The sequence below is a fragment of the Dioscorea cayenensis genome, chromosome 18 (assembly GCF_009730915.1).
Source record: "Dioscorea cayenensis subsp. rotundata cultivar TDr96_F1 chromosome 18, TDr96_F1_v2_PseudoChromosome.rev07_lg8_w22 25.fasta, whole genome shotgun sequence".
NCBI lineage: Eukaryota > Viridiplantae > Streptophyta > Magnoliopsida > Dioscoreales > Dioscoreaceae > Dioscorea > Dioscorea cayenensis.
Window position 1 is genome coordinate 22,667,868 of NC_052488.1, and position 124,428 is coordinate 22,792,295.

General features: G+C 39.2%; 18 protein-coding genes, 1 long non-coding RNA gene and 2 pseudogenes across 20 annotated transcripts in view; 7 read left to right on the forward strand and 14 right to left on the reverse strand.

The window, feature by feature from the left end:
- LOC120282945 (telomere repeat-binding protein 2-like) overlaps positions 1-3,552 on the reverse strand; it is a 4,543-nt gene extending 991 nt beyond the window's left edge. Inside the window, 7 exon segments of the mRNA XM_039289777.1 lie at positions 222-469; positions 920-999; positions 1,087-1,149; positions 1,317-1,442; positions 1,623-2,220; positions 2,299-2,465; positions 3,334-3,552. Of these exon segments, the coding sequence (XP_039145711.1) occupies positions 222-469; positions 920-999; positions 1,087-1,149; positions 1,317-1,442; positions 1,623-2,220; positions 2,299-2,379 (1,196 nt within the window). The 5' untranslated portion in view covers positions 2,380-2,465; positions 3,334-3,552.
- Positions 3,553-5,183: 1,631 nt separating this feature from the next.
- LOC120282296 (oxysterol-binding protein-related protein 3A-like) lies at positions 5,184-10,423 on the reverse strand. The gene is given in 11 exon segments (XM_039289074.1): positions 5,184-5,452; positions 5,454-5,634; positions 5,782-5,960; positions 6,264-6,408; positions 6,795-6,971; positions 7,130-7,251; positions 7,469-7,587; positions 7,670-7,742; positions 8,388-8,504; positions 8,795-8,888; positions 10,105-10,423. Coding segments are annotated over 11 exon segments (1,377 nt in total). The 5' UTR covers positions 10,209-10,423; the 3' UTR covers positions 5,184-5,386.
- Positions 10,424-12,448: 2,025 nt separating this feature from the next.
- On the forward strand, positions 12,449-15,938 carry LOC120281725 (respirasome Complex Assembly Factor 1-like). The gene is made up of 4 exons (XM_039288421.1): positions 12,449-12,772; positions 12,942-13,045; positions 15,415-15,544; positions 15,674-15,938. The coding sequence occupies exons 1-4, from the start codon at positions 12,665-12,667 to the stop codon at positions 15,710-15,712; spliced, it is 381 nt and encodes a 126-aa protein (XP_039144355.1). The 5' UTR covers positions 12,449-12,664; the 3' UTR covers positions 15,713-15,938.
- Positions 15,939-20,675: 4,737 nt separating this feature from the next.
- Positions 20,676-23,194, forward strand: LOC120282075 (scarecrow-like protein 9). The gene is given in 2 exon segments (XM_039288805.1): positions 20,676-22,236; positions 22,238-23,194. Coding segments are annotated over 2 exon segments (2,055 nt in total). The 5' UTR covers positions 20,676-20,799; the 3' UTR covers positions 22,856-23,194.
- Positions 23,195-24,315: 1,121 nt separating this feature from the next.
- On the forward strand, positions 24,316-26,092 carry LOC120282076 (laccase-10-like). Its single transcript, XM_039288806.1, is given in 10 exon segments — positions 24,316-24,398; positions 24,490-24,555; positions 24,558-24,646; positions 24,756-24,991; positions 25,053-25,193; positions 25,275-25,392; positions 25,394-25,445; positions 25,447-25,487; positions 25,489-25,817; positions 25,918-26,092. Coding segments are annotated over 10 exon segments (1,269 nt in total). The 5' UTR covers positions 24,316-24,332; the 3' UTR covers positions 26,049-26,092.
- Positions 26,093-26,509: 417 nt separating this feature from the next.
- LOC120282484 lies at positions 26,510-28,251 on the reverse strand. 2 transcript variants are annotated; one of them, XR_005542971.1, is made up of 4 exons: positions 27,976-28,251; positions 27,834-27,881; positions 27,558-27,680; positions 26,510-26,802 (listed from the first exon to the last, which is right to left on the reverse strand). It is a non-coding gene; the product is annotated as an uncharacterized LOC120282484 (long non-coding RNA). The 2 variants fall into 2 exon arrangements; XR_005542970.1 differs by having other exon boundaries at positions 27,558-27,881.
- A 1,574-nt stretch (positions 28,252-29,825) lies between these two features.
- On the reverse strand, positions 29,826-32,385 carry LOC120281594 (uncharacterized protein C24B11.05-like). Its single transcript, XM_039288274.1, is given in 9 exon segments — positions 29,826-30,117; positions 30,373-30,438; positions 30,526-30,682; positions 30,684-30,808; positions 30,902-31,027; positions 31,115-31,212; positions 31,322-31,387; positions 31,477-31,553; positions 32,264-32,385. Coding segments are annotated over 8 exon segments (849 nt in total). The 5' UTR covers positions 31,538-31,553; positions 32,264-32,385; the 3' UTR covers positions 29,826-29,967.
- Positions 32,386-36,039: 3,654 nt separating this feature from the next.
- Positions 36,040-39,317, reverse strand: LOC120281847 (ATP-dependent zinc metalloprotease FTSH 8, mitochondrial-like). The gene is given in 5 exon segments (XM_039288540.1): positions 36,040-36,723; positions 37,536-37,763; positions 38,227-38,862; positions 38,864-38,995; positions 39,156-39,317. Coding segments are annotated over 4 exon segments (1,419 nt in total). The 5' UTR covers positions 38,948-38,995; positions 39,156-39,317; the 3' UTR covers positions 36,040-36,252.
- A 2,625-nt stretch (positions 39,318-41,942) lies between these two features.
- On the reverse strand, positions 41,943-47,325 carry LOC120281846 (actin-related protein 5). Its single transcript, XM_039288539.1, has 12 exons — positions 47,129-47,325; positions 46,969-47,039; positions 46,531-46,655; positions 46,377-46,421; positions 45,356-45,458; positions 45,088-45,197; positions 44,596-44,705; positions 44,417-44,507; positions 43,897-44,328; positions 43,515-43,642; positions 42,909-43,245; positions 41,943-42,617 (listed from the first exon to the last, which is right to left on the reverse strand). The coding sequence occupies exons 1-12, from the start codon at positions 47,227-47,229 to the stop codon at positions 42,120-42,122; spliced, it is 2,151 nt and encodes a 716-aa protein (XP_039144473.1). The 5' UTR covers positions 47,230-47,325; the 3' UTR covers positions 41,943-42,119.
- Positions 47,326-49,791: 2,466 nt separating this feature from the next.
- On the forward strand, positions 49,792-50,468 carry LOC120281991 (cyclin-dependent protein kinase inhibitor SMR4-like). The gene has a single exon (XM_039288684.1). The coding sequence runs from the start codon at positions 49,969-49,971 to the stop codon at positions 50,185-50,187; it is 219 nt and encodes a 72-aa protein (XP_039144618.1). The 5' UTR covers positions 49,792-49,968; the 3' UTR covers positions 50,188-50,468.
- A 575-nt stretch (positions 50,469-51,043) lies between these two features.
- On the reverse strand, positions 51,044-54,890 carry LOC120281990 (aspartic proteinase PCS1-like). The gene is given in 5 exon segments (XM_039288683.1): positions 51,044-51,285; positions 51,358-51,959; positions 52,367-52,533; positions 52,860-53,571; positions 53,574-54,890. Coding segments are annotated over 3 exon segments (1,332 nt in total). The 5' UTR covers positions 54,085-54,890; the 3' UTR covers positions 51,044-51,285; positions 51,358-51,959; positions 52,367-52,424.
- A 1,877-nt stretch (positions 54,891-56,767) lies between these two features.
- Positions 56,768-59,432, reverse strand: LOC120282481 (amino acid transporter AVT1B-like). Its single transcript, XM_039289307.1, has 11 exons — positions 59,185-59,432; positions 58,739-59,082; positions 58,446-58,660; positions 58,334-58,357; positions 58,074-58,254; positions 57,748-57,967; positions 57,525-57,660; positions 57,284-57,446; positions 57,152-57,195; positions 57,007-57,069; positions 56,768-56,931 (listed from the first exon to the last, which is right to left on the reverse strand). Exons 1-11 carry the CDS (start codon positions 59,400-59,402, stop codon positions 56,836-56,838), a joined length of 1,704 nt encoding a protein of 567 aa, XP_039145241.1. The 5' UTR covers positions 59,403-59,432; the 3' UTR covers positions 56,768-56,835.
- A 1,784-nt stretch (positions 59,433-61,216) lies between these two features.
- Positions 61,217-63,116, reverse strand: LOC120282495 (probable E3 ubiquitin-protein ligase RHC2A). The gene is given in 2 exon segments (XM_039289316.1): positions 61,217-62,003; positions 62,005-63,116. Coding segments are annotated over 2 exon segments (1,137 nt in total). The 5' UTR covers positions 62,902-63,116; the 3' UTR covers positions 61,217-61,763.
- A 2,705-nt stretch (positions 63,117-65,821) lies between these two features.
- Positions 65,822-74,476, forward strand: LOC120281867 (pumilio homolog 2-like). Its single transcript, XM_039288560.1, is given in 10 exon segments — positions 65,822-66,992; positions 69,470-70,618; positions 70,620-70,999; positions 71,494-71,635; positions 71,726-71,833; positions 72,378-72,590; positions 72,672-72,782; positions 73,278-73,472; positions 73,714-73,888; positions 73,975-74,476. Coding segments are annotated over 10 exon segments (3,102 nt in total). The 5' UTR covers positions 65,822-66,401; the 3' UTR covers positions 74,013-74,476.
- A 958-nt stretch (positions 74,477-75,434) lies between these two features.
- Positions 75,435-78,980, forward strand: LOC120282394 (hsp70-binding protein 1-like). Its single transcript, XM_039289201.1, is given in 7 exon segments — positions 75,435-75,748; positions 75,830-75,972; positions 76,168-76,218; positions 77,482-77,703; positions 77,807-77,909; positions 78,183-78,672; positions 78,674-78,980. Coding segments are annotated over 7 exon segments (1,137 nt in total). The 5' UTR covers positions 75,435-75,662; the 3' UTR covers positions 78,716-78,980.
- A 76-nt stretch (positions 78,981-79,056) lies between these two features.
- On the reverse strand, positions 79,057-80,079 carry LOC120282395 (thaumatin-like protein). The gene is made up of 2 exons (XM_039289202.1): positions 79,928-80,079; positions 79,057-79,826 (listed from the first exon to the last, which is right to left on the reverse strand). Exons 1-2 carry the CDS (start codon positions 80,013-80,015, stop codon positions 79,144-79,146), a joined length of 771 nt encoding a protein of 256 aa, XP_039145136.1. The 5' UTR covers positions 80,016-80,079; the 3' UTR covers positions 79,057-79,143.
- A 2,446-nt stretch (positions 80,080-82,525) lies between these two features.
- On the reverse strand, positions 82,526-84,773 carry LOC120281880 (ribulose bisphosphate carboxylase/oxygenase activase, chloroplastic-like). Its single transcript, XM_039288575.1, has 7 exons — positions 84,613-84,773; positions 84,203-84,522; positions 84,001-84,106; positions 83,849-83,934; positions 83,297-83,769; positions 82,921-83,202; positions 82,526-82,820 (listed from the first exon to the last, which is right to left on the reverse strand). Exons 1-7 carry the CDS (start codon positions 84,655-84,657, stop codon positions 82,705-82,707), a joined length of 1,428 nt encoding a protein of 475 aa, XP_039144509.1. The 5' UTR covers positions 84,658-84,773; the 3' UTR covers positions 82,526-82,704.
- Positions 84,774-87,350: 2,577 nt separating this feature from the next.
- Positions 87,351-90,465, forward strand: LOC120281879. The gene is made up of 5 exons (XM_039288574.1): positions 87,351-87,579; positions 87,737-89,598; positions 89,686-89,892; positions 89,989-90,185; positions 90,269-90,465. The coding sequence occupies exons 2-3, from the start codon at positions 87,864-87,866 to the stop codon at positions 89,799-89,801; spliced, it is 1,851 nt and encodes a 616-aa protein (XP_039144508.1). The 5' UTR covers positions 87,351-87,579; positions 87,737-87,863; the 3' UTR covers positions 89,802-89,892; positions 89,989-90,185; positions 90,269-90,465.
- A 273-nt stretch (positions 90,466-90,738) lies between these two features.
- On the reverse strand, positions 90,739-93,215 carry LOC120281877 (annotated as a pseudogene).
- A 23,250-nt stretch (positions 93,216-116,465) lies between these two features.
- Positions 116,466-118,595, reverse strand: LOC120281878 (annotated as a pseudogene).
- Positions 118,596-119,651: 1,056 nt separating this feature from the next.
- Positions 119,652-121,732, reverse strand: LOC120282448 (L-type lectin-domain containing receptor kinase SIT2-like). Its single transcript, XM_039289267.1, has one exon. The coding sequence runs from the start codon at positions 121,727-121,729 to the stop codon at positions 119,714-119,716; it is 2,016 nt and encodes a 671-aa protein (XP_039145201.1). The 5' UTR covers positions 121,730-121,732; the 3' UTR covers positions 119,652-119,713.
- Positions 121,733-124,428: the final 2,696 nt, after the last annotated feature.

The following is a 124,428-nucleotide window of genomic DNA, read 5'->3' on the forward strand; positions in this document are numbered from 1 at the left end:
TCTGCTTGAAGATGAAATAGTGTATCTTAATCATTAGATTAGCAAATACTGCAAGATAACCTATTGTGTTGTTTGAAGATATAGACTTCAAATGGTTCGGTTCAGCGTGTACCTAAGAAGTGACTGAGTTAAGACACTTGACAAAGTTTAGATATCATTTATTCAAGAGAGCCTAATGAAAAGGAGTGTCGCAGAGAAACTCTAGTGCCTTCCTCTTTTACCTGGTTAGTTGTTCAGTTGGGTTGCATGGAATAACGCCGCATGGTTCATCAGAACTTGCGGCCTGAAGTTGAGCTGCAGTCGAATTAGTAGGTTCCAAGGCGAATCCCAATTTGCCCCACTTATTGCCATGATAAATTCCAGCTTGGAATAAGGTTTTGCTGTCATCTCTAACCTTCTTCCCTTGGAGACGAACACCCACACGTACTCCACCGCCCAGTATCGCTGTTACTGCTTCCATAACTCTTCCCTGCATTAGAAATTGCAGAACAATGATAACATGTTCTGATTAAAAACAAGACTAACAAACCTATATCACTTTCTACTTATGCCGACAATTTTGAGGCTGTGAATTTTTTAGATGAAAAGGAGAAAACCTAAATCCTTTAAAAACTCAGCATTTAGTTTGCATGCTTTGGCAGTTCAACTTGGAAACAAATGAAATTACGTAAGTTTCAGAAGATGGTAAGTAAAGCATGAATTTTGGGATATTTCAAAAGAAATAGAAGATGAAGGTTAGAACAAATCAGTGAAGGATGATACAGGTGAAGGTCCTAATGCGTAACAGAGATTTTTCTCAAAAAAAAAAAGAAAAAAAGATCAGCTTCTTTCCTGGTTCACCCCCAAGAGTGAGTAGGAAGACACACAAAAGAAATATACAAAGTAAGAATGAAATTTACAAATATAAGAAACTACGCACCTTTAGAGAAGCAATAGTGGCAGTTTCAGGAATCTCAATTAGAAGTTCTGGTACCTTGAAGGACTTGATACTGAGTTTTCCTGTACAGAGAAAGAACAGAAGCTGTAAGGAAAGTATATGTTAACAGCACAAATTCCATGGCGTTATTTCAATAAAACCTAAAGTACCGTGATAGTTTTCAGATTCTTCCAATGATCTATGTGAAGCAACGATGGGAGACAACCTATTAGCTGCCAACAAAGGAGATGAGCTATCAAATCAGCCATTTAGAAGGCACAGGTGAAGTAATGCAAGTGCATTTAAAAGTCAAAAGAACATCCTTCAGGCAAATTGAACAAGACGTTAAATTCTTCAGCCTAGATATCATTTTGATCAAAATCAGAGGTATGATATTCACCTCGAACTGCACCATAGTATATTGACCGCTTGTCAAAATGCCTTCTCCTCTTAAGAGGGCATCTTTGAGTCCTTCGGCGTTTATAACATATTCTCTTACTGTTAAACACCGCATTCTTACCTACATCTAATGACAGGATGAAAAGAAACCTTCAAGTCAAAGTCTGGGCAGAACAAATAAAAGATTAAGAACTTAAATCTTAAGTCACAACAACAAAAATTACACATAATGATCCCGATCAACTCAGCAAGAAATGTTGGCATTCGCTTTAGATAGGAAAGAAAACAAGGAAATCCTGTTGCATACCATTGTAAGGAGGCTCTCCATTCTTTGATATCATGGGGTTAACTCTTGAAAATTTTGCAGCCAGTAACTGTCTTACTCTATTTCCTATACGCTGCTGTGGCCTAAAGGCCTTGGAAGTAATGGTGCTGTGGTTAGTGCACCTGGAATAGTTTTCGTCATCATCTCTATCTACAGGTAGTTCCATATTATCCCGTTGTCTACGGAAGGAACTATTAAGAGGAATGCAATCCTCAACAGAAGGTGATTCAGTGCTGTTTTTTGTGCCAACCAAGGCAGAAGATTTCAAATTCAGTTGCACTGGATCCTTCAAACTGCATTGCTTCCTCAAAGGACAATTCTCCCCGAGTTGGGAATCCTTCAAATCCAATGCACTCTGACAGAAACTTCCCTGCTCAAAACCTTCATCTGTAAACGGTTTCTCTTCAAAAAGCTTTCCATTTTGAGGGGTACTGTTTGAGGTAGGGCAGGAAGTTCCAGTGACGATTTTCTGTGGTGAAAGACTGTATTTCCCCACTAACAATTCATCTGCCACTGTCGCAAGCAAGTCAAACGCGCACATCTGATTGTCATCAACCTTCTTCCTGACGGAACGCTTCCCCTGCAAAAAAATTTGAGAATTTTTTTAAAAAAACCCAGAAAATAAAAATATAGTCATAACATGAAATAAAAAGAAAACCTTTGCTGATTTTGGAACTTGGAGCATCGGAGGCACATGAAAGCCATTGAAATCATATCCCAACCTCTTCTTCAACACCATAACTTAAACTCATACCAAGAAAAAAAGTATCAGTGACATCTACCGGGCAGCATGATCACACCAAAAAAAAAAGGCATTCTTCATATCTAAATGCAGGCCAACAAATTTCATGCAACGCCAACCATTTTGTATCATTCGAGAAAGAACACCATTGGTGGTAGGCGGAACACAAGAAACATGTTACAGAACTGTGATTAGAAGCAGCAAAACTGGATTAAAAATAAGTGCTTTTTATACGATTGCAAAACTTGATCTTTGGATCATGGATTAAACTCAATAAATACTCCAAAGTGTAAAAAACAAACCAAAAAACAAGAACACTCTTCTTTCACAATTCCATTTTACAGATGCCTTCGCCCTTTTAATAACATACCAACAGGAAGCACATAAACAAACAGAGGTACTCAAATCACCACATAAGCTTACATTCATCTTCTTCTATAGCTTAAAACGAAAGATAATAAACTCAGTTCTTGTAGGCGTATGACAAATGAAAAGAATTTTTCAAAAGGAACAACATCCGACGCAAAAAAATCCACAAATGAAGAATAGAAATCTAAGCATAAGTCAGGAAAGATCCAAAAAAGAATAACTTCAGCTTGATTGTATAAATAGAGAATTATATAAAACCAAAACAACATTTCAAACATGAGATTAGATCAAGATTCCACCTATGCCGCCTCGGGATATTAAAGAACCAGGAAAAAAAAACATTTTTTTTATTGTGAGGACAAATAAGATCCAAAAAAAAACCGCGGTTTATGCGAAGTTGGCACCAGATCCAAAATCCAAATTGAAAGAAAATGAAAAAAATAAATTAATATCAAAATTCAGAAACAAAATCGAATTTACTTTCCCAACAGAGCAAACCCTTGAGATCAAAGAAACAATAATAAAAATAATAAAAAAAACAATAACCCTCGCTAATAATGAAACAAGATTCAGTCATCTAACCTTCACGGAATTCCTCCTCAAACCTTCAGATCTTCAAAGAAATGATTTAGAATTCCAACATAAAAATTCCGCCATAGATTTCAACCCATGCTTAAAATTCAGATGCTCTCACGGTCTTCTCTAATCAAAGAATCAAAATCCAACCCCAAAAACCCTTTTTTTTTTCCTCTCTAAATTTCCCACTTTTTTCTCTCCCTCTTCTCAAGATCGCCAAAACCCTGGAAAACTACCACTCTTAAACCCCATTCACGGTTGAACTGTTTGACCCTCTAAGTAACCGGATCAACAAGTAAACTCCCGTACGCACACCGGCTATCACAAGTCTCCCCGCCCTCCGATATTGTTATCCGATATCCATTCCTCCGATATCAGCCACGTGGACGTCCCTGTCGATCGTAAGGTGAAAGAAGGCAGTTTTAATACCCTGGAATTTTGAAGTTACTGGTAAGATGCTGTACTCTTGACCGTGTGATGAATTTATTCAACGGTTCAGATAAAGCAAATCTTTGGTATTACTCGGTAATATTTTTTACTAATATATATATATATATATATTATAAAATATGATTAATTTATTTAGAGTTTGATTATTATTGTGATTAACTCCATGGAAGTGAGAATTTACATTCCTTATTAAAATTGTAAAAGTGATTATTTTGTAATTCATTTAAGAAATGCATGGATTTTCATTGCTATAGCATAGTAATGCATGCAGATTCAAATGGGCGGCGTCTTTATACGGTTCAATTAGTTAACTTTTACATTGATATGCACGGATGAACGGATGTACTCAGCATTAGTAAAGTAGAACGCCAATTATTCAAGCTCCTATTGAAGCAAAAATGATGCTCCATCAATGAATGATAAAGTCATTCTTGTAATAACCCCAATAATCATGATTAAAGGATTAAAACATACCCGCCACTTTCACAAAGTGAGCATGGTATTGTAAAACATGGAGAGTGAGAGATGCTGCAGTGGAATTACTTCTAGAAAGACGAGCATAATTAATTAATTAATGTTGATTAGGGGTGATAGCTAGAAGTTTTGTAATGTAGCATATTTGTCATAACATTAATTAATTAATTAATGTTGATTAGGGGTGATAGCGAGAAGTTTTATAAGATTTCTGGGAAGAGACTTCTTCTGGACGATGTTGGAAAGGGCTAGGTATAATAATAGCCACAAACAGAGAAAGCAATGACTCTTTGTTTAGTTCAATGCTTATCCACAAAAGCAAAGGACCCAACCCCACAATCCCAATCCCAATCCCAATCCCAATCCCAGTGGGTGGCCATCGTTTCAGCTTCAAGCTGCAAACAGATGAACCATCCTTGTCACCCCATAATAATAAAAATAATAAAAGGATGTATACCTTTTCTTTTATATAAAGAAATGAATTATAACAAGCGCACAAAAGGAAATGCCATAACAAGCGCACCGAGAGACCAGACCATTAACTATAGTTAAAAGATTTCAGCCATGGCCCAATGTAAGCTTCATAATCATTGTTAGTTTTGACTACTTAAATTAAAAAAATAAATAAATGCCTAATAAATTTTATACAAAATAATATATATATATATATATATATGCAAAAGTTAATACAAGCAGGATAGATTACAATAGGTTAAGAAAATGGTTTCAAATTTGAATCAGTGTTAAAATAATAACACAACATTTCAGGAAGATCCCCATTTGCACGTGTGCATGCACTCACTCAAGCCAAACATTCCAAATATTGAAAGGCCTAAAAAGAGCTCTTTCAGTTTTCCTTCTCACAAAAAAAATGGAGAATCAATCCAGGTGGGGGAAAAAGGAAGATCGAACAAAATGAAAAGAGATTACAGTTCATGAAACACCATCGCACAAATGAAGCATTGCAGGATTAAATAGAATTTGCCATAATAATTACCAGAGATTATATGAGCCTAGTATCATCTACAAACCCTCAACAGTAAACAATGATATGAATGTCAGAGGACACCACCCCAGCAAATACTAATGAAGCAGATCGAAATCCTAACTCACTGGCCTCAAAGGAGCATATATGTCATTCAGCAGACACATTACCATATTGCCATGGATTGAACGCGATGGAGTTAATATCGACCTCCTCTATGACATCCTGAGCTATCAACTACTGCCCTATGCTCAGTGTACTTACCATTATACTCATATACCTCCAGGTCACCCCATGGTGTTGGAGTAATCTCCCCAGATAAGTCGAACCATCTCGGAGTAAACTTGTGCCCATTGGCCTCTCGGTTTCTTTTTTCGGCCCTCTGCTGTTCCTCCAGTCTGAAATATCAGCATCACAGGGAAAATGTGAATAACATAAATAATAACAGATTATAATGCAGATTCTCAATCAGCCTTCGTTATTTCAAAATGTTTTTACATGGAATTTAAAATTGAAGATATGATGGCTTAAAATTTTGATTCTACCTGCTTTTTTCTGCACCAGACTTGGACATGTCACCTTTTTCAAGAGCATATCTATCAGGCCGCAGTCGTGAATCGGATGCCAATAGCTTCTTGGGTGCTGTCTCGAAGCTGTTTAGCTTGTGAGCAAAATGTGTGTACTGGTATTTATCGTTCGCCGGTGTAGCTGCAACTTTCCATATCTAGCAAAAAAAAAAAAAATTCAAGAATCCAGGGAAAAACGCAGCTATGGTCAGTGACCATAATTACTCAGCTACAGTATCTATAAACTGAACACGTAGAAAAGAAGTAAACAAAAGATCACTGTGACAGTTCTTACGTTTCCCCTGTGCTCAAGATTCTAATAGTGAAAGCAAATCAAAGGAAGTCTTAAGACAATCTGTACTATAAAAGTTATTTTTTCTAAGTAAAGGAGTTCTAATAAATATAATTTTATCCATGCCCTATAAAGATAGAAAATAAAACCAGAGATTCTCAAACTTTACCTCTTTCAATTCTGTGCCAGGAAGAGGTTCTCCTTCCAGATCACAAGGTTGGCAACTCATTGACTCATTCCATTTGCCAGTCATCAATAATTTTGGTTCCTCTGATGCATTATATACATAGCCATCAACTTCATATCGACCAGCCCTGTAATCCAATAAAGCTTCCTATAAATCAGGATAAAGAAGCAACACAAATACTGATCAACCAATATAATAAATACAAATATCATCTGAATGTTCAAAACATTTCAAAGGAATCCAAACTAAAGCATTCGTGGGTCTGACAATACCCTGCTTTTGTTGCATGCTACAAGAGCAAATCTACCACATAACAGCACTAAAAAAGGACCAAGAAACAAGAGTATAAGATATACATGACTGGAAATTGAAAATCACAAATACATGGGATTTGCTAATAATTGGTTGATTTTACCCTTTACATTTTACAAGCACCTCCAATAGCACAATAAGAGAAAAAAATATATATGTGAAACCATACAAAAACACATAACAAGAAAATAATTATCATACCCAAACCAGCCACATGGTTGAAAATATAGCACGGCCTTGTCTCCGGTGGTCAAATTTGTCATAATCATCTCCCCAGGTGAATCAACCCATGTGCGACCAAAAATAAGGTTGTTAACCTTTGTAGGAGGGGGGACAAGATCGAAGACTACACCAGCCTTCTTAAGGGTCACCCTTGTTCTGCAACATCGCAAATACAATTTAAACAAGTCTATGATTTTGTCAGATATTCCTTATGAACATCATTCTAAACTGACAAATTATATACTACAGAAGACAGAACTGGGTAATAAAAGACAAATATGTAATATTGACACCTTTCCTAATTAAAAACTCACCTTCCAACAGGATATACTTCTACTGAATTTCCAAGAAACTTTGTCTTCAATTTAGAAGTGATGTCATAAGTGAAATGCTCATTCTCAGCATGCCCTGCACTCATCGGAGGATGATGACTAATCTGAAATACAAATAATAATAATAAGCTATTGTTGCGCTATTATGGTAAACCTTGTAACGCAATTTCTCAAATACCAAAACAAGATGAGAATACAATTACAGCTAATTCAATACCAATTTACCAAAGGAAACTGGTTGTTCTACAAATTGCATAAAAACAATATTAATTTCACATGATCACAAAAGAAAGCAAAAGCGAGAGAGGCTATGAAACTTACCTGTTCTGAAATGAACGTGATACCATTATGATTGACCATTTCATAAGTTTCTCCAAGGATTGGATTGAAAGGCTTCCACGTCCGCTGATAGGCGAAATACACAGAAATTGCCCATGAAGCTGCAAGCATCAAGAGTAGAAATCACATTATGGATTTATGCACATAGAAAGAAGAAGTGGTAACAAAATAAGATAAACTTACAAACATAGGCCACACGCATGTAAGGATCCTCACATTCATCTGCTAAATCTAACAAATGAGTATATTCCAATATCTGCATCACAGTTGCAGACTGTATTAGATTTTGCAAAGAACTGCTGAAAAGACCATCTCCAAATGAATGGTAGTATCAGATAGCATGTGGATACTTTAGTATCAATTTAAGCATAGGAGAGTGGAACATGGAAGTTACTGAATGCAGAAAGATAATACAAAAATACAAGTTATAATCATAGAAAAACTGCCAATCTATCTGTTTAATATATTGCAGAAGGAAAGGGAGGCCCATCTGACTTCAAATTCCCCAAAGCCCCAGAAAAATTCCATAACATCCTCATATCATGTCAGCAGAACATTTAACCAATCATTTACTTGCAAGGAGTCAACGTCGTTTGACAGAAACAAAGCCCAAAACAAACTCTTTGCAAAACAGCCAATGGCTTTCAGTGAGGCCCTAAATCCTAATTCCTAAACACTAACAGTATCAAAACCTGAAAACCTATTACTCAACTCAAGTATCTGTTAAGGTAATCCGCAACCCAAGTCATATCATGCCTCCATTGAATTGCTTGAAAACCATATAGTACTTTTCAATACAGCAGCAGTTTACCAGATAAAGCCCTTATGAGCATAGGAAAAAAATTAATGATCCCACACAAAGGGAATTTTCACAGTGCCTGTGGGTAGAAGAATCACAAACCTCTGCCATTCTCTGAAGCATGGTCATTGGTTCAAATATGATAACCGGAAGTGTCACCAATGACGTAACATCTGCTCCTATGTATTTGTGCATCATTTTCCAATAACCATCACGGTCCTGCATAAAATGAAAAAGAATTTACACAGAAGACAGAACTTCAGCTAATGAAATTTAATTGCATGGTATATGATATAAAGGTTAAATTATGATGCTCATAGAGCGCAATGACGATAGCAGATTGGCATGTATTAATTATTAAAGCACCTCCGAAAATAGTATCAAGTAAAGAGTGTCAAGATTCACAATTCATGAGGAAAATATGAAGAAATAAAACAGCTAAATTAGATTTAAATATTTTGTCCCCAATATTTGTTCAAGAAAACATAAGGTGGAAAAGAAAGAACTACCTCCTGTTTCCACCTCCCCCTTTGGGCTTCTGCTTCAGCATCTTCAGTGCTTCCTTCAGGGTTTATCACTTCGAGTCCTTCATAACCCATTAAACTGAAAGAAGCAAATTAACTTTGCCTCAATAACAATATAAGTGTAAAACAAAGTAAAACTACTTTCCATCATATAAGATGGAGCCATTGTACAAAAATCTTACAGATAATTTATGGTGTATAAAAAGAGTGCAGATAATCATCAAGAGATGGTCTTCTCATTACCAAAGAAGGCGGGATAGAGTAAATCGCAGAATTTCAAAATACTAACGTTAAAAAAAAAAAAAAAAACATTTGAGTATTCAAAACTATGTACTTAAATATGATCAAATGGAGGAACATATGTAACAACCAGAAATTACAAGGAGAATCTGAAGAGGAATTAATGATGAAGTATTGTGTTAATTTTGTGAAACCGTTATTAACAAACCAAATATCTAGTGTTGTTTTCAGTAAGCCAGTGGCTTCTCAGTAACACGATAAAAATTCATAATAACCTGTAGACATTTATCTGACTTTCTAAGGAAACAAACTATCATAAAATCAACCATTAAATTAGTTCCCGCATATGGCTCCAATAGAATATGGTTTGACACCAAATTACAAGATACAACTTTAGATTCAAAGCATTTCAGATTAAGGTGCTGCCCACACAATTGGCTGGTCAATGAAAAATAATTGTGCCCTAGATACTGGATTCACTATACTATCGAGGTGGTATAGCAAAAATTCAAACTGGATGAAAAAAAAAAATTCACCTGGGTCCTAGGAAGTAATGGCAAAATTTGCGTAAAAGACCCAAAACATATAACAGAAACTGACCATGGTAAAAATCCTGATTTTCAAACTTTATTAAAAAAAACTATGAAACTTTAAAATTAACATTGCTATAAGAAAAACATCTCCAGCTGTTGACATCGAAGGCTCCAAAAACATCAACAGATGTAAGACCAACTATGTCGCGCGGAGAACAACAGGCGGACCTTACTATCTTATAAGCAGGGGAATCGCCATAAAAGATTCATCAAAGCTACTCAAATCAATAATACAATCCTAAAAACCATAATGAACAACTCGTTTCAAATAAATTCCGCCCGATGTTCTCAATAATCAGAGTCAATAAGGATTCAACCACAAATCAGTGAGAATCCCCAAATCCAACCTCAATTACTAGAAATATGACAAAACAAAACATCAAACGAAACCTCACCATGCCAAAACACAAGTCATACATTAAGGAAATCATATAATCCAATCGATCTACAACGGATCCATACCCATTAACCGATTTCTGCATGGCGGAACCCCAGCTCCTGACGCTGGACGAGATCGCCGCGAAGAACCCACCACCTTCAGTGGGCTTCTCATCCCCTGAACGCATCGCCACAAGCCCTAATCCAAAGACGAAGCACGAAGCTCAAGAAGAAGAAGAAGAGAACAACAAGCTTCGAAACCCTGGCGAGATCTCTAGGGCTTTTATATACGTTCGAGAAAAAGGAGATCTAAGACGCGGAGAGGAAAAGAGGAGCCTTTTCGAGAAGGATTTCCGCGCTCGGGTTGGACCTCAACGAAGGCCGGCGATGTTTTTCCCTACTTAAGAACGAAGGGAAGGGATGCAGTTGAGCTGACTCGTGATCCTGCGGAGAAGCGTATGCTTAAATAGTCTCCTCGCTTATCAACTGAGTCGGTTGTCTGGTGACGTCGTCATGTGAGCCTGGTCCGTTAGATCGAGAGGTCGATGTGCGATTAACGAGTTCCGGCGGACCAGTGTGATTTGGGTTGGTTTAGACCTTTGGAGGCACACGGTTGCCGGGACTGGGTTCGTGACACTTTCAAGCTGGCGGCTCGTTATATTATTCGGGTGTGAACGTGAAGGCCCTGGCGTGGGTTTTTGGAATTCTAAATTGGATTATCTAGAAGCATTATATGAAAATTATCAAATTTAAAAATATGATAATTTAAAATGCATCTGATACGACAGCCATAAACAATAAAACTAAAGCAACAATATATATAGCGGCCAATCATTTAAGTACGTATCTAGATTTAAAATCTACAGATGTTTTAGCCGCAACTATTATATCATCATCTAATGACGACAAGCCTTTTTCTTTTTTTCCTTTTTTTTACATGATATTTTTAACACCCACAACTCACACGTCTTCTCTAAAGAGTTCATTAATCAAACGGAGGACTTCGGAATGAATTTGGTTGTGATGCTACGCTGGGAGAGGTGAATATTGGAATATTGGTGAGAACAAGGTTGCATGAAGAGCTTGTCTAAAGGGGGAGCATGTGCAGAAGCATGTGGTGAGGGATGAGATTAGTGATATTGACGGAGAGTCTGGAAGGTTAGCGAGCGGTGATCAGGCAGTGCGGGACTAACTCAGGAAAATATTTATCGTATGAAAACAGAAAAAATAAATTAAAAAAAAAAATCACAACCATTGGATGAGGATTTAATGACTGTAATAGTAACTTCGATGATAACTACAGATCATTTATTTCTCCGGTGCCCATTTGTTCATTTTATTTGGGGATACTTTGTTCGTTTATTTTAGCTGCCAGAGTCGCCCCATTCCTTTCGTCATGTTTGGGGGACATGGCGCTTTTGATTGAAACCATCCTTTCGGGATATGGGGGATTTGATTGTGAAAGCAATTATATGGAATATTTGGTTTGCTAGAAATGACCTTATATTTAATGTAAATGTTGTGCTTGCTTTTGCTACTATCCTCAAATGTGACAGAATAATTTTATCTTGGTTGTCTACTATGGCAGAGAATTCTTCGGAGAAGCTCGATGATTCTATTCCACCATCAGGCACAGCTTGGACCTTCTTGGGTAACTCTTGGAGGAGATTAGTGGTTCCTTGACGGCTGAGGAGGCGTACGATTGTAATGATTGCAAATGAACTAACCCTTTAGTCCCACATCGGCTATGAGATGGAGTCTTTATGTGCTGGTTGGTTGAGTACCGGGGTCTGAGTGAAGTGGAGAGTCGATGTGGGGCACGACTCGTCAGGTTTAGTCGGATGCGCTGGCCATAGAGGGTTCTGACCAGGCTGGTTGGCTGCGCGCTGGGGTCTGAGTAAAGTGCCCTGAGTGAAGTACTGTTCGTCAGGCGTCAATGTCTTGATTGGTGGGGTAATGTAATGATTGCAAATGAACTAACTCATTTAGTCCCACATCGACTATGAGATGGACTCCTTGTGTGCATATAAGTGGTGGGCATCCTTCACCACTAGGCAGGTCTTTTTGTGACACTCTCCTCATCACTTGTGTGCATAACAACGATCAAAGCACAAGCTAGTCTTTCTTCGTTGTGTTGAGGTCTCCTGGTGATCCTATGTTTGTTTTCCTCTATTGTTTTTCTCTTTCTCTTTATGGGTTCTTATATTTGTCAGTTGTGTTCATTGCTAGTGGACGAGTTGCTTTTTGTTATACTGTAGTCATACCTTCATCTAGATGTTATGAGTTTGTCTTCACTTCTTTTTTTTAATTGAAGTGGATTATTTTTTTTAAAAATTTTTAAAAAAAATTAGGGACTAGATAACCTATAGCGATATAGTATATATTTAAACAGTAAACCCGAATCCGATTTAGAGACGCGAAGCACATGTACGCACGTGGCCCCAGCAAGGAAAGAAGCCCGCGCTGCTCTGTTCGCACGTGCGATCGTCATCAATCCATCTCTCGCTCTGCTCCTCTGTAGAATCTTCCAATCATCGTCGGCGTGGTGGTCGCTGGCTTCTCGTAAACTCTAGGAACTCTTCTCCCAAATCCTTCATCTGCGACTCATCTCGATCGATCTCGCCGCTGATTGGCATCGCCGGAGATGAAAAAGAGTAAATCGAGTAAAAACGCCCATGTCCATCAGCAGAATGGCCATGCTCTTCCCTTCAAGTTCGCCAAGTTGCTCGATCCTGAGGCTTCTTGGGACAAGGTCTTCATCTTATTGATCTTCAGGCCGCCTTTTTGATGCTTCGTTGTTTTAATTGCTTCTTGATCTAGTGGTTTTGCGCGTCGATCTTATTGTTTTCGTTCTTCGTAGCTTCACGTTTTGGATTATCAATGTCTTTGTAGTAAGCGTGTGCTTGTTTGCTTTGTTTTAGGATCAATTGGGAGATGTGCTGCATTGGATCCGGCAAGTAGCAGGACTTGTTTGTGGTTTGCTATGGGGCGCGGTTCCTCTCATTGGTGCGAAATGGATCGTCCTGTAAGTCGGCATTATCATGATTTGATGTTTTCATTTTTTTTTGGTGGCAATGGTAACATATATTCTGATACATAGTTTGCAATTAACCGAGGGGAAAAAAATTATCCCTTTATTGATCTCTGTGGTTCCAAAAATTTTGAGTGTTCATGACACTATGAGAATCAGAATGTCAATTTTGTTTCTTTAACTGTAGTGTTTTTGTATTTATTATAAGTAGACACAAAATAAGTTTGGTGATTTTGTACCATTGTCTGTTTATTTGAGTGAGGAGTTGTTTAAGAATGGGATTAGCTTTGAGGAATTACTGGTATTTGGTTATCACATAATAGGTCTTTAAATATATTCATTACGGCTGACTTCTGATATAAAATCGCAATATCAATTTAAAGTAATTCTCGTGGGAATTGAGGTTAGAGTTTCTAAACATCCCAAGCACTGCCATTAGAAGCTACTGGCTTCTTATGCTAGTTATAATTTACATATGAATTACACTCCTGTGAATGAAGACGTTTTGCTTTCAATCAGTGTGGTACCTTCATACCAGCCTTTATGATGAGAAGTCTGAGATGTGTGGGATGTTTTAGTAATTTTATGCTCCTGAAAGGAACATGTTTTCTTGAAGAAAAGAGGGAAGCAACAATGGTCTCATTCTAATTGAAGTGGTTTATCCATCTTTTCAATAATAATAAAAAAAACAATGGTCTCATTCATCTTCTATTATACCAAATATTAGAGCAACTGAATTGCTTCTGTGAATGAAGATGATCGGGTCAAGAGTATGCTTCATGTTGGATTTGAATAGAAATAGGGTTTATGCATAATTTGTTATGTAAGACGATGCTGAGGGTGCTTCTTTTGATTTTCCTTAATTTAAGTCTTCAGGCATTCCATCCATGCAAAAGCCTTACAATGGCTTAGATGATACAGTACAGATTATTGTCATTTTCTATCATACCATGTAGCTGTGAAAGACCATCCCTGATGATGTTATGTTACCTCTTTTAGGTATTTACTTAGGGGTGGCAATTTTTGACACGACACGTTTACATGACACGACACGGTCTTAGGAGGGTTTGGGTTTGGGTTAAACGGGTTAGTGTCATAAACGGGTCGACCCGTTTATGACACGCCTAAATTAAGCGGGTTCGTGTCATAAACGGGTTGACACGTATATGACACGGTTAACCCGTTTAATATGAATAGGTAAATGTGTCTGATAGTAAACTTGATAAATTAATTGAATTATTCTCACGGCAAATATGATGTTTAAGTATTTTATGTTTAATGTTAGTTTGGATTTTTAAAAAAATGTTTTGATTAAAAATTCGTGTCGCGTGTCGTGTCGTGTGGCGTGTTAAACGTGTCGTGTTTTAAACAGATAAACATGTCGTATTGACCTATTTAAGACTTAAACGTGTTAAACGTGTCGTGTCGTGTCGCCACGGGTTTTAGACGTATCGTGTTTGTATTCTAAAAAATTACCCGTTTAATAATCGTGTCGTGTTCGTGTCAGGGTTAAACGTGTCAGATTCACAGGTCAACCCGACACGAACACGACCCGCTAACCCGTTTTGCCACCCCTATATTTACTGCCAATGTATTTCTTTTTAGCTTAAGGGGTGCTGGGACTTCTTTAATCTTGAAATATGGGCCTTTTTGTACTCTGTTGTCATGTAAACCTTGCTGCTTCCTGCTTACCTAGATAAAGCGTTGAAGAATTCGGTCCTCTTCCTGTCTTAGAGTGAAGAGTTTACAACTTCTAGCTTGATGTTCATATTTTATTTAGGTTGTACTGTCTCAGTTCTTACATTCTGGATAACAATAATGTAATAGGCGCCTCCTTCCTATGTATAGCTATCTCAGCTTGCACAAATTTCAGTTGAACTGGTTCTCCTAATGATACGCTGTTATTAACCCCAGGCAGTAGCTATTTTAGGATAATTTTTTGTCAGTAACCCATGATGCTTTCACATGAACATCCCCTGGGTTATTTTCATCGATTTTGGTTCCATTTCCATGTTAAGGCAAATGCTATGTCTCCCTAGGTCAGGTTCTTTATGCTGTCTATAGATGTTTCTGCCAAGTGACTCTTTTTGTGCATTCTTCCATTGAAGTGGTGCTCTTTGATTGTTTATTGTTTAGTATTTCTAAGCAAATAACTTGGTATGTCTGACAAATAATTAATCCCCTATACTTGCATTGATCTTGTAAGTGTAATTTCCTGAACTAAAGACTGGCTTGGTATTGATAATTGCTGACATGTGATGGTACAATGCATGCGAACTAAAAAGGACTCAGTTTGCCTTAATTCTTCCTAGCTGCCAAGTTTCTACTATCATAATTTCTCAAAGCTATCATGCTGTCATCAGATACCTGGTGTTGTCTTCATCCATTGTCTATGGATACTATGCGCACATTCTTAAAATTGATGAAGAAGAATTTGGTGGCCATGGAGCACTACTTCAAGAGGGACTCTTTGCATCATTTACGCTGTTCTTGGTAATATCCCTTGTTCTCATCTTTCATCCACGGTCTATGTTCTGACCCCCCTGATGCATCTTTTACACCATCTCATTTTAGAGACAACTTTTTAAATAGGGTCAACTTTCTGTTCTTGTTTGACTGCAGCTAGCTTGGATTCTGGTATACAGCTTGGCACATTTCTGATTAGAACATTTGGGAAAGTCTATAGTCTGTTCATCATCATGGTTAGTTCTTGAACAAATGGAATAACTCGGATAGCCACAGCATCACTGCTTACCACCTGCAAACAGGTTTCCTGGCTTTGTTGCTTTGCATACTTAGATCGTTCATTTGAGATGCATAAGTGCTTAATTACATTACGATCTTGACTATTTCATTCATATTTTACTATTGGAGTTATTCTGCATTATATTAACGTGCTTTGTATTGGAGTCACGTTTTGGTCAAGGTGATATAGTTGTTGGTATTAGGTTTAAATCCACAGAAATCTGCAGCCTGTTTGCTTGACTGGTTTGCTTGACTAACAAACATATACCAGAAGAGAAAACCAAGCAAAGTGCATTACCGATAGAAAGTATAACCCAATGAACTGGTCTCTATAAGTTCCCATTGATTTGGGTTTAGATCCACAGAAATGTGCAGCCTGGTGACTTGACTGGTTTGACTCACATGTGCCAGGGGAAAACCAAACCAAGTAAAATTCATTAACATAAAAGTCTTGCTGTTGACAGCTGAATTGTTTGTTGGTTTAAGATCCAATGTATCGGCTGATGATTTGAGTCCTATCTAACGCACTATTGTTGGAAATTTTACGGGCATCCTTCCCATGAATGATATATATATAATATAAGCACTTTTCTCCAGCAATTCTAGTGTAATTTACCAACAACGCCCACTTCTAATTGTCTGTTTGTTTTATATTTGTCCTTTTTTACATCGTTAGTGTTATAATACTATATGTCCAGATTAATGTTTAAATTTTTTTTTTTGCTGTTGTAGTTTGTCGATATGTACTTTCTCTTTAATTAATTGTAGTTTATTCATTTAAAAAAAAATATATATTATGAAAAAAATTAATTGGAATATAGGTGTGCCTTCAAACAGTTTTTTTCTTTTTAAAGAATTGTGGATAAGATAGAGTATTACCTATCCTATTGCTAGATGTAAGGATGGTGAGTGACTTGATCACTTTACAACAAAAAAATATATTATCAAAGTTTATTTAAACAATATAAAAATATACTGATTTATTAATTTAAAAAATAATAATAATACTTTATTGTGGATGGTACAAAGATGCGTGAAAAGTTACGCAAATAATGTAGAGGTGGAGCTGTGAGTGGAATCAGACAAAAGAGTCACCTCCTCGTCATGGCCCTTCATGTCGGACGGAAGGTCCAATAATAAGATTAGAAGTCAACCAACACATGAAGTCGGAATGCTTATTGCTTGGGCATCACGCCAGCCAACCGGTGGCTTCATCTAGCCTCGGTCAAAGCCCTGCCCCTGCCCATCTGACTTCTCGAAGCATCCGGAAAGTTTGAGATTTTAATTATTTTAAGTTTTTTAATCTGTTCTTCTTTCTTTTCTTTTTTTTTAAATTTCTTTTTTTAATGTTTCAGCAAAATATGTCATTTTTTTATGCATCATTATGAAGATTCAAATATTAGCGTATGCATTATGTTCTAATCTGTTGTTAGATCACTTTATAAGCTCCAATTTGGCTATATATGATTAATTACTAGTTAAAAAAAAAGAAAAATTAAGTAGTTAGTCTTCTAGATGCTCAGTCTATTTTGTTGTTCCACCCATGATCACATAATTAATGCTGATGATTCAATAGCAGTCCCCTGCACTGACACAATTGGGTCCATGTATAAATTTTGTACTACTAAATGCGCTATTGTGGCTATTATTTATTCCTATCAAAATTATTACCCTCTATTTTTTATGATTATTTAAAAAATAATTAAATCTTATTGGCTGGTAAACTTTTCCTAGGACAAGTCAAAATGGATGGATCCTTTAGCTTATCTCAATCTTGGATAATCTGTTGCCCTTAAATAGACATGACTAGATGAAAATAATAATAAATTATTTTACTTTTCTTTTTGACAAATACATATGATGGAGTATACAATAAGAGACATGCAAACAATTGAAATTATTTTTATTTAAAAAAATTTATAAAAAAAATAAAGTAATCTAAATAGCCCTAATATCTTTAAAAAAAAAAATCTAAAATAAAGGCAGTAAATGGTAAATAAGCCGGACCCAATTACAGGCTTGAACATGCTGGTTAGGTCCGGTAGCCGGCCAGGGTATCCCGGGCACACTCACGTGAAATTGATTCACTTGACTCGACGTGCAAACATTGACAAAAATAATTATCCTCATTAATAAATAGTATTAGAGCATAATTGCATGCGGATGCACATGCTAAAACATATAAAAATAGATTTTATATAGACACCCCCACCCTATGCCTGATCTTTTAGACATTCTAGACTCTTCCTTTTTTTTATTTATTAATTATTGATATCTCCGAAAACTTTAATATTCTCTCAATCTTCTTTGGTTTAATTACTAATTAATCACTTAATTAAAGAAGACACAGTCCGTGAGTGTTAGTCCAAAGTCTGACCTAACTAATGGTGATGTTCCACTGTTAGCAGGGCCAGATACAATGCATCATGTGATCAACAGTGCTAATGGATATTATTATATTGGATTAAGTGGTATGTATTGAATAACAAACAGTATCAAGGGTTAATCAGGGGCTAATTAAGAGTTTTGAATGAAGTGATGATTGGTGGTGATTAGTGTTTGGTGTGTGACCTTGATTAGTGGATTGAAAAAGATGCTTTGCCGGCAGCATTAGGCTAATTTAGTGATTGGAGGTGTTGGAGGGTGGCAGGTAATTATTCATGCTGACTTTGAATATCCTAATTAATCCTTTTGACTGATTAATTGTTGAATATAATCAATGATTAGCATTGCTAGGTAAATAGTGTATATATAAGCTTAAAAAAAATGTGTTGTAAAGTGTTTTGATATGTACAGTATTTAAATAAAATTTAATCGTTCAATCCTATTTTTATTAGACATATAAAAAACTATAAAAATTAAAAATTAAAAATAATCAATTTTAATAAATGTTAATTAGTACTTATTGTGGCTGTTTAATTGTTGTTGTTGTGGTGCTCAACACTCAACAGACAAAAATATATATATATATATATATATATTAATCAAAAGATAACTATTTATGTTGTGGCTAAGTCCTTTTGACTTTTGTGGAGACTTCACTATGTGAATATTAATTTAGTGAAAATACAAAAAATAATAAATAATTAAATTTAAACACATGGAGAAAAGATCTTGTTGGAGAAGATGATGAATCAATCATAGTCTATTAGTCTGAATCATAAATATTCATTATAAACTTCTAATTTTATACATTAAAGTTGTTTTCCCTTGAAATAGACTGCCACTTAATGGAAAACATAGATAATATTATATATATATATATATATTTTTTCTGTTAATAAAAAAAGGAAACAATAATTGATTATTTTATTGAACTTTCATGGTCATCTATGACTGCTAAGCTTTTGAGATTTTTTTTAATTATAAAATAAACAAATAATAATTTTACTTGAGAACAGTGAGAGCATCTATGCAGTTACACCGAATAAAAGTAACAGAAGATAAAAAAATAACAACAATCTTAGTAAAAATAAACAAAATTAAATGTAAAAAAAAATCACAAGTTAATAAGGGTAAAATAACTAAAACCACATTTGTAATAAAAAAATAATTTCTTTTTCATTCAAGTGGGAGATTGAAAAATTAACATCCTCTTACAATGATTAAAGTGAGTGGCTCATTCACTTAATCACACACAAAAAAAATAAAATAAAATAAAAAATGGAGGTGAAATATACATACTGGTGATCCTTTCTTATTTATTTTGATAAAGCTTTTTAATTTCTTTTTTTATTTTTGGGAGAAAAAATTATAGTTGCTTTTGTATTCAAGAAAAAAAAAAACTTAAGATGATCATGTGCGCCATTTTCCTTCATAGTCAGCATGAATTCTCTAATCTATTTGAATGACCACCAGATCCACCATGACTAATTAGTAATTACCCCACATTAGTGCCTCACTATTTTGACCAACCTTTAAATCTCTTTAATGCTCTAATTTTATTACCATATATTGAGAAAGTACAAAAAGAAATAATAAAAAATTAAAATCTATACCAACTAGCGGGAAAATAATAATAATAATAACAAATAGATCACCATTATTCAAATATAGATCACCATGGACCACTATAAATGAAAAGAGACAAAATCAAAACACGTCACAAAAATAAAGGAAAAAAACAACATAAATTTTTTTTTCTTTAAAAAAATAAATAAATCACTTCGATTAGTGAAAAATAAAAGTACAACCAACCACTAAATGTGACATATACTAATAAACATACAGTACAAAATGAATCATAAGCCAACGATAAAAGCTACAACAAAAGATGAATAATACACACCACACTAGACTGGAAACCCAGCTTAAATCGTCCAAACTCAAGACGATTTAGCAAATAAACTGGGTCCATCGCTCCTTGGCATAAGTTTTTTTTTAAAATAACCATATTAGCTCTATTTTTTTTTCTAACCATATATTTCTTTTCATATTAGCTGTAATTATTTTAAAATAAATAAATAAATAAATAAAACCTTAGAAATCCATGCAGAAATTTCAAAAACCCAGAGAGAGAGAGAGAGAGAGAGAGAGAGAGAGAGAGAGAGAAAACAGGAAAGAGACCAAATGTGAAGCTAACTTGGCAAGCAAGCCAACATACAATACGCGCACGAGCCTGTGCACTTTTCTCCGTTGACTGGTTAATCGTCGGCGGACCTTTCTCTTCACCGGCGACATCCGGTTCCAACAAACCTCTTTCCTCGAAAGTTCCTATCAATTAATTTAATTAATTAATTCAATGACAAGTTTCCTTTTCTAGTCACATTATTATATTAATCCATATAATAATAACAATAATAATAATAATTAATTTTTAATTATTAATTACCAATAAATGCCAGTCTCTATTAATACAAGTCCTCAAAGACCGCATCTTTTCACCATGTCCTTTGTGATAAGATCCTTCTTCTTCTTCTTCTTCTTCTTCTTGTGATTTCCTTAGAATTTTTCACAGAGCTTTGTTGAGCTAATGGTCATGGGGAACGGGGATAAGAGGAAGCATGCCGAGCTTCAAGCACGACGAGCTTGACTTCTCGTTCGATCAGTCCAGCATGAACAACGGATTCAGTCTCAGAGATGAAGCTCAGAGCTTGTTAAATTCCAGCTCTTTGGATGACAAGCTTTCCGGCAGGGAGTCGCCGGACCGGTACCCGGACGTCTTCAACGACATAGTACTCAACTACATCAACAGGATGCTGATGGAGGAGGACATGGATGAGAAGCTGGACATATATCATGAGCCATCAGCGCTGCAAGCTGCTGAGAAATCTCTCTATGATGTGCTCGGTGAGAAGTACCCACCGTCGCCGGACCAGCCACCTTTGTACACGGATTCAGAGAGTCCTGGTACTGATAACTCTGGTAATCCTTATAGTAGTAGTCATAGCTCGTTCCAGTCCTCCTCCTCCTCCTCCTTCAGCTCTTCGAATAGCTTCAGTAATGTCACTCAGGGGTTGGAGGAGTCGTTGCTGAACATGGGATGGGTGCCTGATATCTCCATGGATAGTTTTAGAAAGGGTGTTGAAGAAGCACGCAAGTTCCTCCCTAGTGATGATCAGTTGGTCATCACTCTTGAGAATAGTACTGGCTTTGTTTCATCTTCTTCTTCTTCTTCGTCACCTCCTTCTGTGAATCAGGTTAAAGCAGAGGAAAAATATGGGTCTAGAGGAAGGAAGAACCCTCACAGTGATGATTCAGACCCTGAAGATCAAAGAAGCAACAAGCAATCCGCTGTTTTTTATGAAGAAGAGACTGTCCGCACGCCCATGTTCGATGATGTCCTGCTCTGCAAGTTCAACTGCGTGGCACAAACGCAAGCTCTGCGCGCGGCGGTCGAGCGAGAGGCGAGCAAAGGTGTCGTGCAAGATGAGAAACAGAGCAAGAAGACACGAGGAAAGAAGCAGACGAAGAAGGAGGTGGTGGACTTGAGAACTCTTCTCATTCACTGTGCTCAGGCTGTGTCTGCTGATGACCGGAGAAACGCTGGTGAGTTATTGAAGCAAATCCGGCAGCACTCGTCGCCTCACGGTGACGGCACGCAGAGACTTGCGCATTGTTTTGCTAATGGTCTTGAAGCTCGCATGGCCGGAACTGGCAGCAAGATCTACAACAACTTCATGTCTCAAAGAAGGTCTGCTTCTGATGTTCTTAGAGCTTACCAACTTTATCTTTCTGCTTGTCCATTTAAGAGAATCAGTCATTTCATGGCCAACCGAACTATCTTGGATTTGGCTGAGAATCAACAAAGGCTTCACATTGTTGATTTTGGTATTTACTATGGATTCCAGTGGCCGTGCTTCATGCAAACATTGGCAAACCGGCCTGGAGGTCCACCCAAGCTTCGCATCACCGGCATTGAACTTCCTCGGCCGGGCTTCCGCCCGGCCGAGTTAGTGGAAGAAACAGGGCATCGCTTGACTGACTATGCCCGGAGTTTCAAACATTCCCTTTGAGTACAACCACATCGCGGCCAAGTGGGAGACAATCAGGTTAGAAGATATAAAGATAGAGAAAGATGAGCTGCTCGTCGTTAACTGTTTGTATCGTATGAAGAGTCTCGCCGATGAGACGGTGGCTGCTGATAGTCCAAGAGACATGGTCCTCAACCTGATAAGAAGAATGAATCCTGATTTATTCATCCAAGCAATCACCAATGGCACTTACAATGCTCCATTCTTTGTGACACGGTTCAGAGAAGCTCTGTTTCACTTCTCTGCATTGTTTGACATGCTGGAAAACAATGTGCCTAGGGAGGACACACAGAGGTTTCTGATTGAAAGAGATCTCTTTGGACGTGATGCTCTTAATGTCATAGCTTGTGAAGGGTTGGAAAGAGTGGAGAGGCCGGAGACTTACAAACAGTGGCAGGCCAGGAACCTTAGAGCAGGATTTGAGCAGCTCCCTCTCAAACCCGAGTTGGTAAGGCATGCAGTGAGCAAGGTGAGGACTGTTTATCATAAAGATTTCATCATCGATGAAGATAGTAAATGGTTGCTCCAAGGCTGGAAGGGACGTATCACCTATGCAATCTCCATGTGGAAGCCTCAATCCTATTAATAATCAGTAAACTAATATATATATATATATATATATATATATATAGTTCTAGCATATGAGTTCATGATGGAGCTCTGTTTTCCCTCATGATCTTGGGATGTATACTCCATCATGGGCTTTCTTCTTTTTCTTCTTCACTTGATGTTTTGATATGTGGAATTGATGATAGTATTATTGTAGTTATTAGAACTTGATTTCACAGCTCAAACACATATCAGTTTAATGAGCAGAGCATGCAGTACTGTTAGCTAGAAGTTTGTGTTATGTTTGTATATTGGATTTGCTTCTGATGTAATTAGCTAGTTGCTAAATCAGATTGTGTTGAAATATTTGATGGAATATTATGGCCGATCACAAATTATATTTCTTCAAATAACATGTTAATGAATGTCTAGAAGATGTTGATGTGTGTTTGTCCAAATGTGTCGGTATTATCTGACAGGATGGAACTAATTAAACAATAAAAACAAATTTTCATTTGCAAGAGATTGCTTGGGTACTTTAAATTACAGTAAAATATTTTTTTTGTGGTTAACGTTGTTAGCAAGCTGGAATTCTGATAAAAGTGGACAGAACCAATTACTGAAAGACAAAACTAAGGATGACAAACGTGTGGATCTTTACTAAGTGTGTATGTGTTACAATTAGCAATCACAGCATCATCATATACATTACTTGCATGTCTTTCTCCAATGCTCTATTGTTTAAGTCTTAAAGATTGATACGGACTTCCATGAGAGGTTAAGCATCTAGCAAATAGAATTATTGGAGTTAAACGTCATACCGATAGTGAATTTCAGATGAATTTTCACCCTGTTCTTCAATCCAATGAAATTGTTTTGTACTTACTTGATGACAAAGGATGGCAACAAGATGATAATTATCTGGTTACTTGATTAATATATATATATATATATATAAATAATAATTAATTTATCAATTCAAACAAAGAGAGGATAACTTAGGGAGATGATCGTTGGGTCAGATATCATTCTCTAGCTTGAAAACTGGGAGGAGAAGAAACGACAACACCAACTTCACCTCACCAACAGGTAAGTTTCCCCACCGAACAATCAATCTTCCTGTAAAATATATACAACAAAAGAACATCTAATGAAAAACTAAATAAAGTCTCAATGTCCATGTCGACATGCATCATTATCTTGATTCCATTCATATGTACAAGTGAAAACGAAGGTCAAATAAACTAAACACGTGTATTGACTTTGGCCACACTTCAAAGCTTTTGTGGACCCCTTCCCTTGAAGAGACTTTGTCTTTCAGCCAATCAAGTTGATGTATATGTATATCCATATAATATATATATATATATCTCACTCTTATAAATTCTCATAATGTATAGAGTCTCAGACTCATTAACTCAGGGCATCTCAATATTCATACACAAACAAAAAGGATGACTTTGTCTCTTCCCCCAGCACTGATATTTCTCATTAGAGCTTCTCTGTTTACATCAATGGCTCTGTTCCTCTTCATGAATACAACACATGCTCCAGAGACAACAAGGCATTACACATTCAACGTAAGTTTTATCGACCGATGTTTACATGCATTAATTGGCTACATGACAATGAGTTTAATACTGTACGTACATGTTTTGTTCTCATGAGCAGGTAACAATGGCGAATGTGACACGTTTATGCCACACAAAAAGCATTGCAACTGTGAATGGCCAAATTAATTTCCAGGGCCTAAGATTGTTACTAGAGAAGGTGATAGGGTTGTGGTAAATGTTATCAACAATGTTAAAACCAATATCAGCATCCACTGGTATGAACTTAATTAATGATAATTAATGACTAATTAAGTAAAGTATTTTTTCCACTTTTTAAGAAACAATCCACTGTGCATGTGTATATCATTAGTGAGATGCATGCAGGCATGGAATAAGACAGCTTCGTAGTGGATGGGCTGATGGTCCTGCTTATATTACTCAATGCCCCATTGAAACTGGCCAAAGCTACACATACAACTTCACCATTAAAGGACAAAGAGGCACTCTCTGGTGGCATGCCCACATCTCATGGCTGAGGTCCACTGTGTATGGTCCCATCATCATACTGCCAAAACAAGGAGTTCCTTATCCTTTTCCCAGGATATACATATATGAGTTTTGTACGTACTACTGATGAAGATTTATATGCATAAACTCAAATTAGTTACGGTTTCATTTGAGATGCAGGTGAGTGGTGGAATGTGGACACAGAGGCAGTTATCAGCCAAGCTTTACAGACTGGTGGAGGCCCCAACGTCTCTGATGCATATACTATCAATGGACTCCCTGGTCCATTATACAACTGCTCCTCCAACTCCAAAGGTACGTAATTATTTAAGTAATGAATGAATGCATGCATGCAGTATTGTTAATTTCTGAGAAAGTACTGTGAATTTGAAACAGATATATTCAAGCTGAAGGTGAAACCAGGGAAGACTTATCTTCTCCGTATAATCAACGCTGCACTCAATGATGAACTGTTTTTCAGCATAGCAAACCACAGCCTCACAATTGTTGACGTTATGCATGGAGCCATTTGATACTAAAACACTCACAATAACTCCAGGCCAGACTGACAGGCACTTTCTTCTTCACTGTGGGGTTAGGCTCAACCCCTAGAGAACCAGACATGCCAGGGTCCAAATGGAACAAAGTTCACTGCAACAATGAACAATGTGTCATTCTCCATGCCAGCCACTGCTCTCCTCCAATCCCACTTCTCCGGTCAGTCAAAAGGTGTTTACTCACCGGACTTTCCGATCATCCCACTCATGCCATTCAATTTCACTGGTTCTCCTCCTAACAACACCTTAGTCAGTAATGGAACCAAAGTAGTGGTGCTGCCTTATGCCATTGGCACTAGTGTGCAGCTAATAGTGGAGAGGAACACTGTTGGTGCGCCAGCAGGTGGTTGGGTGTCCATTCGGTTCTTAGCTGATAACCCTGGTCAGTTACTGTTAATTAATTAATTACGTTGACTTGAATGCTTTTAAGAAAGTCAACGTAGACTTGATAAACATTGACTTTGATAATTTATTAAAAACAGGAGTGTGGTTCATGCATTGCCACCTCGAGGTGCACACGAGCTGGGGTCTGAAGATGGCGTGGGTGGCGTTGGATGGGAGCATGCCTGACCAAAAGTTGCCTCCGCCGCCACATGATCTCCCCAAGTGCTAGGCTTTGACCATGGAGTCAAGATTCTCTTTTGATGGCTTGACCTTCTTGTTGTGAGTTCACGCCACGTAGCCTTGTTGTTTGTGTTTTTCCTCCCAATGGTTTGTTGTGGTATCTGTTGGCTAATTTGGCTTCTCTTCCCACTAATAAAAGCTACTTATTTGTTAATCAAGTTATTCTAGAAATAATTTACTTGAAGATACATTCAACTTTTGAACTTGACCCAAAATTTCATGGAACTTGTACTAAATCTGGAGTATTTTCCAATCATACACAAATTGCAAAAATTCAAGCCAACTCATTATTATATATATATATATATAATGAGTTGGCTTGAAGATACACTCATGATATATGACTCAGAACAAAGCAGACACATGAGAGAATACTGCCTTGAAATCTTTTGTTGGTATACTCTGAATTTTTCCTTCTCAAACTGCAATGCCTGGACTGACAAAAAACCATTGAACATAATCACTTCTCACAATCAACATTCCTCTGGCTAACATATGATTCACATTTTTATTATTATAACATGCACTGAATAAGATCCGGATTCATGACAAGAACTTGGCATGTAGCAAGGGTTTTGATAAATTTAAAGGAGTTGCTTAACAGTTTCAATTTCATACTTAAGTGCAAGCTTCTGCAACATCAGCCCCTGAGGATTAATTTAGTTTCAGTCTGCAGAAGTGTGTCATTTTTGCCCACAAGTAATTCCTGCAGGTCCCCCATCTTTATCTTGTGACTCTCCAGCCTGATCCACAAGCAAGTGTCACACAAAATAGATCAATATTGGATTTCTAACACAGTCCTATAAGTACCTTATCTGATATTTGATGAATAGAAGCAAAAGTTTCTTTATTTATTTATTTATTTATTTCTTATGCTAAAATCATGATATAACATGAATGTATTAACAACATGGCAGAGTTTCCATTCTAGAAATTGTTCAACTTCTAAATTCCAACAGGCTTTTCAGTGTCCATAAGCACAAAGTATATATGTTTGTCCTATATATTCATAAGGAAATCATAAAGTACAAAACAACACATTAGAAGACCTTAAACTGGTGAGGTTAATTAAGTTTGAACTTGGATTCACCTGAAAGCACAAGAAAAGGACAATGTGATTGAAGTAATGTAGGATTACAACCTGAAAACCAATGAATTGTGATGGCTTCAAATGCAACCATCTAAGGCATGCTTAGGGAAAATTTTCACATATAATTCCTTGTTTTCATGCGTATAACAAAAATTGTCAACTTATGTGAAATATATAATTAGACTTCCTGGTAACTTGCCAGAAATCATGCCTTAAAGAGAAAATATAAGCATTATCAATACATCCATAATGTCCCCACTAATCCACTTAAGGCAACTCACAATGCTAGGAAAAAGTACCTCCATGACACTGATATCCAAATAATGAAAAGAATAAATTGGCTTCATAATGCAATAGTTTAAGTCATGAAAAGCAGGAATGCAATGTAAACAAACATTTTCAAAATACCTGTGATTGAGATTCACTCAGATACTACCAAACAGAGCTTTGTGATCACAAATACCATTGCATCCCATCTCACAGAAAAATCAAAGCGCATGGAATTCTCTGCTCAGCCTTCCGCTTCCACACCTACAAACAGCCAAAAGCATTTGATACTCTAAAACATTCAGTTCACTCATGTATATTATAGACAAAAAGTCACATCTTTTATTAAGAAATCCGAATAACTTGCAAAGATCTTGCCATTGCCAAGGCTGTTCAGCAGAAGATGAGGGTTTGTACCTCCCATGAATCCAACCAATACAATGTGCTTAACACCCACAGCGTTGGCTGCCGAAACACAAAGGGCATTTAAACAAACACATTGCGCGCATACTCAAATGAGAGATTTTTAACCCCAAAAACACCAGCTTTCGATTGTTACCAGCGTCAATATGATTCTTCTGGCCACTCCAATGAACCAAAAAGGCCAAAATTCGAAATTTCAGCAATTCGATCATGAAACCCGCGCAGCAAATGGAGTTGCTCTGATATCGCCCACAAAGACATCACCAGCTCCTCCGAGATTCGTCCGGAGACCCCTCGAAAGACATAAAAGACGAGAAGAAGAGAAAGGAGAGAGGAAGTCCGCCATGGCCACCGACAGAGAGAGACCACACTCGAGCTCCAGCGATGAAGAACGACGATCCACTGCCAGAGAACTTACCAGATCACGACACGTGGTCGTCAAAATTCGCAAAATTTATCAATAATATTATTATGTTTCAGATTAATAATGTTTCGGCCCAATATCATAAACTTGGACCGGTCCACAACAAATAATTCAATCCACCAAATTTAAAATAATAAATAAACAATTTTTTTTTTCTTGTGTTATGTGTGCCATGAAAAAAAAAAAAGTTGATTTCCGTGTTTGTTTTATATTACTTGATATTTTGGTGTTAAATGATGAGCATTAAGCTTTCTTTCCTTGCTAATTATATTACTTAAAAAACAATCCAATATGAGCACCAATAATATGCATTCTTTGATTTGGTGGTTAACTACTTGAAGAAAAGTCACGTTGTTAATGAATCCTGATGATCTACAGCAAGAAGACACCTCTTTTTAGCTGTGTGGCATATAATCCAAACACATGGATATATATATATATATATATATACATCAACTACTGGACCAGGTCACAAAAGTGAACCTTATGGCTTAAATTTGATCATGTTTCTCATTTAAATGAAAAGGAAATCATTACCAAGAAAACAACTAAATGTAAACAGAATATGGTCCCATGATCCCATCCTCTTAACAATCTTCAATTATTTTCTCTTGTTCTTTTGCCTTTCTACTTTACTTTGCAGTTTGCATGCATGTCTTTTCTGTGTATCTGTATCTGTATGTAATATATATATATATATATATATACACATAAGGTTTTAAAGGTGCATGCATTTTCTGTCTGCCATTTCCAATGGGAAAACTGGAAAAGGTGGCAGCCACTAAAGAGTCCCATAATATACTGCCATTTTAAGGGCAGTTTGTGTGGGGTTGAGTGTCCTTTATGACTGCTCTTTCATGGACCTTTGAGTTGAGACCACTTGTCTTGGATATCTCTTTGCATGCATTATGAATGTAAAGTATCAACACATTAAACATGTTTTTTTTTTAATCTTTTAATGCTTAATGGAATTCAGTGTCATGCTTGCCAATATGGAAATTAATTTAACCAGTGAATCATTGATATGGTGTTTGTTTAATTGACTGTCAGATCTTAAAGTCAATCTTGTTCATTTTCTAAGCAATTTACTAGTTTGAAAAAGAAGAGCACAATTTATTGGCTATTGAGACACATAACAATGTTTAATTATGCACTACTTGTAAAGATAGACTTGTTTGCTTATTTATAATGACATGTTGTTCTCATAAACCACATTGATTAGGTTTGCATAATTATCATTTGTTTTGTGTCACTTTCATAGGAACGAAAGAGTGTTTCCATATGAATAGGAGAGTGACCAAAGATAATGATTTTATAAACAATTTTTTAACACCAATCATTCAATTAACAAACTGAGTTTCTGCAGCAATTAAATGGTACTTTAGAGACATAAACTTTGGATGCATCCAAAGGTTATGGCACTATATATTATGAAGTGGAGATTTCACTTAGCATGGGACAATGACTTGTCCTGCATTTCAATGCTTAAGAAGCTGAATAACAACAAAACAGAGTAGCACGCTTGAGAACACTCAGAAAAGAAAAAAAATAATAAAAAGGGATGAAGAAACAGCAAAAATTTTATTTCTGATAACCCACTAAAGTACATATAAAAGATGAACAACATTACATGCATGTTTTCTCTATTTCAGATTATTTTTCCCCCATTTTTTTTTCTTTTCAAATGAGTAAATACATCAGAACTTAAGCAATTGTTTCAATTGCAACCTTGGGCTTACACCGAACATCTTCGGCTTTCTCGGCACCTTCCCAGAGCGCAGGCAATGCTTCCCTGAGGTTGTGAATGTTCTCTAATGCATGGTCTGCTCCTCTGACTCTGTGTGAAGTCCCCACCTAAAATCAAATTCAAGTAAAGAAATGATCAGGAAGAGGCATACGCACAACACAACAAGTTTTTTAATATTAAGACTATGACATGCTTCAGACAAGTCACAATCCAAGCTATATTATTGAACACCATTATTATAACTTGGCTTTAAATATCCTGGCCTACAATTCATTACATAAGCGTTTAATTATTGAAAACAAATAAGCAATTAATAATGGAAGATATTTTTCAGGAAAAATTTTATTTTTCAGTTGTTATACCAGAACTGTGTGGAGACCAACTCTTTTAGCTGCCTGGATGTTGCGAACACTGTCATCAAAGAACATCTGCAACACAAATTATTAGCAAATCACATACTGATATAATTCATAATAATTCTTTGAATATGACTATGAAATGATTAAACATCTTACAGTTCTCTGTGGATTGAGATTGGCAATCTTCAGAGCATATTCAAAAGCCTCTTCAGATGGTTTGCAAACAATAGGAGTTTTAGGCAGTTCAGCATAGGCACTCTCAGGTTGAGAGAAATGGCCAACAATGTCAAAGATCTCAGTTGCAGCAACTTCCCTCTCCAGAAAATCCCTTGCAAGGAGGATTCAGAGTCTCAAAACATATAATGCCTTCAAAGCAGTCCTCTAATCCAAGCCTGCTAAGAGCTCTAGCAGCATGGTCCTTATCGGCATTAGTGAATATCTGCACAACAAATTCAGCAGAAATCTTCAGATACTGAGCAACATAGCATAAGACCATGAATTTACGACAAACTACATTGTGTAGAAAGCTTACAAGTTTACGGATCGGCAAGCTCAGTAGGAGATTTCGAAGAACTGGGTCTGGTTTTAGCCTTTCATAAGGGAGTCTTCCATGAATAAAAGCATGATACTTATCATAGTCAAATTCATAACCAATCCCCTGTTCAACATATACCAAACATAGAAACAAGTAAATATCAATTTGAAGATAAAAATAATATATACATATATATAAACAGTTGTATACCCTTAGACCGGCCATAGTTGTTCCATAGTTCTTATAGAGCAGATCGCTCAAGTGTCCAATCTTGCTCTCTTCAATCCCAAGCTCCTTGACCATATACTCTTCAAACAAATAATTAAATAAAGTTTCAGAACACCAAAATCACTAGTTGGAAATTGAAGCTCAATATGTAATGGTTCGGAAAATCAAAATAAGAAGTTCAATATATACCTCTGATGTTGTTGGTGCATGCAGTTGCTATGCCAGTGCTCAATGGATACAGAGTGTCATCAAGATCTACAAGTTAAAAGAAAAATTAATATAAGAACCAAAGTTTTGACGTAAGATAAAGTCCAAGACCAAACATCTCAGAAAAGGAGGTTTACCGAAGAGCAGGCAATCATATTTTGGCCTCTGTACTTGTCTGTAGCAGTCTTCAAATTCCATTTTCAACAGCCAAAACCTTCCAACAGAGCAAGATTACATTATATTATTCACATGTTTGATATTGAAAATTTCTGATACTATTAATTTTGGTTAGTTTTTGAGTGAGTTCTATTCAAAACTCTAAATCCTTCAGAACATTATAGTTCTCACATCAACGTCAAGTGCTTTTGTTAGAAGTGGGGATTTCTCTGTGTGTTCTGATGAGAAGATACAATCAATGAAAACACGACACAAAAGCAGCATGCCAACAAATTCAACAGATAAAAAGGAAGGGAAAATCCAAACTTTGATACAGGAGATATCCCAAAGATCTTTAAAAGAAAAAAAAAAGAAAAAAAGGAAAAAAACAGCATGAAACGGATGCAACTAATTTCACATCGGAGAAAAAGAAAGAAACTTTATGAAAAGAAAAAAATAAGTAAATGAGAATGAAATCCAAATCTGTGCTCCTGGCACTTTAAAAAAACCCAGCTTTTCCATCCATCAAACATGCATTAATTATTAACAAAAGGAAAACAAAGATGAAGAAATACAGTAACTCAAACATTAAAAACAACAAAAAAAAAATCCAATCTTTGCTACCTCAAAACACTCAGAAACCATCAAAATCCTCAACTCTCACAAAAATCTCAAAGACGAAAAGCTTTCACAACGAAATCAAGAGCACAAACATAATAAAAATCAAGATGATCGCAAAACACAACCCAAAAACTTGGTTTTGCTCACCTTAGAGCACAATGCGCAAGGAGAGAGATGAGGGAAATGAAGAGAAAACTAGGGATTGGGTTTCAAAGAGCTAAGGAATGCTCGCAGGCAAAGGAGGAGGAGGAGGAGGGAGGGAGGAAGGCTGCAAGGACTTCAGGGGTGTTTAAATAGGCGAGCCGTTGCCTCAGCCTTCATTAGTCTTAATCATCCCCTAACTCTAATTAATTACTTTTAATTATTGTTAATAGAGTTTTAATACATCCTCGTGTATCTCGTGCGCTGATCATTCAGGATTTGCTCAGATACAACCAGTGCAAAATAGACACGTGGTATTTGTAATTAATGGGATGATGTGGCAGCATATGAATCGATAAAGCACTGTATTTAAAACCATCCACAACTCGTCATTTGATTGGTTGCTTCTTATCCAGTACAACCCCTTTGATTGCCGTGTCCTCTACGCTGACCCTATCCCGAGGCAACCGTGCGGTTGATATCACTTGTACTTTGTTTCTTCGTTTCTTTGTTTCTTTCTCTTGTTCATAATTAGCTTTTTGCACGGAATTTATTTACATGATTATTGATATATATATATATTATTAATTAACTTAATTGTCAATGTTTTCGGGTTGATTGGCACTTGAGTCCCATATGAAGTACTTTTACAGCTAATAAAAAATTAATTCTGTAGGGTGAGAATATAGGTGGGTGGATGTACTAATTCTCCGTTCGTGTGTGTTCTTGTTTTAAATGTAGTGCTTATAATTTATTTATTAAAAATAATAATTTATTGATATTTAATCAAACTTATCCATTGAAGAAAGAGAAAAAAGGGTGAAAAAAAATTACAATCCTTATCTTATGCACAAACATCTAGGGAAATTTTTTTATTGAAAAATACATACATATATATATATATATATATATACATATGTTGCCCAAATAAGCCAATCTAAGATCATACTCATCTTAGCCATTATATATTTTTATTCATTAAGAATTTGGTAGTTTGTATGAGGTACAACTGTCTCTTATGTAATCATGTGAAAAAATGAGACACTTATCTCATTAATTATAATTGAAAGACACACACACACACCCCACATCTAACACTGTGAAATGATGAAAATGTCCTTTTTTTTCTTAATAAACAAATGCGGTTATTAATTATTGAAAGATATACACCACATCTAACACTGTGGAATGACGAAAATATCCTTTTAGGAAAAAATATATATTTTATTTTTGTGAATTAGAATGGAGAGTAGCAAGGGCAGGATTGGAATTTGAAAGGAGAAAAGCAAAAAGAAAGGGGGAAAATGGGGGAAAATTGGGCAATAATTGAGACGTTTAAGCAAAGAGCAAAGATTTGGTTAGTGGGTGGGGGTGTTAGGTTAATAGATGATGATATGGTCCACGTGGCAAGTTGGATGTATACCAGTACAACAGGGCACTCTAAGGTTTGTCAGATGACACGTGGCGTGCATCCAGACTTTGTATTTGCGTACGGGGAATAAGAAATAAATTAAAATAATAATTTAAATTTATTGGTTTTTAAATTATTTTTATAGAATGCTATGTAAAACAATGTCTGATCTATCACAAAAGCATGATAGATAGAGAGCCAAAAATAATTATCAACAAGCCGAAAATGACCTTAATTTTGCCCTTTATGACTAGGCAGGGTGCATCTTTTTGATTTAATTTTTTTAAAATATAGCATGATTTTTTTTATAAAAATATAGTAGACTTGACTATATCTTTAGTCATAGACGTGCATAAGCGGAAAAACTCTTGTATGAGTATGACTCTTTTAACGAAAAGCACATTCAATCTCTATTTATCTTTTCTTTTACTCTTTAAAAAAAGAAAATTTGAGCTAATGTTTTATCCAAACGAAAGGGACTAAAATACAGTTGGACCCAAAAACTTTTGACATCTTGTTAATAATAAAAATTATTATTAGAAAATATAAATATTAGTTTAGTAAAAGGGAGAATGATGACAGCATGGAAAATCACATCAAGGCAATGGCATTGTGGGTGTGGGTGGGGGGTGAATCATGAATGAATGGTCCAGGTGTTTGGGTTAGTGATTAAGCTCATGAAATGGACCATAAGGTGCTTGTGTGGTGTGGCGAGTCCAGTCACTGAGAGCCAAGAATGCTACTCAATCTTGATAAAGATCCAACTCAGATGTCTCCACTATATTTTGTGCATGAATGACAAGCAACAAATCATTAATTTCCACCACCAAATTAATTCTCAGTTTATGGATTCTAATTAATCATGTTTATTGATTTACTTATTTATTTATTTATTTATTGACGCTTATGGAGAAGCCCGACCCACGAGTGGAATTTATATAAATAAAAAATTAATACCTTAATCTATCAGTACTTTCATATATATTGTGTTAGTTTATGTTCAAACAAATATCTTATACAGGGAACTCAGTAAATATAAATAGTAAAAATAGTAAGATAAAACGGTAATAAAAATAGGACACGCAAGTGTACTAAAGGGTACTACATGTGAAGCATTTATATGAATAAGAATCTAGTGAAATTGAAGGTACATGAGACAGCACAAGCAAATAATGCAGCAAAGCTGGCCAGTGAGCTGGGGGCACAATGATCAAACTATATAATGTTTTTCATTAACACATCAATCATCATGTAGTTCATCACAGCTAGCTCTTTTTTTTCTTTTTCTCTTTCTGGTAAACAAGCCACATCTATTTAATTTTTTTAAATACACAAACACAATTAAGTTATATGATATTATATATAAATATAAATATATAAATAAAGAGTTGGAAGACAAGCAAACGACCACTTCAATGATCATTTAAAAGCAGGTAACTTAGAAGACTGATTTTCTAATAATTGAGATTCTTGAAATCACTTTTTGGTAGAGAAATAGAACTCAACAAGTACAAACTTCTTGGCCTATTGATTAATAGATAAACTTTGACAACTAAGCAGCTAGAATGACTTGATGAAACCAAAGTCCAAACAAAAGACCAGGGAAAGTCATTGCCAGGCTTTCTCAGCTTAACTTCAAATATATATAGAGAAAGGAGAATGAACTTTTAAACAGAGTTGGTAGCATACACATAGCCATAGCCATAGCCATGCAGAGTGAGTACAAAAGTTACAACCCATTTATTGAGTTTAATAATAATTAATTAGCCTAATGACTTTCATGAGGTTGAATTAACTTGCCGCCATTAATATTTTTATGCAGCTGGATCCCTCTGTTCACAATGCCACAACAACTACAAAGCAGTTTCATATTAGTGAGCCACGCAGACTGGTTAAATTAATACAATGATAATAATAATAATAATTAAAAAAGAAACAATACAAATAGGTATAATAATAATAATATTAAAGTTGATAGGACTTCCATTGTTTTGTGAAATCTGGGAGTTGGACCATGAGTGTGACCCATGCTTAAATTATACTAGGAATTAAGTCACTTTCGCTTCTCTTTATTTCCTTGAGATTCTGAAAGTTCAGAACTTTTCCCCTTGTAGCATGATAAAATCCATGAGATGCCATTGTTGATTATTGTTAATAAACAAGGCTTTTGATTAAGCACACAGGAAGAAGAGCAGCGGTTTCCCATTCACAAAAACAACTCTTTTGCACTGGAAGAAACTGGTAATAAATAACATAGAAGAACATTACAGTTTACTGCAAGTGCTGCCAGGTGAGCACTGAGAATGACAACTGAAGTATCCAACACAACTACACTATCAAAATAAGGATTTAAAAAAAAGAAAAAAGAAAAGAGAAAACCCGCTGCTATGCTTCAAGGGATACCAATGTATTTGATTATTCTCAGAAGCATATGAAATTGTCTGGAAAGGAGTGGGAAATACAATATGCTTGTCATAGTAATTTAAAATGCGGACCAGATGATGTTGATTTATACAATTGAGCTAGTGAACTAAAAGGACAGCCAGAAAGGGAAAGATCGGTGTTAAAATATACAGCAGAAGAATTATGCAGGGACAACTCCACCGTCAAGGGACGAGGATGCATTGTCATCGTCCGCGACAGCACCTTTGGTGTCTTCTGGGTTGTTCTCGAACCCTTGCTTGAACCTGTCGTAGTTTGTTGGTTCGGTGTATTTGAACGGACGCTCGCCGAGGACCCGGATTAAGTCATCCTGATGCAAGACCTCTTTCTCGAGCAATAGCTCTGCAATCTGTGTTACATGATCCTTGTGTTCATTGATCAGTTCCAGTGTTTTCTTGTAGGCTTTTGCAACCCATTCCCTCACTTCATTGTCAATGATGTCTCCGGTCTTGTTGCTGTAGGGCTTTGTCATCTCCATGGAATCTTCCCTCTGGGGAAAAGAGAGGAGCCCCACTTTTTCACTAAAACCATAGACTGCCACCTGCGCGTAAGTCATCTTGGTGACTTTTTCCAAGTCATTCTGAGCTCCTGTAGAGATCTTTCCAAGTAAAACCTGAAAAATGATCAAGAAATGAGACTTAAGACTACATATGAAGGCATTAGCCACACAAGGATTTTTTTTTTCTCACGTCACATGGGGAGTTCTTCCACCAAGGACTTGATGGCTGATAAAGAAAAATATTTGTTTGACAATTTGGAAACATATAATTTTGGCAACACCAACAGACTTGTATAACAAATATATAATTGATACCACATAATTCCAACTACACGGCCAAGACTATTGGCTAACTCAATCTAACAGCCAGAATTAAAGTTGAAAAGTAGTTCTCCATTTTACATAATCTGATCAACTTCTAGTTGAGAAAACAGTGTATGATACGCAATATGTATTGAAGCACTATTTTCGTTTGAGTGAGAAATATTTACACGAATTTAACTTAACCCCTAATGTAAGCAAAGATTCTTGGAATGGTTTGTGCATTACTTGTATAGACAATCACTGGCTTACAGTCTTGGATTGGATCAATCACTTGCTCAGCAGGATGTAAGCCAAAAACACACAACATCAGAACACCTCAAATAGTCAACTTATAGCATAATTCAGGATTAGATATTGACATATTATGTCTTTTTATGGCAATCAAATAAAACAATAACCACAAAGTCAATGTGAAAGAACATATATTGAAGAATAAGAACAAAAATATAGTTTTCCATGAACTGCTCCCTCCAAAAATATATACAACGACCTTGACTTAAAACTAGATAAGCGTAAACAGAAAGCTATCCTCTTTGCTTGTTCAACAGCAGTATTTCAAAATAAATAGCATGTTGAAGAAGCTGAATGGGCCAATGTAGTACCTGTTCAGATGCACGACCACCAAGTGTCATGCAAGTCATGTCAAAGAGTTGCTCTTTAGTGAACAGAAGATTTTCATTAGGAACGTACTGAGCAAAGCCCAATGCTGCAGTTCCACGAGGAATGATTGTGACTTTGAGTAACGGTTCTGCATGTTCCAAAAACCATCCAGCTACAGCATGGCCTGATTCATGGTAGGCAACTGTTCTGCGTTCCAGCTTGCTGATTACCTGATTAAGATAATAGTAATAATATCAAATCTACCTAGTTAGGATGAGCAAGAACATAACCCATTATCACATCATTAGATGATTGCTACTCTAGTTTCTCAATTGTCAAACAGTTTATGAAAATGTTCAGGAATAGAGACAATGTTTCAGCACTAGCACGCTGGTGGATCATATAAACCGACTTGGATATGGTGCACTGCAGAATGCCCACATTCAATACGTGCCCAAATCATTTTATCAGCTACAAAGCCTACAATAGACTGAATCACAGCAACATGAACATTCTACATACAGCTGTTCCCTTTCAAGGAAGAACAAACACTAAAATTTAAATGCCACGATGAATAAAACTGATGACAAGTAAATACAATCACGCACCAATCTTAAGCAGTGAATTTCATGGGCAAAAAGGAATACATGATAAAGTAGCAGCTTGATAGCTCAAACATTTAAACTCAATTACCTTATTTTTCTTTTCCAAACCGCCGATTACTCTGTCGATAGCAGCCTCAAAGTGTTGCATTGTAACCTTAGATTCCTCATTTCTTGCAGCAATCAGAGCAGCCTCATTACAAACATTGGCAATGTCTGCTCCAGCAAATCCAGGGGTGAGGGCAGCTAGTCGTTCAGAATAAAAAGAGGGCTCATTATCCAATTTAATCTTTTTAAGGTAAATGCGAAATATTTGGTCACGGCCTTTTATGTCAGGCTTATCAATTGTAATTTGGCGATCAAAACGCCCAGGCCTAAGTAAGGCCTTGTCCAAGATGTCAGGTCTATTTGTGCCAGCAAGTACAACTACACCGGATGTGGTTCCAAATCCATCCATCTCTACCAATAACTGGTTTAAAGTGCTTTCTCGTTCATCATTTGAACCAGAGAATCCACCACGACCTCTTGCTCGACCAATTGCATCTATCTCATCGATAAAAATAATGCTGGGGGCGCATTGTCTGGCTTCCTGAAATAAGTTTCTCACTCTGGATGGTCCAACACCAACAAACATTTCCATAAAATCCGAACCAGATATAGACAAAAAGGGCACACCAGATTCACCTGCAGTTGCTTTTGCCAGAAGGGTCTTCCCTGTGCCAGGAGGGACCTACCAGGAGGGCTCCTTTGGGAATTTTCGCACCCAATTCTTCATATTTCTTTGGATTTTTGAGGAAATGCACAAACTCCATTATTTCTTGCTTGGCTTCATCGCAACCAGCCACATCTTTAAAAAATACCTAACATCCATACAATGAAGGGAATGGGAAATAATGGTTAAGAGCTCCGGGTTTAGATGAACAATATATAAGGACCATGCACAAAACAGCTGCCAGATAGCAACCATGCATCACTACAGAGCTACTGCTAATGGTTCTATCTCACCAAATCAATGCTTACCTTATATTTTAGAATTTTTGTCCATCTTCGTAGTTTGGGCTTTTCCAATGTTAAAAATCCCACGATTTCCCCGCCCTGCACCACCACCGACACTGAATCCGCCTTGTAATCTTCTTCCCAAAAGGTAAAGGAGCCCCACAAAGAAAACTGTGGGGAGCAATTTCAACAGTTCCTGGTACCATATAACTTCAGAAAGATAAATTACAGGGACATAATCATGTGGATCTATTCCCAATGCTTCTTGAGCTTCCTCCAATTTCTCTTCAAATGCTTCCACGCTTCCAATATTGAAATAGTATTTGTACCGACTTGGAGTATGTCTTGGAGGAATGCCTGCTGTGGGTTCTTGAACATCGCTATTTGGGTCTTGTGTGCTAATCTCAGGTGAACTCTTAACATAGACTTTTGCTACTGATTTATTGGACACGACTATGTGATCAACCAGACGTGGTTCCAGCAGCTTATTCTTGAACTCTTGGAAACTTATCTGAGGAACAGCTATACCAAATTAGCAGATATATAATTAAAAGAAGAAAAACAAAGCTCAATGCACACACCAGACTATGGAGCTAAATAAAAATATAGGCAAAAGATTAAATAGAGAAATAAAAGATGAATGCATAAAAAACCGCATTATTTTACTCCCTCCCTCTCAGATAAACACTAAAACCATAAAAAAATTATGTCAACAAATGAAACCAAGAGAACAAGGTTACCCTAAAATTATAACAAGCATTCTCAACCATAAAATTGCAACATAAGCTCTTCAAGACAGGATCTGAAGGATCCCTACATGAGACTGGTTTTTCATGCATACATCAAGATATGGCAAACAGAGAGTGTGTTTCTTGCTGAGGAATTAATAAATTTATTTTCATGCAAAGCCTTTCTTTTCAAACCTTATTGTATGCTGATATCCCGTAGCAATCCAATCAGTGGATATATTCATAAATCATGTAGTTGATGGATGTAGACTTAAAGCCGATTAAACATTGCACAGTGGTTCTTGCTGATGTTATGATATGATTGGAGGGGGCTTAGGGGGAGTACCCCTGAAACAAAATTTTATCTCTAAGTTTGCTTCATATGAAAATCAACTGTTTGCCACTACAGTTAGAACATAAATTTTATATTGAGTAGCATGAGGATATGAGGGTTTTCTAACTCTATTTTGGCCACTATGCTTCGGATTGTATCTTTCTCAGATGTTTTGATAGAGAGGAGTTGTGTGATCATACTCTTGAGTAGACACATTACCAAACTTCATAAATCCACTATGCCCCTTATACAACCTTATTTTATTTTCTCCTCTTCGGCTTGCTTGTTTTACTGTATTTTCAACAACAATATTTTATTTATGGAGGATGCATTTCTAATTGTGAAACTGGCCCACCAACATGTTTCACAAGAAAGAAATCATAATTCATAACACAAAATGAAATTAGGAAGGAAGGAAGACAAGTAGTAGTCAGCAGCTGATGAAACTTTGCAAAAGTGAAAAGTGCAAAGATTTTGACTAATAGAGTAAGACTGACCTCTTTCTGATCAAAAGAACCAATGGAGAAGGATGAGAGAAATAGAGCAAAAAATAGCAGAGGTGCAACAATATTCTGAAACTGCTTCATGAAATTCTCTCGAAAATTTCCCTGATCATCACTATTTGATTCCTCTGAGCAATGCAGAGAGTAAGAAAACTGAATTCAGAAAGCATGTAAAGTACAGAAAAGCTAAGGCTAAAAGTCAACATCAATGATTGCTTACAGAAATACTATAAACTATAAAATGTGAGCATTTAGGTTCAGCATTGATAAGGGATGTAATATAGCAAGATACCTCTGGAATCAGACTTCTTGTCCTCATCCCCCTTGGGCATTTCCTTCTTTTCCTTTGGGCAATAATTCTCATACTCTATATAAGTGGCAAAGAATTGGGGTGAGTTTATAGATTTAAAAAAACAGAAAAAGAGAAAAAGAAAAACAGGAGAAGAAGAACCGGAACATCAATAATGCCAAATCTCACTCTTCTTATTCTGCGAGTCGCTTGAAAAGGATCGAAGAAAAGCCCGGTTGGCAAGCAGAAAATTCAAATCCCAAAGATGATTTCTTTCTTCATACACCTTTCCCGCCCCAATGGACGACACGTACCCTCTCAGAAAACCCTAATCCGCCATTGTCGTGTTGAAAAGAGCATGGTCTGATTAGGATTTCGGAGGGAAGGCCAGACCTTACGCCAAAACCACCAAAGAGAATGGCCTGCGAAGCAGGATATGATGAACAACAAGAATCATGCAACACAGAGAGATCAAGCGGAGAAATGGATGGGGAAAGCTCACGTTGTCGGATTTGAAACGAGAGGAGCGAGAGAGGAAGCAGCCAGTCTTGAAAAAAATCATAGCTTGCGTATGAATCAGAGAACCAGAAGACGATCGGTGGATTGCTTTGCTCTCTGGGGTTTAAAGGATTTGTTCTTCGCGCTGTGCCCTCGTCTCGTCGGAGATGGACGAAGCACACTACTGACTACGCTCGTTACAAATGAAATAATGATTTTTTATTTTTATTTTTTTATTTTATTTTACCAACAAAAAGCAGTTTACATCAAGATTATTATAAGCTGTATGCGCTCTTTTTAATTTTAATTTTAATTTTATTTATTTATTTTGCCCTTTTGCATTGTATGTTGAATGGAATGGAGTATAAAAATACTCATCGTGTCTCGTTTGAGGAGAGTTATAAAACAGTATTTATTTATTTATTTATTTGTTTGTGTTAAACAGGGAATCAAACACCATGAAACTCACTCAAAGAATACTTAATTAGTTTCTCAATGCTATACTTTACGGGACAGGCATCCGCTTTTGAAACACACCAAAGAATACTTGATTAGTTTCTCAATGTTATCAGACTATGAAACTCTGGGAACTGCCATTCATTCCTCAAGAGCTACAAGTTTATGTTAATCATAGCATCAGAGATCATACTTGATGTGGTACCCCCTCAGCCAGTCCTCCCCCTTCTCATAGTAGTCTTCCCTGCTAAAAGTCTGAGAAGAGAATTGTGAGGCAGATGCGTAGGCTGATGCACCCCGCCAAGCATCTAAAATGGGGTCTGAGGCTCGCACTACTCTGATGGGAGAAAGATAAGGTCGGATTTTTCGTACCCCAGCTTCAAGACGGGGGACCAGACCGGGGAAGAGCAAGCTCCCGCCAGTGACAAGGATTGAATTGCTGATGCTTTCCTTCATGGCATCATCGACACCATAGAGCCTCCGGAATAAGACCCCAACCATTTCGTCAAGGCCAGCTTGATCAACTCCAACCATGGGGGGCTGGAATAATATCTCGGGGCACCGGAATCTCTCAACACCTAGAACAATCTGGAAGTCTTCTGCAGTTTGTGGGGTGATGCGTGCAGGCTGTGAGATGTTTGTGGGCTGGAGAGGTCCGATATATGTTGGGTCTATGTCCTGTATAGATGCCAATAGACATTGACAAGTGAATCAACCCTTGATGGAAGAATCAGACAAACAGGAGATATACAAATTAATAGCTATTGAACTAAAAGTTTTTCCACAAATGAGAACATGAAATAAAGATGGCGATTGTAAATGGCAACCACAAATGAAGATTCAAGAAAAAGAAAATCAGAGACCATTTCGTAGAAGGTATATATCTGATGATGCATACCCATAGGTTTCCTCATCAACAAGAAAAATTGCTGGTAAGAAGTCAAAAAAGGAACTAATTAATAAACTGACCTGGAGTCTAGATGTAACACGAGCTAGTTCTGCCTCATCCTCCTCATCCTCCTCATCATCATTGTCTCTGCTCATCAGTTTGTAGAGTTGCCAGTCCTCATCTCTAGCTCCGAAAGTATCCTCACCCTTTCCCCTATCAAACGCAGCTGTGGTAAGGAGGCGCATCCTTTCCCTTTGAGCTGCATTAAGTCTCTCACCACGGCCACCAGCTCCGTTCAAATTCTGACTGCCATTTGTTTTGCTACCATTTGTCTTCAGTCGCTTTCGCTGCTCAATTCTCTCACTGAGTTCTTTGTGTTTAGCACGTAGAGATTCAAGATACAGCTCCGGGTTTTCACTGAACACAGGCAAATACCAAATGATGAAATAACCATAACATATTATGATAGAGAAAAGACCGGGGTTGCTAGAAGGAAAAATCATGAAATTTCATAAAACAATCATAATAAACTTCAGCACTGAGAAATAATAAAAGTAGCAAAACTACACATAGAAAATGGGTTAGGGAATCACATGTGCCAAGCCAAAAGATTTACTCTCTGAATCAAATGCTGTTAACAGCAACTATTCAAATATTCATTTTGCCAATATGAACAAGTAACTTACCAGCGTTTTTCTTCATCTTGATGAATTTGTTTCTCCTTCTGTGTTTCTTCGTCAGCACGCTTTTGTTTAGCCCGTGACCTACCTTCAGACATGGTCTTTATAAATGTTTGTCGCCTTTTCTCTTTTAACTGCCAAACAAATGTTTAAGATATTATGCAGTGAAGGGCATATACTTAAGTATGATGTGCACAGTAGAAAATCACTCAAACAAATGCACCAACAGCTGCACTTTCAATGCAACAAGGTCGCCCTATCATCAAGGATAAAGAATCCTACCACAACAATAAATGTTTATAAGTGTATAACACAGCCAGGAACATCGGGCACTATCACACCAATGACATAAATGTAATTTATAAAATAAACATGAATAGGAGTATACCTGTTCTGGAGTCAGCTTTTCATCAGGGATCCCAATCAAAGGAAATTTCTCAGCTGACAAAACATCAACCCTCTCCTCACTATCACTAGGCTCACCTCTTGCTTTGCGTAAAGATTGTGAAACTTTCTGAAGAGCGGATTCAATTTCTAGCCTGGATGAATATACTGTGTTGGACAGGAATGATGAAATTTCATGTTCATCCATTTCATCAAGCTCCTGCACTAAGTCTTCCAAACCACGTAGTTCATTTTCCAGCTCCATTATCCGTACAGATCTTTTAGCTGCAGCCATGTCTCGAAGACGTTGCCCTTGTTTTTCTTTCAAAGCTGCCTTTCTAGCCAGTTCTTCTTCTGTTGGAGATTCTTCTTGTGGAGGAGGAACCCATGGTAGCTGCCAACACCTGGTTTTCTCTTCAGCTTCCTTTGTTTTTTTCTACAAGGGCTTCCATCTTCTCAGAAAACCAAACCTACCATTTGTACAAAGAGCAGAAAATGAAACACAAAGAAAAACAAACTTCTACCTGAAATAATTCCAATTCAGACAAATAATCTTCAGCAACATAACAATGCTCCATCTTCATATCCTCAGCCTTCTCCCAGGTGATGCTAGACCTGCAAATTTGCAGCATATCAAGAGTTTGAGAAATCATCACAAGACACAAACCCAATTAGAGAAATACTTCATGCACAATGCATGTACATGTGCTGAGGATATTTAAGTGAAAGAAGCTGCTTCAGATAGTCAGTGACATGATATCCACCAATGTTTGTTCTGCAACATGCATCCAGGACAGGTTCTCCCCTTATAAACTGGAATCCAAAAAAACAACATCATCAACAATAAAAGAAGCGATTTTTGAATGCCATACAAGTGCTATCACATGAGAAATCCAAAAACTAACAAGTTAAGCTACTTAGATATCCCCGTGGTGAAGTAAAACCAAAGCATTAAGTGCATTTAAATACCTTGCAGAGATTGGAATAAAAAATGCATTGTACCAAAAGTAGGATCAATAGACAAAATTACTGCATTGCGGTCATCATTTAATCCTTTTATTAGAAAGCCATTAAATTAAATGTGATAATTCTTTGAGTGTTCAATTAATTTTGTCAACGAGATATATTTGGTCAATCATCACCCACACCACATATTAGACCAGCAACCAATTAATTAACCTGGCTAAAAACCTACTGGAAACACATGGCTTGTTGTCAGCCCTGAACAAACAACAAGACCATCTTCATCACAAATCCCAAGCTGCTGATTGAACTTGTAGCTGAATGCCGCATCAACACCAAAAGCTGCAAACCATGCTTCATAAATTAAATAGAATATTTGGCTTAAAAATAAAAATGGGCATAATTTAGTTTTCAACATAAATGAAAGAATGTAACAAGGAAATGGTAAAATGAGGAAGTCAAACCATGATATGCAATGCGTAACAATTGAAGATATATACCTATGGAACGGACACCATATGTCTCAAAAAGTAGTTCGGCCATTTTACTTCGAGAACTGACTGGGTTGCATGGACATTCAGTCATCAGTATGGGATGGTCCACCTGTTTGGCCCAGTTGGCATCAAAACAGCATGGTAAACTTAGAAATGTTTACAAATTACAAATAAGAATGATCTGAAATAATTATATAAGTGAAAATTCAAAGAAATAACAACTACCAAAATATGAAACTCGATTTGCAACAAGTTAGTTTTAGCAATATAGGCAGTTACAGGACCACCAACAGTGAGGTAATTCTAAGCTGTGCGAAGCCAAAGAACTATGCCTCCATAAGATCTGGTATGTGTAGTATACCTTACTGTCCTACCTGCACTGGTTAAGTACCTCCTAGCTAGTAAGTGAAACCTAAAACAATTGACCTAGACAAATGCAATCCATAAAATTGTATTTACATAATATATTGCTCTCAACTGGCCATTATGGTTCACAGAGATGTTCTTCAATAGATTGAATGATGACACACAATAAATAACGATATATTTACCAATATGTAAGGTTTGCAATAATGAGAAAAAGATAAAATTCAAACACAATAAACCTAGCATGAAATGAAGCCAAATTGCAATAACTCATGTTTGCAATGTCAACAGAATCACAGATAGACATCTGATGAAACCAGTGAACTAACACTCCACACAGGATGGTATGACTGCACTGGCTGTGTTCCCTGCTGCTAACAAGTGCGGTTCACAGAATTGTATTACATAATATATCACCTTCAACTGGTCATTGTAGTTTATAATAATTGTCCATGTCTATAAGTTCAAAATAGCAATATAACAGTTACACATAACATGTCTAAATGGATGAGGAACAAACAAGTTATAACGGCAGCAGGAAGATGACAACAGTGCTGTTAAAATCCGAAAAAAATCAGGATACATAAGCGTATAATACTAAATGCCATACTTTACCCACCAAATTCTTTTAATGTAGAAAAATAATTGACAAGACATTTACCTGAATTCCTTGAGCACCTAGTCGCTCAAAACCATAATCAAGGACCTAAAACAATACAGAAGGAAGTCACGCGGAAGATACAACATTTTTGTAAAAAACAATAGGCACACTCTTTTAAAAAACAAATTCCAATTTTTAAAAAAAAAAAACTCACATATTCCATGATCTCAAATTGATAGACAACATTGCTATCAAAGGGTGAGCGGGAAGATGACCGTGTGCAATCAAAATATTTAATCAACGCTGGATCATGATCACCAACAATGGTGGTGGTTTCACCTATAGATCAAAATACTGTAAGAATAGGCAGCTAAATTAAATCAGGAAACCAAGGTCTATGGTAGAAATAGATTGTTGTCATTATCATTTGGTTATCGAAGTAACATCACATTTGGTTATCCATAATAAAACGAAAACCAAATGTTTTGCGGAACAAATACAGTAATTCCCAGATGAATAAGCACCAAAAATGAATAAAGGATTACAATTTAAGCGAAGCAGCATCACAGCTCCAGATTAACATAAAACACAAAATTATATATCAACATTAGATGAAGGATAGAAGGCTATAAAGAAAAGAGGAATGCATCACCAGTGGCCCTATGCCGTGGCCTCTGGACGGTGTTGCGGAAAATGACACGGGGATCCGACTCCCCAGCCCATCTGACAAGCATCACAGGTATATGAGACGAAGTTGTTGACATGGAATGATCGCAGAAGGAATAAGGGTAAAAGTGAGGGTTAGGGTTTACCCTATGCGAAAATGGGAGCCACCATTGTCGATGACGATGGGGGTGGTGGAGGAGAAACGATTGTAGTCGGATTGGCGCACTGGTCGATCGATCGAAAGCATCACTCCTCTGCTTCGTCCTTCGAAGCCTTCGTCGTTGCGGAGAAGAGGAAAGAGTTGAGAGAGAGAGAGAGAGGGCGAGCTTTGAACAACGAGAGCTTCACTTCAGTCGTGTCTCGTCTTCAACGATGAAGCCGGATTGGGCCTGGGAGGCCAATTGGGCTTTTCACTGGATATGCATGGATTGGATTGGGTTTAAGTAAATTTCATATTAAATGATAAAAATTTAAATAAATTTGGATGTAAAAAAAAAAAAATATATATATATATATATATATATATATATATCATTTTAAAAATTATTTATTTATTTATTTAAAAAATGACAATAGTTTCTGGTTTTGTGTGTTTTTCTGTTATTATGGTAGATTTCATCTTGGTGATTGTTTCTTATCTTGTATTTGTTTGTTTATTATTTGCTTATTTTCTGTTTGGTTTATTTTATTTTGTTTGTTTTTATTGTTCAGATTTTAATAAATCAGTGATTTATTTATTTTTATTAAAAAATAATATATATATATATATGAGAATAGGAAAAATTGTGTTTGTTTTATTTTGAACCGTATTTTTTTAATAAAAATAGATAAATTATAATTTATTAAAATAGAAAAAACAGATACAACATACATGACCATAAAACGGTAAAGAACACGCAAAACAAAGCACATAATAAATTGAAAAGTAATTATAAATAATGATGAGACGTATTTATAAATAAATTATTAAATAAAAATAAAAATAAACACAAATAAATAAAAAGCAACAGGTTACCTGTCTTGTCCCATTTGCTTTTGAAGGTTCACGGCTTGGATGCGTTGAACTTCCAAATTTCGTCCATGCTTTGGAATTCGTGCGTTGCTTTGAGATTAACAAAGACTCTGTTTCGTTGGAGGAATGAAGTCTGAACGCGGAATCCAGCTGTTCGGTTCAGGGATTGGAAGACTGGCGCCGCAACCCACTCTTTCGATGTGCTATTATTATGTTTTAAAAAAATTCAGTAAAACTAAGTAATGATTCAAAAGAAAAAAAAAAACAAAAAATAGTGATAATTTTAAAAATAAAAAAACTATTTAGAATTTAAAATTATGTAAATTTTATTTTAAAACAATTAAAATTAGCCCAATTAAAAAATTATTTAAAAACTAAAAATAGATATAATAACCAACAAATAATTGTTTTATGTCAGTATATTTATTCAATCATATTATTAACTAAATACTGAGAACTCAATTACATCCATCAAATCTTTTTATTGAGTTGTGAACGATTTTAATTTTTTTTACAAATAAGTAATAAGTGCTCCCTCTCATTTAAGAAAAAGTCATAGATATATTTTATTTGGAGTTAATACCTCAGTTTTAATAAATAAGAAAAGTCATAGATATATGCTTGTGGAATTAATTCCTCAGCTTTAATATGTGATGAATTTTAATAAAAAAATAAATAAAATTTTCAAGTTTTTTTTTCCAGAATCTTTATCTTTCTTCTGGATTTCTTTATAAAACTACACCATCAAAATCAAAAAACAATGTTTCCCCAAACAAAAAAATATAAAAAAAGAGAAAAAACCAAATTTAAACATTTAATTTTTCACAATAATAAAGCGTGCTCAGATTACAACTCATAATATTATTTATATTTATATATAAAAAATAAGAAAAGAAAAAAAGAGGGAAAAAAATTAAATACAAGGCAAATAAGGAACATGACACACAGTGATCTCCCAACGCATGAATCCGCGAGCTAATCAAGACAAACACCCATCCTCTTTCACCACCTCCTTTTTACTGGATTTACTCCCCTGCACGCCACTTCATGAGGGCGTGGAAGTCCAGGCCAGAGAATCCAATGTACACACCCCAAACACTCACCCCCCTCATTAATACCACACCACCTCTCATTCATCCTTCCTTATTATTCTCCCTTTCTATTTAAAATAATAATAATAATAATAATAATAATAATAAATTCCCGTCAAATCACAATTACTATTAAAAAAATAAAAAAATAAATTAACTCAATGTGAGTATCAGAATCTTTTTAAGTCTTTCTGAAAAGCGTTCGTTTTCGAAGAAAAAACCCCGAGATCGAATCCATATTCGCATGAGGTGAGAGTATATGAGATCGATGTAGAGTTTCTGCTCTCATAAACGTCAGCGTCTTTAACTTACTTTTAAACGAGGGACACTTGTCATTTATTTGTCAAAAAAATAAAAAATAAAAGAAAATTTCCAAAATTATAAATGATCAAGTGAGTGTCAACCATTCTTCTCCTCGGATGCTAATCCAACCGTACACCTGTCACACGGCTTCTCCACAAGTTCCCGCCGCCCAAGGACCCCACCCCGCCAAAATCGAATCCGAGAATAAAAATTTTGAGGGAAGCCAGCTTCAATCGTCCCCATCTTTCCCGCCATCACCCTGGGGATTTCCCGCGTTTACCTCATTTTCAAAATCCACAGAACAAATTGACACGTGTTCATCCACGTGTGGACCCCTCCATTGCTCACACTCCCACTCGTGCCAGCCTGGCTTGCTCCTCAAGCCACAAGCCCTCCTCTCCTCTCAGTCATAGTAGCTTCTAGCTTCGCGAGGACGCCAAAGCCAAAACAAACAACCCTTCTCTCTAATCTCAAACCCTCCTCATTACGGGCCTATAAAACCCCTCCCTGAATCCCCTCACTTTCCCTCCCGTTCTTCATATTTGAATTTTTCCCGCTTTGGTTTTTGGATCCCTGAGAGATGGCGAGCGACGCGGAGATCGGCGAGATGGAGGGCTGGGAAACGCCGAAGAGAGGAGAGTGCCGGATTCCGGCCGTGATCTCTTGTCCACCACCACCGAAGAAGAAGTCTCCGGCGTTCACGAAGAGGAGAGATCCGCCGAAGAATGGCTACTTCCACCCACCTGATCTCGAGGCGCTTTTCGCCCTAGCGCCACGCCAGAGAGAGGCTTGCGCTTGAGTAAACCCAGCTTGTAGATATTGGTGGTGCCGGTGATGATCTTGTACTCTAGGGCTTGAGGTTAATTTCCTCTCTGTTTCTCCCTTCCCCCCTTCTTATATCTCTATTGTAAACTATTTTTCCTTCTTCTTCTTTTTCTTCTTGGTTGTAATAGTTTTGATCTAGCTTTCAGGGTTTGTGTAATACTTTGTGTTTTGGCTTTGATCTTAGCATCAACTTCAGATTCAGATTCATCAGTCATGTCAATCACTAGTGCGTCCATGATTTCCTTGTTTTCTTCATGTGTAATTGTGCTCGTGGTTGTGCGGTAATGGTGATGGCTTGTCAATCAACGAGTTTGCAGGTCTCTCTCTCTCTCTCTCTCTCTCTCTCGAGTGGTGGCTTGGAATCATACGCAAAGTAGTGGGGGTTAATAGTTGCAGACCGTCGTACTTCATTCGGAGGGCCCTCAAATGGATACCACCAAGAAAGCAAAACCAAGGCCAGTATTCCCAATATGACTACCTTTTCTTTTAATATATATATATATTATATAGGAATATGGTCCCTATCTACCGCAAGCTATCAGCAACCGTACCCCATAGTTACAGTATGTATGAGTTTTGCATTTGATTGGAATTCTACTAGCATTTTAAAATCATCCCCTTCTTTATATTATGTTGATCAGTGCCGCTTTTTACCTCTAAGAAATCCAGTTCTAGTTGTCAGAGTGAAAGTTCAAAGCCAAGAATGGATGACATCTATGATTGACCGTATTTCTTAACAAGATGAAAGAAATTACCTGATATGATACATGAGAAAAGTTGCATACTATTTGCTCATGTTATTTTGATTGAATATTGGATTAGACCACATCTACTCAATAATAATAATAATAATAATAATAATAATAATAATAGCACCACAAGGTATGTCCCCAAGCACACTTACAAAAGCACACCCTTACAACTAAGCAAGATACCAACCATCATGCTTTGTAAGGAACATAAACTTATTATATATATATATACATAACATCTGCAAGTTAAAGCATTAGCATAGAGAAATATTGCTCAAATTCTTGATCAATTGTTGGCTTCCTTCCCTTCAATCTAGCATCTGTTGAAAAAAAAAGAACCCCAGTTAATTAGTACAAGCAAATGAATAAGTGGCATAAATAACAAGGCCTACCTTGCCCAACCATCCACATTCCAGGGAAAGACAAGGATTCATTTGTTGTAGTAACACCATTGGAATACAACAAGACATTATCATATCCTTCATTCTTAAAATGCTCCAATTCCTGTTGTTGGTCATCAATATCAATAGATTTTGCACTAGAACTATCAAAATCAGCCATCTCATCTACTTTTTCTTTTGGAGTGAATCTGCTGTCCAGGGAGAACAGGGTGTCCCTGAAATTATTGTTATCATAACTGCCCAATGAGGTTGGAGAATGTTGGTTCACTTGATTAGTTTTCAATGGAGATTGTTGGATGATTTTATCATCATCATCATCATCCAGTATCATTACTGAACCATACTCATCAACAATGATGCTATCACCATCTTTGGCAGACTCTTCATTTTGTTCGGATTTATTGGCAATGATTATGTTATTAGGCCCTTCATCAACCTTAAAATTTTGTTCAACTGAAGATCCTTGACCTGAATGGCTGGATCTAGCTCCAAACTTGTGCTTGGGGCTTGGCAACTCCAAGTCATATAAACACTTCCTTTTCTTCTTCTTCAATTCAAGAATGCCAGTAGTAACATCTTCAATTGGATAGAAGCTAAAACAGGATGTAAAAAGAATACCTGATTAGCATGGTTGTCAAATCTTTTAAGAGTATACTAGTGAACTCTCTAACTAAACTCAATAAAGCCAGGAGTTATTCTTCCTCTCTTGATTGGTAATCAATTGACTGAACCAACATCCTTTATACTATATGTTCAAGGGTTTTGTTTTCCACATAAAAGAAAAAAGAAAAATAAAAAAATTTCTCAATCTCTTTTGATCCTTTGTTTGTCTATAAAATCAATCAGTTATAGAAAGCTGATAAAGCTAAGTGAAAGCTTAAGAAAAACCGAGAACAAAATAGGATCTAAATCTACAAGCAAAGCATGAGAAAAACAAAGAACTACAAGAGTGAACAGAAATTGGGATGCCAAAGCTGCAAATGATGAATAAAATTGAAACCTCTGGATGACAACGCTGCTCTTCTCCATCGCTCAGGTTCTCTGCTTATCAATCCATTCTACAGAAAGAGATCAAGGGGGAAAGCAAGAAGAAGATAGAGAGTAAAGGCACTTTGAAGAACGCCATACCAGCTTTTCCTATCCCGAATAGGGCAAAGAGATGGAGGCCTGTCCAACACCCACGTGTCATAGGACCACAAACATTTTATTACTTTATACGTACAAATGTGACTTGCTTGTTTGTCAAATTTTAATACATAGATGAAAATTAATCAAAATTTATCTCTATTAAATAGTATAAGAGATATGCACACTATATAGATAATTAGATATAGACATATAGTTACATTAAACATTGAAGTAACTAGGATGATGATCCCTTTTACCTGAGTAAACAGTTGGCTCGATGGTTTCGAACCCAACTTTTTACTGGGGTAAAAGGGACATGACCTGACCGCACACAAAAGGACACGACTCATGATTATTATACTTACAGGGCTACACCAAGTTTTTGGCTAGCCAGGGCACACTGGACCGGCGCGAACCCGACCCGACTGTTCTCGAGATCGTACTCGACCCAAACGTTTTGCTGATGGTGGTGCCCGATCACGTATGCCTCGAGTGGGACTAAGTCTGAGTTCCCGAACGTGAAGCACCAGACCGCGTCCAGGCCCCGCTTTTCACCAGCCACGAGGTACAAGAGACGGTCACCGGTGACGCTCATCTCGGCACCGCGAAACATGAGAACCACAGCTGGGAGCCTCGGGATTTGTGTTTGCTCCGGGATACGGAAACAAAGATCGAAGGCACCTTGGAAGACGAAATCTGGTTCGTTGAGGACGGTGAGGATACCGCGGGTTTGGTTTAGGAACTCGGTTCGTAGAGCGGAATAAGCCGGGCCGAGGAGGAAGGTGAAGCGGGAGCCGGAGTCGACCATGGTTTGGCCGGCGCCGGTGTGGTCCGGAACGAGGACGGATTTGGGGATCGGGAGAAGCTTGGATCCCACTTTGATGCCTTCGAGCTGAACGGAATATGCCACCCGGTCAAAGTAAGGGAGAGGGAGTGACATCTCGATGAGTGGGGTGTAGTTCATGGCGACGGAGAAAGGAAGACTCGCCGGACCGAGGAGGAGAACGCCGGTGGAGTCATGGTCGGAGATGCAGTAGGAAAAGCGCCGGGTGTTGGTTTGGGTGACGAATGACAGCGCCCACGGTTCATGCCTAGGAGGCCGGCGGTGAGTGAGTCTTCGCCGGAGGAAGAGTACGTGGAATCCATGCAGCCAAAAACAGTAGTCAAAGAAGGGGAGTCACCGAGACGGAAGTGGTCGGATGAGAGTGTGCCTTCCGACGAGGAAGCGTCGGCGTAAGTGAGTGACACGTGGCAATTGGAGGAAGAGTCGCAAGTGCCCGGAACGGGGAGGTCGCGAGTGCCGGAGGTGCAGACAGTGGAGGAACAGGGGATGCGGGAGTAGGACGATGATGAAAGAGGGTGGAATGAAGAGGAGTTGGAGCAGAGGAGCCATGAGAGCTCGCTGCCGGTGTCAAGGACCATGGAGACGTTCTGAGGAGGAGTGCCGACGGAGAGTGTGACGGTGAGGCTGACGTTGTGGTGGAAAAGGAGCTTGTTTGATGTCCTATCAGCTGGCAAAGATGCCAGCTTTTTGGTTCTCAGAGGCAAAACCAAGGTAGTGTCAGACTTTGTCTCTTTTCTCCTCATCATCACTGTCCTTGTCCTTGTTGAAAAGCATAAGTTTAGTTGTAACAACAACAAGAGTAGTAGAAGAAGAAGAGAAGAGGAGCATGAGAAGAAGAGGTGGTGGTCAGTGGTGGTGGTGGATGATGAAGGAGGAAGAGGATGAGGAAGTGAGTGAATTAAAAAGTTTGAAATGAAAATATCTGAGTAGAAAAATGCAGAACTGAATGTGTGCAGTTGTGTCAGTGGTTTTAGATTTATAGAGAAAAAGTAAACCTGGAGGTTTTACTAAGATGAGAAAAACGTGTGGTCCAGTTGCACTAAAGTAATATGGTAAAAAAATTTACATTGAAGGGACAGTGCATGCTGTTAGAGATATGGAGGGATTGAAACTGGAAACAGAGCATTTAGAGCTATTCACATTAGGTCCGTGTGAGAAGATAGAGAGAGAGCAAGCCAGCAAGGTGGAAAACAGGAAAAGAAGCAAGGGAGGCAAAACAGTGGAACATAGGAGTTAATGTTTTAGAGATTTCTTTGAACCTCTGTGTCCAGCTAAGAAGGAGTGGTTTGGTGTGGGTTCGGACCGGAGCTTACCTGGTGTACGTGTCCAGCATATAGATAGACCGTAGACGTCGGTTGCTTTCTGCTTGAGCTGGTTGTCATAATGGGTGAGAGTGGCGGGCTTGGATCGGCGTGCAGTTCAAACTGGGCCCATGAAGGAGCGAGCGGTTCAAAGTTTTGGGCGCGCGGCGCTGACCAATAGACTCAGTTGTTTGTAATCATTCATAGAACCAAGTCAAAGACTAGAGAAAGACAAATGACCAAATCAGGCCTCTATTAAAACTCGTCACTAACAGTGAGTGTTCAAATCATGAATAAAGACATATTTTTGAGAATATAAATAATAATTATGTGCGGATGATTTCAATGTCTATGTATGTATGGTTCCGCTCTTATTCTGCTGAATTTTATGCACACCACTGTCTTTGCAGGGAGTAGCTGCTCATCTTTGGAAAAAAAAAGAGAGGGAGAGTAGTAAATGTTCCGGACTTAATAGTAATCATATAAAACTATATTATTTAGTCCAATTGGTGCATCTTATATTTGGGTTTGCTGGCTTTGTTGTTCATCTTTCAAATCCAAGTAAAAGTAGAAGGGGAGAAAATTTTAATTAAATTTTTTTGGTGAGAGTTGGAACAAAAATGGGTTTGGGGCTTGGTCTCTCCAAAAAGAATTATTAATTGATGTAATTAAATGTTCATGGTAGGGAAGAAAGAAATAACATTCAGATATTAAACATGTACATTTAATTGGTTGTGGGGGACCATAAAAGAAAACATATTTTCAATAATTAAAGTATCAAACCCAAGCGTGTGATATATGGGGAAGGTCTGCTCTAATTTATGGGACAATGCAGAGAACCTTCATGAAATTAAAAAAATCAATAAGAAATCCTTGTGGGACAATCACTGATTGCTGCCTCATGTCCCTTTAAAACATCTTAATCTCATCAAAATAGGACTTACAATTTAAATTCATCAAAATAGGACATACGTTTATAAATGTATCTTAATGTTCATCAATACTATGTATCCACTTGTATAGAAGCAGCACCACAACTGTATGTGTGATCTCAAACATGCCGTCTTGTAAGTCTTAATCCTATGAATTATTAGAGGCTAATCATATATGAATGATTTTGAATGAAAAGTATTGAAAAGGGCCAATTTATAAATTATGTTAACTTATGTAAAATTGTCAGTCTCTAATGCTTCTTCTTTGGTGGCATGAAATGAGAAATCTATCAATCATTTGAGAGTTAGGTGTGACACTGAGTTTTTTTAATCCAGAACCATACAAAAACTAGTAAAATTCTGATTGATAACTGATTGGTCTAGTGACAACTTAACAAACCCATGCCTTAAAAAATGGAAAATAATGACAAAACATATGTCAATATTTAGGATAAGAAGAGCAGGTTTGGTGATGCTGGCTGTTCAATTGAAGTCAATTTAGGTCCCCTGTGATTTGCATATTCATTACATTAATAATTGGACATCTAGTCTCATTTGATGGCTGGAGAGGAGATATTTTAAGCAAATATGCTCTCTTCTTGATTTCACATGTATTACATGTTAAGCAAGTTGCTTAACAGAGTGCATGATAATATCTAATGCAAAGAAAGCAAAGAATATTAGCTGATAAATCCAATGCTTAATAGAGTTCATGATAATATCTGAACAGTTAAAAGTCTTGCAATAATGCATGGAAACAGTGGGTCAAATGATTCTGAGAGGCAACAAATGCTACAATGCATCCGAGAGAGACGATAGGACTGAAGCAGAGCTTAATCAGAAGATGTTTAGTTTCAAAATTTGGTAGACAATTTAAATCGGAAAGAAAAAAACAATATAAAACTTGTCAGATTCAACATCAGTGCATATGTGATACTGTTGCATGATTTCTTTTAAAGGAGGTGAAGATTTCAATGATTGCTGCAAAATAACTTTAGAAACATTGCAACTGATCAAACAATCAATGATGAAGAAGAGTTCAAGCCATGATCTTGAGGATTAATATGACAGTTTATCGGAATTTTTTTCCAGTCTATTATGATGTGAATGTCAATAACAAAGAAATGAATGAAACAACAAGTCAACAAAAGAAAATCCAACTAGTATATACAATTTCATAATCTAATAGTATCCCTGAGATGATTAGAGTCGACAATGAACAAATAACAGGTTATTTACTGATTTTAATTGGCATATTTTTCCTTCAGTTTGCCTTACTAAGAATTTGCTTGATTGAGGAGTATGATCCAATGCATGAGCATGCCACTCCAACCAAAATAATCCAAACACATAAAGATACCTGGAGAGAGAATAACCATATTTCACTGCATTATTAATGTCTATAACCAATGATAATAATACATGAATTTATTACCTGGAGATAATTTGTAGATCTCCGCTGGATGCTAAGGTAGCAAGCACATGGTAAAATAAGAGCCTGCCACAGCATTCAAAGGAAATGCAGTGAATTTATGGTGAACTTAAAAGCATTAAATTTTTACCACAAATTTGATACTTACCACAAGCATTGTGAAGATCGATCCAAGCAATGCCATCACAAAGCCTGAAAAACACGGTATCCATAATATGAAGTGTCGACGTTGCAGATAATATTTGCAATTGTTCTATTTAAATTTAACATGCTGACTCACCAAAATATGGAACCTTAAGTGCAACAATTAATGTTGAGAGAACTAGAAGTGTTCTGATCACTAACACAACCGGGCGAGATTGATGATTTGAAGGTAAGATTTCCTCTAGACTTAGTGCTACTGGAGTCATTGTAAGAGCATACTTTGAGAGTGGGTTCACAACCTGAAGAACAATGAGCTTGCTTGCTGAATGTTTAAGGTTGATATGAAATCAGGAGTCTCGATAATCAGTTGATCATACCGTAGTCCCAATTGCGAGTTTAGAAGCAACAAATTCAGGAGGCAAATTCAGTGTAAACTGAGATTTTGTGAATTCACCAAACATCATATACCCTAGAACAGCTACACCGGAGTAAACAATTGTACATATCAAAAAGCTGCATCAAAACAATCCTTACTTAAAACCAGTGATACGAGATTGTATCCGATAGTACTTGAAGGTTTAACTAGTATGAAACGGTTACCAGTAAAACATTACAGAGGGAAACTCTGATGGTGTTCTCATTGATGAATAAATGTTGGGGAAAACCGAATGTCCTGAAAAACAAAAACCATACAAACCAAGAGCAACTGGCAAGTTGGCAAGATCCAATGGGGTACCACCTGGGTGAAATCCAACTTTATCGACGGTACCCACCCAAAGCAAGCACAACACAGCTATCACGGACGCAGTCACACCTCCAGCTGAAATTTTGATCTTCATGACATGAATATTGTGGTGTCTTAAACTTGGTTTGTAAAAATTTTCAATGTGAAATCAAGCATACTTTAGTTTAACAATCACCATTACCTGATAGGTATGACAGCAAGCTAAGGTCTCGAAGCCAAACAGTTGGAAGAACCAGAAATGCAGTAGTTATGGCAAAGAGCTGCTGGGAGTTGAGAACAAATCCTAGATAGTTTAGATGAGCATTTGGAAACATTGATGACAAGCTATCACCAACTAAGATTATGTACTCTACACAACATGCCTGCAGAAATAAAATGCCAGCCAGCATTAAAACACAATCCAAAATACTAGCTTCGTCATAGAAACAAGAGTCCACTCACATAAAGCTCCAAATAGAGGATCACCTGAAGCAAATAAAAAAATATATATATATATGTAAGAATTCGTTCAATCAAAATTCAATGGAAGAAAACAAAGACTAAGAGACTTCACTGAGATGCATAAACGCCCAGTCCTCCCAAACGCAGCCTGGCCGATATCGGGATATGTTTGGAGTTCTGGAGAGCTATCCAAGCATCTCTTCAATAAAATCCCAGTGTAGAATGAGATAGAACCAAAACCAAGCAACAACAGCATACCCAACCACCCTCCTTCTTTCACTGCATAGGGTGTGGTAAGCAACCCCACACCACACAGAACATTAAGCCCTGCATCCAAACACACACACATTATCAGTTATCACCATAACAACTCATGCACAAGAAAAAAGTATTTATATCTGATACCATTTACTATAGCTTGAGCTGTAGAACACTCTGGAGATGGAGGGAGTTCCTTGAAGGAAGGCTTCCGAACTACAGCATTGTCGATAGGGGTTCGACAATCTGGAGGAGCAGGAAGATAGTGTTGATCAGGGTAAGGGATTTGAGGCCGAATAAGAGGTTTATCAAGGGAAGCTTCATCAGTTCTGGCAAAGGGGCTTCCGACCAAGCTTGAACCACCTCTAAATACACTCCCTGGCCTTGCAAAGGAGTTGCTAAGCCAGCTTGATCCACCTCTCAATACACTCCCAACCAAATTAGGAGATTGCACGCTCACGCTCACATTGCTCATCATATCAATGGATTGTCTGAGAATCTCTCAACAGAATACAAAGTTGTGATCTTTTTCACATTTATGTTTCTCAAATCCAAGAAAAACTATAACTTTGATGGAATTAGAGACAATGTACCTGTAACTTTGGGGCCAAATAAAGGTACTGGATTCATGGTCTCCATCGTCGGAGGGTTCGCAGAGGCGAGGAGACGAAGTGGTGGTGGTGGTGGAGAAGGCGGAGGAGGAAGAGGAGGGGGAGTAGTCGGTGTTGTCTTGCCGAGCTTGGTTCTCTTCGTCGTCGGTCTCGAGCTCGACGCCGCCGCGGTCGAGGCCCATCTCTTCGTCTGTTTTCATCGTTGAAGAACGACAGCTACACGACAAACGACACAAAAAGACAAAAAGAGACGATATTGTTTTTTGTTTTTTGTGAGCCCTTGTCGTTTGCGGGCTCTATGGTCCTCCTCGTCTCGCGGCGTCAATCTCTTTGGTTCGATCCCATTCTTTCGGATTCTTCTCTTTTTAATATATATATGTTTTTATTTGAATATATATATATAATAATAATAATAAAAAGGTTATTTTTCTAGACATTTATATATATATAGAGGCTATCAGTAATAGGAGATTTTAATAAAAGATTAAAAGGTAGATAAGCAAATATTAGATCTTATTGGAGCAATCCAAATTATTCAATACACAACAAAACACGTCTTAATTTAATTTGCAGCCTAGAGTTTTGTAAAATTTTAAAAGCTAGTCCATATTATTATTTATCTACAATAATTAAAGAAAACACATGTAAAACAAGCACATCAAAAAAATATGTGGGTGTATGTACAATTTGTATAGTTTGTTATACACATCAATCATTGTTAAATTATCAAGTTGGAGTACTATTTTAACTGACCTATTCATTTTTTTTAAAATAAAATAAATTATCCACAATGTATTAGAAATATTGATGATACAATGAAATACTGAAGAGGAACAGAGAATAAAAGAAAGGTAAAGGAGATGAGGATTCAGATTTTCATTTTAAGTTATTTTTTAAGTGATCCTGTGTGTGTGTGTGTGTGTGTGTAGCCATATATGAACACAAACACAAAACACAAACCACATAGAGACATGATCTAAATGATAACCAGCATTGTTGTTTTTATTTGAACTCTTACCATGGCCTTTGAGGTCCCATGGGGAACAATGTCACCCAGTTAACAACCAATGTTTCACTCTGTCCAACATCAAACAAAGTCCTGGAAATGAACACTGAAACAGGAATGCATAGTTGTCAGCTGAGTGTCAGTGGAGTTTCAGTCTCAAATACAACTGGCTCATCAAATCAAACAGAAAGGTGAGGATAACACTACTATCAATTTGGGTCAGTATATAGAGACATATATAGATATAAAGGTAGCTGGCATCCATTGCAAAAGCATGTATAACAAGGACAGTGGAATGAGCTGAATTGAAAGTAGGCCACTTTGTTGGAGCATCATTTTCCACCTTAAGATGGCATGCCATGGAGATCAAGGTTCAAGAAAAGATGATGTAAATGTTTGTGGTCATTATTATAAAATTAAAGAACAGTTTCAGTCTGTAATCCAAATGAAGGGATAAGATAAACAACAGAAGCACTTAATGCATTGCATTGTTTGGTGTTGTCATTCCAATATAACACATTATTGCTTCTCATAATTATTTGCAATGAAATCAGAAATTAAATGACACAAGGAATCAAATCTCAGCTGCATAAACAGAAGAAGAGGAAGGTAACATGCCACAAATGTGTGTCAACTATCAATGACCCACAGAAACAAGAACACGTGTGTATTAATATGGACATCCATATAAGCGTATGGTCTTAATCACATAACAGCTTCAACACAACTGTATTTTGATATATTAGTTTATTGACAGAATGGAAAGCACGCATGGATCACCACCACATGCTAAAACTCTTAATTGAATTCCAAAAATGATACAGCTTTGCAGGTTTGGTATGACATTCATAAGTTTCAAATATCTAGCAATAGGAAAACTGGCCAACTTGCTTGTGTTTGCTCAATGGCCACTGAGTTTCTTGAGGATGAATCACACACACACACACACACACACACACACACACACAGTTTAGATCAATGAAATAACAACGCTGAACACAATATCAATGAAAAGCAAAACAGAAACAGTAATAAAAAAGTAAATTTTGAAATATACATATAGAGAGAGAGAGAGAGAGAGAGAGAGAGAGAGAGAAATTATTCCACAAGGACATTTCACAGCATAGAAGGCAGACTTATACATCAAGCAGAGTGCAGGAAAATGAACAGGGATATCTATTGCCATTAGAATTGGAATTTGAGCGAAAATCTATGAATCGCTGCAGCAGCAGCAGTAGCAACAACAACAATAATAATTCTGTAGGCATGCAAATCAAAGCACAAGTGAGGCGCCTTTCTAGCACCAAAATCTCGCCGCAATTGCTAAAAGTTTCTTCATTTTGTTTGAAAATCGGATTAATACCTTGAACGGAGCAGTGATTCATGATCATAGTTGCATCTATATTTACACTGAATTTCACAGCAGAAAACAGTATGATTTCATCCAACACATTGAATCCAATCCAATTCTTTCCCTCATGACATTAATGGCTGCACTGGTGATGAATCAATGGAACAGAGCATCCAAAAAGATGGCAAAGTTTCAATTTTTAAGCTACCATCTTGCCATCTCGTCTTCATCTGGCCAATTGCTCCTATGCCTTCTTGAGAGCACAAGAGGGCCACTTCTATTTGTTCGAGAAGATGAATCTCTGCGCTCTGAATTCGATCTCGAAGATGAACCAATTCTTCGGAAAAAGGAGAAGAAATTGCGCAAAGCTCTGCCTATGCGTCCACTCTCCCTTGACCGGCTCCCTCTGGAGGTCCATAAGACCCTCCGTGGAGCTCCTCCCTGTGTTGAAACCACCATCCATCTCAGTATACACCACTGGAAGCTCCCTCTCCCCTGCTCTTCGTCCACCTGAGAACCTCCCCACAGCGAAGCCACCGCCGGGGAGCCTCCATATCGTGAGCCCCACAGCCTCCTCCTGCTCCTCGACTTCCGACTCCATCCGCCGCCCAACCTCAGTGGGCATCTCGTGCCGGCAAACAGGACAAGAGTTACGGAGCGAAAGCCATGGCAAAATGCAATCTTGGTGGTAGATGTGCTTGCAGGGCATCTCGCGAGCCTCCGACCCGAGCTCAAAAGCTTCCTTGCAGACAGCGCAGTGGGAATCAGTGCCGATGTGACCAGCGGCGATCTCGATGGTAGGCATCGACTCAATGGATGCCTTCGATGCCGGCGGATGAACACAATCCCTCCCCCCAGCCCCAACGCCGTTGACCTCGATCTGAGACAGCTGCTCCAGCAGCCGATCAAACCCAGACCCCATCAAGAAATCCGACATACTTGCAGGAATGGGGCGGAGGCCAGACCCAGCGCCGTCATCGTAATAAAGCTCGAAACTGCTAGACGGAGTCCGGTCATGCTCGATCCCACGTTCCGGAGTTCCACGGAGGACAATAACAGGGTTGAAAGGAGATCGATCCCCGCTGGTGGCGGTGCGGCGAGTACGACGAGGCGGTGGGGTGTCAGCCGAGGCGTTATCGAGAAGGTACATAGGCGGATGCGTGAGCCGTCGGCGGCGTCGGCTCTCCGCTGGAATTCGGGGAGGCGTGCCGACTTCCTCCAGGAATCCACCATCACAATCAGGGCAGACGATGGCGTCGTTAGGCAACACCCTAACGAATCTGCTACATCGGTAGCACCAGTACGACGCCGCCAGCGACGACGACGACGAAAACAAAGACATGGACTGCGAGCTCGCGAGGAAGGCGGAGGAGAAGGAGAAGGAGAAGAAGAAGGAAAAGCACGAGGACAACGAGAACCAATAAAGTTGGTTTTTTTATGAGCGGAAGAGCAGAAGAACCGAAGGATTAGTGGGTGAGGTGAGAGAAAACTTAGGCTGACCGGGGTGGTAAGCGGATGTGGTTCAAGGCCTCTCCAATGGCGGAAGAAGCCCGTGTGCGCGAGTTGGCGTGAAATTGACGCGCTTTATTCCGCACGAGCGAGGACGAGGTCTTCAACGCGGCGGACCACGAACCCTGAATACGGTGTTCCACCCACCGACTTCTCTGGATCCCACCTTTCCACACTAATCACCGTGCACCCCGCCGCCTCGAGATCCGTGCATCAAATCCCAGACACCGAGACAAGCGTGGCTGTACCCAAAATCCTACAACTTGATTATGTGGCAGACCCTCATTGGTTGCTAGATAAATGATGCCACGTGGCTTTACAGAGAATGGGGCAAGGGTATTTTCGGAAGAATAATAAAAAAATATTCGCGTATTTTCATGAAAGTGAGAAAAGGAAGTCCGGATTCGGTTTTCCACTTACGACGGTAAAAAGCTGAAGTTATCCTCCTCCTCGCTTTTCCTTTTGTTGTTTTTTTAAGTTTTCACCATTCTTTTTTTCTTTAATCAAGCTTTTCTTTATTTTTTTTAATTAAAATAGATAAATCACTAAATTATTAAAAAAATACAATAAAGAGAAAATAACGAATAAGAAAATACTGGAACTAAATAACATACTGGAATTCTCAATAGGGATGCGAGAATAGCGAAGCAAAGCTGTACAGAGAAAATAAAACAAAGATGGAGGATTACTACTGCAGTACAGGGCTGCCCAAGTACAAAAGAGGAGCACTCGCGATGAGTCGTCATCGAGTGAGGACCCGAAAGTCGTGTTTTTTTCTTTTTCATTTTCTTTTTTGGAGTTCCGGACTTACTTTTGATTTTTCAACACTTCCCCCACTTCTGGTGTTTATTTCAGGAAAAGTGGGGAAGTAAGGGAAGTGGTACTGATTCACTTTGATTCATTTACCCCGAGTGAAAACATTCAGCTACTTTCGATTGAGTGGATTTTTGAAAGTCCGACTTTCAGTATTTTTTTCTTGAAGTGAAAGAAAAGTGAATCAATCTATAAAAACTAATTTATTTTCGCTTATATGTTTTTTTTTTAAATTCATATAACTTCATCCAACACCTAAATTCTTCGATTCTATTCTCACTTTCTGACAAATGAACACAGAAGTTCTGGAAGTGATAACATTTCTCCACTTCAGAAAAGTGGCACTTCCCTCAATTTTTAAATTTCCCTCATTTATAGTGAAATGAACACCCCAAATCTAGATGCATGAACTCTCAATATATATTTTTGGAAGAGATTCAGGACAAGCTCGTACAAGTACTCTGAATTGAATTATTTATTTATTTTTGTTGAAGTTCCTCTAGTTTATAATAAGTTTATATATATTTCATATATCCAACATTGGAAATGCAGTAATGGAACTGCCAATACTTGCCTGCCTTACTTGCGACATATTAAACGTTTCATGTTTGGATCTACTCAGCTTCCCTCATTAGCATCTATGGTCTTAACTAATTAATTGTTTTTATGTAATAATCTCATTGTTTATATATGTTATTAGTTTCAGATAATTAATACAAGAATGATAGTTAATGTATTGAAGTAAGGGTAATGGTTCAAGCTGTTAACTTTTCTAGCTTTTCACTTTGTGTTTGAAAAAAGTACAAAAACATATTTTATTATTCAAAATGGAAAAAAGTACACACATACATACACATGAAAAGAAGGGTTGATAAACACGTGTAGCTTGTGATCACACGCATTTATGTTTGACTACTGCTACTGAAACAGGAATTCAATAGAGTGTTTTTGCTAGAAAAAACAAGAAATGCATCTTAATTAAATTAGGTGAACATTGGTAATGGCAGTAGCTTACCAATAATTAATGGCTGTTCAGAAATATAAAAATTTCACACTTGGATTACATTGTTGACATATATATGATGAATTCTCACTTGAAGTCTTCAAGTACCTTGAAAATTGATTCACAAACACTCATATAATCCCTTGGGATTTGGACTATGTGATATGCTGCATGTCAAAATATAGGTTTTCTGCTACATAATTAGTCTTTAAGTTTCAGGTTTGTTCCTTTAAGTCAACCGCCACGTTTGGTGCGTTTCAAAGTTCCATTGCTTAGATGGTTCCATTTCACACGAAACTAAATATATGCATGCAATTAGACCATTAGCACCAAAGGCTAAGCTTATATAACACAAATGGTCAACAAAACCAAATCAAACAAAACCAAACCAAACTAAACCAAATTAGATAAGTTCGGGAAAAGAATTAAACTAAATTAATCTCAGTTTAAGACAAAATCTACATATATATATATATATTAATTATTATTATAATATATATATATAGATATAGAAACAGCCATATCCTACATCCAAATGTACATAGCTGTGCATATAGAGTGCCAGAGAAAGTCCTGTCCCTCGATTTGCAGGCCTGAGTTATTGGGCCTTGTGAAGGCCCATTGGGTCAATTGGGCCCGGTACGGTGAAGTATATCTCTGCAAAAATATCTCAGGCCGTATCCGGCAAAGCCGAATTCGAGGAAAGCAGACACGGGTCTCTTTCAGGAAACCCTAAGCACGTGAGGTCCGCGTGCTCAGAATCTAACTCTGCCGACGTGGCACCGACTTTTTAGAGCCCGAGCCTGGAAAAAAAAAAAACATCATAATTACAACTCCCCTTGAGTCCTTAATCACAAATTTAGCGCTTTAAAGAAAATCTAAAACTCTGATTTATCGGTAATTAACGGAGAAAATTACATTTAAATCCTCATTTATTTCGGTTAATAACGTTCGGGAATTAAACCCCTGCGATAAAACCCTAGAGAGGGGGTTCTTGCATGCAGGGATCCCTCTATCTGGGCTAATCCTGGCCGTTCATCGTCATTATTGACGGCTGAGATCGCACAGGGCCTCGTGCTTATCACTCTCTCTTTCTCTCTCTCACTGTTCTCATGTCCTTCCTTGCTACTGGGCTCTTCGCCCCACCTCGCCCCCCTTTGAGAGGAAGCAGCGAGAACTTTTGGCGGCGGCGATCGCCGATCATTGATCTCTTGAGCTTGAGAACTCGTAAAATTCAAATCGTTTTTCGCCGATCTCTCGATTTCTGCCCGTTTTACTCCCGGCGCCGCCAGACGCCTCTGGTGCTCTTTGTTGAGCTTGGGATTTGGGCTGTTGATCGAGATAGAGCTTGAATTAGTATTTTAATGGCGAAAGTTTCGGTCTTGATAGCTTAAACCGAGTGTTCCTTGTTTTGAGACCGCGGTTTGATGCTAAAGTTGACTCCTTTCGCTCGCTTTTCGTATTTATTTTGATTTTTCTCGGTTTTGTTTCGTTGCTTTTCTTGTTGTTGATTATTGATGGTCACTGAGAGCTCGGTGAGCATGCTGTCGGATTTGGGAGTGGGGCTTAGTGGGGAGGAGTTGGGGAAGGAGCTGGGTATGCTGCTCCGTGAGCAGAGAAGACAGGAGGCGTCGGCGAGCGATCGTGAGAGGGAGCTGAACATCTGCCGCGGTGGCTCCGCGCCACCGACCGTCGAGGGATCCCTTGCTGCCATCGCCGGGATCAAGAATGCTAACGGGTTGTTATCGGAGGAGGAGCTCCTTTCGGACCCGGCGTACCTCTCGTATTACTACTCTCACGTTAACCGTAACCCTCGTCTCCCACCTCCGGCGATCTCCAAGGAGGACTGGAGGTTCTCGCGGAGGTTCCAGGCCGGGGGCTCTAGTTTTGGAGGGATCGGGGACAAGAGGAAATCCAGTCGCACTGATGAAGAAGTTGGCGGGTCATTGTTTTCATTGCAGCCGGGTTTTAATGTGCAGAAGGAGGAGAGTGATGTTGAGAAGAATGGGCTGAGTTCAGGGGAGTGGTTAGATGGTGGTGGAGACGGGTTGATCGGTTTGTCAGGGTTGGGGCTTGGCCGGCACCAGAGTTTCACTGATATCCTTCAGGTGATCTCTTATTTGGTGGTTTAGATCGTTTCTTCTACTTTGTTAATAAGATAATGTGGAGACTGTGCTTTTTTATCCGATTGTTTTCTGTTGTTGTAGATCATTGTTGTTGCCTAAATTTTTGAACTTGTTGCAATGACCACCGCTGAGTATCCTCATCGGATATGAAGTCTTTCTAATGTAGCTTTTTCCTAACAAAAAAAACTGGGCTCTTTTTTCGAAGAATTGTGGCACTCAATTTTGAATATCCTTCAATATGTGCTTTTGGTATATGCGTATATGATCCTCCATATTTGTCTTGAAATAGTTTGTCGCTTCTGTTGGTAGCTCCATGTTGTCGATTCAAACAGTTACTCATTTTTCCCTGGTCGTTGCACTCGTTTCTCACTTTGTGATTTTATTTTAACAAAGTATTTGAGTTTGCAAATCATCACACGCCACGCCTGATCATATTATTACCACCTTGAGGCTTAGAGGTTTGCTGGTTTGTTTACATGCTTGTTTCTACCTTGCGGATGGATTTGTCCTGATGAAATCTGGCAAGGCACTAGTAATCGCTAGTGAGGACAATGGTCAAGATTAGTAAACCTTTTGTTACTCAGATGGAAGATGTTAGGGTGATTTTGGTAAACTTGCTTTGAAAGAAGCTGTATCTCTTGTGGAATTCTGAAAAAAATGACCTGCGTTTTTATGTCATTGTTGGGAGCATGCTTAAGTATCCAGCAACACTACTTACAGATGAATTGTTAGTTGTTAAATATAGTCTCATGTCTGAGATAGATCTGTCCTGGGAAATTTGTAATCATTACATTGGTAAAAATCCATGCTCAGACTGGTGCGTCATGTGAAGTGGATCATACCATTTCTTCTGACCGCAACATGTCGTCATTCAGTTCTATATATTCTTTGTCGCAGGATATCTTTGTTGAAAGTGTTCTTGCTATAAACTGTCTGGTGGTTAAACAGCAAGTTTTCCAACGAGTATCTGATGCATTTTAGTGACGATTGAATAATAGCTTGTTTCTAGCTTTCAGTTGTTGGAAATATTATTTGAACTTAGAACTTAGAAGTGCAAAATGTTATTTCTCCTTGTGCGCAAGGCCTCGTATTCTGTTTTTTTGCATTTGCACAAAGCTCCTGTTGCTCAAGCATATGAACACATGTCAAATATAAAAGATAGTCCCATTGACAAGGTTTTTTGTGTGCCTATTTGTGTGAATAGGGATATGTGCTCATTGATCTTACTTTTTATCTGAATAATAGGGTTTTCTTTTCATCTGAATTATAGGGTTTTCCTTTGACTAATCTCCTCTCTGTAATGAGGCCCATCTAAATTTATCCTTTTGGTTTCATTCTCAACTTCAATATTTTGAATTACCTTATCTTTTATGATATTTTCCAACTCCATAAATTTTTATCTTTATGACATGATTCTTATCTGATAATGAATTTTCATGAATTTAAGTATTTAAATTTTTTTAGTTTTATTTTTGATATAATTTCGATTTCATGTGTTAAAATTTATTTCTCTAAAAGACAACCGGTTTTATCATAACATTTACCACTGTGATTCACATTTGTGTACAATATATGTACACATATAGATATATACCGAGGCACGCACACATATATATACAATGTATAAACTATAAATATATATGTGTATATATATATGGTTTTGTTAGTATTTGGCTTTCATTAACTTCCAAGTGTAAGATAATCTCCAAGATTTGTGTCTTAGTAAAGTTGATTTTTAATGGTATGCTTGTTGAATTGATCCGCATTTCTCTCCTTGTGATGCTTATTTCATTTCTGCGAGACACAAGTGCCGTGCTGTTTTTTATGTTCAACATTAACTTTATCATTACCGATTACTGAGAGATGGATTGCATGCTCTGAGCAGTTTTTATTTGTCTTTTAGAAGTTTGGTTAGTAACGCATAATTTATCTCATACTCATATATGTTAACGTTATGGACATCCGTTCCTTTCCAGAGAGCATCATTTTTAGCTGCGTTATTCAGAGGAATTTGATTTAGGATCTGCCATTCTGAATCAATTGCCTTTATTTGGTTTAGCTATCACCGGCAAATGATATTTTGCTAGTCACATTGCCTTAGCAGTTCAGAGAACATGAGAAGAGAAAGAAATCAATTGGTTAACTAGATATAGTTGGAAGTTCATAGGAAGAAAAAGTTTGATGTCCTACTGTTTCTGTGTGGACCTTGGTTCCCTGTCAAGTGTTAACTAATGGAAATGGAATGCCCTTGAGCATATTCAATTGAGCCAATAAGAGAAAAACTTTTTAGTGGCTAAATTTGATAAACAATAACTGTAGGTGGTATTCTTATGTTCATATCAATCACTTTTTTAATAATTACTTTTTATTTTTAGGATTTGGTAAAATCCTTGAGATTTCTATGCCTTTACTATTGATGAAGTACTTGATTTTAATTCTTTGGCTAATTTGTTTTCCAGGAAGAACTAGGCCAAGGTACCTTTTTAGGTCCCCCATCTCGTCCAGCAAGTCGCAGCGCATTTGGTAGCATTAATGAATCACTAAGTAATGCTGACAATCAGATTGGTTTACTTCCTGAGGCTTCCTCCATTGATAGGCTGCAGCCTGGTGGAAGTATCCAAAGTTTTGCTGGATATCAACAAAATGGTGGACAGGCTTCACATAATTTCCCTTCTGTTTTGGGATCATCTATTTCAAGAAGCACTACTCCTGATGCACATTTGTTGGGCAGAACTTCTAGTCCTAGTCTGTCATCTGTTGGTACTACAAAGTTTGGCATGCTCAATAAGAATACTGATGCTGAATCTTCCTATAATGGTATGGCCTCATCTAATATAGGTGAAGCAGATGATCTTGTGGCTGCTTTATCCGGAATGAGCTTGTCATCTGCTGGTATTGATGATGACAGTGTCGCACTCTCAAAGCTTCAAAAGGAAATTGATGATCAGCAGAAATACCTTTTTGATCTGCAAGATAATCAAGAGCATATTGATCAACACCATTTCTTTAAAAGATCCGATTCAGGGCATTTAGGTATGCCCTCTGTGCCGCAAGCAATGAGGTCTCCCCGTCCTGACCTTTGCAAGAACACTGGAGTTGATGGGCCGGTTGATCTACACAGGCTTAATGGTTCATCTCCTCATTATCTTAAAATTCCTTCTGCAACTTCAGTTGCCAGTCCTGGTGGATCTCCTGCTCATTATCAGAATTCTGATAATACAAATCCTGCTTTTGGAAGTTTCGGATTGAGTGGGTATCCTAATAATCAAGCATTATCAGCAAGGGTGTCAAATCATATCGCGGCCAGTAATTTGCCACCTCTATTTGAAAAATCTGCAGCTGCTGCCGCTGCCGCATCTGCACTCTCTCCTGGTCTAGATTCTAGGGTGGTAGGTGGTGTCTTCCCCTCAGGGCAAGGCTTAAATGGAGCCATAGATCTGCCAAGTTTCAACAGACTGGGGAATCATGCAACATCTGCTCTTCATATGGGCCCGATTGATCCACTTTACAGGCAGTATCTGAGGACTGCTGAATATGCTGCCCAAGTTGCAGCAAACTCTGGTGATCCTTCAGCAACCAATTCATATGCGGATTTACTTGGGCTACAGAAAAGCATACCTTGGGTCATTGCTTCAACCACCAAGACAATATGGTATGCCATTTGCTGGTGGATCTGAGGGGTTAAATCATGGTTACTATGGCAATCCTCCTTTTAACTTGAGTGTGGCATATCCAGGAAGCCCTCTAGCTAGTCCTGTAATGCCCGCTTCCCCTGGTGGACCTGGTGGTGTTCATAGGTATGGTGAACGGAGCATGCGTTTTCCCTCTGGTTTAAGAAACTTGACTGGAGGGGTCATGGGCTCTTGGCACTCAGAAAATGTTGGTGCTATGGATGAAAGTTTTCCTTTATCACTTCTGGAGGAGTTCAAGAGCAACAAAACCCGATGTCTTGAGCTTTCTGAAATTGCTAGCCATGTTGTTGAGTTCAGGTATAGATTACTTGCATGCACATCTTTATTCTCAAAGTGAGATCACCAGGGTTTAGATTCATATGCATAACACATACATGTGAAACATCTTTCAGGATAAAAAGGCTATAACTTTGATGTCATTTATCATGATCCATCTCTAGAATCTGTCACTTAGCTTTTATTGTATCATGCAAGGAAACAGCATGCTTCAAATTTTTTAAGCATATCTAAATGAACAGTTGCTTCTGATTACCTCGTATTGCTCACTGAGCAATCCATGTAACCAGAAACTTATTGCTGTGGTGTACCAAAAGATACTTGCGCACGAAATAGTCAAATGTCGCTGTGCGAACTGTTGGCATGGTGCTTCATCTACTATGATATGCACATTTCTAATCATGAAGTTTGAGCTAATACCTTTAAATTTTCTATTTTATGTAGTAACATCTCAAGGTACTTATGTACTGATATTTAGAGGTATTTGAACAAATAACTGTTTGTGTCATGCCCAGCTCTGATCAGTATGGAAGTCGATTCATACAGCAGAAACTTGAAACAGCAACAGATGAAGAGAAAAATATGGTTTTCGAGGAGATCATGCCTCAAGCTCTTCCATTGATGACCGATGTGTTTGGTAATTATGTTGTCCAAAAGGTACCTCCTTTGTTTAAATCTGTTCCTTGTGCCAACTTCATTAACGCTTGATATTTTTGACAAGACTCACATGGTTTTTTTGTCCGTTAGTTTTTTGAGCATGGAACTGCAGGTCAGATAAGGGAATTGGCTGACCAACTCAATGGTCATGTATTGGCACTCAGCCTTCAGATGTATGGCTGTAGAGTTATCCAGAAGGTAACTTGGTTTTAATAATTCTTGACAATGAAGTGAAATGTAAATCTTTAATTTCTTTCCTTTGCTTGTTATTTCTGAGCTTTTGGCCTTGTTATGAGCTTTAATATGGTGCAGTTCTCCCAGTAAACATGTCTATCTTTGTTGGTCTCATTATCTTTGTACAAAGAAAGAATGACTATTGTTGTTTTCTTGCTAATCAATCAATCTTTTACAAATCAATTTCTGGATGAAAGACGCATCTTTCACAACACTTGAAATACAAAGCTTAGACTTGGGAGCCATGTTGCTTGCCTAATTTAGTCAGGAAGTATGCTATGAAGTTCACCTGCTTTCTTGTTATGCTTGAATGCTAAAGGAAGATTGTGAAACATTTCTTCCATCCACATAGTATTGCCACTATTTAAAATCAGAATAGTTCATTAATGGAGATGTGTATGCTTTGATGCTCCTGCCACAGTTTTTCTAGGTGTCCTGGGGTGTTGAAGAACAGTTCTTTGGTGACAGTCCTCTTAATATCTTTCTTTTTATGTTATTATTGATGCAGGCTATAGAAGTTGTTGATTTGGACCAGCAGACTAGGATGGTTCAAGAGCTTGATGGTCATGTCATGCGATGTGTGCGTGACCAAAATGGGAACCATGTTATTCAGAAATGCATTGAGTGCATCCCTCAGGATGCAATTCAGTTTATTGTTTCATCTTTCTATGATCAAGTAGTTATGTTGTCCACTCATCCCTATGGCTGCCGTGTTATTCAGGTTCATGCGTTTCTTGATAAAATTTCTTACACATCTGTATGTACATGATCTAATAGCTTTTGTTTATTTCTTGTGATGCAGAGGGTTTTGGAGCATTGCGATGACCCTAAAACCCAGCAGATTGTGATGGATGAGATCATGCAGTGTGTTTGCATGCTGGCTCAAGATCAGTACGGGAATTATGTTATTCAGGTCTGTTTATATTTATTATTATTGCTTTAGATATCTTTTCGGCATATGAAACAGTTCTTTGAACCTATATATGAATGTGGAACTAACTATAAGGGCCATAGGCATGCAAGGAAATCGCAGTTTCTATCACTGTATCACAGGAGTAGATTATACAATTTTGATTCTTCCATCATTTCCTTCTAATCAGTAAAATGTCATTCCTTATGGACTTGCATGATGGTTTTTTGTTTAAATTTTTTGAGACATCCTGTAGCATTGTCTAAGTACTGTTTGTTGAGGTAAAGTGAAGAAAACGGTTCAGGTATCATTGTTGTCAGTCAATTTTATTTTGATCAACCATAAAATGTTTATACTTCATCTATTATGATGAGGCAAAAAGATCTGGTAGTATCTGTTATGTGGTAACAAGATGGTCTTGCTTTCTTTTGAATATTCAATATCATGCATTGCTTGATGTATGGTATAACTAATTGATTTAACTTTGGATTTCTACAGCATGTTCTTGAGCATGGAAAGCCTGAGGAGCGATCTGCTATTATCAAACAATTAGCCGGCCAAATTGTCCAGATGAGTCAGCAAAAGTTTGCTTCAAATGTCGTTGAGAAGTGTTTAACATTTGGTGGGCCTGAGGAACGTCAAGTTTTGGTGAATGAGATTCTTGGAACAACTAGTGAAAATGAGCCCCTTCAGGTCTGTTACATCTATCCATTCTTTTAGAAATTGACATGAGTTGTGATGTTGTGCACGTGTTTATATGGCTCTTGCATTGTTTGAATGAGTTCTACATTGTTTTTCTAGTTGTGTTGTTTGTATAAGGTCCGACTTTGTTTGTTCTTCCGCCTTTTCTGATAATAAGGCTAATGTTTTTGAACTACAATAGACATGAATACATGCTAAATCAGCATCATTTGTTTTTCTGGAATTCTTCCAGGCAATGATGAAAGATCAGTTCGGAAACTACGTTGTGCAGAAAGTATTGGAAACTGTTGACGATCAGCAACGTGAGCTGATACTCTCACGAATAAAGGTCCACTTGAATGCACTGAAGAAATATACTTACGGAAAACATATAGTCGCACGTGTAGAGAAACTCGTTGCTGCCGGGGGTATGCTAACCTTCCCTTCACTTTTCCCTGATCAAAGAGCATTGTGTCAGCTTCATGTTCTAATGAAATATTATCATCTCTTGCAGAGAGAAGAATAGGACTTCAATCCTCTTACTCCACCTAGACGGCATAGCGAAGATGTACAGCTAACTGATGCTAGTATCGGCTCCACGTCTTCATCTATCTATGTAGACGATCGAGTACAGACTGATTGAAAATAATAATGTTGTTTGTACTTAAAAAAAATTGTACATTGTGTAGTATTAGTTTGAGATGATATGATAGTAGGACATGCATGTTCAGAGCACCTCATACAGCTACATAGAGGTTCAAAAATGTGTGTGAGTCTCTCAAAGGGTGTATAGCAATGGTAAAGAAAGAGAAGAAGAAGAAGCGTGTACTAGTGCTGCTTATGTTGCCGTGACTGTACAATTACTGCTGTGTGGAGAGCTCTAGTTTTAGAGTTATATTTAGAGCACTGAATTTTTGGTTCGTCTGTTGTTGGAGTTCTTTTGTCATTTTTCTTTATAATGTACAATTTTCTTATGTCTCCAAGACTTTAATTTATTTGGGTTATGTTTTTGTTAAGTGTTTTGTTGTTTTCTTGCTTTAGATAATTGTCTTGTTGATTTCACGGGAATCTATTTGTTGATTAATTTAGGTCCTTATGCACCAGTAGTCATTAAAATTATGGAAAATTGTTTATTTAAGCATCGATTTGTTCGTATGGATTGTTTTTAAATTGATTTTATTTTAAGACTGTGAAAAATAAAATAATAAATTAATTATTAAAGATATTTATTTAAAAAAATAATTTTTACATGAGGTGTTCATTTTTAGATAGAAATTCGAGCGCCGGGAAATCAACTTATTTCTCAGCTTATGAATTTTGTTAAAGTAGGGATTAATTAATATTTGCCTTAGATAAATGAAGAGAGAGATACATGACAATGAAGTCACTCTGTAAAATTTTTAGTTGAAGTTTGACCAGAGAAATACATAAATAAATAAATAAATAAATAAATAAATAATATATGTATATATTATTAATTTTGACAAAATATATAAACTTTTCTATTTTTGTAAATGTATACAAGTGAAAATTTTCATTTTTTAAGAACTAAGAGATTTTGACTTTGAAATCTTTCGAGCACAATGCAAAAAAAAATAAATAAATGCTTACCACAAATTTATCAAAGAAATTTTTTTATTTTTTTTATTTTTAATATTAGTACCCAACATCTATTACATTAGTGCAATTTTTTTCTAACAAAGTTTTATAATAAATCACTACAATTTTCATGGGTTAAATTTTTTTTTCTTAATACTAGAATTTATTAAAAATATTTTTTGCGTTGCAATTTTTTTTAGTTTGAGTTTAAAAGTATTTAATATATAATTAGAAAAAAACTAAAAAAATACACAATAATATTAATCCCATTTTCTATTTTTTGCCCGTCACTGCACACGTATATATACACACACACAAAATTTGGAATGATTTTGGAATGGTAAGACAAAAGACATGGTGATGATGCTTCGAGATCAGAATTAGGAGAGAATAGGTGAGTGTAAACCGTTAGATTGATTTTAGACGGCGATGATGTTTCTAGAGTGTTCTTGTGATATCTAGAAGAAACCTCTCCATTCTCACCCGCGCGCGAAGGTTTCAGAGACGGCGATCTCATTGCTATTTATATCTCAATTCGAAGCCCTTGTTTGAATTTCAATCTGGAAGTGCTCGTTGTTTGAAGGAGCGTAGATCGTAGAGACGATGGCCGGCGATGGAGTGAAGTGGGATGGGTTGCTGAAGTGGAGCCTTGCCCACTCTGATGGCACCAATCCCCCTCGTAATCTCAGGTTTATCTTTGACTTCGATCTGGTTTCCTTTTGGTTTTGAGATATGTTTGTTGTTTTGGGTTTTGATTTTTGTTGGTTTAGTGAAGAGGATCGGAAATGGTTCATGGAGGCGATGCAGGCGCAGTCGGTGGATGTTGTTAAGCGGATGAAGGAGATAACCCTAGTTATGAAAACCCCAGAGGATGTCTTGGAGGCGCAAGGTGTTACTCCTGCTGATATTCAAGGTAAGGCGATTCTATGGAGGGATTTGAGACGAGTAGCTTTTGATAGAGTTTCATTCCTAACTAAAGGAAAGCTTTGATCTTGATAACAAATTTGGGCACTATAATTAATGTTTGTGAGAAATCCATCGGTTTTAGCTGTGATTGTTTGTTTTATGCTCGTTAATCCTGGGAGTAATCAGGTTCCTTGCTTTGCAGATATGTTGGATGAGCTTCAAGAACATGTGGAATCTATTGACATGGCCAATGGTACGCTTCAGCTTTCTTCATACTCTTGCTGTGCTGTATCTTGTTTCCAAATTGTTGCGATATGTACCTCTTGCTTTTATTTGTTATTTTTTTTTCTTGTTTGAGGTGAGGATCCAATTTTCTATTGTTATAATGATTTAATAAGTAAAAATCATAGTGACACACAAATTATTCTTGAATTCAATCATGTATCAGAAATTTCTTAACTGGCACTATTCTCATTTGAAATACGATTTATACAAAGGACTTTAGGGTATATGTATTATATGGTTGTGGGCCTTCTGGATAATCAGCTACAAATCCGATCTCATAAGGTATGCAGGCAGCTGATAAGGTTCATGATGCTAAATAGCTTTTGATCTCAGTTTATGCTGCTATAGTTTAGTTCTAAATATTATATGATTATAAGAGAGATGCTTATGAGCTTGTTAAATTGAAGTAGATTAATGCCTTATGCCCTGAAGTAGCTATTGAAACATAACTACTTGTTGTAAGATTGTCTTTTGCCATCCATGCTGTGATTCTTGGTTTGCTTTGATTAGAACTTAGAAGCAATTCATCATTAAAGCTAATATATTTGAGACTTTATCATCTTGTTCTAGCCTCTAGGAGTGCAATCTCCATCCAGGAGAAGCATCTTTAAATAATTATCTTCTCTTTGCTTGCCAATCAGCTCAAATTTTAGTTGGGTTATATATATATACATAATTTTTTTTAAAATTCAAATAGCTATGATGTTGTTAAAGGCTTTATGGTGAAAGACAATGAATTATGGTTTCACCAAAATAGAGAAATATCAAGTGCGAACTTTCTTGACAAGTGAACACTAGTTTTAAGTGTTACAGTCTAGCATATGTATGCCGGTGAATGTTGCCGAGATTTTTAAATTCAAGAGCTTCTATTGTGACTGCTCTCTCTTAACAAACCCCAAATGTAAAAGACAAAATAAACTCTTTGGGGTGCCAAAATTCTAAGGCATTTCATCATCCCAATTTCTGTCTTTGGATGAAAAGGTGATGCTGGGTAAGATGTTTCAGAACACATTTCCACCCCTCCAAAATTTTTATTTTGTTTCCTTCCGACACTTGCATTTTAGAAGAGCAAGGCCATCCTTAATTTCATCCACAGGGAGGTCACCTCTCTTCTCTTAGGACAAGAGAAGTCTATGCTATGCTATGAAGTCTCTTTTTAATTCTAGTGAAAATATGGTGTTTCTATCTTAATATATGGTTCCTTATTCTGTTTCGTGCTATTCTCCAACAGACTTGCATTCCATTGGTGGCTTGGTGCCTCTGTTGGGTTACTTGAAAAATTCCAATGCTGGCATACGAGCAAAGGCTGCAGAAGTTGTGACCACCATTGTACAGAACAATCCCAAAAGCCAACAGCTTGTGATGGAAGCTAATGGATTAGAACCTCTTCTATCAAATTTCACCTCTGATCCTGATGAAACTGTCCGCACAAAATCACTGGGTGCAATATCCTGTGAGTAGCCAGCATTCATGTATCACATTCTCAGGATATTCTTGTGCTTTCAAAATTTTGGGGCTGACAGTTTAATATTGTTTGTTTGTTTGATGATCTCCAGCTTTGATTCGGCATAACAAACCAGGAATTGCTGCATTTCGCCTCGCAAATGGTTATGGGGCACTGAGAGATGCATTAGGTTCTGCAAACGCCAGATCCCAAAGGTACTTTACTTCCTTCGAAATTGCATCCTCTGTTAATTTAAGTTTAACTGGCTTTGCGATGGGGCACAATCACTTTTAAGCAGTGGCACAATCACTTTTAAGCAGTGGCACAATGGGTTCATGAAAAATGGCACAATAGCTTCACCAAAAATAACGTTTAATGTTTTGGCGTGTATGCTCAACAACAATTAGCTTGCTTTTATTTTTCTCATCTCATGCCATCCTTTTGTGGTTCTACACATTTACTAACAATTTAATGATAATATTTACCAGAAAGGCACTCAACCTAATTCAATATCTTCTTCAAGAGAACAATTCAGACTGCAATATTGTCAAAGAACTTGGATTTCCTCGCATTATGATGCATCTTGCTTCCAGCGAAGATTCGGATGTCCGAGAAGCTGCTTTAGGTGGCCTTTTAGAGATTGCTCGTGACAGGACATCAGAAAGCAATGCAGTGTTGGCAGAAGAAGATAAGCTGAAGCAAGTTCTACAGGATCGGATCGAGGGCATCAGCTCAATGACACCAGAGGACTTAGGTGCTGCCAGGGAGGAGAGACAACTTGTGGACTCTCTTTGGAATGCATGCTACAATGAACCATCATCACTTCGAGACAAGGGCCTTGTAGTCCTTCCCGGGGAAGATACATCCCAGCCTCCCCCTGATGTTGCTGGCAAATTTTTTGAGCCACCGCTTCGGGCCTGGACCGCAAAACCTCCATCAGAAGAGAGGTCAGATTCTGACGTTGACAAGAAGAAAACTAGCTCCGCTGCTGTTAGGTGCAGGCCCTTCAGGAGGGAGCTAAAATCCTTCCAACCAAAATGATTAAAGGGTATTCTCTGCATTCTCTTCATTCTCATTCTCATGCTTGGAATGTAACATTTGTTTTTGCCCTTGATTGTTCAGTTCAGTTATCCTAGTACGTTTCTTTTTCTTTTGGTTTGTAGAAAAAAAAGATTATATCAGTACTTTGGTTAGTGCTTTTGTGAACACTAGTTGTTGTGACACACTTTAAAAGGCCTAGAAGGATTGAAGTGTCCCATCTCCTTTGATCCTTTTTCTTTCTCAAACTTTTTGTGCCCTTCTTGAATAAGCAATAACAATTCATTCACTAAAAAAATAAGCATATATATATAATTACAAGCTAGTAAACTCACTAATAAAAAAAGAAAAAGAAAAAAGAAAAACCACACAACTAACAAACTAACACATAGAAGTAATGCCATACTTGTTCTACCTTCTAGGAGGACAGAAAGTAATGAGGTAATGCCTGGCCTTACACATATTAAGACTAGAAGAATCATCAAAGGCATAACTATAAGCTTTGGGACAAATAGCCTTGAAGAGATGCGAGAAGAGGGTAGGCTTACAAATCGTAGGGGAAGCATAATCTCCAGTACAACAATACTTAGCCGTATTCAAAGCCAAACATGCACTCTTACACCCCACCACCTTTCCATTCACCTTCACCTCAAACCTTGAAGGACAACACACGTTGAGATCAACCTCACACTCAGCCACTCCACACCCAACCCCTCCACCAATTGGTGACATGGCCACCGGGAGATTAAACCCATCCACTAAACTAACATCATAGAAATGAATTGGAGACTTAGATGTCCCAAGGGTCATCTCAACAACTGTAGCTGGTGGTTTACCTCCAGTGCCACTGCAATGCAGCATTCCTCCACAGTCTCCAGTTTCACAGTAACCTTTTCCATTCTCATCAAACCAACAGCCTTGTCTCCCCCATACTCTCCCTGACCAACCATTAGGAACTTCAAACACTGCTTCTTCTCCTATGCCCAGATGGAACCCACCATTTCCAGGCGTTTGTTGGCCGGAGCTACCGAGTGTTCCTGGCCACACACTGTAGTTGCAGTTGTTCACCATTATCAGCTGAATCTTGTCTGAAACTGAAAGCCATGATAAACATATATAAAAGATGAGTTTAAAAGAGAACTCTAAAATTAAAACATATATAAAGAATTAATGAAGTACTGCTACTAAATCTCACTTGACAATGCCATTGATACTGAGTAAAAGAAGCAGAAGAAGAGGAGAAGAAGGATATGTGTTTGTTTAGAAGTTGCCATTTTGATCATAGTTTTTTTTTTGGTTCTCTGGAGTTTGTTTTGGAGTGTGTTTGTGAAGTTTGAGAGAGTGGCTCCTGGGGTTTCGTTACCACGAAGCATGCTAATGAAGTTAGTTTATAGTGGGAGGAGTGATCCACTAATCCACTTGACTCCTTCTATTCCGAGGTTTTACACACATTATCTTGTTACTTTTTCTATGGTTCTTTACTTATTTTTCTTTTATTATTATTATTTGGCTTTTACTTTAACTAGTTATAATTTTGCATATGTTCTTTGCTTTGCTCTTTGGGTTGTCGTCACCGACACTTATAAGATCTGTGGAAATTAAAAGAAGATTATATAAATTAAAAGGTTGTTCAGAAGCCATGCTTTTGTAGGGTTTGTAGAGTTAGTTATATGGTGGAGTTGTAGTCTCTCTCTTTGCACATGGAGAATCTCTCTTGCATGTTCTTTTTGTTTTTGTTTTTTTTTATTTTTTTATCCTTTTTATAAAAATTAGATAAATTAAAACTTTGTTGAAAACCATAAGAACAGGTACAGGAAATTAGATATATCCCAATAAAGGTAGAAGATAAGGACTAACATATAAATTAAGGAAGAATCAAAATGAACACAATTAAGTACGAAAAGAGGACATGCAATCCACTGAGAATGAAAAAACATCATAACCGAAGATCAGTCTAAAAAAAATACTAATAATGTTTAGATCACATTTGCCACAAGTGAATCATTTATTCTGTGACTTGTTTTTAATAGGAGAGTTTTATCCATTTTTTTTTTTTAAATCATTTATCCTATATATATCCTATGTAGCATTGTGAAAGGGATGAAAAAAAGTCTCTACTCCGATTTGAGGTTGTGGGTATATTTCACAAATCAGTGGATAAGTCTAGAAAGTAGAGATTGAGTTTGATGTTTCAAGATAATTATATTATGAATTTATACTGTTAATTTTTTAAAATAAATAAATAAACCGCATATATTAAAAAAGAAGAGACTACAGGGATTCACTGGGATGTGGAACAAAATGAAGAGAAAAGGTCACCCAAACCCACAAAAGGCAGTTGGACACCACAAAAGCTAAAAGAACTACTTCGTCTGAATGTTTATGTATTAAATAAGATATCATACATTGGTTGTTGAAATAAAATAAGATACCATGGGCAAGACATTGATTACTAAATTCATTCATTGTAATGGTTTTATTCCTCCAGAGTTACATGGCAAGAAGATTTTTCTAGGAGATATGTAAAGCACCGCAACTGGTGCATCTCCATATGTATCTATCTATATTTTTTATAATCCTTTAAATAAAAGATGTTTGAGCTTAATCGTCCAAAAAAATTTTAAGATATTTGAGTTTACCAGATTTCTATCCTCGTGGGTTGTTTTTAATCTAATTTTTTTATATTATCAATCAATTATAGTTTATCCAATATATATATATATATATATATTTAAATCTTTATTTGTTTTATATTTTGACTGAAAATTATTATTATTTTTTATCTTTATTACTAATGACCAGATATTTTTCTAATATATATTATTTTTTTACAGTACTCACGTGTAACATAAAAATGCAAAATAAATAATAAATCATGCTCAGCGCCATCTCCTGAACACCAAACCGCCCCCGCCGTCATGGCGACATCTACTCCGAAGGCCATCGTTTGGAACACGCACAACAGGTGTTCGACGTAATGCCTCAAAAAGAACAATATCTCATGGAACTTTCTTAACTATAGCTACTCCCAATCCCAAAGACCATGATAGATAGATAGATAAAGGATGAAAGAATGGAATGAATTTCATTAGAGCAACAACCCATATATATACACAAATGATGTACACATGAGTATGTATATACACATAAATATACTATATGAATACAAGTATTATGTTACTCTAACAGACCACATCTTGTTGTGCGTATCTTTGACGAGATGATTAGGCCTGGTGTTCCTCCCAGTACGACTAGTTTTCTGGTGCTTTAGTATCATGTGCTTGAGTAGAATTTCCGGCGGACAGCGCTGTGCTGCACTACATCTTGGTTTCAAGCACTAAATTTTTGCTCTAACGTAGTTGTGGGGCCTGTGTTGGTTGACACGCACTTGAACGAATGTCTGGAGATGCAATGGAGTTAGTAAGGGAGATGAAGGGCTGTGGCATTGGATTTAATACTGTGACATATTTACAGCCTCCTTAGTAGCTCCTTCTCAAGCTCTCAAGATTTAACTCAATGGCAAATTAGTTCATTGTAATGTAACTCTGTTATTGCTGAGCATTCTCATATGGTGAGATGATGAGAAGGTGCTATAGAGGTTTCTCAAGCTGAGAAGATATTATTGTTTTTATTCTCATCTGAAGTTGCTTATGAAGAGTCTACAGAGCTCTACTAGGACTGGGTGCTCATGTTCTGCCAGGCAATGTGTTTGCAGCTGGGGGCTTGTTGGGAAGATGTTGCTAGAGTTTGGACAACAATAACTTAAGACAGTATAAGGAAAAAAAAGCCAGTATTGAGTTGGATTGAGCATTGATAATTCACTAAATGTTCTTCAATTATTATCAGTTCATAAGACTGAAATTACAAGACCTGGGCATAGAAAAACACATAATTTAGAACTACCATTCAACAACCTTCAATGAGAAACAGTATCTAGTATCAAGCAGCAGAGATACTAGAGGAAGAGATGTCTCAGAGCTGGTATGTACAGCTCCCATCATCACTCCTGGCGGTGGGATCAAAGTTGGCGGCCGAAGGGTCAGTACAACCCTGTGGAACTGGGATTTGCACTTGTTGGGCAGCTTGTCCTGGTGATACATACAAGGAAAAAACAGAGAGTCATGTAAAATTCGGCAGAGTGAAATCCTAGTAACAGGAAACTGGAAGGAATACACCACAAGTTCTAACCATAGAATGTTCCAGTCTGCAAGGCATCCTCATTGGCATCTCCAAGAGCAGCCTCGCTCAAGTACTTGTCAGCCAATTGCACCCTCTTCACATTCTCCTGCTCCTTCACAAGCATGTTACCGTACTCCATAAGCTTCTCCAGTGTCATCTTTGGCTGTTCAAATGTGGGAGGTCCCTCTCTAGAGTTCACCAGCCTCTTACCAACCTTGTCAACTCCCAGGTCTGCAATCCAGTTCCTCACTTCATCATCATAAACCCGGGCTCTCAGTGCTCCAAAAAAGTCTGCCAATCAAGCCACACAATCAGAGCTACGTTTCAGTCTTGCAACAATTACTATGTATGCATATATATATATATATATATATATATATATTACCAATGGACTGGCCAGGGAATGCATCAACAAGCTTGACAATGTCCTCCTTGGGTACATTGTCAGTCCTGAAGATACCAGTGCAGACACCAATACGGTCCTCTCTGGTTGGTGCCCAGTAGAACTTCTCCATACGACCGTCACGGATAAGAGGCGCATACAATGTGGAGAAGTCATTGCCGGTGACGATGATCGGTACACGAGCATTCTCTTGCTTGTTATACATTCCGGGGAGCTGCACATTGGTTGGGCAATCGGCAATGTTCATCAGAGTCGCATTAACCATCTGGTTGTTCACTGTGTATTGAGTTGTGCCACCCATCCTTCCCGCTCCTGCATCAAGATCGTTGATGAATAGCGCGCACATTTTCCCCTTGGCAATCAAATCTGCCGCCTCACGATATCTTTGTCTGATTAACTTTGCAGGCTCTCCGGCATTCCCACTTTCCAGTTCTCCGGCACTCATCATGATTGGGCTAAAGACAAGAATTCACAGATGTGTGAGTACAGAGCTCCAGATTCTAGAGAGGCCAAGTGTACATGCATATAACTTACTTGATCCCCATCTTAGCAAAGACAAGCTCGCATTGGAAGGATTTCCCCTGTCCTTTGCCTCCCCAAATTCCGAGAATAAGGGGAACCTATACATGTGTACTTTTTAGTGATGCAAAGTTAAAAGAGTAAAAAACAGAGCTATTTGTGCCTACCTTGATGTTGGGCAACTTCATGAAATTCTTGGTTATGTGGACAACCAGCTTATCCATGAAAGCAGGAGCAATGTAAAACCCATCCACGGTGTTGTCAAGGTTGTACCTACGTGAATCATAGACACATTAATTTGATTTTAATAACAGGACTAGCTAATTATAAAAAATAAAAAAAAAAACCTTATTATTAAATTTGGCTTACGTGCGGAGGCCCTGACTAATGTATTCATAAGAGTTCAAGACAGCGACGTGAGTTCCATCTCCCATGGGAGCTTGGAAGAGGCTGTCCACCAACCCTTTTCCTCTGGTGATGTCCTGCTGATCGTCCGAGGTATCACTATAAAGGTGTCCCCATCTATCTGTTTTGGTTTGCTTGGATTCATCAAGATCAGCAGCCATGACCTTGAAAGTACCAGTGCTGAGTCTCCCATAGCTTGGGCCAGAGCTCACCTTCTTCAAGCTACTCCCAAAGAAGGCCGAGCTTGGGACTGGAACTCCAGAGCTGGAACCATGCAAGTTCAACTGCAGCAAGATATATACGAAAGAGATGAATAAAATAAGACACATGCATGAACATAATCAGAGTCATGCAACCATGGACGACAAGAGTACCGGTGCTCTGTTGACGGCTCCCACACTGGAAACAGAGGCTGCCATAATTTAGGATCTAATTACGGAGGCCAAGCTCTCAGAGGATAAGGGTGGACTGCCAAAGTGGGGAAATGCAAGCGTTGGATATATAAACACACTCAGACCAACTACTTTCTTTTCTAATTTATGCAGATAGGAAGTCTTGGTGTGGTGTGTAGAGAGTGGAGTGTGGTGCAGGGAAGCTCTCTCATCTTTTCTGGTGGCTTAGGAGCTTGTGGATTGGGTTGGAGAATTCCTAACGGCCACACACTTTGGGATGGGGTTATGTGACACGTGGATGAATCAGGGATGACCGTTTGGTGAGATAAGTAAAGTCCAAAAGAGGATGGCGGTAAAGAAGAACAATCCTCAACTCTTGCTCCAAGACTTCTTCTATGTTCCACAGTATCTTTCACCACCTATTTTTTCATGCTTTGTTTCTCTACCAAGATAATTCATGATTTTCTATATTTCAACCGGATATACCTAATTAAAAATGACTGTTTCAGATTCCACATAAATTGTTGGAATTCTTTTAAATGTGTGCAAAATTTTCTCAAACAAAAAAGAAAGATGTGAAGTAATAATTCACACAAAAAAAGCTTATTAAGCAAACTATCTCAGTTGAGTCAGCACCATATCTAGAAGGCATAGCAATAAAGCAAAACGCCAAGCAGAAAAGTTCTTTAAAAGCTTAGTTAGAAATTATACGCCATATGAGTTATTGATGAGTTCTATATAAATTTGTGCTGAACACAATGAAAATTTATTAGCCATTGAAAGATTCTTCTTGAAATTTCAAATGAAGGCTTAAGAGCAATTTGAAGATTTTTTCCAGAAAGCCAAAGCTTCAATGTGCAAGAGCTGGTTGGTTAAGTATGGAAAGGAATGCAGACATAAATAGCACAACTTAATGAAGAGAATTGAGATGAATTATCCCATCTTGGAGAGTGCACCTCTATCCGCTTTTGGTCCTTGACATTTAGTCCAGATTAGGGAACGAATTATTATTCCTGTTGTATAAAAACAAAATAAATAAACATGTCACATAATTTGCCGAACTAACCTCGAACTGAATATTGTACTATTCGCTCTTCCTCTTCTCGGTCCAGGCTAGCTCATTTTCCTCCCCATCACATTTGGCAGGATCTCAATCTGGAGCCCAAAAGAAAGGGAACATGACTACATGGTTCAACTGCAGAAGAACAAGCATAAAGGCTAGAATTCAGTTTCTTAAAAATCCCCAAATATTCATGCCAAGAGAAGTTATGTAGATGCTTTGCAGCAGTGCTGTAGTCTGGTCACCCCTTGGTCATGAAATTAATGCAAATAAATAAATAAATAACATCCTTCTCTTAAGTTTTATCTCCATTTATCTAATAAGAAAGAAACACTCAACGCCTACTGTCAGAAGGCAAATGATCAACAGAAAAAGAAAATAAACAGGAAGTCCAACAACTCAACAACCGCATGCTCAGTGGGTGGTAGAGAAATACCAGAAAAGGAGTTAGGATTCGATCCATAGGTATATACAATAACAGAATTATCCTTGATTAGTATCCTAATTTCAGAAACAGTAAAATATTGAAAAACCAGAAAGATCACCATATTTTTACTGCACTTTAAAATGATTAAGAGTGAGTATTATTTGCCACAGCAGGCAAGTACAGGCATAAGTTTTCAATGTGCAAGTGATAGGAGAAAAGAAGAAGAAAAGGCTGAAACTTACACAAGACCAACAGCATGTTTTAACAGAAACCACAAATATGAATAGAAAGTGATAGCATCATTGATTGGTATACAGAAGGCTGCAATGCTAAGTAAAACATCAGCAAGTTATGCCAGGCATCTATTACAAGACAGCCTTTCCAAGAACAATAAAACAAAGTAAGTCTATTATGAATTTATGATAGCTTCTAAACTAACAGTTGAAAGCAGGCCAAAAAAAAAAAAGGTTCTCTCTTAGCATAGTTTATTGAACAATCAAAATAATTCTATTTAGTAGTAAGCTAAATATTTGATTGATGCCAAAGAATGAGAGAAAAAAAAAAGTCATTCTTTGTTAAGATTCAAGCAAGATAGATAAGAGCTATTCATACACAAAATCCTGAGAAATAAAAGCATAGAGATTTAAGAATTTATATTAAACAAGTTCTCACTTTTAAAGCAGCTCAAGCTTATCCCCTTGAAATCAATTGATGATCATAAACAAATCTAGCCCCAGTTCAAACCCTAGTCCTAACGCCAGAAATCCCATCGAACAATAAGCTCATGACGAACAAGCTATAGATCGATCTCGATAATAAATACATGAACAAGGACTTGAAACTCCCAAAAAGACCGCAAATTTCATTGCTTCAATGAGCATTTTAAGCGATTGATACATGAAATCAGGATTCTTAAAACACTTGAAAGATCTTATAAAACCCAGTAATTCCATCAAACAACAGCCCAAAGACGATCTAGCTAAGGAAAACGACGAATCCCAAAACCAAACCACTCGAAATCACGAGCTCTCAATCGTTTCCATGAGAATTCTGGTAGCCAGGTTCAACAAAGAACGAAGAAAGCGAGAATTAAAAAAATTAAAGAAAAGAGAAAAGAAAAAAGAAAAAGCAAAGAAAAAGAGGGGAAAAAAAAGGGGATGGAAAAGAACCAGGAAAAAAATCCGACCGAACGAGCGAGTCGCCGGCCGATCCGAGCCGGAACCGGCCGCATCCCCAAAAGACAACCGGTTTATCCGGTTCTTCATCCACAGAACCGGTCCAAATCAAATCTCAACCGCTGGATTTCCACTGGATAGACACGGATGAGACAAACCAACCTCTAAACTTACCGGTTCATCCGGTCAGATCTCTCATATCTCTCCTCTCTATAAATACCAAACCGAACCGCTTCGCTCTCTTTTGGTTCTCAGCGATTAAAAAATCAACCAGAGCTTAAAGCCGGGTAAGTTTCCCCGAGCCCGTTTACCTTTTATTTATTTATTTATTTATTTATATATACTCAATCATTTAGATCAAGTGTTTTCCCGCGAATAGGATAGTTGCCTGTTAGTCACATAATATTCTGACACGTGTATGGTTTTTTCCCGGGTAATACTTAGTTGGTTAGTTAGTTTAGTTGGTTGGCGCGCTCGGTATACAACATTGAATGAAAAATGGCCTCCACTTCGGAAGTGATACTCCCAATTGGGTACGCAAAAGCATGACCCGGCGTGGAAACATTGCCTGATGATCCGGTCGGGTGGCCGGACGAAGCTCAAGTGCGTGTATTGCATGAAGCTGTTCCTCGGCGGTGGAATTCATCGGATCAAGGAGCATCTAGCTAAGCAGAAAGGCAATGCCTCTCGATGTCCAAAGGTTCCTCCTGAGGTTCAGAATGCAATGCAGGATAGTCTTGATGGAGCTGCTGTTAGGAAGAAGAAGAAGCTTAAGCTTGCCGAAGAGGTCACACGGGTTGGTCCTGCCAATCATCTCTCTGATGGGAATGCTATGGATGCAACTGGGATTCCTATTGTGTCATTGCCTGACATGCTTGATTCGGGAACAATCGAGGTGGAGATTAAGGAGGAAGGTGTGTTGAGAACTGTGGAGAAAGGGAGGAGAAGGAGAGCAAAATTGGATGTCCAAGCTGCTCCATCTCTGGCTCCGCCTGTGGCATCTGATGTTGGTCTGCTTAGTAAGTCTCATCTGGCCCCTGTGATGGACAAGGAGCAGGTGTATATTGCCATTGGAAGGTTCTTATTTGAAGCTGGTGTGCCTCTGGATGCAGTGAATTCAGCGTATTTTCAACCTATGGTAGACGCCATTGCATCTGCAGGACCTGGCCTCCAAGTGCCTTCTTATCATGACTTCCGTGGATGGATCTTGAAGAGATCGATTGATGAATTGAATTCAACAATGGAGCTTTATCGAGGAACATGGAGCCGGACTGGTTGCTCAGTGTTGGCTGATGAGTGGACCACGGATATGGGCAAAACACTGATAAATTTCTTGGTTTATTGCCCCGAGGGAATGGTGTTTCTCAGGTCAGTTGACGCTTCGCATATAATCACTTCGGAGGAGACTCTCTACGAGTTGCTCAAACATGTGGTGGAACAGGTTGGGGAGAGAAATGTCGTTCAGGTAGTCACTAATAACTCGGAGGTCCATGTTCTTGCTGGGAAAAGGTTGTCTGAGACCTTCCCTACTTTGTTCTGGACTCCATGTGCGTCTCGGTGTATTGATGCAATGCTAGATGATATCAGCAAGTTAGATGACATAAGTATGATTATTGAGAATGCCAAATCCATTACAGGATTCATCTACAATCATGCAGATGTTTTGAATATGATGAAAAGGTACACAAATGGAAGGGATTTGATAGTTCTTGGGGAATTTCGTGCTGCAATGAATTTCATCACGTTGAAAACCATGACTACTTTGAAGGATGAACTTCACGCTATGATTACTTCAGAGGAGTGGGCGGACTGCCCTTTTTATAAGAGGCCAGCAGGGATTGCAATGACTAATCTTGTCAGTAGCTCAACATTTTGGTCTTCATGTGCTATGGTTGTTCGAATAACAGAACCACTTGTGAGAGTTCTAAATTTAGTTGACAGCAATAGGAGACCAACCATTGGCTATGTTTATGTGGGTATGTACCAAGCCAAAGATGTGATAAAGAAAGAGTTGATGAAGAAGAACATTTACATGCCTTACTGGAAGATTATTGATTGGAGGTGGAATAGACAATTGGCTCGTCCACTTTATGCGGCAGGATTTTTCCTCAACCCTCTCTTCTTCTACAACCTTCAAGGGCAAATATCGAATGAGATCTCATCAGGCATGCTGGATTGCATTGAAAGATTAGTTCCCGAGCCAAAAGTCCAAGATAAGATCCAGAAGGAGCTGAATCTATACAAGAGTGCTGCAGGGGACTTCGGCAGAAAGATGGCAGTCAGAGCAAGGCATACTTTACTTCCAGGTGAGAGAAATTATGTGCTGCAAGTGCATACAATTCTTCTTGCCCCATTGTCTCATTCTTTACAGATACTTGTTCAACTTTTCTCAGCTGAATGGTGGTCAACTTATGGAGGAGGTTGTCCAAATCTGACGCGACTGGCCATACGCATCCTCAGCCAAACTTGCAGTGCGAGGGGATGTGAACGTAATCACATTCCATTTTGAACAAATTCATAACCAAAGGCTAAACTATTTAGAACATCAACGACTCTGTGATCTTTTAGTTTGTCCGTTATAACTTGCGGCTTCAACAAAGGTAATTACTTGCTAGGCATGTCATTACAGGATGCATTTGAATCGTACTGGGCAAGATCAACTGTGTTGAAAATGGGATAATTTGAATTGTTTGCAGGCCACTCTCGAAGAATAGATCATGTGATCCAATTTCTGTTGACAATATTGATGTTGTTGATGATTGGATTGTGGAGAAAAGTGAACTGCTGAGTGGGTTGGAAGAAGAAACCAGTTGGATGTCACTTAATCAACCAGTGGCTAGTGAGCCACTTGCACAATATCCAAAAGACGAGGATGCTGAGGCATTCATTTCTGGTACCATTTTTAACTTCATACCTGAATCAATTGCACCCTGCTGATGAAGTGACATAGTTGTCTTTGATGGAAACTATTTTCAGGTCTTGATCTTGAGGTAATCCAAGGTGCTGGTCGAGAGGCAGAGGATGATGATGATGATGATGATGATGATGACTGCAAAGTGGAACATGATGCCCATAATGGCACTTCCTTTTCATAAACTTTATAAAGTGTCAGGAGACCAATAAATTGATGCAGTGTACATCTCTAGTTGTTTTTATTAATTAAGAGTTCTTATCGGTTTCAGTCAGCATAAATTTGTTTGGACAAAGTACTGTGTAAGATTGTACAGGTGCTATATTCGTTAGGGAAGACTGACTTCACTAATTTAGCAATGACTCCGGGCTATATTGTCTTCTTATTTAATGCATTGAAGGTGAGAGGCTACTATTCTTCCGTTAATCATTGGATTCCTGCATTAAAACTTCATATGTCGTCTTTTCTTGAATTTACAGACAGAAATAAGAGATCAAAAGCAAAGTATTACAGGATAACATAGAAGCATTCACAGTAAACTAGTAATCTTATGCATCAGAGTGTATTAGAGTAATGACTTCACTAGTTGACTCCGTTCCACCTGTGGTATCAGACATGGATGGATATGATAAGACGACATTATCAAAGGAATCATCATAGCTTACAGCTGAAGCACTAGCTTGTAGGCCGTCTGGTGAGTGCTGCAGTGGGACGTCGCCTTCCAAGATGCGCATCACCTGCCTCATGCTCGGCCTACTTGTTGGTTCAGGGTGTGAACATGACAAGCCAAGCTTCAACACCAACTCCACCTCCTCTGCTACATAATCACTCCCCAGCTTTGGATCCTTTGCATTCAAAATCGCACCTTTCTTCCAGCAATCAAGAACCATGTCAAACAAGTCTACAAGTTCTCCCAACGCTGCGCACCTCTAATGGCCTTCTTCCACAGGCAACCTCTAGGAGGAACGTGCCAAAGGCATACATGTCTGTGCTGACAGTGGCCTTGCCTGTTTTACTAAGCTCTGGTGCTAGATAACCGATTGTTCCAACGATGCGTGTTGTCTGAGGATTAGAGCCATGATCATACAGTCTTGCCAGGCCAAAGTCACTCACTTTTGCATTGAATTCAAAATCTAGTAAAATGTTGCTAGCCTTGATGTCTCTGTGAATCACTACTTGTTCCCACTCTTCATGCAAGTATAGAAGACCAGAAGCGACACCTTTGATCACTTGAAACCTCTGAGACCAGCTCAGTGACGGCGTTGTTTTGTCGAAGAGGAACTTGTCAAGGCTTCCATTGGGCATGAAATCATAGACCAGAAGGAGCTCCCCTTGACGCCGGCAGTAGCCCAGCAGCTGTACTAAGTTGCGATGTCTCAGTCTTCCCATGCTGACAATCTCTGATACAAACTCTCTCATTCCTTGTCTTGATTCATGGGAGATCTTCTTCACTGCAATCTCCATCTTAGAGCCAGGAAGCAGGCCTTTATAAACCTGACCGAAGCCACCAGCACCGAGGAGATTCTCTTCTTTGAACCCTTTGGTGGCCTTGAAGAGATCCTTGTAGGAGAACCTGTGAGGTCCAAACTCAACTTCCCATTCTTCAAGCACTTCTGCATACTTTTTTCTTCTGTTAAGAATGAGGATGACACCACCGATGCAGAGAAGCAAGAGTATAACTGCAGCTAGCGGGAGTGCCACCATTAAAAGTGTTTGGTTCTTCTTACTTTTCCCTTGTTGAGGAAGAGAAGGCAGCTGTGAGATATCCAGATCTTGAGCCTTCCCATTAATGCTGAAGCTCCATCCCAGAATATAATGAGAAGATGTAGCAGCTCCATTGGAAGCAGAGAAGCCTACATACATATCATCAAGGATGACTGTGGAGAGATTAACCAACTTTGTAGACAAGAGTGAGTGTTTTGGTTTAGGGACACCAAGAGGAGATATCACAACATCAAGCTTCATATCCATGGCACTGTAATCTATCCACACTTGCATCGGATTCCCACTTACCAAGTTTAAGTTCTTCAAAACACCATCCTTATCATCAACATAAGAAACAGGGGTGGAGTTGACAGACTTCAAGCTATTGATATCGATTCCAACATGGTTGTCGTTAATATCTCCCAAGTCTAAGTTCTGGACAGTGTCAAACTCAACGGCAAAAATATGTTCTTCTCCTTTGGCACTGTCATTACTGAAAATGCCAAGATACTGGCTGGGCATGGCTTCAGAGATGTCCTTCGGGGAGGATATTGCAAAAGCTAGCCCATGACCATTCGCATCCTCACCTTTGGGTTGTATAGCAAAGACAAAAGTAGTAGAGAAGGGTAGGATAGTACCATTTGAGGATTTCTTCAAGTTAATTGGTATGGAATAGAAGGCATGCCCCATGCCTTCCTTTGTATAATTAGTCAACCTCAAAAGGTCTTCAGAAGTGATTTCTCCAAGGCCACCAAGGCTAAAGTTTGCACCTGCACCTTTGAATCCATTGAAGATGAAACCATCTTCAGAGGAGACAGCAAGCTGCACAAGAAAGATGAAAACCAAAGACTTGGACATCATGGCTTGACAAATACACTTGCAGTTTGGTTTGTTTATCATGTATTATTTATGACTTGTAGGGGGCATAGCTCACCACGTGAGACTCAATCAAAGCCCATAAGTTCTTGGTGTGGAAAGGTCAGAATAACATAAATGAAAAAACAGAGAATTCATGGCTGTTGCTAAGAATAGTTTGGCATTGACGGTGGCCGGTGTGGGATCAAGTGAGAAAAAAAAAATATCTGGGCCAAGTGAATATGACTTGTATTTCATCAGAAAACTAAAATCTGAAATGTTATTTTGAAAATTATTTGGCTGTACATGTGGAGTTAGGAAATGAGTATCATAAGACTGGAGAATCACAAGCTTATGCTGATTGCGTGCATCATGAGTTATTACCTTTGTTAAAAAAGCTTGTTCCTATCTGTTCATATGAATCCCACTGCAAGTCACAAGAATGAGCAAGTGTCAAAAGCCCCAAATGAGAATTACTAAAGAGTAGTAGTTTAATGAATATGAAAAATATATCCCCTCACTTCTGGTGAGGGGATTTAGCAATTTGTATTTTTTTCTCGTTTTTAATAAATCAGTGCATTTTTATTAAAAAATAAATAAATAAATAAATAAATAAATAAAAGCAGAACAAAACAAAATAACAGTATTACGGACAACGGATCACTCGCTGGATAGTGGATTCCAAGATTCACACCATAAGTTCATGTAGTGACAAAAATAGTAAAGAGCTGTCCAAATCCTAGCTAGGCAAAAAGTCAAAAATACCAAAAGCTTGAAAAAGAATTTTTTTTATTTATTGTGTTGTCAAGTTACAGTACATCAATTTTTAAAAATGAAAGAACTTGTAGTCGTTTAGAACCAGTTGATGCGGTGCTCAAATTATTCAATTTAATTATTACCGATTCAAGACCATCTGGAACATGTATCATCATCATCCTCATCAAATTTTTTTTTTTTCCTTCGTGTTTTGAGGGCCCGTGTTAGTTCGGTAATCAAGGATAATGCCTTTATGTTTTCTTGAGAAGATCATTGGGTGAATATTTGTGAACTATCAAATTTATGGCCTAATATTTATAAGAATTCTCAATGATCAATGCCCATAATTAGAGACTTACTCTCCACCTCCCTTCCGTTCCTGGCCCTTCTTCCAAGATGTTCTCACTAAATCATTTTAGCAGCTTCCGTACTGATGGAGATCGAGGTTGTGCCATCTCTCCTTTTATTTTTTTATTTTTATTTTTTTAATAAAAATAAATAAATCATAATTTATTAAAATAAACTGAACAGACTAGAACAAGAATATAAATCAAGAAGACTACAAGTAAGTAGTAAAACTGGCTAAAAAGGTCAGAACAAAATCTAAGCAACACACAACAACAAATACAAAATTCACTAGAAGTGGAAGGAACAAAAGGAAGGAACTCTCTCCTCTTATTTCGACAAGAGTTTGCTAAAATTTCTACTTTTTAGCAAACCATACGGGGCATGGGGAGGATCTAAAGCAGTGGAGATTATTCTCAAATGGGGTGTTCTCGGTTAAGTCTTTTTATTCCTTCCTGATTGATTGGGGGATTCGATGTCCCTGGATGCCCGTCATCTTGAAAGGAAGCTGTCCGAGAAAAGTTAGCCTATTCAATTGGTTAGCCTGGGAGGATAAGATTCTCTCCTTGGAAAAAATTTAGCTTTAAGAAGATGCAATCTGCTACCGTCGACCACTTGTGTGATATGTTATTCTAATGTGGAGTCAACTAATCATCTCCTTCTCCAATGCCCTGTTGCTTTACATGTGTGGGGTTTTTTTGGACACTTGTTTGATGTCCGATCGAATCCTTCTTCCATGAGAGACCTGTGGAGTAATTGGCGAAAAAATATTAAGAGCCTCTATCCACCTTTTGGGATCTCTTGACTAGGGCCATTACTTGGAACATTTGGATCGAAAGAAATGCATGCATTTTCTCATCCTCTTGTGCTTCGAATGTTACAATTATTGTGAAAATTGTTCATATGCTTCTTATGTGGTTGAATGCAGTTTCTGAAGCTAAAAGGGCTAAGCTGGAGGAGCCCATGAAGAAAATCAAGAGGAGCCTGGAATTCGTGGCGACTAGGGAGGTGGAGCTCAATGCCCCTCCGGAGCATATCTCTTCAACGGGAGAAGTTTAGCTATGATGTTTATCTTGTGAGGAGACCTCTGGCCGGTGGGGGGCTCTCATTATTGTATGCTTGTTGGTAGCTTTGTTTTGGTTCTCTCCCATTGCTGGTGGGTCTGGTTTCAGTGTTTTTGTATCTTTTGTAACCTTGGCTTTTTAATGAATGTGGTTTATCCACTTTTATCAAAAAAAAAAAAATTCTATTTTTAATAGATTAACTTAAAATAATAACATTCTTAGGGTGGAAAACTTGTTATCAAGAAATGTAATGGACTGTTGCTTTGTTTTTTTAGTATTTGTTTTATCCCACTTTTCTTTTTCAGTATGTTCTGTTCTGTTTTCCATTTCAATAAAATTATGATTTATCTATATTTATTAATATATATATATATATATATATATATATATATATATATATATATATATATAATGGACTTTGAACCATTACATGTGTACTTTTGTCACTATGTGCTTAGGGGTGGTAATGGGGCGGGGAATCCCCGATCCCCGTGGGGACCCGACCGGGATAGGGATTCCCCGAATCCCTCCCCCATAGGGGCGGGGACGGGGGCCAATCCGTCCCCTGCTTTCCTAAATAGGGGATGGAGATGGGGAAACCCTCGGGAGAATGCCCTCTCCCCGACAAATACATATATATGTGTAGATAGATATATATATACCTCTATGTATATATATATATATATATATATATATATATATGTATATATATATATGTGTATGTATGTATGTATAATTTTTTTCCAACATTAAAAAAATTCAATGGCATAGATGATAATATAAAAAAACTCTAATTTTAATTTAATTGCGCTAATCACATAAACTATTTATTTTAAACTAATAACAATTAAAATTAGATATAAGAGCCTAAGTAGTTTTGATCTTATCATAATTTTATTTTATGTATATATTTATATTGAGTTGTTTTTATGTTCCTATGTAATAATATTTTTACAACTAGAGAATCCCGGGATCCCCGCGGGGATGGAGAAGAGAATTCCCCCATCGAAAAATTAGGGATGGGGAATCCCCGTCCCCGCCATTGACGGGGACGGGGAGGGGCATCCCCGCCCCCGCTCCGTTACCACCCTTGTATGTGCTCGCATATTTTCCTAACTCTCTAGAAGATATGTGAGCGTCTAGGAAATTTCACATTTCAACACCGCTCAAAGAAATATGGGACCTCTTGTCCAGGGTCATCACCTAAAAAACTAAAATTTTTGGCTTGAGTGAGATGAAGGCATGTTTAACTCTAAAGTTTTCTCCTAGAGTCCATAATTGTTAAAATTAATTGCATAGTACTTCTCTAGGTGTCTACAATTTTGGAAGCAAAAAGGTTGAAGGGGTAGGATTCAATTAGCACTGTGATAAAAAGGCCTCGAGTTCCTTAACCCCAATTTAAATGACGTCAACGATACATAAGGGTTGACTTCCAATTTGGGTTAACACTAATGACCAATTTGTCATGTATTTAGCCTGGCCGTTCTCAAGGTGTGCCCAAGTGGTTTTAAGGTTTCTTTGTTGTGTCTCTTCCTTTGTTTAGGTATAATTTATCTGCATCTCTAATAAACACTATCCCTTTTCTACTTTATTTTCAATAAACCAAGGTTTATCTATTTTTTAAAAAAATCTAGGGAAAATTACTGTTCACCCATCGTAATTTTCAAAACTTCCCAAAAACCCCCTCCTACTTTTTACACACCACGATGACCCTTCAGTTAGTGTTTAACTTCCCTTTTTACCCCCTACGTTCACTTCAAATGGGTCCATGTTGTGAAATCCCATTTTTGGCCCCGAAAATGGTGGGAAAGGAAAGCGCCAGAATCACATCATGTTCGACCTTTTGAAGAGCTTTCACTTTGGTTTCGATAGACAATGCCAAGGAGTTACATTACATCTTGTTATTCTCCTCATTATCATACCCGAAATATATAAATCGGTTTCTCGAGCGAAAAATGAAATTGATTTCCATCGGATTGGTCAAGTGCACTTCATCTTCAAAATGAGCTGAGTCGATTTTATTGTCGAGGCGAGCATGTGCCATTGTCGTCTTCTCGTTTATGGTTGTAAAGTTGTATTACGACGAGGAAGAACGATAATTACTGACGAGTTCATTTCGATTTGTAAAGTTCTTCTCGTTTATGGTTATCTATTTGTATATTTTAAATAATGTTTAACTATTTGCTATTATCCGGTTTAAATATTTTACTAATATGTTTAATAATTGTCATATCCGTTTAATACTTCCCATCTCCGTTTAACATTATCTTTACATGTATAACTATTCATAAGCGTGTAAATTCTCAAAGTCTCTGCGTAAAAGCGGTGATCTTTTTGTTTGATCTGAATTGTTGGCATGTGGCACGTGGCGGTGGCAAGGGATTATGGTATCCGCGTCGTGAGAGTGATGGCGGCATTAATTCTTATGCGCGATAACTACATTCCGAACACCCGTTCGTTCTCATCGATCGATAGTCGGCCACTGTGACGTTTAACTTTTTCTCGGGATACTGAAGAGTCGACTGCTTGTGGACTTCATACCAGTAAATAACCGGGAAGAACCCTCCCGCTGGACAACCACTCCTCGTCGTCCTCATCATCACTCCTCCTCCTCCTCCTCCTCTCTCCCTCCTCTTCCCAGTGGACAGACCACTCTATCACGAAAGGATGTTTCGTGAGCCTTCTTCCTTATCTTGAGAATCAATTAGCTCGTAATCACCGAACTAGTTAAACTATCTTTTTCGCCCAAGCCGAAGTCCTCATAATGCTGAATCGGAGGATTCTCCAGTGATGGATGCCGGGAAAGCAATTAGAAGAGCATTTCGACTTGGGTATGAAAAGAAAGTTTTCACGTATTGCGTGATTGCGAGGATCTCTAGAGGAGGGAGATCGTGAAAACATCCTTTAAGACTGAGGTTGACATTTACCACTGAGACTTTCTACGTTAACGTTTAAGAAAAATGACGTCGATGTACAAGCTATTACGTTACGTGTTTAACTATCGGATCGTCGTTTGAAGTCCTACCATGACACATTGATTAATAGTCGTTTTCATGAATGTGTGTTGTTTAACCTTTTTAATGTTGTATCGTTTTGCGAGGTTCAAGTTGATGCGCTTGTTATGCAGCCAGCGTGAGCATTCGAATGTCGGACACTTGTTTCGTTATCACGAGTCGAGTCGTGAGTGTCCAAAGTCCGGCCGGACGTTGTAAATGTTGTAAATGTTGTAAATCTTTGTAAATGTTGTAAATGTTGTAAATCTTTTATAAATAAAAACAGAAACAATCGTATTTGATGTGAACTTCACGAAATTTAAGCAGAGACCTAGTAAAAACAATGTGGGAAACAAAAAGCGTCATTGTAAACAATAGAAAAAAAGTTAAACAATACTCAAGTTACTCTTTAAACAATGACAACTGGTGTTTAAGAAAATACGTAAATATGTTTAAGCGATGACTCGGAGGTACCCATCTAGCAACGCGATGTCGATTGAAAAGCATTCAATTTAAACAATAACATATTATTTACATGATATAGACTTTTAGTTAAGCAGGTTAACGTTATTTTAAACACTATATGTATACGTTTAAACATAAAAAGCTTGACGTTTACGACGAGACTCATGTTGAGTTGAGAACTTTCATTCGAACGATGACAACATGTCTTCCTCGCGACAATGACATATATTTCTCTTTTTGCCCTTGGGATGGAGGGAAAAATACCGCCCTAATCACATCACGTCTAATCTAACCTCTATCGCATGACAATCGTGCACTTTTTGTTTGCGATTCGGCTCGCTGTTGTTCTTTACATCTTCTACTTCTTCTTGATCGTCTTCGTTTTGTTCTTCATTTCATTTGGTTTATACGATTTGGTTTTCGAAATCGATATATTATGGAGAGTTTTTGTGGTATTGCTAGATTCAGCGGGAGGGAAGAGTGCTAATGTTCAGCTGCTCGAACTTCTTGGGGAATTGGTGTTAGTGAGATATGTGGCGATGGGGTCTCGAAGTTTCTCTTGTCGGGGTTAAGTTCATCACACCGGATGGATATAAAACGGTTTGCCCAATAGAAAAGCGATGTTGACTTCCATCGGATGTGTGTCACGTCCCACTCCATCTTCAAATGTCGCTGTAGTTGATCTTGTCGATCGAGGAGCGGAAAATGTGCCGTTGCCGAATCCTAATGAAAAGCGAGGGTTTACTCGTTGTAAGTTCCTTTTCTTTTAATTATTTCGGGTTGTGCGGGGTCATTATTGTTTAAATATGTCCGTCATTTTGGTTAACATATTGTACTAGTCCTTTACGTTATTAGTTAATTGTTTAAGTATTTAATTTAACGTTTAACTATTGTCATTATCAGCTAAACATTATATTCTCCGCTTAACATATTGATCTTTTCATTTGATTTCGAAGTGTTGGCGGGGAATTCGGGATTGCGAGTGCTCCCATTCATCCCCAGTGGTGACCACGGCGATGTGGGATGTCTTCCTTCCTCGTCGGATCATTCAGAAGTGTTGTCGTTGGATATTGGTCAGCGTTTGACGATTGTCGAACATTTCGAGGGATGTACTCAAATCGTGCGATCAAAAAGGAATTTTTGACTTGAAATTCGTAAAGAACGAAAAACATCGGGTGATCGTGGAATCTGTGCTCGATGGTTGTCGTTGGCGTATCATGCATCAAAAGAGTATAACAAAAATACTTTCGGAATCAAGACAATCAACCCGTCACACACTTGCGGTGGTGGCGTAGGTTCGGCGTCGCGTCCAAAGCGTCCAAAAATGGGTTAGCTTACGAGTGATTCGAAGCTCGAGGGACCGATCCCCTCATGCAAGGCCATCGACATTCAGGAAGGACATGTTGCGGGAACATGGTGTCCACATACCATACAAGCAGGCTTGGTTGGGAGAAAAGAGCATGCCCGGGTGGTCCTCGACGCGGTGACATCTCCGGGCTATGATTTCGTTTGCTTTTGGTATGTGGATAAGGTGGTCGAGACAAATCCCGCGAGCGTTGCGATCGTGGAGAGAGCGGTGATCGTTTTAAAGCGTGCATTCTTTTCTTTCGGGCGTGTATTGTGGGATTGAGAGGGCTTGTGCAGGGCTGCATTTTGTTTCTCGATGGTACCCACCTCCTTGGAAAATATCGGAATACCATCTGGGTGCACAGGGGAAAGATGGTAACAATGGTTTTTCCGCGTCGCCTTCGGTATAGTCGACAACGAGACCGATGCCAATTGGACTTGGTTCATATCTAAGTTGGGCGATGCCTTATACGAGGGTGGAGATTATCATGAGATAATTACCTTCGTGACTCGGACCAGGTCCAGGGCCTTGTGAGCGCTAGATTGCGAGTCTTCCCTTCTTCGCCACATGCGTCTTGCTTCGACATTTGGAGGCCAATTTTATGAAAGCCAATGTCGAGACTTGGGAAGGCATTGAGGGAGGAGTGCTTTGAGTCTATATGCTTTCCGCATTGCGTGGGCATCCACGGCTAAAGATTTCGATGATACCAGTGAATGAGCTGCAGCCGTATCACTGAGCTCATCATCTTGGTTGATTAATAAATCGGGATATGGCACATTGGTCGAATTATCTGCTCGGGAGGTGATCATTGGGGTGAGATGTATTCGAACGTCGCGAGTCGTTCGATGCTTGGATCGAGGAAGCTCGCTCATTTACTGGGTGGCTGAAAATGGTGCGACTCCATAAGGTCTGCGAATGTTGATTTACACTTAACATTTAGTATTACCCTTTTAAACATTCTCAATCTTTGTTTAATTACACTTTTCCCGACTTTTAAATATTAATCATTTCGCTTTATTTAATTACAATAATGTTTAAACATGTTGATCGAATTATTTAACCATCACCTGTCTTTGTTTAACCTTATTTGCCGAGGTTCAAGTTTGATGCGCATGTTATGTAACCGGCGTGAGCAAGCGACCAAATGGAGACCTACTTATGCCCGGGGACATACATCTCGGTTAGAGATCATTGTTGAGGACGGTACGAAATCTTCGTGTTGGTCGTTGTGTCGATGATCGTTGAAGTCGATCGACTGATCGCAAAGAACTCCGTGGATCTCGCCATCGAAGCTTGTGTTCATGTCGAAGGTGGCAAGTTTATGGTATCCCTTTGCAAACATGCTTTGCAGCGGCGAATAATGTGAGCATGACACCAACGTCACATCGATTTATGAGCTGGTACTTCACCGTCGACAATTACAAACCGGCGTACAAAGGAAGCTATATTCCCATACCCGACGATGAGCGGGCCTTCGAGGCGAATCGTGAGCTTCGCTTACGACACTTTCGTGACTAGAAGGCGGCTGGGCGGCTGCAGGCGAAAGAGGATCGAGTCGCATGGCGTTTGATGTCCGCGAAGTTACATTGCGGTAGCCGCCAGGGATCGATCACGATCGACGATCTTGCTAATGAAAGCGTCGCCGACTAGGCATTGTTAATAAACCCAAGCGATGACGTGGAAACATTGTGTATTTATAACGAATTGAATGTATTTACGCGAGACATTGTTATTTTTAAAGCGGATACAGCTGTAATTTGAAATATTTCAAGCTGATGTTTAAGCGATATATGGTATATTTAAACAATGAAACGGAAATGTACACAACTACAACGTAAATTAAACAATGAAATGAAACCGAATGAAATTTAACACGCCTTACAATTGAAAACAAACAAAAATTTACATTGAGATATACAAGTCATGTTCTTGAAAACAAAAAAACAATGAATTGAATTGTGTATTGATGGGCAACTTTCCATATTTAGTTAAACAATAAGTGCATTCATTTAAAGCAGGAGAAAGTGTTATTTTTAAAGCGGGTACACCGTAATTTGAAATATTTAAAAGCGATGTTTTAAAGCGATATATACTATATTTAAACAATGAAAGTGAAATGTACACAATCACAGACGTAAATTAAACAATGAAATAAAAACCGAATGGAATTTAACCCGCTTTCTACAATTCAAAAACAAACAAAAATTTACATTAAGATATACAAGTCATGTTCTTGAACACGAAAAACAATGAATTGAATTTGTCCGGTTACATTTGAAAACAAAATTGATGATCGGATATACTAAGACATGTTATTCAAAAAAGCAATTTAACCCGCTTGTGACGACCCCCTTTGTCATGGACGCCAGCGCCCTCCCTCCTTAAGTATGCGGGTAACATACCGTAGTCCCGAGGTAAGGAACGTCCATCTGCGGTAGCCGTAACTTCTCACCCACGATGGTGCTCGATAAACCGCATGAGCGTGAGCGCGCATGATCGGCGCTTCCTTGTTTTTGGCGTGGGGTTTTACGTAGTCGTCGCGGCGGGTACTTTGCAGTCGCCGACTCGCCTAACTCCATATCGACACAAAGGTCGAATAGATTCCACTGTCGAGATATGCAAGTCGAGATTAGAATACCGATTTAAATACCAAAGCGATATTAATCGGACGTAATTAAAGAACTTACCATGTCCAACGCGTCCTTATCGTACCGGGACATGAAGAATAATGCACTGTATTCTTGTTTATCATTGTCCGGGGACGGCGACATGGAAGTGGCCATTCATGATTATCGGGAGGATGACAATTTGAACTTCATGCGAGTTGCTTGCGGCATCCCCGATCATAGCCATAATTGTGTCATGTGCATCGTCACTGCTTTGGCATAAAGCAGCATGGCGATCCGATGATGGGCGCGCTTCTTGTAAGGATATGGCTCTTTGCTCGTCGACTTTTGTATTATGCATCTGGCGTCCATCACATCATCGTTGACCATCTCCTTCCCCTCAGCGTGTATAACATCGTCGCGTAGTGGTCGTGACGGCGTCGTTCTTCCACACGGCGGTCTTTGAGGTTAAAGCGATAACGAGATATTAGAAGACCATATTGTAAATATTTAAATGATATTATCAATTGTTACATGATATTATATATAATTAAGCGGTAAAGCGAAAACTTAAATGATAACATAATGGTATTAAACACTATTAGGTAATAGTTAAACACTATAAGAAACTCTTTAAACAATATCATAAAAAAGCGTTACACTTACCGTCCATAGAGCGGTTGAGGGAAGATCCTCATCAACTCCTGCTCGTATTTGTTAAAACGACTCGAGGCCAACCCATTTCTTCTTCTTGAATAAAAAGCTTTCCGAGCAGTCGGTCGATTTTTTTGATTGGCCTTGATCATCTCTCTCGTTGCTCGGTCGGGGTCTTCATCGACATCTTCCTTCGATCGCGGGGGCGATGGCGGCGAGCATCAGCTGCAGAACACGTCCTTACATTGTTGTTCTTGTTGTGGGATTGTGTACGGCCCCGATCTTGAGGGGACGGCAGCGGCAGCATCGACCCAGAGACACTTCCTTACATGGTTCTTGTTGTGGTGGGATTGTGTCTCGCTTGGGCTGCAGATCTTGTCGGCCCGCGGCCACGGCAGCGGATTCGACGATCTTCTCAGCCGTGGCCATGACAACAGCATCATTGGGAGACACACCCTTAACTTGTTCTTGACCTTCAGGGATTGTGTCCATCTTTGATGCGCAATCTCGGCGGCCGGTTCCACGGGTCGGCGATTTCATCGAGAAGAGAGTCGGCGACCTTCTCAGCCATGGCAGCAGCCACATCATCTCGATGTCCTCCACCGTCGTGGCCATGTCATCAGCGTGACGAGACTCGATACTGACATCGGCCGCCGATGGTGTTGCTATTGTTTCATCGTCGGTCGGCGGTGGAGGCGAAGCGATATTGTTCTCCTCTTTTTCGCAAAGTCTCTTGAATGTGGCCGCCTTGGAATGACCTTCCGATGATGTCGTACGTCGTCGAAATTCCGGCGCCTCGTTCGTCCGGGTGCTCGGTTCTTTCGAGGATAGCGCGGCCGAGTTTGTGAAACGTCCTTCCGGCGCCTCCACACGGCGACAAGCGAAACTTCGATCGTCAATATCGGCGTACTGCGTAAGAGTTGCGGTGACATCTTAGCCCGATGTCAGCGGTGGGAGTGCTCGCGGTCGGAGGGGCTGCCATGGTCGGGGGACTCGTCGTTGTCGTGGTAGGGGGTTGTTGCAATCTGCAGGGGTAGGGGAGGGCTTCTCCGGGCGTCGAGGAATCGTCGTGGCGTGGTGGGGGTTTGGAAGTAGGAGAGCAGGCGTCCAGTAGCGCGCGATAGAGTGCCCTCTCATCCCGCCTTGAGCAAGTGGTTCGGGAGCGATGGCATCCATCAGTCGGTTGGCGCCCAGACAAATATTTCTTCTTGACGTTCAGGAACCATTTCGGGAAACTAACATATGTAAACCAAACAATTTCAGTGAGATCATTCATTTTAAACTATAAAAAAACTATATATTTAAGCGTTATAGAATATAATTAAGCGGAGAACAAAAATATTTAAAGCGGTTATGAATAATAGTTAAGCGGTAAATACTAAAGTTAAGCGCTAAATAAAAATGTTTAAACATTAAAGACTTATGTTAGACATTGTCCATGATTTATTACCTCTTTTTCCATCGGCGATGACAAGCTCGTTTCTCAAAGTCGCTTGCTTCGGGTAAGTACTTTCACGTAGTACGACATCCTTGGGATCTTGCGAAGCGGACTTTCTTCCCGTTCCGGTCATCTCGTAAAAACCAGGGCGTTAAGCGCGACCAGAGCAACCCTTAATGTACCACATGTTGGTCTTCTTCCGGGCGCATCTATCTTGCACTCGGGCGGCGCTTGTGGAATATCCTCCATAAGCCGCTTGTGCGTCGCTGCGCCCATGCGTGTCGCCCCATGGGTCGGTAGATCATCGGCGTAATCAGCGATCCGATTCGGAACCGAGCATGATGTATTTGGGAAGAGGGCTGTCCCCATGAGGTACACCATCGGGGAGTTTGACAAAATTATCTTCTTCTCCCCTACGTCGAACAAGTTGCACGAGTGCTCTTGATGGAGTCTACTGTGTCTCTCGTGGGTCTTTGATGAGATCTCAGGCCCTTGAGCGGCGACTGGTTTTTCTTCTTACGAAAGACCCAGCTGCGTCGCCATCGTAGCTTGAGACCAGAAACGAGGGCCACGTCTTGAGGTGCAGAAACTTCGGTGAGGCTTTCCCGATCCACGAATTTATTGAGTGCGACCATCGTACCTTTGCAAAAGAGAATCAAGAAGGGCCCTCTCTTGGTATATGGCTTCGACTCGAGTGAGCAGCGCAAAGCGGTGTCCTTGAATAATCTCCCGAGTGTCGGGGGTCATGTTAACTTTCAATTCAGCTAAGGTCTCCTGGCCAGGTGTCAAATAGCAGCGCCCGTTAACTAGGTTGACCGCCGTAATCACAAGCACTGCGGTATTGACAAAAGTTTAAGCGGAAATATAAGGTTTTTAAGCGGTAAACTCTCGGTTATTAAGCAGAGATATAAAATGTTAAGCAGAGACCCATTTTTGTTAAGCGAGGCGAGAATACTTAGCAGAGACAACAAATGTTAAGCGTAACATCTCATTTCTTAAGCGTCAACCTCGTTTGTAAAAGCGCAGACCATATCAAGCGAAGCGGGAAATGTACATTATAAATATTACACAAATCATAACAATCGAAAAAAACTATTTCGATAGTGTATACATCTGAAAATGCAAAAACAAAAACAAAAACCCTAGCAGAAATCTCCTGTGAGACTAACAAAACCCCGGTAGAAATCCCCTGCGAGACTTGATATCTTCCAACAAAAAGCAGGGAGCACAAAAACAAAACCGAAAAAAATCTTTCTTTATGTGAGCAGTTAACATAAAAACCATACTCAATACCTTAGATTGCAAAGCGATGAAATGCCAACTAGTTCTGCGGGGGACTTCTCCTTGAGATCTGGGGTGGAAAGGGAAAAGGCGATGAAATGCCAATTACGGAGGCTTGGCGGTAGAGACAACCCTGGAGGCGACTGGAAATGGAAAAGGCGAAGGCGTGAGTTGAGAAAAAGCAATTAAGCGGCTCCGATAAATTCGTCTCTCGGGGTTACCCTACGGAAAAACCCCCACTTCCTCTCAAATCGCCGAGATGGGCTGCGACCCACGACTCCCCATGCAAGGGCATTTTCGTCCAAAAATTTGAAACTCACTCCGTTCACATCCGTTCTGAGGGTTTGGGGGTTTGAAAAACATAGACTTTTAAAAGGAGGGGGTTTTTGGGGATTGCAAAACTAACGGGGTGTTTTTGGCAATTTTACAAACTTAAAGGGTTTTTTTGGCAATTTCCACAAAATCTAAGCTTAGTTAAATAAGGGTTCCATAATTTATTTTTAATAGAACTTATTTATCCATTTGAATTTAATAAATTTGTGATTTATTCATTTTATTAGTAGTTTATCCAAATTTTATCTATTTTTTTAATAAATTTATAGTTTATCCATTTTATTTTAAAAAATTATTTATCCATTTAATTTAAAAAGTCCCTTTTCTTCTCCTCTCCTCAATTTTTTTAATGTTGTAATCCTCTCAATTTTTATTTATTTTTTTTAATAAAAAGTGATTTATCTATTTTTGTAAAAAACACAAAGGCTCTCTTATTTTGTGTCGGTGGTGTAATAATAGTCAACATTGACATGAGTAATTTAGTGAAGGTCAATATCATATTTAATGTGAGTTATTCCCATGTACTTAATTTTTTAGTAATTATTTTTATTTTTATTTCTATTACTATTTTACAATTAATAATAACCACATTCTACTAAAAAAATGTAAAAAAATTGACATATATAATAGTGCATTTATTACGATGGCTCAACCGTTCTCTAAAAATTTATTACGGGGTGAATTAATATGTGGGGTAATTAAAATTTGTTACATAGATCCAAAAAAATATATCAGAAATCATAATCCCGTGATAATATATATATTTTTTATGCAACACTGAATAGGTGGAAATTATTTCTTTCACCACATAAGACGTACTATGAGACCCAATATATAATATATGCTCACGTTGAACAATGAGTGAATAGTGAATAGTGAATACTACATCTAAATATTATTATTATTATTATTATTATTTTGAAAAGGTGGATAAACCACAATGATCATTACTAAAAGAAGAGCTTACACAGCAGAATAAGAGCAACAACGGCAATCTCCACTAGAAGTGGAAAAAGAAAAACATAGCAAAAGAACACAAACGGTGTAAACACGAAAAACACTCCCGGTAGCGGAAAACCGAAAGTGGGAATTGTGTCAGGTCTAGATCTCCACCTAATCTGGTTCCAACTCGCTGGTGAAGCTCCTACTAGCACTATCGGCGCAGGGTCCCAAGGCCTCCAAAACAATTTCCAGCATCATCTTTTTACATCCAGGGACTGTTGGAGACTCTCTTCGTGCCAACTTTTTCTTCCTGCATCGGGTTGCTTCACTTGGCTTCACGGGCTTTGGAAGAAGCCCAACTCCTTCAACTTCATTAAGATCAAGCCCATGATCTTCCTTGTGTAGGATTGATGGACCATCAATGGGTTTTTGCGAAGTTGGCCCAACAACAGAAGGGCTGCTGAAAAAACAACAATGTGTTGCTCTTTGGAAGTGGATAGATCATGGGTAAACACGTCATTACCCACCAACACATCTATCTCTTTTGAACTGCGCACCACACATGGCTGCATCTCCACCGTGTGATCTTCAATCCTCACATGCAAGCTATGAGAAGCTTCACGTGGGTTGCAGCTTTCTTGTATCCCCATCACCTTAGTGGCATCACCATACATCTCCTTCGACATGTCCCTTGATCCATGAGACAAAGCCGGACTATCCAAACACCCCTCGACACGTCTATACTCGGAGACGTGCCAAATGTAGGTGTCATACATTCGTACTGTCAGTGAGCAGAGTTGAAGAACTATTGGTCTCTCAATTGTTCGCCTGTACATATGCGATGAACCAACGGTGCGACTTGGTTCCAACATTGCTAAGCGCCTATCTCTATCACCGTGACGAGAGTTCTCCTCCACCGTCACCGGAGCTTTGATAGAGACTTCCTCGACCAAAATTCGCTTCACTCCATGCCGATCCTCACGATCACGGCCATAAGGACGGGAGTTGACCTCCATCGTCCACCTTACAAAGCCGATGGTCGTCACTCTGGTTTTGCTTGTGGGTCACGTCGTCGCTCGCTTGATGCAATTACCAACTCTTTCTGTTCACCTTTGGAGTGGGGGATCAACTCCACCGCTCGAGGGAGATTGTCCTCCGTCGTTCGCTCTCCACCACCATGATGGGAGAACCTTATTGTCCTCAGTGCTCATGCGGCATCATTTGACGCGTCCAACGATCGTCCAACGTCCATCACTGCGAGCACTTCCACAAAACATCAAGCGGGGAGCTAGGCTCCACTCTGCCATTAGCCTCGACTGGACTCATTCTCATGCCTCCGAGTGATTGTCAAGAGCCGATTTTGGGACTTGTAGAGTCTCTATGACTTTTCGACAAAACCCGGGGAGGCAGAGCTCACCTGTCGGGCCTTCTTTGACCTCATCGTATCAACCCCGGGAGCTCCACTCACCGGACGGGTCTTCGCTTGTGAAAATAACTGGACTTGGAGGCGGGGCTCGCGAGCAGGGCAGCCAGGACCTCGGAGGCGGGGTTCACCCGAGCAGGTCCTCCGCCTCCCACCTAGCGTAAGGTGACTCCTCCATCTTAGCCTTCCCTTTAGCTCTTGGGAAACATGTGTGTGAAAGCGATGACCAGACAACCGAGGGCAGCAGGGAGCTAAGACCCTCGACCATGTCCTTATCTATCGTCACCGCCATCATGCTTTGAACAAATGGCTTGAGCGTAGCAGCATCAACAACCCTCAGAGGCGAAGTAGGCAATGACTGCCTTGCTTTGGTAAAACCTTCAAAGCTTCCTCTAGGTTTTTGCCTAGGAAAAGGATGAACTGGTACATAGACAGCCTCCCCCTCGGTGATGAACACAAGCCGTGCGTTCAACCACGACAATGGAGAGCTATGATCAACGTCGTCTTCATCCTCATCCTCATCCTCCTTATCGTCCAGCAAAGGGAAGACCCAGTCCTCCTCCTCGTCTTCCGCCATGAAGTTTTTAGAAGACCATATTATCCTTATGAACCCATAAGCCTCCCTTGCATCTACCGGCTTTATCTATAGATACATAGATCGATAAGTAGAGATACACATGCCACAGTAGATGACGTGTGCAGTGAGGAGAGAATTGAAGGACTAAGTAACACCATACCAATAGTAGTATATCATAGTACCTCATCTAAATATTATTGATACAAAGTTCTGCCTACCCACTCATTGTTAACATAAGAAACCATTGCATTATACTACAAAACATTATCAAACTAGAGATAAAAATAGCTTTCTTAGCTCTTCACCATCTTTGCCAATTTTTTGTTGAGAGATTTTATATGTCATGTTTTTTGTTTTAAATTTTTATAATCATTCTCTTAATCATTTATAATAGTTAAATTTAATATTTCATACCTCAGCTTTTCTCTTAATATATTCATGTTTTAGTAAAAGAATGACTGAATAGCCTCATTGATTGTTTCTTGTCGATGCATTGCTTAATGCATCGGAATTATCTGACAACCATGAATTTATCCACAGTAACTCTATGGTCCCAATAAGCCTTTAGACTGCAGGATTTTTTTTTTAAGGTAAATGTAGACTGCAGGATTTTTATTTTTATTTTTATAAAAATAAATATAAAAAATAGCAAGCAAATAAGTACACTTAGTATAATAGAAAAATAAATGACAAAGAAGCCATAAAAAAAAAGAAAAAAAGAAAGGAAGTGATGAGTCTCCTCCGGGATCTCTGGAGAACGCCGGACGAGGTGGCGGACGAGGGTAATCCGCTCAATAGTTTCAGGGGTGGACTGAAGCAGCCGGGGGTTTCGTTCGCCCAGGTAGTCAGTTCTTCGTCTTCAGGGGAGCAAGCGTCGGGGATGTCGGCTCTGAAGGGTAAGAAGCGGGAAGAGATGTCTGGCATTTCGAGTGGAGGGGCGAAGCTGCGGGTAGGGGCCAAGCGACCTCGCTCGTCGAAAGAGGCCACCTGTGGCCGTTGCTTTCGAACTTCTCATTCCACGGCGGAGTGTAGACACCAGGTGGTGTGTCTCAGTGTTCGGGAGTGGGGCACTTGGCGGCGAGGTGCAAGATGGTGAAGCGGAGTCCGCCGCGTAAGAGATTGCATGTTCGTTCGAAGAGGATGGGGAGTGACCTTCCAGAGCGGATAGAGATGGTCTCCCAGCCTCGGGATACAGGATCACCTCGGGCGGGGTTGGCTGGACGGGCTGCGATTTCGCTTCCTCTCTCCCCGGAGGTGCTGGCGACTAGGGAGGAACTTTCGAAAGTCGCCATTCTATCGATATTTGATGGGAATGTCAATGATTCTAGTGTGTTGGATGTGGCCCCGGCACTCATCAATGTACCATTGGCTGGCCCTATTACTCCGGTCAACGAGTGCAACTTCTTGGTTCCGTTGGCCAGTCGCGCGGAGGTAAAAGAAGTTTGTAAACTCGGGACGTTCAAGGCCTCCACGCGGGACGGAATCTGCCACCTTCGACTTGCACCGTGGTCAGCCGAGCTTGGAGCGGAGGGAAGGGCAACGGGGGAAGGCCAATGGATGCATGTCTGGAATCTCCCTCTTCATGGCTAGTCATGGGGGATTATTGCAGAGGTGGTAAGGCCGACCGGAGAATTGGTGGCGCTTTCGCATGCGACGACTGAGGACAAGAGGTTTATCTCAGTGCTGGTTCGCCGACGAGCGGAAGTCTCACTACCTATGGAGGATGACATTAGCTTGGGGATGAGAAGGGGATCGCGGTCTCCTTCCGGTTTTCAAACGGGAGCTGGGGCGATACTCCTTGCCAGACACATCGCCGGCTGATGACGAGGGGATGTTGGTGACTCATAGTCGACCCACGGCGCTTTCAAGGGAGGAGAAAGGGAAGGGCTTACAGGCCCAGACTGAAGGGCTTGAACACACGGGTGGGAAGACAATCAAGGAGGTACGTGTGGAGGAGGAGGCTAGGGTGACTGAGCGATAACCTGCGAGTGCTGTCGCCCTGGAGCATGTCCGATCTGCAGAGGTGAAGGATAATCTGAGACTGGTGGCGGGCTCGGAGGTGGTAACGGATTTGGTTAAGAGCTGCTCCCATCCGAGTGGTGATAGTGATATTACACAGAGGGTGGTTGAGCATCGCTCCCACGCCGGAAGTGTGGTGCCGGATTCTGGCGATCGATCGGTTGCGACCGGTGGTCATTCCGGCCCACTGCGGGTAATAGAGTTATTACGCAGAGCTCGGTCTCCCGAGCGGAGACACGACCACACGAGGGGAGTGGGCTCGAGGCAAACACGTGTCGATGTGTGGCGTGAGAAGCAACAGGCGACTTTGAAACCTAGGAACGGGACAGATGGCGTTCTCCAGGCATCCGAGGTTCCTTTCGCGAAGGATCGGGGCCCGCGATCTGGAGACCGTCCGAGGCTTGTGCATCCTAATCGGCTGGATGAGGAGATTGGATTGGGCTCGAGGGTGGAGCCCAATCAAGTTGATCTTTCGATGGACCCTCTTCTATTATGCAATGTGAATTTGATGGGTCATTCATTGGGCCATATAGGGGAGACATTGGGCAAGGCATCAAGAGATATTATGGAAAAAGGGTTCCCTGCTAAGAATTTGGAGGGTAATAGCCAGTGTTTGGGCCTGGGAGCTGGGCCCGAACTGAACCCGTCTCCTTCTAAGCTGAGCGTGGTTAACCAGAGCTATGTAAGCGTACGGTGATGGTACCGCCCGACTGCGTGCCCAAACCCAATAATCCTATGTTAGGAGAGTTGCACAATACTGATGAACCCCCTTCCATGGTGCCCCCATCGGCTTTTATAGTGGAAATATTTTTCGTCGGGTTTTTGGGCCTTAATCCCTCAAACTAAGGAGTGTGAACCTTCTGAGGAGTTGGAGGGCCCCTCTGCTAAAAATAAGGGAGATGCTGTGGTGCTCCCTGGGGACAACTTGTCCACGGATTGTTTGTCCGATCGAAGGATCCAGTCGAGATTTGAAAGGAAATGCAAGTGCTCTTTACCCGATTTGCGGTGGGAAAGGACTCGATGGAGGTTGACCGAACCGTGGGGACTCAAGAAGTGAAAGGCCCAAGAAGCCGCCTCCCGCTTTTGCTCGATGATCACGGGGTTACTCTCGAGCCACCCGGATCCACGTAAGAAGAAAACCTCAAAGGGAGATCAGATTGAAGGTACTTCTGTCAAACCCCTTCTAATTAATGATTGGTCTGATGCTCAAATTATACAATACTGCTCTGCTTGTGGCATTAACTTTTCCGATAATGTGCATGCTTGCATTAATGATATTCGTTTACTTGAACGGAGTCGTTTGGCCTTGGGGCCGGCGGAGACCTCTACCGAGGTCTGCGAGGTTTAATTGTGTTTTTATGAATATTGTGAATTGGAATGTTCGTGGGTTGGGGAGACCGGCTAAGCGTTTCCTAGTCAAGGACTTTTTAAATTTGCATTATGCGGGGATCTGCTGTATTCAAGAATCTAAGTTAGAGGTGATTTCACCGGCTTTGTGGAGGGAAATTGGTGGGGTGTTCCTGGATAAGTTCGACTATGTTCCTGCTCTGGGTTCGACGGGTGGTATCATAATTGGGTGGAATAGCTCGTCCCTGACGGGGCACACAATCAAGGTGGCTGTGTACAACTTGACGGTTGAATTCTTTTCCGCCCAAGAGAATTTAACTTGGCGGTGTACTACCGTGTACGGTCCGAATGAGCGTAGTCTCAAACAGGCGTTTTGGGAGGAGCTTAAGACATGTAGAGGGCCCCCGGATCTTCCATGGGTTATTTGTGGAGACTTCAACGCTATCTTCTCCTTGGAGGATAAATCGAGCGGTCCATGTAATCTGGTGGACATTAGGAGTGCCAACGACTTTTTGAATGAGATGGATTTGATTGAGCCGCCGGCGATTGGCAGAAGATTTACTTGGACTAACGGCCAACAGGACCCGTTGTGGGTGAAACTTGATCGCTTTTTGGTTAACACGGAGTGGTTTGGGCTGTTCCCAAAGATCATTCAGAATTTTCTCCCTAGAATAGGGTCTGACCATGTTCCCATTCGTTTGGAGTGTGGACAACATTGTTTTATTCGAAAACAGTTCCGCTTTGAAAATATGTGGACCTCTGCGGAGGGTTTTGAAGATCTCATCAAGCTGTGGTGGGAGTCATTGTCGCCTAAAGGCTGTGGGGCGTTCATTATGGCAAAAAAAGTGACGGCTTTGAGGGTGAACCTGAGGCATTGGGCTAAATTTTCTTTTGGCTCGATCAAATTACAGAAGCTAAATCTTCTTCAAGAATTAGACAATCTCGATATGCTGCATGAGTCTAGAGAGTTTGATCCTTTAGAGGCGAGGCAAGAGTTGTTGCTTAGGGAGAAATTGAGGGAGATCCTGAAGCATGAAGAAACATATTGGAAACAACGCTCCCGGTTACAGTGGTTAAGAGAGGGGGATGATAACACGAAATTCTTTCATGCTGTTGCTAATGGGCGTAAGAATAGAAATTTCATTACAGCGATGCGACAGGATGGTAGGGACATTAGTAAACCCCGTGAGATTGGGAATTTATTTGTACATAGCCTGCAACAACAATTTGGGTCCAGGGGGACTCATAGGTACAAGGTGGATTTGCATTCTCTTCTGGCCTTTAAGTCCCCAATTGATCTCGCTTTTCTGGAAAGACCATTCACCATTGAGGAGGTGAAGAAGGCCGTTTTTGAATTAGGGAGGGATAAAGCGCCAGGACCGGATGGTTTTCCGATACACTTTTTTAAGCTTTACTGGGATATCATCAAACAGGATCTCTTTCAACTCTGTGAAGATTTCTTTTCTGGGAAGGCCAACTTGGAAAGGATTAATTGGGCTAGCATTGTCCTTATTCCTAAGGTGGTAAGCCCGGAGAAGGTTGGTGATTATAGGCCCATTAGTCTTATCAACTCCACCCTGAAAATTATCTCGAAGTTATTGGCAAATCGATTGGGCAAAGTTATGAACACCCTGGTGGAAGTGGAACTATCGGCTTGCATCAAGGGTAGATGTATTCTCGAGAATGTGGCTATGGCGGAAGAGCTTATATTCAGTATGAATAAAAGGAGGTTACCGGGTCACATCCTGAAGGTTGATTTTGCTAAGACTTTTGATCGGGTGGATTGGGACTTCCTATTTGAGTTGCTGAAGGCAAGGGAGTTCGGCGAACGCTGGACTAGTTGGATCAAGAATATCTTGAGTTCTTCCAAGGCGAACATTCTAATCAATGGCGCGCCGAATGGTTACATTCGTTACAAGTGTGGACTTCGACAAGGCGATCCTCTTTCTCCCCTTCTGTTTATCCTAGTCACCGATGTGTTGGGTGTGATGTTTAAGCATGCACTGAACTCCAAGGTCCTTGTCGGTGTTCCGTTAGGTAACTACAGGAGTCGGTGCAATCTTCAATTTGCAGATGATCTCTTGATCCTGACGACGGGAGGCTTGGAGGATCTTAGAATCATTAAATTGCTCCTTTTCACTTTTGAAGGTATGTCGGGACTGGAGACGAACTTCTCCAAGACCTGCCTTTACTCTAGCAAGTGGGGGGAGCTTCCCGTGGCAGAGGCGGCTGGGACTCTTAGCTGTCAGGTGGGCGTACTGCCGGTTAACTATTTGGGCCTACCGATTGCTGGACGCCGACCTCGGCGTCAGGATTGGGAAGGGATTGTACTAATGGTGAGGAACATGTTGGCTTCCTGGAAAGGCAGATTTCTGTCCTTAGGAGGGAGACTAACGCTGGTCATTTCAGTTTTATCAGCATTGCCTTCTTACTGGATGTCCATCTTTCGTCTTCCGGCATGGGTGATTAAGAAGATTGACCGGATCAGAAGAGACTTTTTGTGGTCGGGTCCTGACATCGATAACCTAGCTTGTCGGCTGACGAATTGGAAGGGCCTTTGCAGACCACGCGATCAAGGCGGGTGGGGTATTCTAGATCTTTACACTTTCAACCAGGCGTTATTGGGAAAGTGGTGGTGGAAATTTTGGACCAACAGGAATTGGTGGTTTGCGGAGGTGCTCAATTTTAACTATTCTTTGCAGCGTTGGGATGTGTTGCCCAGACAGTCGGACTGTTATTCCTTCTTTTGGAAAGGGGTTGTCGGGTGTGTCCAGACGATTAGAGCATGTACTGCGCACGAGATTCGGTCCGGGGGCTCTACGCTCTTTTGGAAAGACGCTTGGTTGAATGGTGTGGCCCCGATGCATATTTGGCCGGAATTATTCGGGAGTGCCCAGACGCAGAATAGTTCGGTGTTAGAGTGCGCTCACCTACTTACGGTGGCGCCCTTCTATGAGTTCCCGGGGATTCTTCAAAATAGAGAGAGGATTAATACCAGAGCAAGTGAAGGGGAAGATGTCAGAGTGTGGAAGCTTACAGGGAACGGACTTTTCACTGTCAAATCTCTTTATAGCTTTTTGGTAGATGGAGGTCTACGCTGCCCAGTGTCCAGGTTCTTCTGGCGAACAATTTGCCCAAAAAAGATATCCCTCTTTAATTGGCTGGCTTGGAAAAACAAGATACTCACTTTGGAGAACCTGGAGAAACGGAGATGTAACAGGATGCCTACGGCAACTTGTGTTCTTTTGTTACTCGACATCGACTGCTGGATCATCTGCTCATCCAACGCCCTTTTTACATGTCGATCTCGGGATTATTTCATTAATCTTTTACACTTACCGGAGTTGCCGGCCTTTGTGGGTGATCTGTGGGTCACTTGGAGGATGTCGGTGCGACATTCCCAGAGGGATATGAGCGATATTGTGGTCAAGGCTATTGTTTGGAATGTTTGGCTTGCTAGAAATGATTATATTTTCAATGCCAATGACATGAATGCTCACTCTATTATCTTAAAAATTGATCACATGATTTTGTCATGGTGTTCCTCAGCATCAGAGCGTGTGCAGGAGAAGTTCGGTGACTCCCTGACTAGCATTCGTCGTAGTCTGGAGTTTTTGGGACCTGAGTGGAGGAGGGTTTGGAGAACTCGACACCCGAGGAGTTGCAGGAGCTCATCGTGGGGTAGTGACTGGCAGGATGTCTTTGAGGAAGGGTCTTCCTCCTTTTGTCTCTTGGGTCGTATTGATTTTACCACCTCTGGTGGTCCCGCTTGTTTTGGTTTTGTTGCTCTCCTCTCTACTAATGTACTGATGTTCATTTTTATTTGATGCATTGAATGTGGTTTTATCCACTTTTTCACCATATCAATCATCAGAGATAAACTTATTGAGAGAACAACAAAATCAACAAAAACACAAAGAAGAAAAAGAGGGCGAGAAAAAACACAACTGAGTGGAAAGAGACCATAGAAAAAAATATCAAAGATCTGACTCAGGCTACTAAACGTTTCTTCAGATAAACATGAATTAAAGAATGGAATTCCGAGACAATTGTCAAAGAAACCTACAGTAAAAGAAAAACATTATAAGCAATATATAAATGGTTGACAGATAGAAACAGAAAATACTCTGGTGTTTACTCAACCAGCGTAAACCAGTAACATCATGCATCAGTGCATTAGACTGATAACTTCCAAAACTGAGCCAGTTGCAGATGTGGTATGAGAAATAGATGGATATGATAAGATAATATTATCAGAGGCATCATCACAATTTACAGCTGAAGCACTAGCACTGAAGCTGTCTGGCGAGACAAGCAGCGGGGCATCACCTTCCAAGAAACGCACCACCTGCCTCATGCTTGGCCTTCTTGTCGGTTCAGGATGGGAACATAACAAGCCAAGCTTCAACACCAGCTCCATCTCCTCTTCTACGTAATCACTCCCCCTTTTGGATCCTTTGCATTCAAAATCACACCTTTCTTCCAGTAATCAAGAACAATGTCAATCAAGCCTGGAGTACTCTCTCCAGTAGAGCGCATCTCTAACGGCCTCCTTCCACAGGCAACCTCTAGGATGAATGCACCGAATGCATACACATCTGTGCTTGTTGTCGCCTTGCCGGTTTTACTGAGCTCTGGTGCCAAATAACCGATTGTTCCGACCATGCGTGTGGTCTGAGGATTGGAGCCATGGTCATACAGTCTTGCAAGACCAAAGTCACTTAGCTTTGCATTGAATTCAGAATCTAGTAAAACATTTGCTAGCTTTGATGTCCCTGTGAATTACTACTTGTTCCCATTCTTCATGCAAGTATAGGAGACCAGAAGCAACACCTTTGATTACCTGAAACCTCTGAGACCAGTTCAGTGATGACTTGGTAATTTTGCCGAAGAGGAACTTGTCAAGGCTTCCATTGGGCATGAGATCATAGACCAGTAGGAGCTCCCCTTGACGTCGGCAGTAGCCCAGCAGCTGCACCAAGTTGCGATGTCTCAGTCTTCCCATGCTGACAATCTCTGATACAAACTCTCTCATCCCTTGTCTTGATTCATGGGAGATCTTCTTCACTGCAATCTCCATCTTAGAGCCCGGAAGCAGACCTTTATAAACCTGACCGAAGCCGCCGGCACCGAGGAGATTCTCTTTCTTTGAACCCTTTGGTGGCCTTGAAGAGATCCTTGTAGGAGAACCTGTGAGGTCCAAATTCAACCTCCCATTCTTCAAGCACTTCTGCATACTTCTTTCTTCTCTTGAGAACGAGGATGATGCCACCCGTGCAGAGAAGCAAGAGTAGTGTAGCTGTAACCAGAGCTAGCGCAACTATTACAAGCAGTGAGCTCTTCTTCTTACTTTTCCCTTGCTGAGGAACAGAAGGCAGCTGTGAGATATCCAGATCTTGAGCCTTCCCATTAATCCTAAAGCTCCATCCTAGAATATAATGAGAAGATGTAGCAGCTCCATTGGAAGCAGAGAAGCCTACATACATGTCATCAAGGATGACTGTGGAGAGATTAACCAACTTTGTAGACAAGAGTGAGTGTTTTGGTTTAGGGACACCAAGGGGAGATATCACAACATCAAGCTTTATATCCATGGCACTGTAATCTATCCACACTTGCATCGGATTCCCACTTACCAAGTTTAAGTTCTTCAAAACACCATCCTTATCATCAACATAAGAAACAGGGGTGGAGTTGACAGACTTCAAGCTATTGATATCGATTCCAACATGGTTGTCGTTAATATCTCCCAAGTCTAAGTTCTGAACAGTGTCAAACTCAATGGCAACAATATGGTTTTCTTTGCTTTCATTGTTTGTCGAGTTAAAAAGACCAAAATACTGGCTGGGCAAGGCTCCAGGGAGGTTCTTGGATTGGGAAATGGTGAAAGCTATTCCATGGCCACACACTTGCTCGTAGTTAATTTGAGGTTGCATAACAAAGACGAAAGTGGTGGAGAAGGGTAGAACAGTACCAGTTGAGGAGTTCTTCAAGTGAAGTGGCATTGGATAAAAGGCATGACCCAGTGCTTCCTTTGTGAAATTAGTCAACCTCAAAAGGCCTTCAGGGGTGATGTCTCCAAGACCATTGAGGCTCAACTTTGCACCTCCGAATCCATTGAAGATGAAATCATGGTTGGAGGAGACTGCAAGCTTGACCAAGAAGATGAAAACCAGAGCCTTGGGAAACATGGCTTGTGTCATGCAAAAGCAGCCAAGCTTGCTTCACATGTATTATTCATTTGTGAGGACCATGTGATATATATATTTTTTTTTTGAATAAAGACCATGTGATTATTATTACATTAAACACACAACTTGTGGGTGTGGAAATGTCAGAGCAATGTAAATGAAAGAAACAGACATTTGCGGATGTCTGTAGCTGGTAATCTTTGTCAGTGATTTGGGAAACTCCAGGAAAAATCTTTGTCAAATCAAGATGACTTCTCTTCAAGGGCAACCTACACGTTTAATTGGATGATGATTTTTTGGATGCAATTATGCGGGTAAGGAAGTAGGATTCATGAGAGTGGTGGAGCATCAAAAGTACATCCCGTTTGCGTATGAGTAAATGGTAATAAATTAAGCCTTGACAGTTGGAGCCTTGCTTCAATCACATAAATGAACAGAATTTGACTCCTATGTAAAAGATCAAAAATTTGGCTTCTTCTAATACATAATTGAGACAATGAAATATGTGTGTTATGACTGTCCACATTTCCCAAAACAAAATAAATAAATAACAGAATCAAAAGCTTCCTTTGGCTTTGATTCATCAACACAATGAAATCATCACCCTGAAACAACTCTGAGAAACTTGAATGGTGACGAAATAGGATAATCTTATGGCCAATTTGACTAAAGTTTGATAATAATTATAGGTATACAAACTATATGCTCCAAAGAAAAATCTCATCAATTTGAGTTTCTGGGGAGAGAATAACTCTGTGGGACAGCTGAAGTAATTGTCCAATTAAATAGCAATGGTACTTTTTCGGGCTTCACTTATAAATCAATTGTCAATATGCAGATGAATTAACTTAAATTTTCTTCAATGGAAAACATTTTCAAGTCTTGATCTTGAGGTGATGAATTGATGATCCAAGGTGCTGGTCAAGAGGCACAGGATGCTGGTAATACTTCCTATTCATGAACTTAATAAAGTATCAGGACTTATCTAGTTGTTTTTAAAGAGTTTTCATGGTTTCAACTTTCAACCAACTAATGCATTTGCATTTTCATAGATTTTACATCTGAAATTAAAATTAGTATGATTTGAGATTAAAAACCATATCAGTGTTAAAGAGGAGAGTAGCAAACTTTTGGAATTCAAGAATATAAAGAAAAACAAAGTTCATTGTTTACTGGGCAAAATAAACATGTTCATCTTCATGCAGTAGTGACTGCTGTTCTTCAAGTACTTTGGATTCACTGAAAGAAGATAAAGTTGAAAGGTTAGTTGCTGAGACTCTGTTATCTAACTCATGCTTGGACAATTCAGGAACGGGTAAATCTCCATCAAGAAAGCGAACAACTTGGCTCATGCTTGGCCTAGCTGCAGCCACAGGATGTGAGCATAATAGCCCAAGTTTCAATACCAACTCCAGTTCCTGCATCTCAAAATCACTTCCTAGTTTTGGATCCCTTGTCTCCAAAAAAGCTCCACTTCTCCAACATCTCCTGACCCAATCCACTAAATTCAAAGACTCTGGTGATGCTTGTTGTTCTATTGGCCTCCTTCCACATGCCACTTCAAGCAGAAACACACCAAATGCAAAGACATCAGTGCAAGGGGCTGCCCTTCCCGTCCTAGTGAACTCTGGGGCAATGTACCCCATTGTCCCTACAACGTGAGTGGTTCTAGGATCAGAACCATGATCATATAGTCTTGAAAGCCCAAAGTCTCCAAGTTTTCCATTCATTTCACCATCTAACAAAACATTGGAGGCTTTTATATCTCTGTGAATAACCACTTGTTCCCATTGTTCATGCAGATAGAACAGTCCTGAAGCCACACCTTTGATGATCTGAAACCTCTGCCTCCAATTCACTCTCGTAGGCCATGTGTCTTCAAAGAGGAACTTATCAAGACTTCCGTTAGGCATGAATTCATAGACCAAGAGAAGCTCACCTTTGCGTCGGCAGTAGCCCAGGAGTTGTACTAAGTTCCGGTGACGAAGACGACCAATGCTTACAATCTCAGCAATGAACTCTTTCACTGCATGTTTAGTATCATGTGATACTCTTTTCACAGCAATATCAACTTGGGAAGAAGGTAGTTTCCCTTTGTAGACCCTGCCAAAACCTCCAACTCCTAAGAGCTCTGCATCTCTGAAACCTCTGGTTGCTTTGTAGAGCTCTTTGTATGAAAATCTATGGGGTCTGTACTCAATCTCCCAATCTTCCAAAACTTCCTTGAATTTCATCCTTCTTCTCACCATTATTCCAATGACAATGCACATCACAAATACAAACAAAACAGCACCCAAGGCAACCACAAATATCAATCTTGTTTTACTTGCTGTTGAATTATTCATCTGGTTTCTTGGAGGGACTGAAGGAAGGCTTGAGAGATTAAGTGCATGAGACTGACCATTCACTTTGAAGCTCCATCCCAGAACATAATGAGATGCTATAACAGAGCCAGAAGAAGAAGAGAAGCCAACATACATAGTGTCATAGATAACAGAGGAAATATTGATAGTTGAAGACAACAGAGGAAATCTTGGTTTCATGACATTAATTGGGGAAATTGTCACGTTGAACTTCATATCTAGACTATCATATTCAACCCAAACCTGAATTGGTTCGCCACTGGAAAGGCTCAAATTCTTAAACCCAGCAACATCATCAGCATAGTATGATGCTGGAGCAGCAGCAATGGATTTCAAACCATTAACATCAATCCCAACATGATTGTTATCAATGTCATTAAAGTCAATGTTCAAGATGGTATCAAACTCAATTGCAATGACATGGTTGGAGGAGTTTCCATTGTTGCTTTGATTGAAGAGACCAAGATACTGAAGGGGTAAAGCTCCAGGGAGACTTCTTGTAGGGGAGATAACCAGAGCAAGGCCATGAGCACTCAAGTCTACATACTCAGAGACAATTGCAAACACAAAAGTGGTTGAAAAGGAGTTAGGATTACCATCTTTGTTCTTGAAAAGGAGTGGGACTTGGTGGAATGCATGGCCTTGTTGGTTCTTTGTAGTGTTGGTCATCTTCAAAAGGCCATCCGGTGAGATCTCTGAGATGCCATCAAGGTGCAAGTCTGTATTTCTGAATCCATTATACATGAATTCATTATCTTCACTGGAGGTTGCAAGAGTAACAAGAAGAGAAAGCAGTGTGACTATGGAGATCACTTCTCTCATCTTCATTCGGATAATCCACAAAACTCAGGAAGAAAACTATGCTCTTCAGGAATTAAATTTCTTATAGGCTGGTAAGAGGAAAGTCATTGGTTGACTAGCTTTTTTTTTTTTATATATATATATATATTTATTTAATTGAGAGAGCGGATGACTTGCTCAATTTTTAAATGGCATTCACTGTGTGTGTGGATTTAAAAAAATAATGAAGAGGTGTATCTATTAATTATTTCATAACATGAAGAATCATATAGAAATTTATTTATATATATATTTTTTTTTAAAAAGGTGGATAAACCACTACTAATTAAAAAGGAGCAAAGTACACCAACCACTAGATGTGGTAAAGTACAGCAAAAAGAAAACAACAAAACGGGCAGCCGGCCCCAAACACACAAGCACTAGAAGCACCTAGCCATCGCCTGGAGCAATCGACTCCTCAGTAGCCCGAATCTCACCAATATCCTGAACACGAGGACCAAGAAACTCCAGACTCCTTCTGACAGCGCTAATGTCATCCTCCATCTTCGCCCTAGGACCCTCTGCGATAGAAGAGCACCACGATAGCAACAAACGATCAGTTTTGACCATAATACTGTGAACAGGCAAAGCAATTGCATTAAAAATACAATCATTCATAGCAAGCCAGATATTCCAAATTATCGCTTTTGACAATAAGTCACCAAAAAGTCTCCTATCAACATGTAAACTAGAACGTCAATGACTCCAGAGATCCTCAATCGAAAGTGGCAAAGTAGGAAGTTGAAGAATTCGCGCGAAATAATCCCACAACTGCTTTGCAAAAGAACAATTCACGAACAAGTGGTCGTTGGTCTCAGAACCGGCGTGACAAAAGACACAAGTATCTGTAGGCAGTCTGTTACATCTCCGTCTTGCTAGATTGTCCAAGGTCAGGATTTTGTTTTTCCACACAAGCCAGTTGAAGAGGTTGATTTTTTTTGGGCACCCACCACGCCAAAAGAAACGCGAAATAGGGCAACGGAGCCCCCCATCAGTCAGGAATGAATAGAAGGACTTAACTGAGAACAACCCATTCCCATTGAATCTCCACCGTTTCTTATCCGCCGCCCCATGCTCAGAAGGTCGTAAACTAGCACTAATCTGCAAGATCACATCATTCCCAGAAAAAGGGGGCTCGTCCAACCAATGGAGAAGCTCTTGGATCGTACCATTAGGGCAGTGGCTGGCGCTGAAAAACTCCGGCCACAAGTTCATAGGGGCACAACCACTAATCCAACCGTCTTTCCAAAAAAGGGTCTCCCTACCGGTGACAACATCGTGAGTGAAACAATTCCTGAGAGCCGGCAAGCAGGACAACACCCCTGACCAAAAAAAAGAGATTCTACCAGACTGATTAGGCCACAACCAATTCCGAACTAAGCCGTAGTTGAATTGAATAATCTTAGCACCTCCCCAATTAGAATCCAACATGAATTTCACCCACCATTTACCAAGGAGAGCCTGATCGAAATTGGGTAGATCAAGAATACCCCAGCCTCCCTGATCACGCGGTCGACAAAGACTTTTCCAACTAACCAAACGGCAGCCTGGATGGTCAATATCCGGACCCGACCAGAGGAAATCCCTTCGAATACGGTCAATGTCCTTGATGACCCACCTCGGCAGCCGACAGTACCGAGTTCACCAAAGTAAGTCTCCCACCTAATGAGATATGACGCAACTTCCAAGATCCGAGTCTACGTCGCACTTTGAGGATAAGCCCTTCCCAATCTTGCCTACGCGGACGTCTCCCTGAAATTGGAATTCCCAAGTAGGTGACAGGAAGTAACCCCTATTGCGGTGTAGGCGTCCCGCAGCGGCCCCTATCGGGGAGCTCCCCATTCTACAAGAGTAAAGACGGGTTTTAGAGAGTTGGTTTCCAAACCCCGACATCCCTCAAATAAAGTCAGAATCGACTTGATGATCCTAAGATCCTCAAGACCCCCGACGCCGTAATTAGCAGATCATCCGCATAGTGCAGATTGCATTTACTCCCAAAATCACCCAAAGGAACACCGACTAAAATTTTGGAGTTAAGAGCATGGTAAAACATCGCACTTTTCGAGTCATCGGGTCACCAAGATAAAAAGTAGCGGTGACGGAGGATCACCCTCGTCATGACCCTCTTTTTATATCTTATGTACCCATTCGGATTCCCATTGACCAGGATAGAAGCTTTTGACGAGCTCAGAAGACTTTTAATCCAACTAATCCATCTTCCCCCAAACCCCCGGGCATGCAAGAGATCCAAAAGAAAATCCCAATCCACGAGATCGAAAGCCTTAGCAAAATCCACTTTTAAAATATACCCTGGGAGCTTACGTTTATGAAAGCTAAAAATCAATTCCTCAGCTGTGGCAATATTATCAAGTATGCACCTACCCTTCAAAAAGGCCGACTGGTCCGAATCAACCAAAATGTTCATAAACCCACTAAGCCGAGACGCTAAAATTTTTGATAAAATTTTAAGCGTGGAGTTAATTAAACTAATGGGGCGGAAATCCCGAGGTGACTCCGGGGTGTCCACTTTGGGGATAAGCACAATATTCGCCCAGTTAATACGCTCTAAGTTAGCTGTCCCCCAATAGAAGTCCTGGCGGAGATGCAACAAGTCCAATTTAATTAACTCCCAAAATTGCCTGAAGAAATGGAGGGGAAACCCATCAGGATAAGCCCTTCCA

What these genes read in the sequence shown, in the direction of transcription:
- LOC120281725 (XM_039288421.1), top strand. Translation starts at nt 12,665, where the DNA reads ATGAAAAAGAGTAAATCGAGTAAAAACGCCCATGTCCATCAGCAGAAT. An exon ending in GGTGCGAAATGGATCGTCCT is followed by an intron (nt 13,046 to 15,414) that starts GTAAGTCGGCAT and finishes TGCTGTCATCAG; the next exon opens with ATACCTGGTGTTGTCTTCAT. An exon ending in CATCATTTACGCTGTTCTTG is followed by an intron (nt 15,545 to 15,673) that starts GTAATATCCCTT and finishes GTTTGACTGCAG; the next exon opens with CTAGCTTGGATTCTGGTATA.
- LOC120281846 (XM_039288539.1), bottom strand. Translation starts at nt 47,229, where the DNA reads ATGCTTTCGATCGATCGACCAGTGCGCCAATCCGACTACAATCGTTTC. An exon ending in CTGAATTGGAATTATTTCAG is followed by an intron (nt 44,329 to 44,416) that starts GTAGAAGTTTGT and finishes AAGCCCTTGTAG; the next exon opens with AAAAAAACAAAGGAAGCTGA. An exon ending in GTGTTACATCTAGACTCCAG is followed by an intron (nt 42,618 to 42,908) that starts GTCAGTTTATTA and finishes GCATCTATACAG; the next exon opens with GACATAGACCCAACATATAT.
- LOC120281991 (XM_039288684.1), top strand. Translation starts at nt 49,969, where the DNA reads ATGGCGAGCGACGCGGAGATCGGCGAGATGGAGGGCTGGGAAACGCCG.
- LOC120282481 (XM_039289307.1), bottom strand. Translation starts at nt 59,402, where the DNA reads ATGAAAACAGACGAAGAGATGGGCCTCGACCGCGGCGGCGTCGAGCTC. An exon ending in ATTTGGCCCCAAAGTTACAG is followed by an intron (nt 59,083 to 59,184) that starts GTACATTGTCTC and finishes AGAGATTCTCAG; the next exon opens with ACAATCCATTGATATGATGA. An exon ending in CTTGCTGTCATACCTATCAG is followed by an intron (nt 57,968 to 58,073) that starts GTAATGGTGATT and finishes TCAAAATTTCAG; the next exon opens with CTGGAGGTGTGACTGCGTCC.
- LOC120282395 (XM_039289202.1), bottom strand. Translation starts at nt 80,015, where the DNA reads ATGATCAAAATGGCAACTTCTAAACAAACACATATCCTTCTTCTCCTC. An exon ending in AGTATCAATGGCATTGTCAA is followed by an intron (nt 79,827 to 79,927) that starts GTGAGATTTAGT and finishes CATGGCTTTCAG; the next exon opens with TTTCAGACAAGATTCAGCTG.
- LOC120281880 (XM_039288575.1), bottom strand. Translation starts at nt 84,657, where the DNA reads ATGGCAGCCTCTGTTTCCAGTGTGGGAGCCGTCAACAGAGCACCG. An exon ending in GAGCCGTCAACAGAGCACCG is followed by an intron (nt 84,523 to 84,612) that starts GTACTCTTGTCG and finishes ATCTTGCTGCAG; the next exon opens with TTGAACTTGCATGGTTCCAG. An exon ending in ATTCCCTGGCCAGTCCATTG is followed by an intron (nt 83,203 to 83,296) that starts GTAATATATATA and finishes CTTGATTGGCAG; the next exon opens with ACTTTTTTGGAGCACTGAGA.
- LOC120281879 (XM_039288574.1), top strand. Translation starts at nt 87,864, where the DNA reads ATGATCCGGTCGGGTGGCCGGACGAAGCTCAAGTGCGTGTATTGCATG. An exon ending in AAGGCATACTTTACTTCCAG is followed by an intron (nt 89,599 to 89,685) that starts GTGAGAGAAATT and finishes AACTTTTCTCAG; the next exon opens with CTGAATGGTGGTCAACTTAT.
- LOC120282448 (XM_039289267.1), bottom strand. Translation starts at nt 121,729, where the DNA reads ATGAGAGAAGTGATCTCCATAGTCACACTGCTTTCTCTTCTTGTTACT.